This window comes from Salvelinus fontinalis, chromosome 3 (assembly GCF_029448725.1).
Source record: "Salvelinus fontinalis isolate EN_2023a chromosome 3, ASM2944872v1, whole genome shotgun sequence".
NCBI lineage: Eukaryota > Metazoa > Chordata > Actinopteri > Salmoniformes > Salmonidae > Salvelinus > Salvelinus fontinalis.
Genome location: NC_074667.1, coordinates 23,145,766 through 23,284,381, shown reverse-complemented (window position 1 = coordinate 23,284,381; position 138,616 = coordinate 23,145,766). Strand labels below are relative to the sequence as shown.

At 43.3% G+C, this 138,616-nt stretch overlaps 2 protein-coding genes, 1 non-coding gene and 1 pseudogene across 12 annotated transcripts in view; 3 read left to right on the top strand and 1 right to left on the bottom strand.

The window, feature by feature from the left end:
* Positions 1-10,806, top strand: part of LOC129841300 (eukaryotic translation initiation factor 4B-like) — a 45,258-nt gene extending 34,452 nt beyond the window's left edge. For 3 of the 5 annotated variants that reach the window (XM_055909523.1, XM_055909515.1, XM_055909507.1), the window contains exons 11-15: positions 1-104; positions 299-333; positions 5,229-5,358; positions 7,223-7,295; positions 10,054-10,806. The exon at positions 1-104 is cut by the window's left edge and continues 149 nt beyond it. In XM_055909523.1, coding sequence (XP_055765498.1) covers positions 1-104; positions 299-333; positions 5,229-5,358; positions 7,223-7,295; positions 10,054-10,134 — 423 coding nt within the window. In that variant the 3' untranslated portion in view covers positions 10,135-10,806. The remainder of the gene's footprint in view (positions 105-298; positions 334-5,228; positions 5,359-7,222; positions 7,296-10,053) is intronic. The other 2 variants (XM_055909531.1, XM_055909539.1) reach the window with 2 other exon arrangements.
* A 17,840-nt stretch (positions 10,807-28,646) lies between these two features.
* LOC129841257 (tensin-2-like) lies at positions 28,647-107,382 on the top strand. 6 transcript variants are annotated; one of them, XM_055909458.1, is made up of 26 exons: positions 28,651-29,390; positions 46,846-46,954; positions 47,035-47,072; positions 71,735-71,781; positions 73,925-74,108; positions 75,257-75,307; positions 75,485-75,607; positions 75,733-75,797; positions 75,918-76,001; positions 76,165-76,280; positions 77,157-77,217; positions 77,469-77,544; positions 77,847-77,976; positions 85,593-85,658; positions 85,748-85,864; positions 85,984-87,462; positions 87,600-87,756; positions 89,192-90,288; positions 90,506-90,634; positions 91,000-91,092; positions 95,744-95,821; positions 96,055-96,132; positions 96,544-96,712; positions 105,053-105,121; positions 105,722-105,748; positions 106,160-107,382. In XM_055909458.1, exons 1-26 carry the CDS (start codon positions 29,274-29,276, stop codon positions 106,305-106,307), a joined length of 4,908 nt encoding a protein of 1,635 aa, XP_055765433.1. In that variant the 5' UTR covers positions 28,651-29,273; the 3' UTR covers positions 106,308-107,382. The 6 variants fall into 6 exon arrangements, 5 of the variants coding, with proteins under 5 accessions (XP_055765454.1, XP_055765433.1, XP_055765439.1 ...); XM_055909449.1 differs by having other exon boundaries at positions 28,652-29,390; positions 71,732-71,781; XM_055909464.1 differs by lacking the exon at positions 105,722-105,748 and having other exon boundaries at positions 71,732-71,781.
* Positions 107,383-111,139: 3,757 nt separating this feature from the next.
* On the bottom strand, positions 111,140-111,211 carry trnaq-uug (transfer RNA glutamine (anticodon UUG)). The gene has a single exon. It is a non-coding gene; the product is annotated as a tRNA-Gln (tRNA).
* Positions 111,212-111,216: 5 nt separating this feature from the next.
* LOC129841292 (zinc-binding protein A33-like) lies at positions 111,217-126,462 on the top strand (annotated as a pseudogene).
* The last annotated feature ends 12,154 nt before the right edge of the window (positions 126,463-138,616 follow it).

Sequence of the window (138,616 nt, the reverse complement as noted above, 5' to 3'; positions counted from 1 at the left end):
CCACCAAAGGAGAATGCCTGGGTCAAGCGGCCTGCGTTGAGTACCGGGTCCAGCGAGGGATGCTCCCCTATCTCCACCAGTGACACGGCACCTCCCAAACTGAGGTCAGAACATGTTCTTATACGTCTTCTATATTGTATAGTATCTCTGGATAATGAAGTGGCCAATTATGTCTCATAGTGATGTCACATCCATTACCAAAAGCCTGTCTATTTTAGTGACTGGCTAAGAATAGTTTGGAATAGTTTTGTTGCAAGCTAGTTAGTTAAACGTCTGAATGTCCCATCTCTCTTTTCAGCTCGAGTTCTGCAAATGAAAGAGGATCTAGGAAGGGTAAGACTCTCGGAGACCGCAAAGACCTTGTGCTTGTGTGTTATGTTAGTAGTTCCTTCCAAAGAAGGAGTAATGGAGACTTTGTACTAATCTAATCCCAGAGTGGACCACACTCACCCCCTCACCGTTAATCACTGCTGGATAATTATATTTTACAACATCACCAGGACTTGACATTAACTTTTATATGCACTTGTCCTTCAGACAAGTAGGAATTCTTATATGTAAAAAAAATAATAATAATGTATTGGACAAAGGCCCTAGTCACTTGTTTCAACAACAAAAAGATTTAACACAATCAGACAAAAATGTAGGCTACACTCTACCTATTGGCTTCTTTGCATATTCAAGCCTGTCTCAAAATACAACACTGCCTCTAAGGCTCTCCTGGAGAATGGTTGGCATAGCCTGACAACGTACATTCAATTATTCTGCTGCTCTGTCGTTCGACAAGGGGCGTCAGCTATTGGATCTGCTCTAACCAATCAGAGTATCAAAGCCGAATTTTCAAGCCGCCGCTTTGCCCACGTGTGCTCTGGCCCAACCCATTGGTTACTGGACCAAGCAGACGGCCACGAATGTGTTCGCATTCGGTGACGGGTCGGGGATGTTCTCAGATCTCGACTCATTGAGGAGAAGAAACAAACGTCCATGGGTGTAGCGTTTGGCTAGAGCAAAGTGTCTGGGTAGCCAGGCAATGGTTTGCCACTCATGGGTTGCGTTTACACAGGCAGCCCAATTCTGATATTTTTACCACCAGTTGATCTTTTGACCATTCACATCAGATCTTTTAACATCTGATGTTTTTCAGAGCTGATCTGATTAGTCGAAGACCAATTGGTGGGAAAAATAACAGAATTGGTCTACCTAAGTAAAACGTAGCCTTGGTGGCCTGTAAAATATTGTAACATAAGTACAACCAAATCGTTTTTGTCTTTATGAAATAATTCCCTCCACGGCTCGGAATTAAGGGCGTCTCTATAAATATGTCTACGGTTCATAACTCTGGGACAGTTCTGGGAGCACATTAAAACATTTAAAAAGCAATGAGGCTGACGTAACAGATGACTTATCTTCAAATGTTAGTTTTATTTCTTCATATTACAAGCTCAACAATACACACATGGCGTTAGGCTATGCACAAATGTTCCAAAATGCAAATAGCGGGAAAACACTTCTCAAAAGCACACCGCATGCCCTAGCGGTTTTATGTGACAGATGAAAATATCTTTTCGAAATTAGAAGGGAGATCTAAAGATACATCAACTAGCATGCATTGCGACTATGACGAGCTGTGTTCAAATACCCATACTAACATACTACATACTTAATGAGTATATGCTATTAGTTCATTTTAGTATACTGTTAAATGAACAGTTGTTTCAGTTGAGTGTACTAGTGCTTTGCCTGTCTACTGGAAATTGATGATAATGCTATGCAAGCTCTTGCTAGCATGTTAGCCTAACAAATGACTAGCTAAAAAATGTACGATTTTGGGTGTGTTCGTAAATTCAATCTGGAGTGCAAGAGTGCGCTCTGGACGTTCATAAATCCAGAGCGTTGTCAGATTGTCCGTACGTAAATTCAGTGATTCACTCTCGGGGTGTTCACACTGGACGCTTTGGCGGAGGAGTAGGGTTGAGCCGAGCATTCAACGGCAGTAAAGCACTCAAGATAACTGTCTAGCGTTGGCTAGCTACTTCCAGACACAAATGAGAGAACACCTCACTCTGACAGTTTTACTCACCCTAGCAGAGCTGATTAGGCTGTGTTGATGTTATACAGATCGTTGGTGACTAACTGTGCTGCTGGCAACAATTTAATCATACCAATTTTTTTGCCAACTTTTACTTACACCGGCCGTATTCAATGGGTGTTGAGTGTTGGTAAATTCATCAGTTATTCTGCGCGAGAGTGCCCTGAAATCGGAGTAGATAGCCAAAATTAACAATATCCATTGAAACGCAGAACGACTATACCACTTAGCTGTGTGAATAATCAAGTCAATAAATGTTGGGTTAGTTAATATACTGCCTAGCAAGTTCGATGTATTAGTAGCCAACTAACGTTAGGTAACTAGCTAACATACCGGTACATACTGCTGTAATTCTGTGCGGTTCGTAAGGATAGCGTAGCGAACAAATTGTCAGCCAACATAACGTGTAACTTATTTGAGAAGTCATTACTTTATTACATTGCTCAACATTTTCTTAACATTTGTCATAATGAGTGAAAGCAATGAATTTGTATTCGATCTCGTCAGACATCAGCTGCATATTTTCCGCCATTTTCTTCAAATCTGAAAACGTTTTGAAGCCACGCCCATTTTCTGAAGAATTGCATTATGAACCCTAAAAGCACAAATGGTGTCCACTGCATGTATACTTCGTATTTTGGGGGATTTTGTACGACATCCGGGAACTTATGGCATACTAACTATATCCACACTATGACCAATAAGCATACTATATACTCAATTCACATCACAAATAGTACGGTTAGCGCGGTTAGTATGACTATTCGAACACAGTTTAGGATTATGCCTTTGGCTGCTGGACAAATAACAAACATTGATTTTTAAAAACTGATAGAACGTGAGACAAATGCTGGTTTCAATGCCATATTAAGTGTTAATAAAATAATTCGATCTATTTCTATGGTTGTATTTTGCCAAGGCTAGGCTACTTTGATTGAACCAAGCTAAGACATGCTTCATAAAAATTAAATAAACCTCCAGGTTTTAAACAATTAAAGCTGGAATATTTAACTTTTTGGGTGATCCAACAGGATTCTCATAGAAATGTGCGCTATACAGTTCATTCGGAAAGTATTCAGATCCCTTCACTTTTTCCACATTTTGTTACATCAGTCTTATTCTAAAATGGATTGAATAAATGTTTCCTCCATCTACACAACACCCAATAATGATGAAGCGAAAACCGGTGTAAACATTTTTGCAAATGTATTAAAAATAGATAACACCTTATTTACATAAGTATTCAGAACCTTTGCTATGAGACTCCAAATTGAGCTCAGATGCTTCCTGTTTCCATTGATCATCCTTGAGATTTTTCTACAACTTGATGGGAGTCCGCCTGTGGTCATTTCAATTGATTGGACATGATTTGGAAAGGCACACACCTGTCTATATAAGGTTTTTGACATTGCCTGTCAGAGCAAAAACCAAGCTATAAGGTCAAGGGAATTGTCCATAGAGTTCAGACAAACTTCCAAAGAAGTTTGGAACCATCCAGACTTCCTAGAGCTGGCCGCCTGGCCAAACTATATTCTTCTTGTCAAGCAATAATATTTTTAACGCTTGTCCGGGACTGTTTTGTTACAGACAGAAATACTCCTCAGCAACGTTCCCTTCAGACCCCAGTAAGACTAGCTGTGACCATTGGCGTCGGCTAATGGGGAACATAATATTTCAAATCAAAATCCCTCCCCTCAGACGATCCCTCAGGTGAAGAAGCCGCTTGTGAAAGTATTGGGTTGGTGTGGCTGAGGCCAGTTGGACGTACTGACAAATTTTCAAAAATGGAAGAGGCTTATGGTAAAGAAATGAACATTCAATTCTCTGGTAACAACTCTGTTGGACATTCCTGCAGTCAGCATGACAATTGCACTCTCCCTCAACTTGAAACATCTGTGGCATTCTGTTGTGTGACTAAACAGTACATTTTTAGTGGCCTTTTATTGTCCCCAACAAAAGGTGCACCTGTGTAATGACCATGCGGTTTAATCAGTTTCTTGATATGCCACACCTGTCAGGTGGATGGATTATCTTGGCAATAGAGAAATGCTCACTAACAGGGATGTAAGTAAATGTGTTCACAAAATTTGAGCGCAATAAGCTTTTTGTGGGTATTGAACATTTCTGGGATCTTATTTCAGCTCATGAAACACTTTACATGTTGCATTAATATTTTTGTTTAGTATAAATTGGTGATTGTTTCCCCTTCTAGCTCATCTAGCGTTTGGTGATTAGCTAAAGCAGAGGATATGGGAGCGATTGGGACGAGGAGGACACGTCTTGACTTAAGTGGATTGAAGAGTAGCACTGCCCAATTCTGGTCCTGGATAATCTCTCCTGTTGGTTATTTTGTCTTGTTTCCTTGGCTAGCTGGTCTGGAGGTTTGACAAAAAGCAATGTGGATGCTCGCCCACCAGTACTTCACTCTCAAACAATAATTTCAAATTAATGTGGATGATGAGATAGGACAACGGCAGTAACTTTGAATAATTGGAATCACTCTAATTTACTGAATTGTCAGTTGAAACAATACCCAGGAAAGAAGGGACTGCAGGAACAAAACTGGGCAGCCCTGGTGTAAAGCAAAGTGGGGTACGCATGGTCCTGTAGGGCAGTGTCTGCTACTTTCCCAGGGTAGTATTTAAAAGGCACCAAACAACCTGAATCCAGTAGTAATAACACTCCTTTCCATAAAACGTGTTCTCTCTTGTTTGTTCCTTGTGAACACACCCCTGGTGTTATCAAGCTGTTGACAGATTTTGCCATGAATATGACAGTAACTCCTGGGAAATTAAGTAAGAGTAGTAAATATTTAATGGCTTTGGTTTCTTAATCAGGTGAAGGTTGTCATTCAGCAAAAACAGCAGACCCTGTGGCTATTAAGGAAAATGGGTTCCCCAGGCCCAGGTTGTATTCAAGATTACAAAAGTTTGAAGTGTGAACCTCCCATTCGACACTATGTTTTGCATAACTGCACAAATGTAATGATCTTGAATGTAACCTGGGCTGTAGGCTGTGTGGAATGCTGCTGTACGCAACCTGGGCCGTAGGTTGTGTGGAATTCTGTTGTAGCCTATAGTGAAGTTCCCGTCTCCCAAACCCCTCCCTCAATCCTCACTGTTTGGGCTCTCCCTTCCAGACGAGAATAAAGTGGACGGTGTGCGTCTGGACCGGGGCCCCCCACGGGGGAGAGGGGGGGCCGCAGTGCCTGGAGCAGGGCGGGGCCGAGGAGAGGGGGCCAACAGAGACCGACGAAGGGAGGAAGACAGGTCAGCCCAAAAAGAGTGGCATTAATTTAATAGGCATTGCAGCCAGGGCACCTCTAAAGGTTGGTTTATGGTAGGTGCGTCAACTGCTGTTGGGAAAGAATTGCTACCCTTATCCGTCAAAACAAACGTCCTCAAATGCTTGCTAGCTAAGGGGAAGCACCTTCACCAAGGCCCAATACTGTCCTCAGTGAGGAGATTGTGGATGTAACCGCCAATTCCTCGACTCATGGCTTCCCCAAAGGTGACTGCACAGCATGAGACAAGAAGCAAGGGCTAGCTTGCCTTCACTACAAAAGAACAACATGATAATTTGGAAGTTTTGAACATGAAGTTATCATGACTGTATTATGTAAATATTAATGATAAAATAACAACCACTTCCAAGGGTTGTAGTTGACTTATTATGGTAACAGTAATACCTGATCTGAATGGTTGTGGGGAGTAAAATTCACACTTTTAGACCATGTTTAGCTAGCTAATTCCAGTGTGGGACTCCACGAACTGCGAGCGCATTTTATGCACTCTATACATCTTACACTCCAGAACAGTAGTTAGCGGTGTATATACCAGTTGTCAGTGTAAATGTAAGAAAATGTAAAAATGCTGACCGTGAGGATAACAAAACTAGCAAACTAGTTTTGTTCAGGACCTTGTGTGCGTGCGTTTGACTAATTAGTCAGATTATTATTTTTTCCTTTTCTCTCCCTAATTTTGTGGTATCCAATTGGTAGTTACATTCTTGTCTCATTGCTGCAATGAGAGGCGAAGGTGGTGAGCCGTGCATCCTCCGAAACACAACCCAACCAAGCCGCACTGCTTCTTGACACAATGCCCACTTAACCCGGAAACCAGCCACACCGATGTGTCGGAGGAAACACCATACACCTGGTGCCCGTGTCAGCGTGTACTGCGCCCGGGCCGCCACAGGAGTTGCTAGTGCGTGATGGGACAAGGACATTCCTGCCGGCCTAACCCGGACGACACTGGGCCTATTGTGCGTCGCCCCATGGGTCTCCCGGTCGCGGCCGGCTGCGACAGAGCCTGGACTCGAACTCAGAATCTCTAGTGGCTGGCACAGCTTGCACTGCAATGCAGTGGCTTAGACCATTGCGCCATTCGGGAGGCAGCAGCTAGCTCACTTGTTACCTTGCCAGTAACACTCAACATTCTTGCTAGCTTGTTGGCTAGCCAAGCAAAGAATAAATATGATTAGAAATATTTCACTAGTATTTGCTTGCAAGTAGCCTAACTTGGCGAACCAAAATATTTTTGGTAATAGTACTGGCTGATTTCGCCTTGGTTTTCCTCATGAAAAAAAAAATCCCACTGAAATAGAGGTTTGTGTCTTGGAGTCGTGCGTTCATGTGGGTGTTTTCTTGCATGTGTCGTCAAAAGTGGAAACTTTTTTTGTTTGTTTTTTGTCACAGTTCTTTAAACTGGATGGAACTGGTTAAGATTGCATACGTTCCCATGGTGTTTTCACACAGATGTTGGTCAGTATCCCCAACTTATAACATGTGTGTTCTATCCCTGCACAAGCACACCTGAGCTTGACTATTAGTTGAATAGTTAGATCAGGAAGGCTTGTTTGGGGCTTAAAAATAAATGTGTCATGTTGAGGACCTGAGTCGAAGTCACCAACGGGATTGTTAATTGTTAACCAGCCTTTAGAGGTTATTCAAGGTGAATACTATTAGTCTTCTCCTGCATATACAGTTGTGAGTGGATTCTATTGGATCAATTGGAATTATTTGGTGTCCTACTGTTGAGCAGTGTGCTAGTGCCAGTTTGTGCACTCAGAGGTTCTGACCCACAAGTCTTAGCTGGACAGTAAAGTTTAACTTGATCTTTATTGTGTTTGTAGAAAGGCTAAAAGAAGAGGCCGAGACTCAAGACCTGCACCAGAGCCAAAGAAATACGAAGAGTCCCCCACCCTCGTGAGTCCTGGTGCCACAGAGTGGTCTTGACACACCCATAGTGTGTTTTCCCCAAACCCCTGCACACGATTCCCACCTCCCATGTAAAGTTTTGATTATTCAGAAACTGAAACTACTCCTGTATCAGTCTTCCACTGAAAGTCTTCAGTCCTTTACCCCATTATCCCTTCACATTGGCTTCAGTCCTCTACTGAAACTGCCCGTGGAACCGCCCTTTCAGTATACCTCATCGCCATCCTTTTTCCTCAATGTTTCCTTTTTTGTTCTTCTGTCTTTTTGGCTTTTATTGCAAAGTCATATAACAGGAAAAACATGGGTCACATTGACAAGTTTTCTAATATCTATATACAAAATAGTTATGCATACATACACTGCTCAAAAAAATAAAGGGAACACTTAAACAACACAATGTAACTCCAAGTCAATCACACTTCTGTGAAATCAAACTGTCCACTTAGGAAGCAACACTGATTGACAATAAATTTCACGTGCTGTTGTGCAAATGGAATAGACAAAAGGTGGAAATTATAGGCAATTAGTAAGACACCCCCAAAAAGGGAATGGTTCGGCAGGTGGTGACCACACACCACTTCTCAGTTCCTATGCTTCCTGGCTGATGTTTTGGTCACTTTTGAATGCTGGCGGTGCTTTCACTCTAGTGGTAGCATGAGACGGAGTCTACAACCCACACAAGTGGCTCAGGTAGTGCAGTTCATCCAGGATGGCACATCAATGCGAGCTGTGGCAAAAAGGTTTGCTGTGTCTGTCAGCGTAGTGTCCAGAGCATGGAGGCGCTACCAGGAGACAGGCCAGTACATCAGGAGACGTGGAGGAGGCCGTAGGAGGTCAACAACCCAGCAGCAGGACCGCTACCTCCGCCTTTGTGCAAGGAGGTGCACTGCCAGAGCCCTGCAAAATGACCTCCAGCAGGCCACAAATGTGCATGTGTCTGCTCAAACGGTCAGAAACAGACTCCATGAGGGTGGTATGAGGGCCCGACGTCCACAGGTGGGGGTTGTGCTTACAGCCCAACACCGTGCAGGACGTTTGGCATTTCCCAGAGAACACCAAGATTGGCAAATTCGCCACTGGCGCCCTGTGCTCTTCACAGATGAAAGCAGGTTCACACTGAGCACATGAGCACATGTGACAGACGTGACAGAGTCTGGAGACGCCGTGGAGAACGTTCTGCTGCCTGCAACATCCTGCAGCATGACCGGTTTGGCGGTGGGTCAGTCATGGTGTGGGGTGGCATTTCTTTGTGGGGCCGCACAGCCCTCCATGTGCTCGCCAGAGGTAGCCTGACTGCCATTAGGTACCGAGATGAGATCCTCAGACCCCTTGTGAGACCATATGCTGACACATGCACATTTGTGGCCTGCTGGAGGTCATTTTGCAGGGCTCTGGCAGTGCACCTCCTTGCACAAAGGCGGAGGTAGCGGTCCTGCTGCTGGGTTGTTGCCCTCCTACGGCCTCCTCCACGTCTCCTGATGTACTGGCCTGTCTCCTGGTAGCGCCTCCATGCTCTGGACACTACGCTGACAGACACAACAAACCTCTTTGCCACAGTTCGCATTGATGTGCCATCCTGGATGAACTGCACTACCTGAGCCGCTTGTGTGGGTTGTAGACTCCGTCTCATGCTACCACTAGAGTGAAAGCACCGCCAGCATTCAAAAGTGACCAAAACATCAGCCAGGAAGCATAGGAACTGAGAAGTGGTCACCACCTGCAGAACCATTCCTTTTTTGGGGGTGTCTTACTAATTGCCTATAATTTCCACCTTTTGTCTATTCCATTTGCACAACAGCATGTGAAATTTATTGTCAATAAGTGTTGCTTCCTAAGTGGACAGTTTGATTTCACTAAAGTGTGATTGACTTGGAGTTACATTGTGTTGTTTAAGTGTTCCCTTTATTTTTTTGAGCAGTGTATAATGCATAGGCAGGTACAGTGTAATTACAGTTTAGGTGCACAGTGTGATCTAGTTCTAACACCGTACTCAAACCGTCCGCGCGCCATCGTGTGCAAATTGATTTTGTCCCCCACACCAAACGCAATCACGACGCGTAGGTTGAAATATCAAAGCAAACTCTGAACCAATTACATCAATTTGGCGACAGGTCGAAAAGCATTAAACATTTATGGCAATTTAGCTAGCTAGCTTGCAGTTGCTAGCTAATTTGTCCTATTTAGCTAGCTTACTGTTTCTAGCTAATTTGTCCTGGCATATAAACATTGAGTTGTTATTTTACCTGAAATGCACAAGGTCCTCTACTCTGACAATTAATCCACACATAAAACGGACAACAGAATAGTTTCTAGTTATCTTTCCTCCCACGCTTTTTCTATATAGCGATTTGGCATCTAACTTTCATAGTTACCTCGACGACTGACTGAATTCAGTTCATCTTTCAATCACCCATGTGGGTATAACCAATGAGGAGATGGCATGTGGGTATCTGCTTCTATTAAACAATGAGGAGATGGGAGAGGCAGGACTTCTATTTTAGCGCTTGGCAACACAGACTCTTGTTGGAGCGCGCGAGCAGTGGGTGCAATAATTGAATAGCATGTATGTTTAAATTTATTTTGCGACGCGAGCGGTGTGGTCAGCATGTTACGACAACTGTTACATCTGTTACCTGTAGTTGCACTGTACCATGTAAATACATAAGTATTTAGAACTTATATTGTAAAGTGGGACCAAGTGAGCAATGTTAGGATCTGTCCTGCTCTATTTTGTTTTCTGTTTCAGATATTCAGCTCAGCCAGTAAATACGCTGCTCTGCTAATGGACAGAGAGCAAGGAGATGACGCAGAGAATGGTTTGGAATAAAACCAGATGGGGAGAAAGAAGAGGAAATCCAGCGAATTAAAGAAAATCACATTAAATATGAAAATCTCCTCACCGAGAGTAGAGGCACCTGGGAAAGTCATCACTCCTTCCTTCTTTACTCAAAACCCATCCCAGACCGCTTCTCTACCCCCTCTCTTCAGGACTTTTCAGTTTCTTAAAAGAGTAGTCACATACTGGACTTGTTTTAAATGGAAAAGGTAAGGAGTAGTTGACATTCAAGAAAAGAGAATTTAATTAATTGTAATAAATAAATAAAGTGGTGTAAAAATGATTGCTTATGTTTATGGTATGCGTTGGGTTCCATCCCTCTCCCCAGCGGAAAAGGAAGAAGTTTGTTACTGGATGCTGACTTGCCAGGCTGACCTACTTGACCTTATGTGCAGTAAAAAAAAGCCAGTAAAAAAGCATGTGTTTATTTAACTGACAGAATAGGATAAAGGTACAGTACAGTGCCTTCGGAAAGTAGTTCAGAACCCTTCACTTTTTTCACATTTTGTTACGTTGCAGCCTTGTTCTAAAATGGATTAAATAAATTAAGAATCCTCAGCTATTTACACACTAGCCCATGATGACAATTCAAAAACAGGTTTTTAGAAATCTTTGCGTATTTGTATTTATTAAAAATAAAAACATACCTTATTTACATAAGTATGCAGACCCAGAAGACTACTTTTGTTGATGCACCTTTTGGCAGCGATTACAGCCTCGAGTCTTCTTGGGTATGGCACTAGAAGCTTACCACACGTATAAGGTGAATGCACCAATTTGTAAGTCGCTCTGGATAAGAGCGTCTGCTAAATGACTTAAATGTAAATGTAAATGTGTATTTGGGGAGTTTCTCCCATTCTTCTCTAAAGATCCTCTCAAGCTCTGTCAGGTTTGATGGGGAGCGTCGCTGCACAGCTATTTTCAGGTCTCCAGAGATGTTTGATCGGGTTCAAGTCAGGGCTCTGGCTGGGGCACTCAAGGACATGCAGAGACTTGTCCTCAAGCCACTCCTGCGTTGTCTTGGCTCTGTGCTTAGGGTCGTTCCTGTTGGAAGGTGAACCTTTGCCCCAGTCTGAGGTCTTGAGCGCTCTAGAGCAGGGTTTCATCAAGGATCTCTCTGTACTTTGCTCAGTTTATCTTTCCGTTAATCCTGACTAGTCTGTCTCTGCCGCTGAAAAACATCCCCACAGCATGATGCTGCCACAACCACGCTTCACCATAGGGATTGTGCCAGGTTTCCTCCAGATGTGACGCTTGGCATTCAAGCCAAAGAGTTCAATTTTTGTTTCAACAGACCAGAGAATCTTGTTTCTCATGGTCTGTGAGTCTTTAGGTGCTTTTTTGGCAAACTCCAAGTGGGCTGTAATGGGCCTTTTACTGAGGAATGGCTTGTGTCTGGCTACTCTACCATAAAGGCCTGATTTGGTGTAGTGTTGCAGAGATGGTTGAGGACTCTGGAGCTCTGTCAGAGTGACCATTGGGTTCTTGGCCACCTCCCTGACCAAGGCCCTTCTCTCCTGATTGCTCAGTTTGGCCAGGCGGCCAGCTCTAGGAAGAGTCTTGGTGGTTCCAAACTTCTTCCATTTAAGAATGATGGAGGTCACTGTGTTCTTGGAGACCTTCAACGCTGCAGAAATGTTTTGGTACCCTTCCCCAGATCTGTGCCTCGACACAATCCTGTCTCTGAGCTCTATGGACAATTCCTTTGACCTTATGGCTTGGTTTTTTTTCTCTGACATGCCCTGTCTGTGGGACCTTTTATATAGACAGGTGTGTGCCTTTCCAAATCATGTCCAATCAATTGAATTTACCCCAGGTGGACTCCCAAGTTGTAGAAACATCAAGGATGATCAATGGAAACAGGATGCATCTGAACTCAATTTCAGTCTCATAGCAAAGGGTCTGACTACTTATGTAAATAAGGTACTACTGTTTTATTTTCAATAAATGTGCAAACATTTCTAAAAACCTGTTTTTGATTTGTCATTATGGGGTATTGTGTGTAGATTAAGAAAAATAATATTTTAATCCATTCTAGAATAAGTCTAACAAAATGTGGAAAAAGTGAAGGGGTCTGAATACTTTACAAAAGCACTGAATGCCTGGAATTGCCCTTGTACTGAGCAAAGGATCACAATTGCAAGCTCTCCAATAACTGTTAAATTCTAAAAACGGGTAATCATGGATATTAATTGGCCTACACACAACCCCATAATATCTGTAATTGTATTACAAATAAATCAAATTAAGTATTCAACCCTTTTATGGCAAGACTAAATAAATTCAGGAGTAAAAATGTACTGAAGTCTCATAGGTTGTATGCACTCACTATGTAGTAATAGTGACTCACTCATCTCTGTACCACCACGAACGGAGCAAGGCTAGGCCAATGGTGACTTTAAAGCAGTTACAGAGATGAATTGCTATTATAGGGGAAAACTGAGGATGGATCAAGAACTTTGTAGTTACTCCACAATACTAACCTAAATGACAGAGTGAAAAGAAGGAAGCCTGTACAGAATAAAAATATTCCAAAACATGTTATCAACAAGTCACAAAAGTAATACTGCAAAACGTGGCAAAGCAATTAACTTTTTGTCCTGAATACAAAGTGTTATGTTTGGGGCAAATCCAATACAACACATTATTAATTATCCACTCTTCATATTTTAAAGCATAGTGGTGGCTGCATCATGTTATGTGTATGCTTGTAATCGTTAAGGACTTTGCGAGGCATTGGAAAACCTCCCTGGTCTTTGTGGCTGAATCTGTGTTTTGAAATTCACTGCTAGACTGAGGGACCTTACAGTTATATTTATGTGTGGCGTACAGAGATGAGAGTCATTCAAAAATTGTTACACTATTATTGCACACACTGAGTCCATGCAACTTGTTAAGCAAATTTTTACTCCTGAACTTATATAGGCTTACCATAACAAAGGAGTTAAATACTTATTGATTTAAGACATTTCAGCTTTAAATTTTGTATTAATTTGTAAAGATTTTCGAAAAACATAATTACACTTTGACATTATGGGGTATAGGCCAGTGACCAAAAACTCTTGATTTTAAATTTGGGTTTTAACACAACGATGTAGAAAAGTCAAGAGATGTGAATACTTTCTGAAGGCACTGTATACCATAAGGACCCCTTATTCCTGTCCTCATTAGATGTAGTGCAACAAGACCACTCATGGTCTGTAAAGTTCTCTACTTGATAGATTTAAACAATACTGGAATCACCTTGGTCACAACCATAAACATTCAACTCCATCTGCCTGATGGATTAAGATAGAATATGAATTTTGGTTAAAATGTTACATTTAATTAGGTTTTAGAGTCATACAAAAACTGAGGAAAAACAACTTTGCTTCTGTGTATACAACTTGAATGAAGAAAAATGTAAATGGTCAACTCTGTAAAACATGAACTCTGTCAGAGTGCTGAAAGACCTGGGAATGTTTTTTTTATTGGGGATTTTCAAAATAATATTTTACAAATGTTTGTATTTAACTTGTTTTTTTTAGGCAAAAATGACTATCTGTCAACTCCACCAGTGATTTGTCAACTCCATCACTGAACGCTAACCCCCTTAAGATCTTTTTATTCTGAAAAAATATTTTCATCCCTGTTCTGCAACATACTCTTAAACAATTGAAGTATTTGCTGTGCTAATGGATTGTTTGCTTTATAAATGTTTAATGTTATAAATCTAGAAAAACATGCCAAAATGCTAAATAAATTAGACCTGGAGCGTGTTATCAAACAAAATATGTTTGGAGATTTGTATTACATATTTGAATAACCAAATGTTAGAATTAAACAAAGGCCTTTTTACAATTTTTCAACAACAGTTTAAAATGAAATCATTTTTATGGAAAACAAATGAATTAGGTTTTTCCTTTTACACAGTGTGATTGGTCTATCAAAATACACTGCTCAAAAAAATAAAAGGGAACAGTTAAACAACACAATGTAACTCCAAGTCAATCACACTTCTGTGAAATCAAACTGTCCACTTAGGAAGCAACACTGATTGACAATAAATTTCACATGCTGTTGTGCAAATGGAATAGACAAAAGGTGGAAATTATAGGCAATTAGCAAGACACCCCCAATAAAGGAATGATTCTGCAGGTGGTGACCACAGACCACTTCTCAGTTCCTATGCTTCCTGGCTGATGTTTTGGTCACTTTTGAATGCTGGCGGTGCTTTCACTCTAGTGGTAGCATGAGACGGAGTCTACAACCCACACAAGTGGCTCAGGTAGTGCAGCTCATCCAGGATGGCACATCAATGCGAGCTGTGGCAAGAAGGTTTGCTGTGTCTGTCAGCGTAGTGTCCAGAGCATGGAGGCGCTACCAGGAGACAGGCCAGTACATCAGGAGACGTGGAGGAGGCCGTAGGAGGGCAACTACCCAGCAGCAGGACCGCTACCTCCGCCTTTGTGCAAGGAGGTGCACTGCCAGAGCCCTGCAAAATGACCTCCAGCAGGCCACAAATGTGCATTTGTGGCCTGCCACTTCACAGAAGTGTGATTGACTTGGAGTTACATTGTGTTGTTTAAGTGTTCCCTTTTATTTTTTTGAGCAGTGTATATAGTTCAAATGTAAATTAAGACAAAAAGTTGAGGTTGTCTATCAATGAATCCATGGACTCTAAAACGGCAAATTTTCTCTCGAGTTCATGGCAAAATGTGTAACATGGCATGAGATTAGCTTTAAAACTGCCCCATGCCACAACATTTGTTGATAGATAGATATATTTATAATTTTGTGCGGTTGGGTGGCGCTTTGCTCGGACCTTGTGGTGGGCCGCGAAACTGCGATACAACATTGTCATTAATCAACAATAATCAGATGTCATAGTTTGCATTGTGCCACAGTTAGAACGATATAAATTATGTAGAACAGATGATTGTCATGCAAAATATAGGGAATTGTTAGAAATATTTCTCAAACCATTGTTTCACTTTTTTTTGAATACTACAAAGCAAGACGAAGGAGTTGGACAGCTAATTTGCCTAAATATTTTGATAACTTATTTTTTTGAAAGAAGTTTGAAATTGTCATCTAATTGATTCAACGAACGAAAAACACATTTTTAGCTTTTAAAATATATTCATAACATTTAACATTTCTGTGGGGCATCCTATATTATAAAGACAGCTATATCTACTCAGGGGTTACTAAAGCTTACCAGTTTCACGTTCCAGCTCAGTCTTCATCCGTAGTAAGACCGTGGATATTAATCGTCCGCCTGATGCCACCTTTAGCAGGCTTGTAACTGCGCATGCATATGTCGCACGTGGCGACAGAACACTGAACTCTTCATTTATACAATGCTGAAACATCAATCCAGGGGCAAGTCAGTGCCACATTTTTCATTTGTGCCGAAATCAAAATGAAGGAAAAGTTATATTGCTAATAAAGCAGGCTAAGGCGTGAAATAGGCTTTTAGAAGTACCGTCTTTATTTTTTTACTTATCGTTAATGCCATCTTTGGTGTGCTTATCAATGCACGGACACCTTTTTTCCCAACTACTACCAATAAACTAATTTGAACATAGTAGTAATAACAATTGTATTTGTCCATACAAAAGTTTTACTGTGTTGTAACCCACAATTTACACCGGTGTAGAATTTGGGTTTTTCCTTAGTCAAAATATTGTGATTCCTCTAGAGGGCGCTATAGTATTGTAGATGATCATAGAATGTTCAATCAGGCTGTGAGTGAGAAACCGCGCCAGTCAGATACCATCACGAGCTAGCAAGAGTAATGTGCCATAGAGTTAACCAGTGCGAAAACGGAATTATATAGTGTTTTGAGTGATATTGCTTTTCAAGTTAGTATTGTTTCAAGACAGTGTGCTTATCAAGAACAGTGTTTCAAGATGTATTCATTTTGTCAAAGTCATGTACTCCGGTGAGTTACCTAGCTTGTTCTCTACTAGCATGCTCTCTACTAGCATGCTAACTGAGAAAAGCCATTGCACTAGCATGTCATTAGCAGGGTTTTGTTGAATAATAATATTACTGTCATGTTAATTTTGAGTATTTTGTAACTAAAAACCAATTGTAGTTAGATGTGTAAATGAGAAAGTGTATTTCAGTTTTTAGCTTATATGAAGTGTTAATTTATGTCTAGCTAATGTTACTTGTGTTGCTGATGGGGCTAGCTCTTGAGTGATCATTCTAGAATGTGTTGGGATTTTTCCTCGCTCATGGAACTGTAAGCAAATTTTATTGAAAGGGTGTTTAAATTAGAGATACTATTATTCCTGTTGTGAATTGAAAAAAAAGATAGATTTTTACAATTGAGATGCTATTGTATGTAAATATGTTGTGCTAAGCTTTTTACTTTAGCATTTACTTGTTCACTTTTGTACAATACTGTTGCTACCAGTTTTTATTGGCAGTCATTGTAATGTTTCTATTGGATTGAGAAGTTTTACCACTAACTATGAGATTCTAACTGAGATCCTGTGCTGCTGCTCTGCAGATTTTTGTATGTTTTTATTGGTTGATTCTAAGACTAGAACGAAGGTAATTCAGTGATCTCAAAGAAGAATGGCGAACTAACCACCAACGACCCATTTGACTCGACTGGCGCATGCAGGCTGCACCACTGTATTTGCTTCTTCAATCCATCGCTTTGAGGGTGCGTTTCTTCATTGGATCAATCTTGGATACAGATAAGCGCTCCAACCTGCACTCAGTAGTAGACTTACAAACTGAACACACACTGATACTTTTCTATTTGGGACAGAGACCATTTTTACTGTGTTTATATTTGTGCATTGTTGAATTTGTGATTCATTTGTCTGTAATAAATGTCACGTTTATTATCATTTTTAATAGGACCCTTGTGCCTGTCAAATTTTCATGAAAGTCACCTACAATAGATTCTAGCCCAGACACTGCTGCTCCTTCAGCATAGTGTGATAAGTGTTACATCATTTTGTGGCGAGCTAGCCAGGATAATTGAAAGCAGAGCACATATTTTGCTGGTGTTTTGGGGTTTAGTACAGACATATTTCAGACATTTAAATGATATTTATTTACAAGCAGTAATGAGTAGAGTTACAGCCCACTGACCAGCCACTAGTTACCTCTTATGACTAAGTAGGTCTGACAATGACCATGTCCACTCTGACGATAGCTACACACCCTTACTGAAATGATCTGCTGAGAAGAGGTATGATCGAACACAGACCATCCTATTTCAGCTACTCTCTCATTCAGACATGAGGAAGTCTACGGTAGGTGAATAACTCCAACCAGGACTGATGTGCAGCTTCATTATGTCATCAACTCACCTGAAGTCCAACGTGTTCTTGTAAAGCATGTCATGAAGAACAACACCTTAACACGGAACCAACTCAAATGGCTACGTTGCTTCTCAGGCAAAGTACCCAAGGCACCCAGGTGAACCTGACTGAAACATGGTGTGATGTTAAACTGATGTTAGAAGATTGCCACTCTAAACATCTACAGCAGAGGAGGGTCCTGGAGATTCTGCTTCCCCCAGCCTCAGACGTGGAGAGTCAGCTTGCGTCTCCGTTACCAAGGGCTAACATGCTGACCGGACACGTCACGTGCGTGAGCGTTGCAAAATAAATTGAAATCCATGTTATTCAATTATTGCACCCACACTGCTCGGGCGCGCCAACGAGCGTCTACGTTGCCAAGGGATAAAATGGAAGACATTCCTATTTCTGACGCAGATCGCGCTGCAAGTCCTGCCTCCCATCTCCTCATTGGTTTATAGAAGCAGGTACCCACGTGCCATCTCCTCATTGGTTATACCCATGTGGGTGATTGAAAGACGAACTGTTTTGCCGGTCATCGTGGTAATACTATGAAAGTTTAGATGCCAATCACCATATAAGTTCAAAGATGAAAAAGCCTGGAAGGAGAGATGACTAGAAACAATTTGGTTGACCGCTTTGTGTGGATTAATTGTCGGAGTAGAGGACCTTGTGCATTTCAGGTAAAATAACAACTCAATGTTGTTAGCAAGCTAGCTAAATAGGACAAATTAGCTTGCAAGCTAGCTAGCTACATTGCCATAAATGTTTAATTATTTTCGACCTGTCCCCAAATTAATGTAATTGGTTAAGAATTTGTTTTGATATTTTAACCTGCGTGTCGTGTTCGCGTTTCGTGTGGGGGGGACAAAATACATTTATGTACGATGGCGCACGTGCGCAGCCGGTTTGTGTTCCGTGTAAGGCACAGCATCACAGTGCTAGAGCCGTCACTACAGACCCGGTTTCAGAAGTTTTGGAAGCCTACGTCTCTGAGACTGACAAATTCATTGGCTTAGTAGGACCAAGATGAACGGCTGTCGTCATTATCGAAGGAAACCAGAGCAATTCCCTTCTCGATTCAGGCTTACAAGTGACACCATTCACTAAGTCCGTCCATGATGAATACCTTCCATCCCAGCCTATTCTCCCCCTGGACAACATCAGAGGTTGGTGCTGGAGGTCAAGCTGTGCCCTACCTAGGCTAAGGCAACATCCTATTTCCCGAGAACATCCCTGGAAAACACGAGACTGTGAACACATTAGCCCCAGTCATCCCAACATCCTGTACAAGCATGTACAGCCGACAAAGATGGCAGAGCTCGTAGCAAGCCAGAGACGAGCACATACGCTCCACTCAATAGCCTGTACAGAATATGCAAGACAACAGCAAAGTGGGGAAAGTCAAATTGCAATGCAAGAAGAGTGTCACTGTTCCAGCAGCACAGAAGATGGTGTTGAAAAGTACCCACTGCTGGTGGAGGCTCCCACTCATGCCAGGTGGTCTGCTCTTCTGTAGCTACATCCTGTCAAGTCCAAGAACGTCATTGTTTAAAGTTCCAATCCTACTCAAGAACGAGACTGCTCATGACATCAGTGCCAGCAAACCGCAAAATTGCAGAACTCTCCATCTCCTCGTTCCTCGCCTCTGTCAACACCCAGAAACAAAGCTCATGAACTGTCTCACACTCCCAATACCACTGCTGAGTGCAACACTTAATCTGACAGGTTCTGAGAGCACCATCACTTTCGACAAGCAAGCTGAGCTCTATCCTTAAAGTGTTTGCCATGGGTGAACTTGACTATACAACTGCAGTCAAGCACCTCATTGGTCTCTCCAATCCAACTTCAAGCAGAGAGCCAGATCCATCCGTCTGACTACCAAACCGTACGACTTCACCTGAAAGAGCTCTGACATCAACTACAGGTTGAACAACCAGACCATCAGACACCTTACCAAACATAGAGGAAACCTTATCAGCTCTGACAGACTCGAAGTGATTCTCTGTCATGGACTTGCAGTCCGGACACTATCAAGTTGAAATGGAGGAGCAAGACAAACACTGCTTTTCACATCCATGGGATTCTGGGGGTTCAACCAGATGCCTCATGGAGTCACAAATGCACCCAGCACTTTTCAGCATGTCATGGAGAAGTATACTGAAAAAAATATATAAACGCAACATGTAAAGTGTTGGTTTCATGAGCTGAAGTAAAAGTTCCCAGAAATGTTCCATACGCGCAAAAAGCTTATTTCTCGCAAATGTTATACACACATTTGTTTATAACCCTGTTAGTGAGCATTTCTCCTTTGCCAAAGGGCACTTTGTCCTGGGGACAATAAAAGGCCTCTCTAAAATGTGCCGTTTTGTCACACCGCAATGCCACAGATGTCTCAAGTTGAGGGAGCGTGCGTTTGGCATGCTCACTGCAGGAATGTCCACCAGAGCTGTTGCCTGAGCATTTTATATTCATTTCTTTTGCCATAAGCCGCCTCAAACGTCATTTTAGAGAATTTGGCAGTACTTCCAACCGGCCTCACAACCGCAGACCACGTGTAACCATGCCATCCCAGGACCTCCACATCCGGCTTCTTCACCTGCGGGATCATCTGAGACCAGTCACCCAGACAGCTGATGAAACTGAGTATTTCTGTCTGTAATAAAGCCTTTTTGTGGGGAAGAACTCATTCTGATTGGCTGGGCCTGGCTCACAAGTGGGTAAGCCTATGTCCATCAATGGCTGCGCCCCTGCCCTATCATGAAATCCATAGAATAGGGCCTAATTAAGTTATTTCAATTGACTGATTTCCCTATATGAACTGTAACTCAGTAAAATCGTTAATTGTTGCATGTTGCGTTTATTTTTGTTCAGTGTATATATGGGCAGCCTGAACGAAGTCCTTGTGTTCCTTGACAATCTCATTGTGTTCTCAGACACGCTCAAAGAATATCAAGAACGGCTGATGCGTGTCTTGAACAGGCTGTGAGAGTTCGGTCTCAAGCGGTCAATTGAAAAGTGCCACTTCTTCAGGAAGTCAGTCTGATACTTGGGCCATATCATTTTTGAGAATGGAATGGAAACGCACCCTGACAAAATCACTGCTCTGACCATGTGTCAAGGCTAAACAACATCAGCGAGCTGAAATCCTTCCTAGGTTTCACTGGATACTACAGGTTTGTCAAGGATTACTCCAAACTCACAAAGCATCTGAACAACCTGACTGCTGGTTATCTCCCACCATAGATGAAAACAAAAGGTTCCAAGTCCTCCTCCAGCACAGAACTTAAGAAACTGTTCAATGAGAAGTGGTCTGAAACCTGAAAGTGCATTCAGATCACTCATAAAGAATCTGACCATTGCTCCAGTACTAGGGTTTGCAAACCCCAAGCAACCCTGCGTCTTCAACACTGATGCCAGTTTGCTTGGACTCAGATCAGCTCTGTACCAAGAGCAACAGGGACGAATGAGTCGTCGCTTATACCAGCTGAGGGCTGCCGAACTGAGAGAAGATACCCCACTCACAAGCTGGAGTTTCTAGCTCTCAAGTGGGCTGTCACTGACAAGTTATTCGACTACCCCTAAGGTGTTGAATTAACTGTCATTACTGACAACAACCCGCTGACGTCTGCCAAGCTCGACGCTGCGGTACAACTGTGGCTAGCCGATCTGTCCAACTTCAACATCCAGTACAGAGCTGGCAAGAGGAATCGAGACACAGACGGTCTGTTCAGAAGTCCACACGACCAAGCCGAGACTGACCTCAGCTCCAAAGCTGAAGACTACAAAGTCCAGAAGTTCTTTGCTCGATTCATGAAGGAACACCCCGAACCCTGTTCCCAAGAGAAGCTGTGAAAGCTGTGGTTCAGAGACATATACTCTACAGATCTTCAAGCACAGAAATTTACATTTACATTTAAGTCATTTAGCAGACGCTCTTATCCAGAGCGACTTACAAATTGGTGCATTCACCTTATGACATCCAGTGGAACAGCCACTTTACAATAGTGCATCAGATCTTTTAAGGGGGGGGGGGGGGGGGGGGGGCAGAAGGATTGCTTTATCCTAGGTATTCCTTGAAGAGGTGGGGTTTCAGGTGTCTCCGGAAGGTGGTGATTGACTCCGCTGTCCTGGCGTCGTGAGGGAGTTTGTTCCACCATTGGGGGGCCAGAGCAGCGAACAGTTTTGACTGGGCTGAGCGGGAACTGTACTTCCTCAGTGGTAGGGAGGCGAGCAGGCCAGAGGTGGATGAACGCAGTGCCCTTGTTTGGGTGTAGGGCCTGATCAGAGCCTGAAGGTACTGAGGTGCCGTTCCCCTCACAGCTCCGTAGGCAAGCACCATGGTCTTGTAGCGGATGCGAGCTTCAACTGGAAGCCAGTGGAGAGAGCGGAGGAGCGGGGTGACGTGAGAGAACTTGGGAAGGTTGAACACCAGACGGGCTGCGGCGTTCTGGATGAGTTGTAGGGGTTTAATGTCACAGGCAGGGAGCCCAGCCAGCAGCGAGTTGCAGTAATCCAGACGGGAGATGACAAGTGCCTGGATTAGGACCTGCGCCGCTTCCTGTGTGAGGCAGGGTCGTACTCTGCGGATGTTGTAGAGCATGAACCTACAGGAACGGGCCACCGCCTTGATGTTGGTGGAGAACGACAGGGTGTTGTCCAGGATCACGCCAAGGTTCTTAGCGCTCTGGGAGGAGGACACAATGGAGTTGTCAACCGTGATGGCGAGATCATGGAACGGACAGTCCTTCCCCGGGAGGAAGAGCAGCTCCGTCTTGCCGAGGTTCAGCTTGAGGTGGTGATCCGTCATCCACACTGATATGTCTGCCAGACATGCAGAGATGCGATTCGCCACCTGGTCATCAGAAGGGGGAAAGGAGAAGATTAATTGTGTGTCGTCTGCATAGCAATGATAGGAGAGACCATGTGAGGTTATGACAGAGCCAAGTGACTTGGTGTATAGCGAGAATAGGAGAGGGCCTAGAACAGAGCCCTGGGGGACACCAGTGGTGAGAGCGCGTGGTGAGGAGACAGATTCTCGCCACGCCACCTGGTAGGAGCGACCTGTCAGGTAGGACGCAATCCAAGCGTGGGCCGCGCCGGAGATGCCCAACTCGGAGAGGGTGGAGAGGAGGATCTGATGGTTCACAGTATCGAAGGCAGCCGATAGGTCTAGAAGGATGAGAGCAGAGGAGAGAGAGTTAGCTTTAGCAGTGCGGAGCGCCTCCGTGATACAGAGAAGAGCAGTCTCAGTTGAGTGACTAGTCTTGAAACCTGACTGATTTGGATCAAGAAGGTCATTCTGAGAGAGATAGCAGGAGAGCTGGCCAAGGACGGCACGTTCAAGAGTTTTGGAGAGAAAAGAAAGAAGGGATACTGGTCTGTAGTTGTTGACATCGGAGGGATCGAGTGTAGGTTTTTTCAGAAGGGGTGCAACTCTCGCTCTCTTGAAGACGGAAGGGACGTAGCCAGCGGTCAAGGATGAGTTGATGAGCGAGGTGAGGTAAGGTAGAAGGTCTCCGGAAATGGTCTGGAGAAGAGAGGAGGGGATAGGGTCAAGCGGGCAGGTTGTTGGGCGGCCGGCCGTCACAAGACGCGAGATTTCATCTGGAGAGAGAGGGGAGAAAGAGGTCAAAGCACAGGGTTGGGCAGTGTGAGCAGAACCAGCGGTGTCGTTTGACTTAGCGAACGAGGATCGGATGTCGTCGACCTTCTTTTCAAAATGGTTGACGAAGTCGTCTGCAGAGAGGGAGGAGGGGGGGGGAGGGGGAGGAGGATTCAGGAGGGAGGAGAAGGTGGCAAAGAGCTTCCTAGGGTTAGAGGCAGATGCTTGGAATTTAGAGTGGTAGAAAGTGGCTTTAGCAGCAGAGACAGAAGAGGAAAATGTAGAGAGGAGGGAGTGAAAGGATGCCAGGTCCGCAGGGAGGCGAGTTTTCCTCCATTTCCGCTCGGCTGCCCGGAGCCCTGTTCTGTGAGCTCGCAATGAGTCGTCGAGCCACGGAGCGGGAGGGGAGGACCGAGCCGGCCTGGAGGATAGGGGACATAGAGAGTCAAAGGATGCAGAAAGGGAGGAGAGGAGGGTTGAGGAGGCAGAATCAGGAGATAGGTTGGAGAAGGTTTGGGCAGAGGGAAGAGATGATAGGATGGAAGAGGAGAGAGTAGCGGGGGAGAGAGAGCGGAGGTTGGGACGGCGCGATACCATCCGAGTAGGGGCAGTGTGGGAAGTGTTGGATGAGAGCGAGAGGGAGAAGGATACAAGGTAGTGGTCGGAGACTTGGAGGGGAGTTGCAATGAGGTTAGTGGAAGAACAGCATCTAGTAAAGATGAGGTCAAGCGTATTGCCTGCCTTGTGAGTAGGGGGGGAAGGTGAGAGGGTGAGGTCAAAAGAGGAGAGGAGTGGAAAGAAGGAGGCAGAGAGGAATGAGTCAAAGGTAGACATGGGGAGGTTAAAGTCACCCAGAACTGTGAGAGGTGAGCCGTCCTCAGGAAAGGAGCTTATCAAGGCATCAAGCTCATTGATGAACTCTCCAAGGGAACCTGGAGGGCGATAAATGATAAGGATGTTAAGCTTGAAAGGGCTGGTAACTGTGACAGCATGGAATTCAAAGGAGGCGATAGACAGATGGGTAAGGGGAGAAAGAGAGAATGACCACTTGGGAGAGATGAGGATCCCGGTGCCACCACCCCGCTGACCAGAAGGTCTCGGGGTGTGCGAGAACACGTGGGCAGACGAAGAGAGAGCAGTAGGAGTAGCAGTGTTATCTGTGGTGAGCCATGTTTCCGTCAGTGCCAGGAAGTCGAGGGACTGGAGGGACGCATAGGCTGAGATGAGCTCTGCCTTGTTGGCCGCAGATCGGCAGTTCCAGAGGCTACCGGAGACCTGGAACTCCACGTGGGTCGTGCGGGCTGGGACCACCAGGTTAGGGTGGGCGCGGCCACGCGGTGTGAAGCGTTTGTATGGTCTGTGCAGAGAGGAGAGAACAGGGATAGACAGACACATGGTTGACGGCTACAGAAGAGGCTACGCTAATGCAAAGGAGATTAGAATGACAAGTGGGCTACACGTCTCGAATGTTCAGAAAGTTAGGCTTACGTTGCAAAAAATAAGAATAAAATACAAGATCTTATTGACTAAAATGATATAGTACTGCTGGCTGGTGAAGTAGCCTGGCTAGCAGTGGCTACGTTGTTGAAAGTGAAGCTGGCTAGGTAACCTCGACAATTTCACTAAATTTCTCTAAACTACACAATTATCATGGATACAAGGACAGGAAAGACAACTAGCTAACACTACGCTAATCAAGTCGTTCCGTTGTAATGTACGTTTCTACAGTGCTGCTATTCGGTAGAAGTTGGCTAGCTAGCAGTGTTGGCTAGGTAGGAGGACGGCAGCGCGGCAGAAATGTCAGTACTGACTCTCCTGTTGCTGTCCAGTGTCTCTCCTGATCTACTCCCTGGTTCAAGCACTCTTCCCAAGATCGGTCGGTCAGATAAACAATTTTGGGGTGAAAATATTTTTGTCCCGCAGATTATTTGGAAACGGTAGTCTTTCTGCTTTGTATGCTTTAGCCTACGTATTGTATTAAAAGCAGCTCTTTAGGCGCATTAGTCACACTCAGAATTAGCTGCTTCAAGTTAAGTAGCCTACCTCTCCTAGTTGGGCGCGCAAGATCAAGTGTGCCTGGTATATGTGTAGTCTCAATGAAATAATGTAGGCTGCCTATGCGTGGGCGGAGAGTCACGTGGCAGTTATCTTTCCAAGCAAATGTAATTAAATATGATTAGACTAAAGTTGGCTACAGTGTCCCTAAGTAAATATTGGTAATGGAAAGAAGATGAGGGCACTCAACCAATGAGTCGAGGTGCATTTAGAAAATGTGATCATCATTGTAAGAAAAATCTGCAATGTGCACATAGGCTACCATGGTGAGTGAGCGTTGCACCTTTTCATTTTGAATAAATATTGATTACCCATTTATTTGTTTCTGCCTGCAAATTGTCGTCCTAAAAGATGTGCTACGTTTTGCATACAGGATATAGCCTAAGAGAAAGTGCAAGTGTCCGCTCTCATCATTCTTGCTGCTTCAAGTTGTCGCCATATGTGCGAGATCAGGTGTGGTCTCAATTAAATAGACTAGGCTATAGATATGATTATAACACCTTTTCCTCCTTAAGAGACTGAAAATATTTGGCATGCGTCCCCAGATCCTCAAAGTTCTACAGCTGCACCATCGAGAGCATCCTGGCCAGTTGCATCACCGCCTGGTATGGCAACTGCTCGGCATCCATTCTAAAGGCGCTACAGAGCGTAGTGCGTACAGCCCAGTGCATCACTGGGGCCAAGCGTCCTGACATCCAGGATCAATATACTAGGCGGTGTCAGAGGAAGGCCCACAAAATTGTAAAAGACGAGTTACCCAAGTCATAGACTGTTCTCTCTGCTACCGCATGGCAAGCTGTACCGGAGTGCCAAGTCTAGGTTCAAAAGGGTCCTTAACAGCTGCTACCCCCAAGCCATAAGACTGCTGAACAATTAATCAAATGGCCACCCGGACTATTTAAAAAATGTTCACATATGCCCTAAAATAACATTGCGGGACTGCAGTTGGGTTCAGGATCAGTTCATGCGGGTAGAAGTAGGACAGAAAGCCAGCAGGTCTGGTATGAAAAGCTGTTGTGGAGAGGAAGCTACACTGCAATCTGCTCTTGCCCTGTGGATTCTTTGCGCCGTCTGCTAAAGTTGAAGAGGACCAAGACCTGGAACAGAGACCCAATCTAACATTTCAGCAAAGTCCAGTATCTGAAGAGGAAGATGAGCAGAACAATGTGGAAATGACGATGAATTGGAGTACTACAACCCTGTCTGCTCAGAAAGAGATCAGGTACCCGACAATAATCGTCCATCATTGTCGAGCAAGAGTCAACCCTACTCCAGAAGATGACCATGCTGAGATGAATCCTCTCGAAGAGCTGACTTACATAATTCTCGGTAAACCCTTACTCTTAGTTATGAATTCTATTCTAAATGGTTTAGACACAGCTTTCTCCCAAGCCCTTGAGTTTATGCATTCCCCCGAAATAAGCCAGTTGAATCCAACTTAAGACATGTAGTACATGCAGGGACGCATGCAGATTCGGAAGAGGAGGATATAACCCAGACAATTTACACCAGTATAGAATTGGGTTTTTCTTTATTCAATACATTGTACTTCCCCTAGAGGGCGCTATAGTATTGTATATTATATAATTTATCTGCCCTTGAGTGAGAAACTAAGTTTTATTTGTTTTCAAGATTGGTTTTGTTTCAAGACGGCGTGTTTGTCAAGAACAGTGTTTCAAGATTTATTTTTTGGTCAAAATCCACGTGGAAACCGGTGAGTTACGTAGCTTGTTTTCTACTACAGTTGCATGGTAACTGAGAAAAGCCATTGAACTAGCATGTATTTGCTTCTTCAATCCATCTCATTGAGAACATGCTTATTAATTGGATCAATCTTGGATACATAAGAGCTCCAACATGCACATGCGCACTACCCGGGTAGTAGGCCTACAAACTGAACACACACACACTAATACTTTTCAATTTAGGACCAAGACCATTTTTTACTGTGTTATTATACTGTATGTGTGTTGATGAATTTGTGTCTATGCAATAAATGTGCAGTTAAAAAAAACATTTGTTTTAATACAACGCTTCTGCCTGTGTCAAATTCTACTTTAGCGAACCTACAATAGATTCTAGCCCAGACACTACTGCTCCTAGAGAATATTGTTAAGTGTTACGTGTGTGAAGATTCAAATGCATTCTGTTATTACTAAATAATGTAATATGTATTTTAAATATTTGAATAAAAAAAAAACCATTTGATTAATTTAATTATTTAATCAGTCTTCCTGAAATGAAGGGGATAGTGATGCAATCGTTGCGAGAGGGAGGGAATCTGATTTCATCTGTTCTCAACTTGTGGGTCAGACTCAGAATAAATGGAGTTAGTGCTGATTTATCCTGCTCGGGAGCAGGTTAGTTCTGAAGGATTTGTTGCCATAGAAATTTACCTGACTAAAAAGTGAACAAAATTTGTATGACTGGTTATCCCGAGTTGAACTCAGAGTTGACAAAAGTTACCTCGCTAGCTCCTTAAACCTGATTCGTAGAATACCCCTCTGGTTATTTATCAAAATTAGCTGGCTACCCCTCAGGTATGGTCCTGAACATAGACGTCAGTTTTTATTTTATTTTGTGGAGAACACTCTTCACCCCCTGCTGGGTACAGGACTCTTGGTGGCAGGTGTGGAGGGTCCTGCTGTGTCCCCGTCCCCTTCCCTCTGGCCTGTCTCGACAGTGACAGGAGGGTCCCAGACCCCTCTGCTAAAAACAACCTTCAGCGTGTTTATGTTTTACCTCCGGAATGCTGACAGGCAATAGGTTGTGTGCGTGTATCATCACTCCAGAGGGGGAGGTGTGTGTGGGTTTTGTGTGTTCTCTTGCAGTCGGATGCAATAATTTGTATTTCAGCCTCTTGTTGCTCCTTACCCTGCGTGGCTGTGTGTATGTACGTGTGTTTATTGGGCTAATTTGAGACTAGTCTGTTTGTGTATCTCACAGTTTGAGTAGTTCTCTACTGCAGCAGATGCCAGTCTGTGTGTGTGGGGGGCTGATAGTGTGTTAAACTGTGTTTGTTCTCCTGCTCTGCTGTGGGGTGTTATTCCTGATGGCTTGGCAGAATACCAGCTGGCTCCTAGGAGGTCCTAAATCCCCATGTTACTCTACACAGATCTAAAGGAACAGAGCCTATTATTGTTTTCAGTTGAGAGGGATATTAAGGCAAAGTGTGTATCTTCTCTCCTCATGCAGATTTGCTGGGTTGGTGCACAAGGTTTTGGCTTGTGAGGTACTATCTAGTCGCTTATCCATGACATGAGGGGAAGGAAGGAGAGGACAAATAGTAGGATAGAACCGTTGCACTGTGTATGCTCTCCCCTCATGTGCTAAGTTGCAGAGTCCGGTGGGTCGACAGGGTGTCGCACTGAGCGGCGCCATCTAATCTCAGGGGGAACGATGGAGGAAAAGAGGGAGAGAGGCTGAACACGGCAAGAAAAAGGGAAGGGCCTGAAGTCAGCCTGACCTAAACAGCTGTGTGGAAAGGGGGGGGGGGGAGTGGAGAAATGAGAGAGAGGGGAAGAGTGTAGTGTTTGTGCAGCAGGCTGGCAGGGTGAACAGCTATTGAGAGGGTTGTAAGAGGAGAGGGGGAATGAGAGAGAGAGAAGGGTGTTTCTTTGAAGGCTGAAAGGGGAGAAAGAGGGCAACCAGAGAAGAGTGTAAGTGCAGAGAGTGAAGGGTCTGCATGCTGGGAGGGAAGGGACAACAGCTAGCGAGGGAGAGAGAATGGTGTAAAAGTACAGGCTGTTTGTACAGGCTGACAAGAAAGAAGGGTGCAAGAGCGACGGCAGGAGGGTGCGAGAGGGCGGGCCCTGTTCTTTCTGAAAGAAGAGGGAGAGACGTGTGGTGAAGGAAAGACGGGGGGCTGGACTGAGTGAATGTTGTGACGGTTCCAGTTCTGGCTGAGTAGAGAGTGAGTAAGATCAACTTGGACAGGGGTGTGAGGGCTCACAGGGAGGAAAGGGGTTTTGGGGTGTCAAAGAAGCAAAGGAAGGACCCAGCTTCCCTGTACCAGTGTGAAAAGGAGGAAAAGAGTGATTCCCTATTGAAAAAACGAGGAGAGCCTAAGGAGTAAGAGAAGGAAAGCAGGTCCTTGGGATATCTGGATAAGTGACTTGTGGAAAAAATCTGAAAAAGGGGAAGACAGAACCAGAGGATCAATGGGGTGCATTCACAGTATCCAGCATTGCAGCAGAAAGAGACACGCTCCGGAACCTGAGGGATCCCCGAAAGTAGCAGTCCACAATATCCCCATTGAAATTCTACAGCTGGCTGAGGTAAGCAAGGCACTTGTTGACATCTCTGTTTGCAACACTCTAAAAGTGTAACCCTTCTGTGGCTCAGTTGGTAGAGTATGGTACATACGTCAGGGTTGTGGGTTCTATTCATGCTGGTGCCACTCATCCAAAGATGTATGCATACAATACTGTTAGTTGTTTTAGGCGCCTGCTGATATATATATCCCCTCAGGAGACAATATTTTGGGAATGAATAAAAAGTACAAAACTTCAAGTTCTCGATTGTAACGTGAGTGACTCGCTTTTTGGAGTTGTCTTGTGACCCAACATATGTAAACAAAACCAATATTTCTAGCCAGGACCCGGAGTCTCAGCCCATAAGGTGTCAACTGCAACCTACCCTATGGAAATGGGGCATGTGGATAGTGTCATGATGTGCAATATAACAGAAACACACTCAAATGGTTTGGATTGAAATTCAAATCAGTGGTCTCAAAGTTAGATCCTGGAGGCTAGGAGCATGTGCAATAGTTTGTTTGTTCCAGCCCATGGATACCACACTTGATCTAACTTATCATGGTCCTCAATCAACACCATGATTAGTTGAATCGGATAGTGTTAGTTCTGGGCTGGAACAAAAACCTAGAGTGCATTCGGAAAGTATTCAGGCCCCTTGACTTTTTTCCACATTTTGTTAAGTTTCCTTATTCTAAAATGGATTAAATAAAAACATTTCCTCAATCTACACACAGAATGCACCATAATGACAAAGCGAAAACAGGTTTTTAGAAATGTTGCTAGTGTATTACAAATATAAAACATATCTTATTTACATAAGTATTCAGACCCTTTGCTATAAGACTTAAAATTGAGCTCAGGTGCACCCTGTTTTCCATTGATCATCCTTGAGCTGTTTCTACAACTTGATGGGAGTCCACCTGTGGTAAATTCAATTAGGTCCCAGAGTTGACAGTGCATATCAGAGCAAAAACCAAGCCATGAGGTCTTAGGAATTGTCCGTAGAGCTCCGAGACAGGATTGTGTCAAGGCACAGATCTGAAAAAGGGTATCAAAATATGCTGCAGCATTGAAGGTCCACAAAAACAGTGGCCTCCATCATTCTTAAATGGAAGAAGTTTAGAATCACCAAGACTCTTCCTAGAGTTGGCCCAGCCAGAACCCGGACTTGAACCAGATCAAACATCTCTGGAGAGACCTGAAATTAGCTGTGCGGTGACACTCCCCATTCAACCTGACAGAGCTTGAGAGGATCTGCAGAGACGAATGGGAGAAACTCCCCAAATACAGGTGTGCCAAGCTTGTAGCGTCATACCCAAGAAGACTCAAGGCTGTAAACGCTGCCGAAGGTGCTTCAAGTTCTTAGTAAATGTTCTACTTATGTAAATGCTTTATCGTTATGGGGTACTGTGTGTAGATGGATTAAATATATTTTTCTATATTTAATCCGTTTTAGAATAAGGCTGTAACATAATGTGGAAGAAGTGAAGGTCTGAATACTTTCCGAATGTACGTACACCTGTTGGCCTAAAAAAAAACTGTTCTACACCGTAGACACTATGAGCCTAGTTTGGCAGAGGTCTGGTGCGAGCTGCACATTCTACCTGGTCACCTCACTCATACCCTCTGCTGACTACTGACCAACCGGATGTTCCAGTTTTCAGTGGAAATGGAAAGAGAGCCTATGACGTGACTTCTGCTTTTAGACATTAACAATGGCGACACTCCATCTTAACTCCTCCACATTTACTGGATTGGTTGAACAGTGCAGAAGAGAACCTCCCCCAAGTTTTTTGTGATGGTATAACATTTTAAAATGCAATTTCGGGGAAAGATTACAACTTTGGAAGCAACTACTTGTCCACACTAAAGAGAGGATGGTCTCAGCTTTCTGTAGGTATAATTTATAATTTCTCAACGATCAATAAGCTCAAAGCACACTTTTTTACAATCAAGATATTTGAAATGGCTTAGAAATGTGGAGTATGAAAATGTGCATCGGTCAATGAGTGCACTAGGCCTTATTGCAAAGTTTTTTTTTATGACATTAGATTTACTGTTAGATGTATACATGGCTACTAGCAGTAGGTGTTATATTTAGAGTTAGTGATCTAGCTACTATGTTTTGAGTTGGCACTTCCTCAGGTGGTAAAATGGCACCAATTTATTTAGGCTTATATCATATTAGTGCACATGAAGATGACAGCAAATTAATCTCTGTTGAACAAAAAGGAGCCCTATTGTGACAGTAAAATATAACTAATATGGCCTGATGTGTTGTTCTGCCCCTGAGAAATGTCGATTAAGGCAGCCCCCTGCACCGCTCTGATTCAGAGGGGTTGGGTTAAATGCGGAAGACACATTTCAGTTGAAAGCATTCACTGACTAGGTATCCCCCTTTCCCTTTTTAATTGTCAACCCAAAATTCATGACAACCCTGGATTAGGTTGCGTATCAAAATATATTTGAATCGTGCATATCTGCTTGGACATGTTAGATCTAAAAATGTATTTATTGAATCTCCGTAGTCTATTACACTTCTTAATAAAGCATTGAGAATTACTTTGTAGTTACTTTATAAAATGATTAGGCCTACTCAAATTGTTTGTTGTGTGACACTGTGCACATTTCGGGGGGCGGGGGGGTTGCCACCAAATCATGGCCTGGTGCCACCAACTGAAAAAGTTAGAGGCACCAGTGCCACCAGGGAAAAATTTTAGCCCTGCCGTGTTTAGTCAAAGGTATTAAAGTATCCCCAGTATTCGCCGCACGCAATGTCAGTAGTCCCATTTTAGTTCACTTTCAGAAGGGGTCATATACCGGTCAGGATTAGAGGTCAAGTGGAGAGAGAGAGGGGGGGGATGATAGTTGGAGGGGATCGAAGGGGGTTAATCATGTCTGTTCCCTGGCGATCAAAGTTGAAGAGGAAGTGGTGTCCGTTACTCTCCTATGCGTCGCGTCGTCTGCGTGTCTGCTGTAGCCGTATTTAGGAGCAGCCACATTGCAACGTGGCTCCAAGTGTCTTTTCTAGTCTGTTCCAAAAATGTGAAGTGCATGTATGTACGATTTCTTGACATGATTAAGGCCTATGTCATAAATCAGAATTCAGTCATTGAATTTGATAATCTGTGTGAGTGCTGTTCTATTGTTTTTGTTTTCATGATAGAAGTACAGTGAAAATACTATGGTATGAGGGTATGGTTGTGACAGTTGACCAGCTCAACTGCGCGTGCTCTTAATTCTTATATCAATACCTGGCCGATGCTCTACAGTCCTCAAATTCAAAACTGGACCTTGATGCCAGTTCAACTGCTTTACTTTTATTCTTCCCCTCTAATCAGGGACTGATTTAGACCTGGGACAACAGGTGGGTACATTTAATTATCAGGTAGAACAGAGAAACAGCAGTATACCCCTGCCCTAGAGAAAGAAACATTGGCATGGGTTTATTCATGCAAAGAATTTGTTTGTATAATGTGTCATGTTTGTTGGCAAAGTTGACATTGCATTACTCCAAACCACATGTATTGCATTGTGTCCAATGCACATTGCTCTCTTGAATGCCACGGACATTTTTCTGTTGGTGCCATGCGTATTTAACCCAAGCCAAAAATAAGGTGCTTGTTGACTAGGTGGATTCACACACGCCTGTGTTCCTGTACCTATTCTGGGAGTTTCATGGCTCTTTTCGAGGTGTCACTCTTCTGCTCATGGAATGTGGGGATATAAATACACATCGTAGGATCATACCTCTGGTTTCCCCACCTGCTCCCGTCCCTTCCGTGTGTGTTACCCAAAGCCAGAACCCATACTTCAGCATGTCGTCAGCAACAGGCTGTCACTGAGAACACACACACACTTTGTGGAAAGGGGTGTCTCTGGTATTTGGAGAGGTTTATGTAGGCCTATGTGTGCATGTGGTGTTTGACTACAGTGTAGCGTAGTATGTGTGCTGCAGTGTGTTTGTGTGCATGCAAGAATAAATATTCAAGTGTGTGTGGGAGAGATGTGGATGCTGGCTTGCTGTTCACACACCAAAAAAAAAACACATCTACCAGAAGGTATTAATGAAATCCACTATGTATGAATCACTGGCACTGGCCGCTCCTCTCCCATCTCCATATTAGAGGCTGTGTGCTTTGAGGCTGTAATGGTTGGAGATGCCTTGGGAATGAGCTAGCCTTTGGCTGGAGTATGACGAAAGGGGTGGGGTGCTCAAATCCAGCAATTTCACAAACAGTCATGCAAGTCTACCGGGACAACTGGGCTGTACAGTTCCTACAGAAAGTATTCACACCCCTTCACTTTTTCCACATTTTGTTGTGTTACAAGGTGGGATTAAAATGAATTGAAATGTCTTTTTGTGTCAACGATCTACAAAAAATACTCTCTCAAAGTGGAATTTTTTTTTAAATTAAATTAAAGCTACTCTTGATTGCATAAATATTCAAACACACTACGTTGACATGCCCACACACAACCCTCACATATTCACATACACTACATATGCACACAAACATACAAATACACACACATAATTACACTCATTGTTGCTAGTGCTGCGTTCCTTATTTAACTCTTATTATCAATCCTGATTCATAGACACTTTACCCTGCCTTCATGTACATGTCTACCTCAAATACCTCATACCTCTGCACATTGATCTGGTACTGGTACTCCCTGTATAGAGCTCCATGCTGGTGTATTTTATTCCTCGTGTTACTATTTCATTTTTAAACTCTACATTGTTGCTTTGGGCTCATAGACAAACATTTCACTGTAAAGTCTTCAGCAGTTGTCTTTGGGGAGTGTGACATAAGCTTTGATTGAAACCACATTCACTAAAGGCCCTAATTGTAGCGGGGGATTCAATACATTTTTCTCATGCAAACAGTCAAATCAATCAATATAATTGAAAAGTTTGAATCCTATGAGAGAGGTTTTCTCCACATTGTTTGGTATGCAATGTGGCTTCTCTGGTTCTCTTCTCCTTTCTCACCACTAGGTGCAGCTATTGTCTAATATTTTGTACTCGTAGGCTTGTGAAAAACAATGACATGACGTGCAGAGATGATAGATATAGTGTGAATAATTGATCGCATTTTTTATGTTTTAAAAATTTACACACTGAATGCGGTAATATTATTCACATTGACGATGTAGATTTATATGAACCAATCAAACACAAGTTTTTGGCCACTCCCTTAGTATGACCTGGCCAATAGATTTAGTCAAATCTGTAAAAACAATCCTCTGGGATTTGTTGTGGCCCTAAATCCACCTACATCGGGAATAGATCTGAAAGAGGATGAGTAATTACAAGATGTATATTTGACACTGAGGTAAAGTTGTTTTTTATAGTCGGACATTCAACAGACCATTCAACAGACATTCGCCAAAAGCCATTTACAAATGTAAAAATCAATAACTAATTCACCGTTTGTCACAGAATCATCAAACTAGATATGATTTATTCTATAAATGTCTAGCATACTTTTACAACCTTTATTTTGAGCACAAATTCCAGTTTTGATTTTTATAGAAATACATAACATTATAAAATGCCTTTTGTTTTGAGTTAACATTAGTTTTTATTTGATAGAAAGACACAATTTTTAAGATGCCATTTAAAGCGGTATAAATCAATAACTAATTCACTGTCACAATCATCATACTAGGTATGATTTATTCTATACATTTTAGTATACTTTTTACAACCTTTTGTTTTCAGTAAAAATTCCACTTTTGACTTGATAGAAATACGTAACATCTGTAAAATGCCATTTAAAGATAGGTAAATCTATAACGTTTTCACTGATTAGGACATTATCATCAAACTAGGTATTATTTATTCCATAAATGTCTAGTATACTTTTACAACCTTTGCTTTGAGCAGAAATTCCAGTTTTGATAGAAATACATCATCTAAAATGTTGCATTGAAGTGTGAAGAAATCAACTAATTCAAATCAAAGTTTACTTGTCACGTGCACCGAATACAACAGGTGTAGACCTTACAGTGAAATGCTTACTTACCTTTTTTGCACTATTGGTTAGAGCCTGTATTAGGTGAACAAAAGGTAGATAAAAAAAATAAAACAACAGTAAAAAGACAGGCTATATACAGCAGCGAGGCTATAAAGTAGGGAGGGTACATACAGACATCGGTTAGTCAGGCTGATTGAGGTAGTATGTACATTTAGATATGGTTAAAGTGACTATGCATATATGATGAACAGAGAGTAGCAGTAGCGTAAAAGAGGGGTTGGCGGGTAGTGGGTGGGACACAATGCAGATAGCCCGGTTAGCCAATGTGCTGGGGCACTGGTTGGTCAGCCCAATTGTGGTAGTATGTACATGAATGTATAGTTAAAGTGACTATGCATATATGATAAACAGAGTAGCAGCAGTGTAAAAAGAGGGCTTGGGAGGGGGGCACACAATGCAAATAGTCCCGGGTAGCCATTTGAGTACCTGTTCAGAAGTCTTATGGCTTGGGGGTAAAAACTGTTGAGAAGCCTTTTTGTCCTCGACTTGGCACTCCGGTACCGCTTGTCATGCGGTAGTAGAGAGAACAGTCTATGACCTGGGGTCTTTGACAGTTTTTAGGGCCTTCCTCTGACACTGCCTGGTGTAGAGGTCCTGGATGGCAGGCAGCCCCAGTGATGTACTGGGCCATACGCACTACCCTCTGTAGGGCCTTGCGGTCAATGGCTGAGCAATTGCCGTACCAGGCAGTGATGCAACCAGTCAGGATGTTCTCGGTGTTGCAGCTGTAGAACCTTTTGAGGATCTCAGGACCCATGCCAAATCCTCAGTTTCCTGAGGGGGAATAGGCTTTGTCGTGCCCTCTTCACGACTGTCTTGGTGTGTTTGGACCATTCTAGTTTGTTGTTGATGTGGACACCAAGGAACTTGAAGCTCTCAACCTGCTCCACTACAGCCCTGTCGATGAGAATGGGGGCATGCTCGGTTCTCCTTTTCCTGCAGTCCACAATCATCTCCCTAGTCTTGGTTACGTTGAGGGATAGGTTGTTATTCTGGCACCACCCGGCCCAGGTCTCTGACCTCCTCCCTATAGGCTGTCTCGTCGTTGTCGGTGATCAGGCCTACCACTGTTGTCGTCTGCAAACTTAATCATGGTGTTGGAGTCGTGCCTGGCAATGGAATCGTGGGTGAACAGAGAGTACAAGAGGGAACTGAGCACGCACCCCTGGGGAGCTCCAGTGTTGAGGATAAGCGTGGCATATGTGTTGTTACCTACCCTCACCACCAGGGGGCAGAGCACACTTCCTGGTAATCTGTCTGGCCCCGCAGTCTTGTGTATGTTGACCTGTTTAAAGGTCTTACTCACGTCGGCTACGGAGAGTGTGATCACACAGTCGTCCGGAACAGCTGATGCTCTCATGCATGCCTCAGTCTTGCTTGCCTTGAAGCAAGCATAGAAGGGAATTAGTTTGTCTGGTAGGCTCGTGTCACTGGGCAGCTCGCGGCTGTGCTTCTCTTTGTAGTCTGTAATAGTTTGCAAGCACTGCCACATAAGACGAGCGTCGGAGCCGGTGTAGTATGATTCAATCTTAGCCCTGTATTGACGCTTCTCCTGTTTGATGGTACGTCGCAGGGCATAACAGGATTTCTTGTAAGCTTCCGGGTTAGAGTCCCACACCTTGAATGCGGCAGCTCTGCCCTTTAGCTCAGTGCGAATGTTGCCTGTAATCCATGGCTTCTGGTTGGGGTATGTACGTACAGTCACTGTGGGGACGACGTCCTCGATGCACTTATTGATAAAGCCAGTGACTGATTTGGTGTACTCCTCAATGCCGTCGGAAGAATCCCGGAACATGTTCGTCTGTGATAGCAAAACAGGACTGTAGTTTAGCATCTGCTTCATCTGACCACTTTTTTATTGACCGAGTCACTGGTGCTTCCTGCTTTAATTTTTGCTTGTAAGCAGGAATCAGGAGGATGGAGTTGTGGTTGGATTTACCAAATGGAGGGTGAGGGAGAGCTTTGTACGCGTCTCTGTGTGTGGAGTACAGGTGATATAGAATTGTCTTCCCTCTGGTTGCACATTTAACATGTTGATAGAAATTTGGTAGAACTGATTTTAGTTTCCCTGCATTAAAGTCTCTGGCCACTAGAAGCGCCGCCTCTGGGTGAGTGGTTTCCTGTTTGCTTGTTTCCTTATACAGCTGACTGAGTGCAGTCTTAATGCCAGCATCTGTCTGTGATGGTAAATAAACAGCCACGAAAAGTATAGCTGAAAACTCTCTTGTCAAGTAGTGTGGCCTGCAATTTATCACAATATACTTTAGAGACTTCCTTAGATTTCGTGCACCAGCTGTTGTTTACAAATATGCACAGACACCCCCCCTCGTCTTACTGGAGTGTGCTGTTCTATCTTGCCGGTGCAGCATATGTCCCGCTAGCTGAATATCCATGTCGTCATTCAGCCACGATTCCGTGAATCTTTGGCTATTACAGTTTTTGATGTCCCGTTGGTAGGGTATTCGAGATCGTACCTCGTCTAGTTTATTGTCCAATGATTCCACGTTGGAGAGTAGTATTGACGGTAACAGAAGCTTTCCCACTCGCCTTTTCCGGGTTCTGACCAGTCATCCAGCTCTTTGTCCTCTGTACCTGCTTCGCTTCCTCTTGCAAATAACGGGGATGCTGGCCCTGCCGGGTGTTTTGGAGAATGTCCTGTGCGTCTTGCTTGTTGAAGAAAAAAATAATTGTCTAATCCGAGGTGAGTGATCGCGTGCCTGATATCCAGAAGCTCTTTTTGCCGTAAGATACGGTTGCAGAAACATTATGTACAAAATAAGTTGCAAATAAAGTGAAAAAAACCCCACATAATAGTACAATTGGTTGGGCGCTCGTAAAACTGCTGCCATTTCTTCCGGCGCCATTTTAGACAAATTCAGTGATTGTCGCAGAAAAAAAGTGAAAATATGCATTTATTTTCATTAACTTTGAAGAAATGTTAATTTCAAGTGCAATTTGTTCTATATGAAGTTAGACAACGTTTACATAAAGTTGTACAATGTTTACAATCTTAAATTGTATGCCAAATCAATGTTTGCATTTTTAGTGCAACAGTTCCACATTTTAAAGTAGTTACAAGGCACAACAGTCATTTATTTATACGTCTCTAATTTAACAGCAAAGATGCCCCTTCCAATAATTTTCTATTTTGGCTTTGTTGAAGTCCTTCTTTGTCATCCCCAGACAAGCTGAACAGTACCATCTCCCGAGGTAATAGATTCAACACTTACAGCCAAATGTTTAATACCCCGCGTATTCCCAGAACACATTCTGGAAAGTCTATAGATTTAGTGGTCCCTTTATTAGGTTCAACCCCTTTGCATCTGGAACAGCGTGAATTCAAAATTGTTGATGAAACTGGGAAAGGAGATGGACTGTTCAAGTTTTTAAGTCCAGTTGGAGTTTATTACAGTCAGTCCAAGTTTTGGAACTTTTCTGGTTTACAAAAGACCATCACAGACTGCTGTCATTTTGCACATTCTTAAGTTCAAACACTAACAGAATACCTGAATACTTCTCTGCATGCTTTCGTGTCTAGCAAGCCAAGACCACAGGACTTGATGTATATAGGATAAATGTATTTTCGTGAATAGGGTGGTGAACCTAATAAAGTGGCAACTGAGTGTAAATATCACAAACAACTCCTTTTGAGCAGTGTTTGTCTGTTATAAGTTTGATTGATAGGTATAATAGTCAATCTGGTCCCCAAGGTCCTCAGGCTCACTTGGATATATAGAGTTGGAGGTAAATAAAACAAATATGAAACTAGGACATTAAAACACTGGCAGAATTCTTTCATCTACATCCATTCACATAAAGTATGTATTTTAAAGTATCAATACCCTTCTAAGACCACTGTCTTTCTGGACGTTTTAAAAGGTTTGCGAATAGTTATTTCTGTAAAGAATGTTAATTGAAAGGGATATGGTAATACCTATGTAGATGATGTAGTTTCTCCACTGGTATAATGTGTGGTAGTTGCACACCTCCCTGCTGAATTATATAGAGCTGATTTGGGCCAGTTTATATTTTTTTTAATTATCTTTTGTGAAAAAACAGATTTTCACATAGGCTTTGTGTTAGCAGTTTAAGAGAGCAAATAGCATAGGGACAGCCTGGTTGAAGTCCTAGTTTTTAATGGTTAGTGCCAGTAGATTGCAGAGGGGTTCACATACAGTTCAGAGGCAAATCATAATGTATACATTTAGCCCAAAAACAAAACATCTACTGTCCGCTTTTTTTTATCCACCCTCTGGTATCTTTCAATACCCATGCTAATATATACAGTATATACGTACACTACCGTTCAAAAGATTGGGATCACTTAGAAATGTCATTGTTTTTGAAAGAAAAGCATTTTTATGTCCATTAAAATAACATTAAATTGATCAGAAATACAGTGTAGACAGTGTTAATGTTGTAAATGACTATTGTAGCTGGATAGGGCTTCTAGGCAGAGTTGCAAAGAAAAAGCCATATCTCAGACTGGCCAATAAAAAGAAAAGATTTAGATGGGCAAAAGACCACAGACATAGCTTTTTCGTTGCAACTCTGCCTAGAAGGCCAGCATCCCAGAGTCGCCTCTTCACTGTTGACGTTGAGACTGGTGTTTTGCGGGAACTATTTAATGAAGCTGCCAGTTGAGGACTTGTGAGGCGTCTGTTTCTCAAACTAGACACACTAATGTACTTGTCCTCTTGCTCAGTTGTGCACCGGGGCCTCCCACTCCTCTTTCTATTTTGGTTAGTGCCAGTTTGCGCTGTGAAGGGAGTAGTACACAGCGTTGTACGAGACCTTAAGTTTATTGACAATTTCTCGCATTGAATACCCTTCATTTTTCAGAACAAGGATAGACTGATGAGTTTCAGAAGAAAGGTCTTTGTTTCTGGCCATTTTGAGCCTGTAATCAAACCCACAAATGCTGATGCTCCAGAAACTCAACTAGTCTAAAGAAGACCAGTTTTATTGCTTCTTTAATCACCACAACAGTTTTCAGCTGTGCTAACATAATTACAAAATGTTTTTCTAATGATCAATTAGCCTTATAAAATGGTAAACTTGGATTAGCTAACACACCGTACCATTGGAAAACAGGAGCGGTGGTTGCTGATAATGGGCCTCTGTACGCCTATGTAGATATCCCATTAAAAATCAGCTACAATAGTCATTTACAACATTAACCATGTCTACACTGTATTTCTGATCCATTTGATGTTATTTTATTGGACAAACATGTTGCTTTTCTTAAAATTTAAAATTAAAATAAAAATGGAAAGTTTTAAGTGACCCCAAACTTTTGAACGGTAGTGCATGTTATGGTTCACTCTTAGTTTTCCTTATCTCCACTGTGGAATGTCCATGTTGATCCTCTTGATCCATCCACCTCTTGTTAGTCAGGCCTGACCCCTTCATCCCGTAGTTTTTTCCTGTAATCTAATTTAATATGACTGAAGATGCAGAATTTCATGCCATGCCCCTTCTAATAGGGTATAACAGACTCGTTAGAACTTTGACCACATGCCCTCTATCAAATCAAAACTGGAATTTTTACTCACAACAAAAGTTGTAAAAGTATGCTAGACATTTATATAATAAATCATACCTAGTTTGATGTTTCTGTGACAAACGGTGAATTAGTTATTGATTTATACTGCTTTAAAAGGCATCTTATAGATTTTATGTTTTTATATCAAATCCAATCTGTAATGTTTACTCAAAACACAGGTTGGGAAAGTATGATAGACATTTATGGAATAAATCATACATAGTTTGATGTTTCTGTGACAAACGGTGAATTATTTATTCATAACGCTTTATTAAATGGCATTTTGTGTTTTTATGAAATCAAAACTGGAATCTTAACTCAAAATAAAGGTTGTGAAAGTATGCCAGACTTTTATAGAATATATCATACCTAGCTTGATGATTCTGTCATAATCAGTGAAAACGTTATTGATTTTTACAATTTTAAATGGCTTTTGGCAAATGTCTGTTGAATGTGTGAATATAAAACCAACTTTACCTCGGTATATTTGATGTCATTAATGATATATGAATAATTGCACAGGTTTTAAAAGGTGACCAAATTGCAAGATGATTAAGTTAAGAGGACTTGTGTTGTAATCATCATCAGCCAACTATTATTTATATTGACAATTTAATTGAAAAACGTGTACTTGGGTGTAGATGTCTGCAGCACACGTCACTAGTAAACACTTCTGTGTTAGATTATTATGGATCATTTATCTGGGTTTCAGTTTCTTATTACCTGCTTGCAAAAGTGAGTGAAGACAACATGACTCTAATTTCTACCGGTTTTCCTCATTATTGTACTCTTAACGGTTAACCTAATACTCTTCAACAACCACGAACCTCGCCTACATTCAACATTTCTACTATACTCCACTAGCCTATAATATAGGTTATCATACTTCAATATGAATTGTAGAATAGTATACTACCAGTACAGTTGAAGTCGGAAGTTTATATACACTTAGGTTGGAGTCATTAACTTGTTTTTCAACCACTCCACACATTTCTTGTTAACAAACTATAGTTTTGGCAAGTCTGTTGTGTCATGCACAAAGTAGATGTCCTAAGTAATTTTTCCAACAATTGTTTACAGATTATTTCACTTATAACTCAATGTGTCACAATTCCAGTGGGTCAGAAGTTTACATACACTAAATTGACTGTGCCTTTAAACAGTTTGGGAAAATTCCAGAAAATGATGGCATGGCTTTAGAAGCTTCTGATAGGCTAATTGACATAATTTGAGTTAATTGGAGGTGTACCTGTGGATGTATTTCAAGGCCTACTTTCAAACTCAGTGCCTCTTTGCTTGACATCATGGGAAAATCAAAAGAAATCAGACAAAAAAAGTGTAGACCTCCACAAGTCTGGTTCATCCTTGGGAGCAATTTCCAAACGTCTGAAGGTACCACGTTCATCTGTACAAACAATAGTACGCAAGTATAAACACCATGGGACCACACAGCCGTCATACCCCTCAGGACGGAGACGCATTCTGTCTCCTTCTATATCGATATAACCTGAAAGGCCGCTCAGCAAGGAAGAAGCCACTGCTCCAAAACCGCCATAAAAAAGCCAGACTACAGTTTGCAACTGCACATGGGGACAAAGATCGTACCTCTTGGAGAAATGTCCTCTGGTCTGATTAAACAAAAATAGAATTGTTTGGCCATAATGACCATCGTTATTTTTGGAGGAAAAAGGGGGAGGCTTGCAAGCCAAAGAACACCATCCCAACTGTGAAGCACAGGGGTGGCAGCATCATGTTGTGGGGGTGCTCTGCTGCAGGAGGGACTGGTGCACTTCACAAAATAGATGGCATCATGGTGGAAAATTATGTGGATGTCTTGATGTTGCTTCAATATATCAGTCAGGAAGTTAAAGCTTAGTCGCAAATGGGTCTTCCAAATGGACAATGACCCCAAGCATACTTCCAAATTTGTGGCAAAATTGCTTAAGGACAACAAAGTCAAGGTAGTGGAGGGGCCATCACAAAGCCCTGACCTCAATCCTATAGAAAATGTGTGGGCAGAACTGAAATAGCGTCTGCGAGCAAGGAGGCCTACAAAACTGACTCAGTTACACCAGCTCTGTCAGGAGGAATGGGCCAATATTCACCCAACTTATTGTGGGAAGCTTGTGGAAGGCTACCAGAAACATTTGACCCAAGTTAAACAATTTAAAGGCAATGCTACCAAATACTAATTGAGTGTATGTAAACTTCTGACCCACTGGGAATGTGATGAGAAATAAAAGCTGAAATAAATCATTCTCTGTACTATTATTCTGACATTTCACATTCTTAAAATAAAGTGGTGATCCTAACTGACCTAAGACGGGGAATTTTTACTAGGATTAAATGTCAGGAATTGTGAAAGACTGAGTTTAAATGTATTTGTTTAAGGTGTATGTAAACTTCTGACTTCAACTGTATATGCTATGCTTGTGAAATATAATGTATATCAACCCACTTAACTTTATGTCCAGTTTCACCCAACAGTTGATTTCATTTGAGTTTGTGTCACTTGAGCTTCCTGGATTGCTTCCTAGATGTAAGAAGTCTAATTTTCCTTGGATGGAAAGTATTAGTTACAAATGAAACAAGTTAAGTCACTGGTCTTTGCCAAGGGTGTAGGCGAGTTCACAGTGTGTACACCACTCAAGTTGTTTCTTCAGTGTTTCTTTTTCCAGATTCATCAGATCATTTCACTTGCCATTGACCATTCTTTTTGAAAGAATGGATACTGAATTGCTTAACTCAAATTGATTCTAGGAGGCAGCCCTAATCATGAGTTATATAACAGTATACCAGCTGATGGATCTAATAAAAGATGTATGCCTAGTATCTAACGAGAGACAGAGATGGGTACCAAGTGAGTGAAAGACAGAGAGTGAAAAAAAGAGTGAAACTTACAGATTAGTCATCTCTCCCACTTCCCATGCTAGCGGTAACAAACACAGTAATAATGGCAGATCCATCCATTCTGATGAGTCCCGTGGCAGTTTAGTAAACATGCAAAGTGACCCCAAATATAACAGTCTGGACACATATATACATCATTGTATATGTTTTCACACTGTGCTCGGGCTATCTGAATATCTGTAGGATGACCACTATCCTGTTGAACATGCTATTTTAACATCCTTGCGTGTTAAAAACAAGCCAGGGGCAACTTCAGTGGACTACATGAACTCTATTGATCTTGATAGAATACACACACACACACTTTAAAGCAACCTTTTAAATCACAGCAAAGCTACATATGCTTCCTCTTAGAGGGAGGGAGGGAGGGAGGGAGGGGTGGGCAACGGAGAGGTGTGATGGATGGAGTAAATAAATAAAGGTGATGGAGTGAGTGAATAAATAAAGGTGATGGAGTGAGTGAATAAATAAAGGTGGAGTGGTGGAGTGAGTGAATAAAGGTGATGGAGTGAGTGAATAAATAAAGGTGATGGAGTGAGTGAATAAATAAAGATGAGGGAGTGAGTGAATTGATGGAGTGATGGAGTGAGTGAATAAGTAAAGGTGTTTGTTGCTGGAGTTGGTGTTAGTTGTTGACCCAGACCACACTCTCCCCCCTCCCTTCTGGGGAGGATAGATTAATGACTTAATGTAGTTCACGTGCAATCAGATGACACCACTTTCGGATGTTCTCAGACATTTGCCATGCCTTTGTCCTCTGAGAGTGCATAAAAAGCATGGATTTTGAGGCAGTAGAGGATGTAGATTTTATAGTTATACCGTCACAGGGACTGTGTGTGCATACATTTGTGTATGAATGTAGTTTGGATTTCTGTTGAAATATGTGTAAGTCTAACTGTGTTGCTTAAAATAATTGTTGTATTTTGTAGGCAGGTGAGTCTGAATCCCGTGTGCGTGCGTGTATGCATGCGTAAGCAGCTGTTTTTATGTAGTCCATTCAATCTTCCTGGAGGTTTTTATCTTCCTTATTGGACTAGCCATCCATCTCCCAACGTCAAGACTGTTTGAGCAAATGTCCACTTGTAAAATGAGCAGCAGCAATGGAATGAAACCCTAGATCCATTCCCATTTTAGTTTTCTGACAAATGATGTTCTCTCAACGAACCAAGCCATTCTTGTCTCTACTTCTCTTCTCTCTGCCTCTCCTCTCGGCTTTGCTCAGTGGCTCCCAAACTTCTTTGCGACGTGACTCACATAAAGCTTTTCAAGTTATATTGCGACCCACAAATGAACAAAGCCATATTTCTAGCCAACTGCTAAGCTTTAGCCACAAACAGTGGGTTTTGATCCGCCATTTAAAACAGATTATCATTTGAGCAACATTTTTTGGGGTGTTCTAGTTTGTCACTGGTGCCTGTTGAGTGCCGACTGTCTAGCATAGGTTTCCACTGAAAGGGTGCCTGCACTGCACTGTGCCAGTCTAGGCAGCTGTGCAAACATCCACCTCTCTCCCTGTATTAAGGAAAATGTTAGTGGTGTCTCTCTCTAGTCTGAATCCCTCCATCCCATCAACCTGTAACACCAAGAGTGAAGACAGACATATAGACACACACACACATATATTCACCTCAAGCACGGGTGAGTATAGCAGCACACACCACCCTCACACTATCACACTATCTATCAAACTATATATCATCAACGGGGCTGCCATGGAGGCAATAACTTCAAATTCCTCGGCGTACACATCTGAGAAGCCAACCACACGGACACCGTAGTGAAGAAGGCGCGACAGCGACTCTTCAACCTCAGGATGCCAAAGAAATTCGGCATGTCCCCAATGGTCCTCAATGTTGTACAGGAGCACCATCGAGAGCATACTGTCGGGCTGCATCACAGCCTGGTACGGCAACTCCACCGCCGCGGACCGCAAGGCTCTTCAGAGGGTGATATGCGCAGCCGAACGCACCATTGGGTGCACACTGCCTGCCCTACAGGACACCAGGTGTCGCAGGAAGACCAAGAAGATCATCAGGGACCCCAGCCACCTGAGCCATGACCTGTTCTCCCTGCTTCAATTTTTTATTTGATTTTATTTTACCGTTATTTTACCAGGTAAGTTGACTGAACACGTTCTCATTTGCAGCAACGACCTGGGGAATAGTTACAGGGGAGAGGAGGGGGATGAATGAGCCAATTGTAAACTGGGGATTATTAGGTGACCATGATGGTTTGAGGGCCAGATGTGGGCAGTACAGGAGCATCATGGCTAAAATTGAAAGACTGGCCAATAGTTTCTACCCTCAGACCATCGGGCTGCTGAATAGCTACCACTAGTCAGCTACCTGCTCCCCCCACCTTACTATGGACGTTCTGTCTCCTGCTGCTCCCACTATGGACCCCCCCCCCCCCCCCCCCCCCCCAACAGACTTTTACTCTGCCAACGACATTCAGCACTTTTTGATGTTAATTTTTTTACGGAAATGTTTGTTTTTGCCGCTCAATGGTCATGGTGCTGCTCCCCCTATGGTCATTCCCCCCCATCCCCCCAACAGTCCTTACTCTGCCTCCACCCCGTTGGACGTGTGTTTATTAATTACTCCCACAGTTATGTACAGTATATAGTGCTATTTCTATTTCTATTGTTTATTACCTCTCTTTTTTTCAATTTCACTTTGTCCTGCTTGTTGGAGCTCGAAGCCTTAGATTTTCACTGTACTCTGCAATCACACCTGCAACCCTGTATATGTGACTTAAGCACTTTGAATCACAATCTCTATCCGTCACATTTTCCGTGACCGGACAGACTCTTCTGGATGTCAGTTTTTGAGCAAAGATATTTCCAGATTGTCTCAGTATACCAATGACCTTTGTACTATTACATTTGACACAGTTGGTAAATTTGGGGGCAGAAATGCCAGCAGTCTCCATCTCATTGGGTAATGTCATGTTTTGCTACTCTGTTCTGTTACAGCTAGGTAAAGGAGCTGTGTCCCATGCGTTCACAGAGAAGAGCTGTAGGAAGAAACGACCATGCGAAGTGTGTAGACAGACCATCGACATCCCTGGGGCTTTCTGTAAGGGTGAGTACAGAGTGTAACACAATTCGTACACACACACACACAACCAACTCTCACACGGTTTCTTTTCTCTCTCATTGCAGAGTGCAAGACAGCCGTTCATAAAAAATGTGAAGCCAAGGTAGGTCTTGAGCCATCTTTTAAAAGAAAAATTGCTTGTCTAGAGTAAATCTGTTTTGTGTGGTCTACAAGATTCACCATAGAAACCGCTAAAATGTTCACATTTTGAAGGGATACTAGCCTGGTCCTAGAGCTGTTTGCGCTGTCTCGCCATCGACTATGGTTATTATCACCATAGAAATTGGCAAGGACCAAACAAACCTAGGACAAGGCTAGCATGGTCTAGATGTATCTATAAGAGGGAAGCTGTTAAAAACCACTGGCTATGTTTTTGAAGGATGCCAAGAAATGTTATTACCTCTTGGCATGCTTCGTGAGCAAAGGGCATGTTGTGATACAGTACTGACTACTGTATTACATGCCAAGTGGCCCAAAATGACATTGGATTATGGGCTGAGGTTGCCAACAATTCCTTCCGACACATTTATTGACAATTTAATCATCTGAGGTGTACTTTGTGTTGCTTATGTGTAAAGTTTGGTACACACACACACACACACACACACACACACACACACACACACACACACACACACACACACACACACACACACACACACACACACACACACACACACACACACACACACACACACACACACACACACAGCACTTAGAACTAAAATATCAGAGGGGGGCAGCGGTGAGTTGTTGACTGACTGGGTGGACAGACAGTCAAGACAAGCGTTCAGGTTCACTTGCAGCAGTCGGGTTAGATAGGACAAGAAAGCATAGGAAGGACAAATTACTGCCGACTTCCGCTCTTTAATGAGACAAATTGTATTGCCTGTCTCTCTTTGGGCTTAGTAGTAGCTCACTAGGGGGCTGGTTGTGATTACCAGGTAGTCCAATGCCAGAAAGGACGGTAAGATTTCTAACCACGTGTGATTTTTAAGTTGCATTCCGATGGATGAAATTATCACACATACCCGGGCGACAACAGGATTGTATTCATTCAATCATCAACCAGATTGTATTCATTTGGCAAACGGGAGAAAATGGATTTAAACAGGGAGTACTACAGGAGCTTGTCCAATAAGAAATTGAGTTTTCCGCCCTGAATAAAATTGAGAATTCAGATCGGCCAAGACTGCCACTATTGGCTTTTTCCCATTGTGGGCAAGCCTCAAGCTGCGAGGAGGAGCAGAAAGTGGGATGAGCATTAGTGTACGCAGGAAGTTTCCCTGTTTTGTATGATAATGTAATATTGTGGAGTCTACCTTTAACCACTTACTCTAACCATAACCCTAAATGAAGAACAAATATCTTTGGCACTTTTTGTTCATTCTGAAATGGCCACCTAGCAACACCACCACTTGGTATGACATTGAGGGACGAGAAGCACACTAAGCAGCAAGGTGACCATGCTAGAGAGAACAGGTGTGTGTGTGTGTGTGTCCCTCATCGTCTTGTCCCGGGTCCCCAGCTTATGCCACATCGTTGTGAAAAATGCCTCTCTACTCTAATTTGTTAAGACAGCTAGCACTCCTGCACAGGAACTACTACAGCATCAAATCCCATTCTGTTGGCTTGCAACCTTGTATTTGACATGCTACCACACACCACCACATTTCACTCTCTCTGTCACACGCGCACAGACCGACACACACGCACTCAAACATAATGGTGTGCCTCTTCAAGCACGCACACACATACACTCAAAATATAATGGCGTGTGACACACCAGCTGTTGTGTCTAACTCACCATGCATTAAAAGAGGATTATATATTTTGGTACTCCTCCTCTGTGGTATTATAGTAACGGTAGCATAACCAAAAACAACAGCGGCTCGTGACACGGAGAGGAGTGGAGCGCGCATCACGGTGAGTAATGATCAATATGAAAAGGACACTAAGTAGGTAAATATAGAAATAACGGGCGTTCTCGGGATGCCGGTGAGGGAGCGATTGAAGGCGAGCGCAAATAAGTGTGTGGCAGCTGGAGACGGAGGGTGTGAGAGAGAGAGAATGATTTGACAGCTCCAATCTGGGAGTATACATAAATACATGAAGGACACGAGACAAGGCTACAAATGTTGTTTAAAAGCTTCACAGCACACTATCTCTCTGCTCCTCTTTCACTCTCCCTTTCTCTCCCTCCTCTCTTACCATTGCTCTCTGTACCTGTCAATAAACATTTGTTTTATAGGCATGACTGAATGTAGTGGTACCCTACCAATGGGAGACGCAGTTATTATGATCATGCTAGTTAAATTCTTATTTTTTTATTTGTATTTTTACTTCCAATGGTCCTGGGGCCATTGTTAAGGTTAATGGCATCATGAATAAGACAATAACCCCAAAATCCACAAAGAAATGTCTCCGGACTTGAACCCCATTGAAAACCTGTGGTTTGAATTGAAGAGGCACAGATGAATATAAAGGATCTGGAAAGATTGAATAAGGAAATGGTGTAAGGTCCATCCCAATTTGTTGTCCAATCTCATAAAACCTTTTAGGAGTGGCCAATGGTGTGGTTTTAAAGGCCCTCCTCTTGGTCTCGGTGACAACATTTTGCTGTTTTATAGTTAATTTCCCGAAATTCTACACATTTTGCCATTGGGCCGAGAGAGAAATTGCAGTTTCTAAGCAAATTTCCTTCAATTACACACATTTTGCCATGGGGTTGAGAAAATGTACAGTTTTAAAGCAAATTTCCTTCAATTATACACCATTTCTCATGGCTTATGCCTTGTTCTTATGCTATCTGACTGACTCAAACATAACAAAATCATTGGGGGTGATTTATTCTCAAGGATGATTAAAATCAAATCCAATTTTATTTGTCACATACACATGGTTAGCAGATGTTAATGCGAGTGTAGCGAAATGCTTGTGCTTCTAGTTCCGACCATGCAGTAATATCTAACAAGTAACCTAACCTAACAATTTCACAACAACTACCTTATACACACAAGTGTAAAGGAATTAATAAGAATATGTACAGAAAAATATATGAATGAGCGATGGCCGAACGGCATAGGCAAGATGCAGTAGATGGTATAGAGTACAGTATATACATATGAGATGAGTAATGTAGCGTATGTAAACATTATATAAAGTGGCTTTGTTTAAAATATATTGCTCCACTATCTTTTATACATACTTTATATCTGGTTTAAGCTTGCACCGAGAATGTTTTACCATCCCGAAGATTATACAAATTATTTTAAAAAACAATTATAATGTTGTGGTAGCCATGATTTAGCAGCTAAATGCATATAGTCTTTTTTGCTCATCTTTATCAAGGGATCCAATAATTCCAGACCCCACTGTAGATATTAAACAGTGTTGGGCTCAGATTGCTGCCCTGAGTGACCCCCCTCACCACTGTGTGAAAAAAAATAGTTTTTTCTTAACAAATTTTAACACTACATTTATTTTCAATGTTGTGTTATGATTTAATAACGTCACAGGTTCTTCCTCCAACTCCACTTTTGATGAGTTTGAGGAAGAGTCCTTTATGCTGGATGGAATCGAATGCCTTTTTGAAGTCAATAAAACAGGCAAATATTTTACCCTTGGTGGACTGATAAACATGTTTTTTAATAAGGGTGTAGATGTGGTCAGATGTTTGTTTTGGTAAGAAGCCACTTAAAACACTTTTTGTTGAGGAAGGTCTGTATTCTCATATTTATTATTTATTCTATATTTCTGGAAAGTATCCTACATTCAACACTGGGTTGAAGAGCTTGAGCATGGCTTCCTGCAGCTTTTCTTCATCTTATTGCAGATGGTGTCTGGCCCACAGGCTTTACCGCACTTTGGTTTTCTCTTTCAGCTCTGTTATTGTGATGGGTATGTCTAATGGGTTTTGTTGGTCTTTAACTGTTCTTTCTACGTTTTTTTTTTAAATTATCAAGTAATTTGATCTGAGTCTCATTACATTTCGGACGTTCTGGATTTTCATATCGTTTTCATAGTAGTTCAGTTCAATTTGCTTTATTGGTTTTTCCAGATGTTGCCATTTCGAATGGGGTTTTTCTGATGTGAGGCATTAAGCTCTCCCCAAAGTTCTCTCTCTCTCTCTCTCTCTCTCTCTCTCTCTCTCTCTCTCTCTCTCTCTCTCTCTCTCTCTCTCTCTCTCTCTCTCTCTCTCTCTCTCTCTCTCTCTCTCTCTCTCTCTCTCTCTCTCTCTCTCTCTCTCTCTCTCCTCTCTCTCTCTCTCCTCTCTCTCTCTCTCTCTCTCTCTCTCTCTCTCTCTCTCTCTCTCCTCTCTCTCTCTCTCTCTCTCTCTCTCTCTCTCTCTCTCTCTCTCTCTCTCTCTCTCTCTCTCTCTCTCTCTCTCTCTCTCTCTCTCTCTCTCTCTCTCTCTCATCAACTCTGCCTCTTCATCTCTCCCTCCCTCTACCAGTGTCTCGTCCCAGGGCAGTGAAGAGGGCGTCAGAAACCAGAGCCCTTTGACTCTGGACTGGTGCCCAGGGTGTGTCTGTGTGTGTGGGTGTACTGTCACAGCTGGACTGTGTGTGTGTGTGTGTCTGTGAAAGAGGGAGGTAGAAGAGTACTGTATCGCGTGTGTTGCAGTCAGAGAGAGAGAGGGATAGAGAGAAAGCGGGACTGTATCACCATCTCTCTACAGAGAGGCTTGTCGGTGACAGAGGTTGAAGAGAACGAGCGAGGGGGAACTGAAGCGCCTGGCTGAAAGGTAAAACTATTTCAGTGGTTCATTCATGATATTGAGTAGTCCTGAGTTTATAGTGGGCACAGAAGGGAAAGATTATACTCTGAGTCTTCCCTTCTCTGTGTTTGTTGTTGGTAGAGCAATATATTGATATTGAACCCTTATCTATTCGATATGAAGGCTGGCAGAAGTGCCTAGAAGAGAGTATGGACTATTGAGTATATAGATTGAGCATTGCTGTACATCACACAGCAAAACTGTGAATGGGAGAAAGCGCTAGGGAAGCGTACCTCAGACGTGTGTGTAGAAGGTTCTGTTTGGGAGGACGCATAAGAAACAGAATGGCTGGGAAACAGTCAGCTGCCCTAACATCTGTGAACCAACTGCTTCTGGTCATGTGAGCTACAGATTATCATGATACACACACTTTGTCAGCCGTTCAAGTAATGCACTGCTCTGTTGACAAATGAATTGAGGTAGAGATTACAGTGGTATGTTACGCTATTATGTGATAATGGATGGATAGATTTTTGGGGGGTTTATAGAAGCGTCAAAAACATCACCTAGTTTTGGAGTTGGTTCCATTTTTCATACTTAAGTACTTTGTGCACTATGAATGTGGATTGCACCTTGCAATGACCTGCTTTCTACATGTATTATACAATAGATTTTAATGTATTATTTAAGAAAAATACCAGGGCGATATATATAAGTAGTAGCAGAGTGTCTTGATTGGGGTGAAATTCGCTCATGTGGAATACTGTACCTTGGGCAGCATGTCAAAGACACGGACATGAGTGGATGTTATAGCGACCACTACAATTAAGGTTATATCGATTACGAGACCGAAATAGTTCTGTCAATGCAGATTACAGCTCTCTAGTGCTCGAGCTCAATAGCAGAGGAGGTGAAGTGGATTTGTTTAATTAGAAAGGACACGCAGCCTTAGATCCTAGTGTCAAGGCAATGGCCTGGATAAACGTCACGGTGTTGAGCTTGTTGGTAACAGTGTGGAGTCATCACCGTCACAGAATTGTCACTGTCATCTCTGGCACCATTCCAGCTGCAGCCTCTGGGGTGTACACTGTGGTGGACGCTGCATGCACCACCATAGTGTGTTAATGGCTTAAGCTCTCTACCCGCTGAGTACGGAAGCAATAAAGGCAGAATGCGTGCATGCGCGTGTGCGTGCACACACAAGTATGTGTGTTTATATTTACCTAGTGTTTTTTAATTTCCTGTGTAGCTGAGCTGGAAGATACAGACAACAATAGCTATCTAATGTTACAGGGATTATAGGGTTTCTATTTTCTGTGCTGTGGCCATGTCAATGCCTCTGGTACCACTGAGGCTTATAGGGTTTTGTAGGGTTTAATTCATTTTCATGAATCCTACATAGCAGCTTTTGCCTATGAAGTTGACTACACTAGTTATAGGAATATCCAGAAGCATAAAAGGTTTAAAGAGCGACACGTTGGTGTGTAACGGACATGACATAGCACGGTCTGTACACTTTGTCATAGCCGTTACGAGAAAGGCAAGTAGAGATCTGAGTTGACGGATGAACAAACCAACAAATGACCTGATGAGCGCTCAGAGCAGGATCTAAAATAAGGAGGTCTATCAAAATAGCTCGCGAAATCTGTCTGCTCTCGATGGTTGGAAGGCATTATCAGCTGTTGATCCCCCCCCCCCCCCCAATTGCTCACTCACTAGCTCACTCCCTGTCTCGCTCTTACTCTCTCCCCCTCTCTTACTCTCTCCCCCTCTCATTTTCTCTCTCATTATTTCTCTCTGGCTCAACTCCGAGGTCTCCCCTCTACTTTTACCCAATCTTGCTCTCTTGCCTTCTCCCCCAAGCTTTCTCTCCCTCCCAGCTCTGTGTGCCCAGTTCCCTCTCCAATCTCTCTCCTCCCCCATGCCTCTTACTCCCCCCCGACCTCTTGCGCATTATCTTAATCTCTGTCTTTTGTCATCTCATTATGGTAGTTTTTATTCGGGGCAAGGGTTGTGGGGGTAGGGGTACATGCTTGTGTCCCATGGCGAGCAAGACTGTGGTTAGTCTAAATATTACTGTAGCCCCTCTACATAAGATCCTACGGGACAGACAGACAGGCGGAGATTAATACTTACTTAGCCACAGCAACACAGCTCCTAAATCTAGCCTGTGTTCTTGATGAAATGTTGGCGTTGTCTGAAACGAAAGTCTCTTTAACTCAGTTAGACATTGGCTAGAGAAGTGAAGATGCTTGAGAGGGTTACCAAGTGTCATTTTTCTGAACTGCTGTCATAAAGAATATTCTCAGCTCAATATTCTCAGGGTTTTGGTTGGTTACTCACTTCTTCCTCCTCTCTCTTCCCTCTCTCTTTTACCTTGGCAACTGGAAGTTATGTCAGTTCTGTCTTGGATGACAGTCAGAATTAGTTTTCTCCCACTGACTCAGAATTCCCAGCCACTTTCTTGATTTTGCCTTCGCCTTCCTGCTACTGAGAGACCTGGTCCAAAAAAAGCACCACATAAAGTTACAGCCAATGACCATTATGAATAACCCAATAGTCCATTTACCAAAAAAAAAAGGGCCACTTAAATGTGACAGTGGAAATTCCTCCCTGACAGCCAAGGCATCTGGATCTGGGGGTAACAGTTCCTCTAGAGCTCAGGAAGGCAGTAGCAATTAGCCATCCCCTACATCTAGTTAGTCTGATGTTTGGTGTCAATTCGAGCAACAAGGCATCATCCTGAAAATGTTGGCAGTCTTACAGTGCATTCGGAAAGTATTCAGACCCCTTCACGTTTTCCACATTTTGTTACGTTACAGCCTTACATACTGACCACACTGCTCGCGTTGCAAAATATATGTACACATGTTATTCAATCATTGCACCCACACTGCTGGCGCACTTCAACGAGTGTCTGCGTAACCAGGCGCTAAAATAGAACTTGCTTCTATTTGTGATGCTCGACACGCTGTAAGTCCTGCCTCTCCCATCTCCTCATTGGTTTTTAGGAGCATATACCCACGTGGGTGATTGAAATTATGACACCTCAAATGTGGGGCTCTATAGGCTAGGATATTGAGATGAGTGAGCAACACTTTGCTCTCACACAGTATCTGCACATGTGCACAGGTTTGCTTCACGCTGTTCATGGCGTGGTAGCAAGGGCACCAGTGCCTGGGGCTTCACCACTCTTAGTTGTTGCGGAAATTTACCCCCTATGTTGTTTACTTTCTCCATCTACTTCGTACTGTATCTTTGAGTCTACCTTTTGAGTCTGCCTTTAAATCACACAACCCATGGCCTTTATAGCCTATTGTCTAGTTAGGCTATAACACAGAACATATGTTTTGTGATAACTGTACGATGATTGATATTTTGTGGGGATTATAATTTTTTTCTTAATTGTTAAGGATCCCAATTTTGTTTTAAACATTTTAACGTTCACACCCCTAATCTCTACCATCACTTTTATAATGGCATCTTGGAGCATGATTAGTTAATGTCTCAGTAGAACAAATAAACATGTAAATGATGAAATATATATATTTTATATCTCATTTTATTATATTACATTTCCGTTTATCTCATATTGTTTCATCTTTCTCTTATATCCTGTTCAACCCCCACACACCCTCTCTTCCCTTTTTTTCTCTCGTCTTTGATTCTGACTTTCTCAATATCCCGACCTCTCTCTATCGCTCTCATATTATGTTCATCTCTGTTTCCCTCTTTTCATCCTGGGGCAGTGGAGTGGTTGAAGTGCTGTGATCTGTGGCTAGGGCTGTTAGTGTCTAATGATGGTGTTTGAAAGAGCTGCAGCGGTTCCCTTAGCCCAGCAGTAAACAATCAGGCACAGTCCTCTCTCCTCTCTCTCTGGCTGCCTTTTTACGATCCCATAACCTATTGTGTATGTTTCTTTGCGTTATTTTGTATATAAGGTTTCTACCACCATGTCTTATGACCGAAAAGAGCTTCTAAATGTTAGGACAGAGATTACTCACCCCGTACTGGAGGAATACTTTTTCTTCAACTAGTCAGACGGGAAGGATTTACTTCAGACGCCCGACAAGGCCCTCATCCCCGTAATTCGCAGGAGAAAGACACTGAGGTATCATGGACGAAGATCCGGGTGCCTTGTTAGGATCCGTCGTCGGGAGGGTAATCTACCTTTACCATCAGTCCTATTAGCCAACGTACAATCAATCGATAATAAAATAGACGGACTACGATCACAAACAAAAAGTAAAGCAGGAAGCACCAGTGACTCGGTCAATAAGAAAGTGGTCAGATGAAGCAGATGCTAAGCTACAGGACTGTTTTGCCAGCACAGACTGGAATATGTTCCGGGATTCTTCTGATGACATTGAGGAGTACACCACATCAGTCACTGGCTTCATCAATAAGTGCATTGATGATGTCGTCCCCACAGTGACCGTACGTACAGTTGAAGTCGGAAGTTTACATACACCTTAGCCTAATACATTTAAACTCAGTTTATCACAATTTCTGACATTTAATCCAAATAAAAATTCCCTGTCTTAGGTCAGTTAGGATCACCACTTTATTTTAAGAATGTAAGAATAATAGTAGAGAATTATTTATTTCCGCTTTCATCACATTCCCAGTGGGTCAGAAGTTTACATACACTCAATTAGTATTTGGTAGCATTGCCTTTAAATTGTTTAACTTGGGTCAAACGTTTTGGGTAGCCCTCCACAAACTTCCCACAATAAGTTGGGTGAATTTTGGCCCATTCCTCCTGACAGAACTGGTGTAACTGAGTCTGGTTTGTAAGCCTCCTTGCTCGCACTCGCTTTTTCAGTTCTGCCCATAAATTTTCTATAGGATTGAGGTCAGGGCTTTGTGATGGCCACTCCAATACCTTGACTTTGTTGTCCTTAAGCAATTTTGCCACAACTTTGTAAGTATGCTTGGGGTCATTGTCCATTTGGAAGACCCATTTGCGACCAAGCTTTTGCTTCCTGACTGATGTCTTGAGATGTTGCTTCAATATATCTACATAATTTTCCTGCCTCATAATGCCATCTATTTTGTGAAGTGCACCAGTCCCTCCTGCAGCAAAGCACCCCCACAACATGATGCTGCCACCCCCGTGCTTCACGTTTGGGATGGTGTTCTTCGGCTTGCAAGCATCCCCCTTTTTCCTCCAAACATAAAGATGGTCATTATGGCCAAACAGTTCTATTTTTCTTTCATCAGACCAGAGGACAGTTCTCCAAAAAGTACCATCTTTGTCATGTGCAGTGGCAAACTGTAGTCTGGCTTTTTTATGGCGGTTTTGGAGGAAGATGGTGAGAGAAGCAACAGAATCCCCAAGAATCACTGTGAAAGAATTGCAGGCCTTGGTGGCACCAGGTTTTTAAAAAAGCACCATCAGACGCCACCTCCACAACCACAGGCTCTTTGGAATGGTTGCCAGAAGAAAGCCCTTAATGACCCCAAGACACGGACGCAAGCGCTTGGAGTTTGCAAAACGTAATTTAAATTATGATTGGAAGAAGATTCTCTGGTCAGATGAGACCAAAATTTAACGTTTTGGTCAGATACAGCATCGGCATGTTTGGCGTCGAAACAGATGCATACAAGGAGAGGCACCTCATACCCCCACCTCATGGGTCAGGGATGTTTTAATTCCAGAGGTCCAGAGGCACTGGTTAAGATTGATGGCATAATGAATTCCACCAAGTACCATGCAATTTCGGCTGACAATCTAGTTGCCTCTGCCTGAAGGCTGGGACTTGGCCGTATGTGGACTTTCCAACTAGACAATGACCCAAAACATACCTCAAGATCCACACAGAAATGGTTCTGTGACAATAAAATCAGTGTTCTGCCATGGCCATCTCAGTCGCCGGACCTCAATCCAATCGAAAACCTGTGGGCTCAGTTGAAGAGGGCAGTTGATAAGTGGAAACCCAAGAATGTGAAGGATCTTGAAAGGATCTGCATAGAGGAATGGTCCAAAATCCCTCAAAATGTCTTCCTTAACCTTGTCAAACATTACAGGAATAGACCATGCTGTTATCCTTGCCAGGATAGATATAGATTATTTTTCTATGTTGGCCAGGTATGTTTCCCAATCTCTACAGCCCGGTACGTCCTGTTCCTGCTCCTCGCACTCTCCCTCAAGTGCGCTTTCCCAGTCAGGTGCGTCCTGTTCCTGCTCCTTGCACTCTCCTTGGTGTTCGTGTCCACAGTCCAGTACGTCCTGTGCGTCCTGTGCCTACTCCTCGCGCTCGTCCTGAGGTGCTTGTCACCAACCCGGTACCACCAGTGCAGGCCCCACGCACCAAGCTTCCGGCGACAGTTCCCAGGCCAGAGCTTCGGGCGACAGTTCCCAGGCCAGAGCTTCGGGTGACAGTTCCCAGGCCAGAGCTTCCGGCGACAGTTCCCAGGCCAGAGCTTCCGGCGACAGTTCCCAGGCCAGAGCTTCCGGCGACAGTTCCCAGTCCAGAGCTTCGGGCGACAGTTCCCAGTCCAGAGCTTCGGGCGACAGTTCCCAGTCCAGAGCTTCGGGCGACAGTTCCCAGTCCAGAGCTTCGGGCGACAGTTCCCAGTCCAGAGCTTCGGGCGACAGTTCCCAGTCCAGAGCTTCGGGCGACAGTTCCCAGTCCAGAGCTTCGGGCGACAGTTCCCAGTCCAGAGCTTCGGGTGACAGTTCCCAGTCCAGCGCTTCGGGCGACAGTTCCCAGTCCAGAGCTTCCGGCGACAGTTCCCACGCTGATCCTCAACACGGGGGCCCTTCAGGGGTGCGTGCTCAGTCCCCTCCTGTACTCCCTGTTCACTCATGACTACATGGCCAGGCACGACTCCAACACCATCATTAAGTTTGCCGATGACACAACAGTGGTAGGCCTGATCACCGACAATGACGAGACAGCCTATAGGGAGGAGGTCAGATCAAGATAAAGGAGATGATTGTGGACTACAGGAAAAGGAGGACCGAGCACATGCCCCCGTTCTCATCAACGAGGCTGTGTAGGAGCAGGTTGAGAGCTTCAAATTCCTAGGTGTCCACATCATGCGGTACCAGGGCACCAAGTCTAGGTCCAAGAGGCTTCTAAACAGCTATTACCCCCAAGCCATAGACTCCTGAACTTCTAATCAAATGGCTACCCAGACTATTTGCATTGCCCCCACCCTTAATTCTACGCTGTTGCTATGCTCTGTTTATTATCTATGCATAGTCACTTTAATAACTCTACCTACATGTACATATTACATCAGTTACCTCGACTAACCAGTGCCCCTGCACATTGACTCTGGACCGGTACTCCCTGTATATAGCTTCGCTATTGTTATTTTACAGCTGCTCTTTAATTATTTGTTACTTTTATTTCTTATTTTAAGGTATTTTTTCATAACTGCATTGTAGGTTAAGGGCAAGTAAGTAAGCATTTCACTAAGGTCTACCTACACCTGTTGTATTCGGAGCATGTGACAAATAACATTTTATTTTATGTTTTGGGTATGCTTGTAATTATTAAGGACTAAAGAGTTTTTCAGGATAAAAAAAAAGAAACAGAATGGAGCTAAACACAGGCAAAATCCTATTGGAAAACGTGGTTGACTGCTTTCCACCAGACACTGGGAAATGATTTCACCTTTCAACAGGACAATAACCTAAAACACAAGTCCAAAACTACACTGGAGTTGCTTACCAAGAAGACAGTGAATGTTCCTGAGTGGCTGAGTTAGTTTGACTAAAATCTACTTGAAAGTCTATGGCAAGACCTGAAAATGGTTGTCTAACAATGATCCAACAACCAATTTGACAACCAACCCGGGTGTGAAAAGCTCTTAGTGACTTACCCAGAAAGACTCACAGCTGTAATAGCTGCCAAAGGTGCTTATAAAAATTATTGACTCAGGGATGTGAATACTTATGTAAATTAGATATATCTGTATTTCATTTTTAATAAATGTACAAACATTTCTAAAAACATGTTTTCACTTTGTCATTATGGGGTATTGTGTGTAGAGGGGTGAGAAAAATAATCCATGTAATCATCCATTTTGAATTCAGACTAACACAATAAAATGTGAAATAAGTCAAGGAGTAAGAACACTTTCTGGCAGTGTATAATGGATAAAATATATTTTTCCCCTCATCATTCTACACACAATACCCCATAATGACAAAGGCAAAAATGGTTAATAAAAAGAAAAAGCTGAAATATCACATTTACAAAAGTATTCAGACCCTTTACTCGGTACTTTGTTGAAGCACCTTTGGTAGCGATTACAGCCTCGAGTCTTCTTGGGTATGACACTACAAGCTTGGCACACCTGTATTTGGGGAGTTTACATACAATTGGCCCAGCGTCGTCCGAGTTTGGCTGGGTTAGGCCGTCATTGTAAATAAGAATTTGTTCTTAACTGACTTGACTAGTTAAATAAAGGTTCAATTAAAAAAAATATCCTCGGACATGTTGGATGGGGAGCGTCGCTGCACAACTTTTTTCAGGTCTCTCCAGATATGTTCGATCGGGTTCAAGTCCGGACTCTGGCTGGGCCACTCAAGGACAGTCATAGACTTGTCCCAAAGGCACTGCTGCGTTGTCTTGGCTGTGTGCTTAGGGTCGTTGTCCTGTTGGAAGGTGAACCTTCTGAGCACAGGTCCTGAGCACTCCTGTCCTGATCACTGAGCAGGTTTTCATCAATGATCTCTCTGTACTTTGCTCTGTTCATCTTTCCCTCGATCCTGACTAGTCTCTCAGTCCCTACTGCTGAAAAACATCCACACAGCATGATGCTGCCACCCATGCTTCACCATAGGGATGGTGCCAGGTTTCCTCCAGACTTGGCATTCAGGCCAAACAATTCAATCTTGGTTTCATCAGACCAGAGAATGTTGTTTCTCATGGGCTGAGAGTTTTTAGGTGCCGTTTTGTCAAACTCCAAGCGGGCTGTCCTGTGCCTTTTACTGAGGAGAGCCTTCCGTCTGGTCACTCTACAATACAGGCCTGATTGGTGGAGTGCTGCAGAGATAGTTGTCCTTCTGGAAGGTTTTCCCATCTCCACATAGGAACTCTGGAGCTCTGTCAGAGTGACCATCAGGTTCTTGGTCACCTCCCTGACCAAGGCCCTTCTCCCCCAATTGCTCAGTTTGGCCGGGCGGCCAGCTCTAGAAAGATACTTGGTGTTTCCAAACTTCTTCCAATTAAGAATGGAGGAGGCCACTGTGTTCTTGGGGACCGTCAATGCTGCAGAAATGTTTTGGTACCCTTCCCCAGATATGTGCTTCGACACAATCCTGTCTTGGAGCGCTATGGACAAAACAAATCACATTTTATTGGTCACAAACACATATTTAGCAGATGTTATTGCGGGTGTAGCGAAATGCTTGTGTTCCTAGCTCCAACAGTGCATTTGTATCTAACAATTAACAACAATACATACAAATCTAAAAGTAAAATAAATATATAAATATTAGATTGAGCAATGTCGTAGTGGCATTGACTAAAATACAGTTGAATAGAATACAGTATATACAGATGAGATGAGTAAAGCAATATCTAAACAATATTTAAACCTTGTTAAAGTGACTAGTGTTCCATTATTCAAGTGGCCAGTGATTCCAAGTCTATGTATATATCACAGCAGCCTCTATTGTGCTACCATATATCGCTAGCCGGGTGGAAGGACTTCCTGTGACATCCGGTGCTGTAGGTGTCCTGGAGGGTAGGTAGTTTTCCCCCGGTGGTGCGTTGGGCAGACTGCACCACCCTCTGGAGAGCCCTGCGGTTGCAAGCGGTGCAGTTGCCGTGCCAGGCAGTGATACAGCCCGACAGGATGTTCTCAATTGTGCATCTGTAAAGGTTTGTGAGGGTTTTAGGGGCCAAGCCATATTTCTTCAGCCTCCTGAGGTTGAAGAGGCGCTGTTGCGCCTTCTTCACCACACTGTCTGTGTGGGTGGACAATTTCAGATTGTCAGTGATGTGTACGCCGAGGAACTTTAAGCTTTCCACCTTTTCCACTGCATTCCCATCGATGTGGATAGGCAAGTGCTCCCTCTGCTGTTTCCTGAAGTCTGAAATCCGCAGCTTTTTTTGTTGACGTTGAGTGAGAGGTTATTTTTCTGCCACCACTCTCCCAGGGCCCTCACCTCCTCCCTGTAAGCTGTCTCATCTCATCATTGTTGGTTATCAGGCCTACTACTGTTGTGTCGTCTGCAAACTTGATTGAATTGGAGGCGTGCGTGACCACACAGTCATGAATGAACAGGGAGTAGAGGAGGAGGCTAAGCACGGACACTTGTGGGGCCCCTGTGTTGAGGATCAGCGAAGTGGAGGTGTTTCCTACCTTCACCACCTGGGGCCGGCTCGTCAGGAAGTCCAGGACCCAGTTGCTCAGTGCGGGGTTCAGACCCAGGGCCCGGAGCTTAATGATGAGCTTGGAGGGTACTATAGGGTTGAAGGCTGAGCTATCGTCAATTAACAGCATTCTTACATAGGTATTCCCCGTGTCCAGATGGGATAGGGCAGTGTCTGTGGATCTATTGGGGCGGTAAGCAAATTGAAGTGGGTCTAGGTTGTGAGTTAAGGTAGAGGTGATATGATCTTAATAATGACAGAAGTGAGTGCTATGGGGCTATAGTCATTTAGTTCAGTTACCTTTGCTTTCTTGGGTACAGGAACAATGGTGGACATCTTGAAGCACGTGGGGACAGCAGACTGGGAGAGGGAGAGATTGAATATGTCCGTAAACACTCCAGTCAGCTTGTCTGCGCATGCTCTTGGGACGCGCCTAGGAGTGCCGTCTGGGTCGGCAGCCTTACGAGCGGTTCACATGCTTAAATGTCCTACGTCGGCCATGGAGAAGGAGAGCCCACAGTCCTTGGTAGTCGGCCGCGTCGGTGGCATTGTGTTATCCTCAAAGTGGTTAAAGGTGTTTAGCTTGTCCGGAAGCAAGATGTTAGTGTCCGTGATGTGGCTGGTTTTCCCTTTGTAGTCCGTGATTGTCTGTAGACGCTGCCACATACGTCTCGTGTCTAAGCCGTTGAATTGCAACTCCACTTTGTCTCTGTTCTGACGTTTTGCCTATTTGATTGCCTTACAAAGGGAATAACTACACTGTTTGTATTCGGGTATATTCCCTATCACCTTGCCATGATTAAATGTGGTGGTCCGCGCTTTCAGATTTGCGCGAATGCTGCCATCTATCCACAGTTTCTGGTTGGGTAGGTTTCAATAGCCACAGTGGGTACAACATCTCCTATACACTTCCTGATAAACTCAATCACCGTATCCGTGTGTTCGTCAATGTTATTCTCAGAGGCTACCCGGATCATATCCCCGTCCGTGTGATCAAAACAATCTAGATGCATGGATTCCGATTTGGTCAGACCAGTGTTGAATAGACCTTAGCAGATATACTTCCGGTTTCAGTTTCTGCCTTTTAGGAAGGGAAGATCAAAAGGGAGTTTTGTCAAATTTTCCCGAAGGGAGGGCCTTGTAGGCATTTCGAAAAGTTGAGTAGCAGTGGTCCAATGTTTTTCTAGCGCGGGTACTACAGGCAATGTGTTGGTAGAACTTCGGTAACGTTTTCCTCAAATTTGCTTTGTTAAAATCCCCAGCTACAATAAATGCGGCCTCAGGATATGTAGTTTCCAGTTTGCATGAAGTTCTTTGAGGGCCGTCGCGGTATCGGCTTGAGGGGGAATATACACGGCTGTGACTATGACCGAAGAGAATTCTCTTTGGAGGTAATACGGTCGGCATTTGATTGTGAGGTATTCTGGGTTTTTGCTCTGACGTGCTCTGTCAACTGTGGGACCTTATATAGACAAGTTTGTGCCTTTCGAAATGATGTCCAATCAATTGAATTTACCACAGGTGGACTCCAAGTTGCAGAAACATCTCAAGGATACAAAAATGTATAAACCTGTTTTGGCTTTGTCATTATGAGGTATTGTGTGTAGATTGATGAGGGGAAAAAATTATTTAATTTATTTTAAAATAAGGCTGTAACGTAAAACAAAATGGGGGGAAAGTCAAGGTGTCTGAATACTTTTCGAATGCACTGTATACATCTCTATATATCTATCTCCATATCCTCTTTTGCGTTCTCTCTCTCTCTCTTCCCCTCCATCTCTCTGTCCATCCCTCACTCCCTGTCCCCCTCCCTGTTCTTGGTTCTGGTCTTCTCTTTCTGACTCCGTTTTAGTTTCATATCAGCCCTCTTCACATTTTTCCCTGACATGTTTTCATTCCAGTCATCTGCATTGTGTCTAAAACTAAGATTAGATTTAGTCTAATTTATCACAAAATGTCAGAGATGAGTTTACATGGGTATAATATCATTCCCCTGTGCTCAGTTAGGGTCAGTATGTTACTGTGGCTGCTTTGTACTGTACATTGTGGTCCACTGATATTGGCGTGTGTGCAGTAGTCTGTAAAACAACAGCGCTTAACCATATGGTATTGATTTCTTAAAACTGGTACACAGCTTATGTGCGTGTGACTGAGGCCTCTTCATTCCACACTCACAAGGACACACACACAGAAGAAAACACACACACACAAAGATGCATAGACGAAGACTGTACACACATGAACATACACTCAGTGGCCAGTTGATTAGGTACGCATCCCGTTCACGAAAATGGTTCTCTGCTACAGACAGTGAGTCACGTGGCAGTGGCTAGCTATATAAAGCAGGCAGACAGGCATTGAGGCATTCAGATACTGTTTGATTGAATGTTAGAATGGGCAATTAGGGTGATTAGGGTTTACCAAGAATGATGCAATCTAGTCAGTGGGTATCCTGTGGGCAAAAACAGCTTGTTGATGGAGAATGGCAAGAATCGTGCAAGCTAACAGGTTGCCCACAAACAGGCAAATAACAGCGCAGTACAACAGGGGTGTGCAGAACGGCATCTGAACGCACAACTCGTCGGCCCTTGTCACGGATGGGCTATTGCAGCAGACGACCACCCTGGGTTCCACTCCTATCAGCTAAAAAATAAGAAGAAGCGGCTCCAGTGGGCACGCGATCACCAACACTGGACAACTGAGGAGTGGAAAAACATTGCCTGGTCCGACGATTCCCAGTTCCTGTTGTGACATGCTGATGGCAGAGTCAGGATTTGGCTTAAGCAGCATGAATCCATGGCCCCATTCTGCCTGGTGTCAACGGGACAGGCTGGTGGCGGTGGTGTAATGGTGTGGGGAATGTTTTCCTGGTGCACGTTAGGTCCCTTGAGATCAATTGAGCAACGTTTGAATGCCACACCTTGTAGAATTCAGGCTGTTCTGGAGGCAAAAGGGGGTCCGACTTAGGAACTAGATGAGTGTACCTAATAAACTGGTGTTGTGTGTGTGTCTGTGTGGGACAGTGTGCATTTTGTGCTTGGGTGCTTTTGTAAATGTAAATTGGCTTGCGTTTTCTATCTTCACATTTGTTCATAAGTATATGGAATGAAGAGGAGGCCTTTGTGCATTCAGTAAACGCCTGTCTAATTGCCAGCTTGGGAGGGAGATGTAATCTGGTGTTTATTTTGGCCCTGCTCTACCCCTGTACTCCCCCCTCCCTCCCTTTCTCAGATGAGGGATGGTGTGACTGTGTACACTCTAGTTGTAACAATAAACAGATCGAATGGAAAGATGTTAATAGATTGTTAGTCATAAACAGTCTAAACAAGTGTGAAATACCAAACAGAATCAACTATGACATAAGGGCTGTCATTCTCTCCAATGTGTGCAGTGCGCAATTGCTCACTTACTGCGCCTCATTCATTGAACATCGATGATTACATACATTCTGTATTATCACATGTTGTGAAGTATAGTATATGGCACATTTCAGTGTATGACTACAAAGCAGTTTAGACAGATTCATTTCTGCCTCTCTGGGACATGTTGATGCAGTTTGTATATCCGTGCAGTGCATATATGTGTGTGTGACAGTCTGGCGTCATGCCTCACTGGTCTGTCATGTGGAAGGGGAAATATGTGATGACAGCATGACTGCAGCAGTATTTCCTGTCCAGCTGTTGAGCGAGAGAGAGACCCTTTACAGCAGTGGTCGCCAACCTTTTCTGAGTCAAAATCCAAGCCGAGATTTACCACTCAGGTTTATTTTTAAACATGACTTAAAAAACGTAAGCCTTAATAGTTCTATAGCAATGAGGCTTGTGCAGAAGGCTATGGGCCCAATACATTATCACTGCATATTGGCTATGCTTGAATTGCCCTGTCTGTTGTTCTACTCAGACAATTAAAAAAAATATACGTTTGAGCTATATGGTCACACTGGTAATGGATCATTTGTTTTATTACTTGTGAGGCACAGTTGAGTGAGCATAATTAGCTGATGGCCTGCACCTGATGGTCAGTCAGAGGGAGGGAGGGAAAGAGCAGCGGCGATAGCTTTGATGCTACCAAGAGTTTTTACGTTGTGCTGTGTAAAAACTGTCTTGGTTGCATCAAAGCTAACAGTGTCTGCCTCTCACCCGACCAGTGAGCGGAGCAAGAGTGGAGCGAGGAGTAGAGCGTGCCCAATTTGACTGGAGCGTGGAGCGAGATTCCCAAAGGCTGGAGCTACGGCCTTCTCGCTCGTTCCCCAGCATGCATTTGTAGTCTACTTGTGTGCTGCTATAGCCCCTTGCTTTAGCTACTGTCATGGAGTTTGCTAAATATTTTCATAAAGAAACTGATAAAACAAGCGGATGCTAAATCAAGGTGACTTACAAAGAGCAAGAGCAAGAAAGTGAGTGTGGTGATGTAGTGTCCACAACAAAAAAATCATTGTGGAATCTGAAGAGACACTTATCCCAAAATCAAAAATCAATCGTACTTACTACATATACTTACTACACATGCTAAATGAATGGAACGAGGTGGGTAGAAAAGTATTTATAAACAAAAAATCTTCTCTTAAATGTGTTGTTCATTATCGTTCTATTATCTATACAATAGGCCATAATTGATTTTGGCCCAATAGGCCTGGCATATTCCAACGTTCAAAGAGTTTTCAGTTTTGATTAAGTTATTTTGCCTAAAAACCTTCAGGCCTACCTATAGAAAAATAAAAAAACAAATATGCATCTGCCCATTCTGTCAAGAGTGTGCAAAATGATTTTTAGAGTCCCAAGTGGCTCTGCGAGTGTGGAGAGGACATTCTCCGCTGCTGACCTGCTCTCCACGCACCATCGCATGAGCCTGAAGCCACAGACTGGCCAAACTCGCGTTTCTAAAAATGAATTCTAAAAATGAATTCAAAGGTACTAATAAGTATTTTTTCATTAAATTTGAATTGAATTCTAAGCCTATATGCACAATTATTGGACTATAATGATTTAATTTAACGAAATGTTTAAATACTGAGCGCTTTATGTCCATACAGCCTATTGTGTCGCACTCGCAAATGCTTCACAATGTATTTCTTTGAAATAATATAGCCCAAATAATTCATTTTCCGTCTGGCTCCTGACCTATTTAGTGTTTATATGCTGTTTAATATCACATGTAGCCTGTTTGAAATGTTTGCTTCTTACCTTTTCATGTTTATTCCAATACTTTTCATTCAAATCCATATGATTTGGTTTCAATATTTAAAAACCAATTGGTAGTCCAGGTAGTCACAAAAATAAACTCAGCAAAAAAATAAACGTCCCTTTTTCAGGACCCTGTCTTTCAAAGATAATTCGTAAATATCCTAATAACTTCACAGATCTTCATTGTAAAGGATTTAAACACTCATGCTTGTTCAATAAACCACAAACAATTAATGAACATGCACCTGTGGAACGGTCGTTAAGGCACTAACAGCTTACAGACAGTAGGCAATTAAGGTCACAGTTATGAAAACTTAGGACACTAACAAGGCCTTTCTACTGACACAGAAAGAAAGATGCCCAGGGTCCCTGCTCATCTGCGTGGATGTGCCTTAGGCATGCTGCAAGGAGGCATGAGGACTGCAGATGTGGCCAGGGCAATAAATTGCAATGTCCATACGGTGAGACGCCTAAGACGGCGCTATAGGGAGACAGGACGGACAGCTGATCGTCCTCGCAGTGGCAAACCATGTGTAACAACACCTGCACAGGATTGGTACATCCGAACATCACTCCTGCGGGACAGGTACAGGATGGCAACAACAACTGCCCGAGTTACACAAAGAACACACAATCCATCCATCAGTGCTCAGACTGTCCGCAATAGGCTGAGAGGCTGAACTGAGGGCTTGTAGGCCTGTTGTAAAGCAGGTCCTCACCAGACGTCACCGGCAACAACGTTGCCTATGGGCACAAACCCACCGTTGCTAGACCAGACCAGACAGGACTGGCAAAAAGTGCTCTTCACTGACGAGTCGCGGTTTTGTCTCACCAGGGGTGATGGTCGGATTCGCGTTTATCGTCAAAGGAATGAGCGTTACACCGAGGCCTGTACTCTGGAGCAGGATCGATTTGGAGGTGGAGGGTCCATCGTGGTCTGGGGCGGTGTGTCACAGCATCATCGGACTGAGCTTGTTGTCATTGTAGGCAATCTGGTACCCTTCCTGCAGGCTCATCCTGACATGACCCTCCAGCATGCCAATGCCACCACGCACAGAACGAGCAGTATGGCTAATTTCCTGCAAGACAGGAATGTCAGTGTTCTGCCGTGGCCAGTGAAGAGCACTGATGTCAATCCCATTGAGCACGTCTGGGACCTGTTTTATTGGAGGGTGAGGGCTAGGGACATTCCCCTCAGAAATGTCCGGGATCTTGCAGGTGCCTTGGTGGAAGAGTGGGCTAACATCTCACAGCAAGAACTGGCAAATCTGGTGCAGTCCATGAGGAGGAGATGCACTGCAGTACTTAATGCAGCTGGTGGCCACACCAGATACTGACTGTTACTTTTTTTAAATTGTATTTATTTAACCTTTAACTAGGCAAGTCAGTTGAGAACAAATTCTTATTTACAATAACGGCCTACACCGGCCAAACTCAGACGACGCTGGGCCAATTGTGCTCCGCCCTATGGGAGTCCCAATCACAGCCGGTTGTGATACAGTCTGGATTCGAACCAGGTTGGCTGTAGTGATGCCTCTAGCTGAGATGCAGTGCCTTAGACCTATTGGTAGACCTATTGGTGCACGTGATATGCTCGCTGGGCCTGCCGGGTAGGTGGAGTTCTAACATCAGACACATGAAATGGTTAAACATGGGAACACTTTGCCGCTAGAACTCCTGAAGGAACTGCACCTACCGCTATTAGCGTGAAACGAATGAAAAAATAGGAAAGCAAGGCTTTTTAGTTGTTGTATTTACAGAAATGTTTGCTGATCGACTAGGAATGCGATCGACCGGTTGGTGACCACTGCTTTACAGACATCGAACACCACTACAGTAATGTGTCGTAAGTGACATTTGATAACCTTCAGACAATTTTAATAAGTGCCGCATCTGTACCTTTTCAGACAGCAGATTTCTGCTACGGCATAGAATGTTCTGTACTGTTTCCCTGACGACAATACATGTTGCTTATTGATGTGCTGTGTTGTGTGTATGCAGTTTATGGTAGTGATGGATGTTAGTCCCGCTTCAGAAGCGACATTCCTTTACAGACAAGAAAAATGCTTGTTCACTGGCTCCAGAGAAGGTTTTGTGTCGGCATTTAAAAAGCCATAGTGTACCCTAACATGTTGACCAGACTGGACACGTCGCAAAATAAATTTAGAAATCCATGTTATTCAATTATTGCACCCACACTGCTTGCGCGCGCCAATGAGCATCTGCGACGCCAAGGGCTAAAATAGAAGTCGTTCCTATTTCTGACGCAGATCGCACTGAAAGTAATCTCCTCATTGTTTTATAGAAGCAGGTACCCACGTGCCATCTCCTCATTGGTTATACCCACGTGGGTGACAAAGACGAACTTTGTTGCCAGTTGTCGTGGTAATACAATGAAAGTTTAGATGCGATCAGCATATAAGTTCAAAGATGAAAAAGCCTGGAAGGAGGAGAGATGACTAGAAACGATTCGGTTGACCGTTTTATGTGTGGATTAATTGTCGGAGTAGAGGTCCTTGTGCATTTCAGGTAAAATAACAACTCAATGTTTATATGCCAGGACAAATTAGCTAGCAACAGCAAGCTAGCTAAATAGGACAAATTAACGTTAGCTAGCAAGTGGAAGCTAGCTAGCTAAATTGCAATACATGTTTTTAATGCTTTTCGACCTGTCCCCAAATTAATGTCATTGGTTCAGAGTTTGTTTTGATATTTTAACCTGCGTGTCGTGATCGCGTTTGTTGTGGGGGGCAAAAATACATTTATGCACGATAGCGCACGCGCGCAGCCGGTTTGGGTTCCGTGTTAAGGACAAACATGCCTTAACTAAGGCTCTTTCGAGGTGGCACATTCCACATGTCTGAAAAGGGTAAGAAAGAGTTAAAAAAATTAACAGCAGCTGCTGAAAACAATTGCTCCTACAAATATTTAAATGTACATGTTTTACATTGAAAAGAAAAGAAAGGAAAACTGCAAGACTGAATGGGAGACAAAACAAGCAACAAAAGAAGAAAATATGTTTGGAAGAATTCTATTTTTATCAAATTGTGAAGTTAGCTTAGCTAGATGGATTGTTTACCCATTGCTAAGCAGTTGCTAGTGCTCTCCAAAAAGAAGCTAGCTAGTTAACTCCAAAATAGCTAGCTAACAGCACAATATATAATACAAAATAAGGACATCAAAGTAAAACAGTTCTCTAAAGACACCAGAGACAAATAATACAAGAAAAGTTAGGCTTCTGTTGCAACATTGTAGCCAACATATCCAGTGTTGCTATGGGAATTGTTTACCCACCAGACATCCAGATAGAGAAAGCTAAGAAAATTTTTGATGATGGGACACAGCCATGAATGCCTGTTTGGAGATTTTACCAGCTGCAAAGCAGAGCAAATGTTATATTTAACATCAAATGAGTGCACATATGGAAAAGGGACATTTGCAACCATTTCCCTTTCACAAAAAAGAGGCATCAGCCAAGGCTGTCATCAACATTTTTATAAAAGCAAACCAGATTAACGCATATCAAATAGTCTATACAATAATGGAACTGTATTGATACAAGCCTCCAGGCTTTTGAGAATGTGTTTGCTACCCTAAAAGTAGAAGCTGAGGAAAAAGTAAAGGAGGGAGATGATAGAGAAGAGCAGGCCCCAACACCCTCAATAGCCTTTGTGACCCAGCAAGAAGCCCTCAGTGTCCCTCTACCTACCTCACCTGCAGCAGACACAGCCAAGAGCACACCAAGAACACCTGCCATGCAATGTTTCCACAACACCCTCTCTCTAGTCGAAGCAGAGGTCATAGAGCACAGAGAGAACAAGCTTTGAGGATGACATTGTCCAGAAACTAAAAGAAGCAATGAAACAGTACAAGGAGAGCAGAGCATCTATTGCTAAATAAGAAAGCAAAATGGACAAACTGGGCTGCAATTGCAATTCACCTTCCAACAGTACATCGACCCTAAGCACACAGCCAAGACAATGCAGGAGTGGCTTGGGGACAATACTCAATGTCCTTGAGTGGCCCAGCCAGAGCCCGGACTTGAACCCGATCGAACATCTCTGGAGAGACCTGAAAAAAACTGTGCAGCGACGCTCCCCATCCAACCTGACAGATCTTGAGAGGATCTGCAGAGACAAATGGCAGAAACTCCCCAAATACAGGGGTGCCAAGCTTGTAGCGTCATACCCAAGAAGACTCGAGGCTGTACTCTCTGCCAAAGGTGCTTCAACAAAGTACTGAGTGAAGGGTCTGAATAATTATGTAAATGTGATATTTCCGTTGAATTTTTTACATTTCTTATCCTGTTTTGGCTTGTCATTATGGAGTATTGTGTGTAGAATGATGGGGGGGGGGGGACTATTTAATACATTTTAGAATACGGCTATAAGGTAACAAAGTGGAAAAAGTGAAAATGTCTGAATACTTTCCAAATGCGCACTGTATCATTCTTATTTCTATGGTTTGAACTCTGTACAAAGTTAGTAATGTGTCCTCTCTCTTTATGCCTCTTTCTCAGCAGGGGTCCACTAAGTCCCTGTCCCATAAGAAGAGGATCTTCCTTCCCAGGTACCAAATGCTTTTTATACTCTGTAGTAAAGGACTTGATTCAATCAATAGCAGATAGTGATAAATGAGGCGAGTGATATAATCAGGGGTAAAAGTTGTCTGCCTCTCCGACAGATTTCCATCATATGGGCGTTTTCAGCTTCAAACAGAAGCATGTCTGTTCTACGAAATAAATTCCCAAATAATTGTGTACTGAAATAAATACATATCTGTTACATTGTGTGCACTGCACTGACATGCATGATTTATGCTGACACTCCGATGTTCAGCTGAAGGGAACTAAATATTATATAACACGCACCACTAGGGCGCTCAACTCAAACAGTGGTGTAGCCTACTGTAGCTACTAGCAAAGTAATTAGTTAGGATGTAACTTTCCAGTGCTGCTATTTTTGTAATGTTATTAAAACAAGATCAGACAACCCCATAGTTTTATTGGTCGCATACACATATTTAGCAGATGTGTTTGTGGGTGTAGCGAAATGCTTGTGTTCCTAGCTCCAACAGTGCAGTAATATCTGACGATACACAACAATACACACAGCTAAAAAACATGTAAAATGTAATTAAGAAATATTGAAATATTTGGACAAGCAATGTCAGAGTGCATTCAGAAAGTATTCAGACCCCTTCCATTTTTTCCACGTTTTGTTACGTTACAACCCTATTCTAAAAGGGATTAAAAAAAAAAAAAAATCATCAATCTAAACACAATACCAGGGCCTCCCGGGTGGCGCAGTGGTCTAAGGCACTGCAGTGTTAGCTGTGCCACCAGAGATTCTGGGTTCAATGTCCTTGAGTGGGCCAGGCAGAGCCCGAACTTGAACCCGATCGAACATCTCTGGAGAGACCTGAAAATAGCTGTGCAGCCACGCTCCACATCCAACCTGACAGGGCTTGAGAGGATCAGTAGAGAAGAATGGGAGAAACTCCCCAAATACAGGTTTGCCAGGCATACCCCTAAAGACTCGAGGCTGTAATCACTGCCAAAGGTGCTTCAACAAAGTACGGAGTAAAGGGTCTGAATACTTACGTAAATGTGATATTTCAGTTAAAAATGTAGTTTGAACTTGTTTTTGCTTTGTCATTATGGGGTATTGTGTGTAGATTGATGGGGGGAAACAATTTTATAATAAGGCTGTAAATTAACAAAATGTGAAAAAAGTGAAGGGGTCTGAATACTTCCCGGATGCATTGTATTTGTATTTATTAGGGATCCCCATTAGCTTCTGCAAGGCAGCACTCCAAGCAGTTTAGTCACCACAACTTGCTCAATTTCCACATCATTCATTATGAGACGTAGTTGAGGTTTAGGGTTTAGTGAATGATTTATCCCAAATACAATACTTTTAGTTTTGTAAATATTTAGGACTAGCTTATTCTTTGCTACCCATTCCGATACTAACTGCAGCTCTTTGTTAAGTGTTGCTGTCATTTCTGTCGCTGTAGCAGCTGACGTGTATAGTGTTGAGTCATCCGCATACATAGACACACTGACCTTACTCAAAGCCAGTGGCATGTCGTTAGTAAAGTTTGAAAAAGCAAGGGGCCTAAACAGCTACCCTGGGGAATTCCTGATTCGACCTGGATTATGTTTGAGAGGCTTCCATTAAAGAACACCCTCTGTGTTCTGTAAGACAAGTAACTCTTTATCCACATTTTAGCAGGTGGTGTAAAGCCATAACACATACGTCTTTCCAGCAGCAGACTATGATGTCAAAAGCTGCACTGAAGTCTAACAAGACAGCCCCCACAATATTTATTTTATCAATCAGTCATTTGTGTAAGTGCTGTGCTTGTTGAGTATCCTTCCCTATAAGCGTGCTGAAAGGCAGTTGTCAATTTGTTTACTGTGAAATAGTATCTGAGCTACCAGTAGCTCAGTAGCCTATCGTAGCAGTAGCCTATCGTATTGGCACTATAGCGGAGAGCATCGTCCATATCCCCGGTGAGTGCGCATATTCACTGTCTGTCATTGGGTGAGTCCGTGCTCCTGGAAAGTTTTTTGGGGACAATAATTTCCTCCTCCAGGGTAGATGGACATCATAGTCTACAATATGTTTCCTATTTTCATAGGCCTTGATTAGATGGTTGCATTCAAATCTCTCTCTCTCTCTCTCATCTCTCCCTCTCTCTCCTCCAGGAGTAAGAGTGGGGAGTGTGCGATGGAGAGAGTGATGGCGAGGCACTATGACTTTGACCTCACCTACATCACCGAGAGGATCATCTCTGTTTTCTTCCTGCCCGATCTGGAAGAACAATGTTACCGCGGCAACTTACAGGAAGTGGCTGCCATGCTCAAGTCCAAACACCAAGACAAGTTCCTGGTGAGTTGGGGGGGAATGAGTACCGTACTTGGAAAAAGGCAATTCACACGTCCAAAATGTGAACGTTCAGGCACCAAACATAACAAAGTAGACCGAAACAGGTAAAAACTACCTGGGGATTTGTCCAATGAGAAACACAATTTTTTATTTTCCGTTACAAAACGTTTTAAAACGTTTTCCATTGCGTGTGCTAATGTACTTTTTCCATTGCATGTACTAATGTACATGACTTTGGTGCTGGGTACATCAATCGATACATACGACTAACAAGAAGCCTGCATATTATTGTGGCTACCAAAGGTTAGTTAATTGTCGGTCAGCCAGGGGTGGGACGACATAACCTTCGAGGTTCGATGTACAGTAGCTGCAGGCTGTTGCTCCAGCCAAGCAGTAACACACCTAATTCAACTTACAACTAATCATAGTCCTCAATCAAGGCTTTGAGTTTTAAAATTAGGTTACTGCTGGGCTGGAACAAAAGCCTGCACCCACACTGGCCCTCGCAAGTTAAGGTTGTCCACATCTGGGCACATATTCATGGAGTGTCTCAGAGTAGGATTGCTGATCTAGGATCCGGGCCCCCTTGTCCATGTAATCTTATTCATTATGATCCAAAAAGCAAAACTGATCCTAGATCAGCACTCACTGCTCAGCACTCACTGAGTGCTGAGTGCTCAGCACTCACTGAGTATGGACCCTGGTTTGAATGGAGATGAAAGGAGACAATTTGTTGAATGATGCCATCAAAAAAAAAAAAATCTGTTGCCAAGGCTTGTTTCTCCCCTAAATGTTTATAAAACCGAAACAAAGATGTTTGTTCGCGGTCCGTGAACAACGGTGTTTTCTATCATAACGATTACTAACCATTGAGCTTGCGCCATCTTCCATTACTCTTTCATATAGTTAGCAAGTGACGATTGCTCATTCTTAAGGCGGAGTTGGGTATATTAACTATGTTACTTTATGGTGTTATAAAGAAGCAATACAAACAGTATATTGTTTTTTTGTAACAAAAGGTCATTGTTTTGTTCCACCCAGCACTATGTCAGACAACTTGCGGTCAATGTTGAGACAACGGTGTGTGGTGGTTACTGGGTGTGACATTGTTGATTTCCCCTTCTCTTTGCCTCAACGTCTGCTTCTCCCAGCTCTTAAACCTGTCTGAGAAGCGTCATGACATAACCAGACTCAACCCCAAGGTAGGATGACCACCATAGAGATGCAATATAATTGTGCAATATTCCTGTAATTGAGTGTGTGAGGACCGCTCTCCAGAGTGCCACTAGTATAGCGCTCTCAAATCCTGGTTCCAATCACTGCTTCCCATAGAAGGTTTATCCAGAGATGGATAACTTCACTGTGTGTGCCAAACTCAGGTTGAAGACTTTGGTTGGCCAGACCTGCACGCCCCACCCCTGGATAAGATCTGTGCCATGTGTAAGGCCATGGAGACCTGGCTCACCTCTGACCCCGGCAACGTGGTCGTCCTGCACTGCAAGGTCAGGGGAGAGGCGCTACTGTTGCGTTGCTGCTGTTTGCATTGTTTGTATTGTATGTTCTGTTCAAATATGTCCAGTTGGCCTACACAGCTCTCTTTTTTCTTTCCTCCTCTTCTCTCTCACAGGGAAACAAGGGGAGAACGGGGGTCATCGTGGCGGCCTACATGCACTACAGCAAGATCTCCGCAGGGTATGTGATGACTGTGTGCGCGGGCGTTTGTGTGCACATGCATTACTGTCAGTCGTGTTGATGCCGTACGTGGGTACACTTGTACAGAGAGTTCTTGATGCTATGTTTGTGTCTATGCAGGGTGGACCAGGCCCTGACGACTCTGGCCATGAGGAAGTTCTGTGAAGATAAAGTGTCCTCCTCGCTTCAGCCCTCTCAAAACAGGCAGGAGAATCGCTATTTTTTTTATGTCATGCCACTTTTATGTCATGCCATTTTCCCAACTTTTCTCCTCCTTGTATGTTGCAGCTAGGTTGTCACCTGTTTGAGTATGCACATCCCTCTTAATTCTAAACGCCCCAATCTCTCTCTCTCTTCTCCTCCCCAGGTATATCTACTACTTTGGGGGTCTGCTGTCGGGGGCGATCAGGATGAACAGCAGACCTCTGTTCCTCCACCAGGTCCTCATCCCCAGCCTGCCCAACTTCCAGGCAGCAGGAGGAGGTCAGTGTCCTCCTGTACAATGTGATGTAGCAGTGTACACTACACTGTTAAATCTGTGTTGTTTCAACTCAAAGATAACTTACCACGATGCCTTCCTGTTCAAGGTGAAACAGAAAATGTTAAGATGGAAAGGAGGAAGTCCGTGTGTGGCTATGAAATGAGTTGGAACTTGTTAGTTTACTACTGTTAAAGGCGTCAGCATGCTTCAGTTCGGCCGAGCCGAACGAGTGTTCTTACATACTCCCGTAAAAGACCTTTGCTTGAAAAATAGCACTGTTAGTCCATTTTGAGACGCTGTAGCCAGTATACACTTCCTCAAAATAGTCTGAATTAATCTAAGAGTAAGAAACTCAAGAGATCTGTCATTCATTTTGACAGTTTTGCCGAGGTGATGTTAGTCGTGCAATTTTACATCCAACTAAGATGTTGGGTGCATTATTTCTCAACAAAAAAAATGTGCATGAACTTGTCGTCTCTCACTGGATGACAACAAAGACTTTATTGAAGAATCCCTACTGTTAAACAAATAACCGACGATGGGGTGTTGAATTCGGCTACCGACTTCGGCAAGAATTTTTTTTGTGCTGGAAAAACCCTTACCGAAGTCCAAAACTAACAAAAACTTTAATAAATGTTGTCATAATATATGCACTATCTCTTCCGAACTGTTCCGGCTGGGAACCATGCGTACGCCTTAAGGAGTACTAACATTAGTATTTTTAGAATTTGCAAAATACAATTCCTTTCACTTCAAACCACTTTGGGGGGATAGATTACCTCCACTTCTTTTTTTTTTTGACCTCACATCAGCATAATCTTTCTCTCCCTGCTCTCTCTCCTTTCCTTCATTCCTACACCTACTCGCTTTCTGTGCAGGTTACTATCCTTTCCTGAAGATCTACCAGTCTCTACAGCTGGTCTACACATCAGGCATCTAGTGAGTTAATTATGTTGTTAATACCATATGGTCAGTATATTTTTCACTGTGCTCCCTTTCCACCTTCAGACACAGTAGGTACTTGGGTACCTTTGTTGGGACTTTATTTATATGTGTTACCGCCTGTGTTTACATGTGTGCTGGTCTGTGTTTATTCCAACTGAACATTGTTTGCCTGTGTTTTACTACCTTGAGGTGTGTTTTACAGATGATCGAATGTGTTTTGACTATGTTCACGTCTCTCTGTGTAGCGACCCCCAGGGCTCCAGTGCGAGAAAGCTGTGTGTGACACTTGAGCCGGCGCTACTGCTGAAGGGGGACATCGTGGTGAGTGTTAAACAAAATGGACAACACTGCAACTAGTCATCACTCCTCTCCGTCTTCATCTACCAGTCCCTTCTCCTTTTCTCTTTGACCCTTTCAACAGTTCGTATCTGTAAAGCTTCAGCCATGGATCCACTTTCAGGCAAATTATCCTCCATGTTGCCACCAAATATTCCATGACAATAACGTCATTTGAACTAGAATGTGATTGCCTAAGTCCTACGTCTCAAACACAGTGTCTGTGTAAATAATAGTGTGGCCACTTAATTGCTCTCTGTGTTTCTCTTCCTTGTCTCTTTCTCCAGGTGAAGTGCTATCACCGGCGGCCGCGTGGCTCAGAGAGGGAGGCGGTGTTCAGGCTGCAGTTCCACACCTGTACGGTGCACGGAGCTCAGCTGTGGTTCGGCAAGGGAGAGCTGGACCTGGCCTGTGCAGGTAGGTAACAGGGGTTGGATTAGTCAGCAGTATACCACCCAGAATCCCACTGCTGGCTTTCCTCTGAAGGTAAGCAGGCTTGGTCCTGGTCTGTCCCTGGATGGAAGACCAGATGCTTCAGGAAGTGGTGTTGGGGGGCCAGTAAGAGGCCATCTTTCCTCTGGTCTAAAAACAAAAGATACCAATACCCCAGGGCAGTGATTGGGGACATTGCCCTGTGTAGGGTGCCGTCTTTCGGATGGGACATTAAACAGGTGTCTTGACTCTCTGTGGTCACTAAAGATCCAATGGCACTTATTGTAAGTGTAGGGTGTCCTGGCTAAATTCCCAATCTGGCCCTCATACCAACATGGCCACTTAATCATCACCAGCTTCCAATTGGCTCATTCATCTCCCTTCCTCTCCCCTGTAACTATTCCCCAGGTTGTTGCTGCAAATAAGAATGTGGTCTCAGTCATCTTACCTGGTAAAATAAGATTTAAATAAAAGTAAATAAAATAAGAGGGGAACGTCTGGTAGTTTAGAGAGAAGGGAATGGTTGTGTTTCAGGACGAAGTGTAATCGCTCATTATCCGAAGCAGTCAGACAGACAAGCGCACATTCTCACTAGCTCGCACGCTCACACAGACACACCCACACAGAAATCTGACTCAGAAAATGCCAAATTTGTATGATTACATTATTTAACAAATATTTTCTAATAGCATATTGCCATAAAAATTAACAATGTATCAGCAAACGTATACCTACCAAAATTCTAACTTATACCTCAGAAGCAGAGAGGAAGCCCATCTCCACTGCCAACTCCAACACTCCCGGTATGGCCTCCAGTTTCTCCATCTCCTCATCAGAAAAGAGCCACTGCTCGTCAAAGCTCCCATGTTGCCTCTTCCACTACTACTTCGTCCTCAGTCAGACAAGGCCTGTCTCTTCTGTGTCACTAGGTGCATGTCGGCCTCTCTCCAAGTCAGGCCTCTACATCAGCTCCCTGTAGTAGAAGGATTGAAGCTGTCAAAAGTGCTCGTAAAAGCACTGGATGTTGAACTGGAGTATGTGGATACCGCTGAAGTCGGAAGTTTACGTACGCCATAGCCAAATACATTTAAACAAATTTTTTCACAAATCATGACATTTCATCCTTGTAAGAATTCCCTGTCTTAGGTCAGTTAGGATCACCACTTTATTTTAAGAATGTGAAATGTCAGAATAATAGTAGAGTGATTTATTTCAGCTTTTATATCTTTCATCACATTCCCAGTGGGTCAGAAGTTTACATAGACTCAATTAGTATTTGGTAGCATTGCCTTTAAATTGTTTAACATGGGTCAAACATTTCAGGTAGCCTTCCACATGCTTCCCACAATAAGTTGGGTGAATTTTGGCCCATTCCTCCTGACAGAGCTGGTGTAACTGAATCAGGTTTGTAGGCCTCCTTGTTCACACATGCTTTTTCAGTTCTGCCCACAAATGTTCTATAGGATTGAGGTCAGGGCTTTGTGATGGCCACTCCAATACCTTGACTTTGTGGTCCTTAAGCCATTTTGCCACAACTTTGTAAGTATGCTTGGGGTCATTGTCCATTTGGAAGACCCATTTGCGACCAAGCTTTAACTTCCTGACTGATGTCTTGAGATGTTGCTTCAATATATCCACATCATTTTCCTGCCTCATGATGCCATCTATTTTGTGAAGTGCACCAGTCCCTCCTGCAGCAAAGCACCCCCACAACATGATGCAGCCACCCATGTGCTTCACGGTTGGGATGGTGTTCTATGGCTTGCAAGCCTTCCCCTTTTATCCTTCAAACATAACGATGGTCATTATGGCCAAACAGTTCTATATTTGTTTCATCAGACAAGAGGACATTTCTCTATAAAGTACGATCTTTGTCCCCATGTGCAGTTGCAAACTGTAGTCTGGCTTTTTTATGGTGGTTTTGGAGCAGTGTCTTCTTCCTTGCTAGGCAGCCTTTCAGGTTATGTCAATATAGGACTCATTTTACTGTGGATATAGATACTTTTGTACCTGTTTCTTCCAGCATCTTCACAAGGTCCTTTGCTGTTCTGGGATTCATTTGCACTTTTCGCACCAAAGTGTGTTCATCTCTAGGAGACAGAACGCGTCTCCTTCCTGAGCAGTATGACGGCTGCATGGTCCCATGGTGTTTATATTTGCGTACTATTGTTTGTACAGATGTACATGGTACCTTCAGGCATTTGGAAATTGCTCCCAAGGATGAACCAGACTTGTGGAGGTCTACAGTTCTTGGTCTTGGCTGATTTATTTTGGTTTTCCTATGATGTCAAGCAAAGAGGCACTGAGTTTGAAGGTAGGCCTTGAAATACATCCACAGGTACACCTCCAATTGACTCAAATTATGTCAATTAGCCTATCAGAAGCTTCTAAAGCTATGACATCATTTTCTGGAATTTCCCCAAACTGTTTAAAGGCACAGTCAACTTAGTGTATGTAAACTTCTGACCCACTGGAATTGTGATACAGTGAAATAATCTGTCTGTAAACAATTTTGGAAATATTACTTGTCATGCACAAAGTAGATGTCCTAACCGACTTGCCAAAACTATAGTTTGTTAAAAATAAATTTGTGGAGTGGTTTAAAAATGAGTTTTAATGACTCCAACCTAAGTGTATGTAAACTTCCTACTTCAACTGTACGTGTACCAGAAGTCCTGGTACTGCTCCATGTAAAACTCTGGGAGACTGGGGGCAGCTGCCTGCACTGGTACATAATAGAGCAAGGGAGACGTAGATGGACGCACTTACTGAGCTGTTGAACACGTGCTGAGTTGCACACCAGTCTCCCTCCCATGCAGCAGAGACTATCTGGACCGGACTCGGCGGGGGCCTGGGGCTAGAAGGGAGACTGAAGGTCTGTACTGTAGGTATGAGACCTCCTCAACATCTGAGGCAGCAGGCGGGTGAATCATCCCAATGTACAGTACCAGTCAACAATTTGGACACGCCTACTCATTCAAGGGATTTTCTTTATTTTTACTGTTTTCTACAATGAAGAATAATAGTGAAGGCATAAATGGAATCATGTAGCAACCAAAACACTGTTATATTTTAGGTTCTTCAAAGTAGCCACCCTTTGCCTTGATGACAGCTTTGCACACTCTTGGCATTCTCTAAACCATCTTCATGAGGTAGTCACCTGGAATTCATTTCAATTAAATAACAGGTGTGCCTTGTTAAAAGTGAATTTGTGAAATTAATGCATTTGAGCCAATCAGTTGTGTTGTGACAAGGTGTAGGGGTGGTATACAGAAGATAGCCCTTTGTGGTAAAAGACCATATTATGGCAAGAACAGCACAAATAAGCAAAGAGAAATGACAGTCCATCATTACTTTAAGACATGAAGGTCAGTCAATCCAGAAAATGTAATTAACTTTGAACATTTCTTCAAGTGCAGTCGCAAAAACCATCAAGCGCTATGATGAAACTGGCTCTCATGAGGACCGCCACAGGAAAGGAAGACCCAGAGTTACCTCTGCTGCAGAGGATAAGTTCATTAGAGTAAACTGCAACTCAGATTGCAGCCAAAATAAATGCTTCACAGAGTTCAAGTACAGACACATCTCAACATCAACTGTTCAGAGGAGACTGTGTGAATCAGGCCTTCATGGTCGAATTGCTGCAAAGAAACCACTACTAAAAGACACCAATAAGAAAAAGAGTCTTGCTTGGGCCAAGATGAGCAATGGACGTTAGACCGGTGGAAATCTGTCCTTTTTCGTCTGATCAGTCCAAATTTGAGATTTTTGGTTCCAACCGCTGTGTCTTAATGAGACGCAGAGTAGGTGAACGGATTATCTCTGCATGTGTAGTTCCCACCGTGAAGCATAGAGGAGTTGGTTTGGGGGTGCTTTGCTGGTGACACTGTCAATGATATATTTAGAACTCAAGGCAATTTACCAGCATGGCTACCACAGCATTCTGCAGCGATGCGCCATCCCATCTGGTTTGCGCTTAGTGGGACTGTCATTTGTTTTTCAACAGGGCAATGACCCAACACACCTCCAGGCTATTTAAGGGCTATTTGACCAAGAAAGAGAGTGATGGAGTGCTGCATCAGATGACCTGGCCTCCACAATCACCCAATCTCAACCCAATTGAAATGGTTTAGGATGAGTTGGACCGCAGAGTGAAGGAAAAGCAGCCAACAAGTGCTCAGCATATGTGAGAACTCCTTCAAGACTGTTGGAAAATAATTCCTCTTGAAGCTGGTTGAGAAAATGCCAAGAGTGTGCAAAGATGTCATCAAGGCAAAGGGTGGCTAATTTGAAAAATGTGAAATATAAAATATATTTTGATTTGATTAACAGTATTTTTTGTTTACTACATGATTCTATTTGTGTTATTTCATGATTTTAATATCTTCACTATTATTCTACAATAAAGAAAATAGTAAAAATAAAGAAAACCCCTTGAATGAGTAGGTGTGTCCAAACCTGACTGGTTATTCAAGACTGGTAATTAAAATTTTCTGTTAAAAATGTGTGATTTTAAGAGTGACAACTGGGAAAAACGGGAGCCAGGAAAAACTAAATGGAGAAAATTGAATTTGGGGGGGGAATTATTGATTCAATGAAATAGAATGGGCATGGACTTTCAAATCAAATTAATATGGCTTGAGCTGCCATCTTCGATTATGATGTCTTAACATTCTAACATTACAATTAAATTTGTCATTAGAGTTATTACAGAATTTTCAAAGCAAGCCCTGTTTTCATTTCAAGTTAACGTATTTTATATATAATTCAAGAGTACATATTCCAGAACATTTTTTATCTTGTAACATGTTTATTTCAACAGATAAAATGACTTGTTCTAAAAAAAAAAATAATAATAATGATAAACATCTGCGTTCCGCCAGAATTTGTTTCCTTGAAATGGTTCAATTCACATCGTCTACCTCCAAATAATTCAAGAGCTCCGCCAAGCCATGCTATTGCACTACGTTATGCTACAGAAATAGATACACACATGCAATATAGACACAGATTAATGAAATCATCATACATGTGTATAAGATTAAAAGAAAAGGATACATGACATAGGCTATAGCCTGCTGAAGCCCAGGCCGTGAGCAGGCAAACAGGCCCAACCCCCACTCTTACACTGGCCCAAGCCAATGGAATGTACCAGATGCTCAGCAGGCTCTGCTCACACTTAGTGGTCGGAGGCCAAACCACACGACTAACAACATTGGACACTTTATGGAACAGTTATCAGTCAGAGTTATCTATCCAAAACGGACACGTATGGATAAACCACTTCTCCAATCTTTTTGGCCCTATAACAAAGAACAAACAGCAAAAAAATATACATGATCAAATACAAATTTTAGAATCAACTATTAAAGACTACCAGAACTACTAGATTATCCAATTATATTGAATGGACAGGACAAAATACAAACCCTCCAACCCAAAAAGGCCTGTGGGGTTGATGGTATCCTAAATGAAATGATAAAATATACAGACCACAAATGCCAATTGGCTATACTTAAACTCTTTAACATCAACCTTTTAGCTCTGGCATCTTCCCCAATATTTGGAACCAAGGACTGATCACCCCAATCCACAAAAGTGGAGACAAATTTGACAAACAGCAACCTTGGGGAAACCCTCTGCATTATCATTAACAGCAGACTCATACATTTCCTCAGTGAAAACAATGTACTGGGCAAATGTCAAATGGCTTTTTACCAAATTACCATACGACAGACCACGTATTCACCCTGCAAACTCAAATTAAAAAACATACACACCAAAAGAAAGGCAAAGTCTTCTCATGATTTGTTGATTTCAAAAAAGCTTTTGACTCAATTTGGCATGAGGGTCTGCTATACATATTGATGGAAAGTGGTGTTGGGGGAAAAACATACAACATTATAAAATCCATCTACACGAACAACAAGTGTGCGGTTAAAATTGGCAAAAAACAACAACATTTATTTCAACAAGACCGTGGGGTAAGACCGGGATGCAGCTTAAGCCACACCCTCTTCAACATATATATCAACGAATTGGCGAGTGCACTAGAACAGTCTGCAGCACCCGAGCCTCACCCTACTAGAATCTGAAGTCAAATGTCTGCTGATGATCTGGTGCTTCTGTCCCCAACCAAGGAGGACATACAGCAGCATCTAGATTTTTAATTTTATTTAACCTTTATTTAACTAGGCAAGTTAGTGAAGAACAAAACTCTCCCCTAACCCAAACGACGCTGGGCCAATTGTGCGCTGCCGAACTCCTGATCACAGCCGGTTGTGATACAGCCCGGGATCGAACCAGGGTCTGTAATGACGCCTCTAGCACTGAGATGCAGTGCCTTAGATGCTGCGCCACTCGGGAGCAAGATATTCTGCACAGACCTGGGCCCTGTCAGTAAATCACAGTAAGACAAAGATAATAGTGTTCTAAACAAGGTCCAGTTGACAGGACTATAAATACAAATTCTATCTAGACACCGTTGCCCTAGAGCACACAAACTATAAATACCTCGGCCTAAACCTCAGCACCACAGGTAACTTCCACAAAGCTGTGAACGAGCTGAAAAACAAGGCAAGAAGAGCCTTCTATGCCATCAAAAGGAACATCAAATTCGACATACCAATTAGGATCTGGCTAAACGAAGAATTCACAAAATGGGACAAACACCAAATTGAGACTGTGTACAACATAAAACACCAAATAATGCAAGCCGATACCCACTAATTATCAAAATCCAGAAAAGAGACCGTTAAATTCTACAACCACCTAAAAGGAAGTGATTCTCAAACCTTCCATAACAAAGCCATCACCTACATAGAGATGAACCTTGAGAAGAGTTCCCTAAGCAAGCTGGTACTGGGGCTCTGTTCACAAACAGACCCCACAGAGTCCCAGGACAGCAACATAATTAGACCCAAACAAATCATGACAAAACAAAAAGATAATTACTTGACACATTGGAAAGAATTAACAAAAAAACAGAGGACACAGTGACAGAATACCTGACCACTGTGACTGACCCAAATTTAAAGAAAGCTTTGACTGTATAGACTCAGTGAGCATAGCCTTGCTATTGAGAAAGGCCGCCATAGGCAGACCTGGCTCTCAAGAGAAGACACGCTTTGTGCACACTGCCCACAAAGTGAGGTGGAAACTGAGATGCACTTCCTAACCTCCTGCCAAATATATGACCATATCAGAGACACATTTCCCTCAGATCCACAACGAATTTGAAAACAAACCCAATTTAGATAAACTCCCATATCTATTGGGTGAAATACCAGTGTGCCATCACAGCAGCAAGATTTGTGACCTGTTGTCACAAGAAAAGGGCAACCAGTGAACAAACAACATCGTAAATACAACGCATATTTACGTTTATTTATTTTCCCTTTTCTACTTTATCTATTTGCACATACCATAACATTTGTAATGTCTGGATTCTTTTGTAACTTTTGTGAGTGTAATGTTTACTGTAAATTTTTATTGTTTATTTCACTTTTGTTCATTTTCTAGTTCACTTGCTTTGACAATGTTTCCCATGCCACTAAAACCCTGAAATGAGAGAGATTTCTGTGATGTTTATCTCTCTGTAGATGACCGGTTCCCTCCAGATGCTACAGTGGAGTTTATCTTCTCCTACGGCCCAGAGAAAATGAAAGGTACTGCTCGTTTGTGTGCACACAACATACTTATTGTTTTTATACGTGCGTGCGTGTGTGTTATATCTTACGTCTCTCTCTCTTCACAGGGCGAGAGTACCGTAAGAATGACCCCTCTGTTACAGTGGACTACAGCACTTCAGACCCTGTGGTGCGCTGGGACTCATATGAGAACTTCAACCTTCACCACCAGGATAGCATTGAGGGTAAGGGTGAAGCACGCGCGCGCACACTATATCACACACACATAAACCTATACCACCAGGACATCTCAGAGAGAACTCACACACTCACAGCTAACCCTGCATCCCTCTCTAATTGTCAGACATCTCCCACACGCGGGGCCCCCTGGATGGCAGTCTGTACGCCCAGGTGAAGAAGCGTCGGGGCCCGGGCTCTGTCGGTGCCTCTGGGGTCTCTCCCAACGGATGCCCCCCAAGCAGCCCCACAAACAAGCCCCCTTCCCAGGCCCAGCCTCAAACCCAGCCCCTTTCCCTCAGCTCCGACTCGGGGCACTCCTCCACCCCCTCGGAACACCTGGAGGAACATCCTCCTCGCCCCCTGTCCCGTCTGGAGAAAGAGAAGAAAGAGATGGACTGTCTTCTGAGTAGGACAGAGGGGGAGGGCGAAGAGAGGGATAGGGCGAGACAGAGGGACAGGGAGACGGCCATTTTGGATGACAGAGAGCCTGTGCCGGACGGAGGGTCAAGGCGGGAACAGCGGTCATGTTGCGTTCCAGCTGGCCATGGTTCGAGATGCCAGAGGTGTGGGGAGGCACCGGGTTGGGAGAGGGTGAGAGAGAGGGAGCCATGCCTTGCAAATGGACATTATATGGACCGCTGTAACAGAACCAAGGGAAATCCAAAGAGCCGAACGCTTCCCGCCTTACCCTCCCAGCAGCCTGCATCTCCTCGCCCTCTCTCGCCCCACCTGGACTTGTGCCATCGCCATAGCGCCCATCCCCTGCCCGAGTTGCCGTGGGAACACCCACCGCCCCCCTTACCCTGTCTCCATCGTCCCTGCTACCCCTACCCCGCCCCTGAACACGTCCACCCACACGCCCACACCCTCCCAGCCTCCAATAGGGTCTTCTGCGGCGGGGAGGAATGTCAGCTCTTTCATTACGCCGCCCACGTCCCCCTTTCCCCTCGTGTCTCCCACCAATCGCTGCCCTCCAGTCCATATAGGGAGATGTTTTTCAGACCGGCAGCTCCTCCCCCTGGTGGCTGCCCATGTCGGGACTGCACCTGCAGGCGAGGGCACCAATCGGCTTCAGCCAGAGCCTTCCACCCGCTGCGCCCGGACCAACCACAGAGCCCACACTGGGCTCGAGGGCGGGACTCTGAGCTGTGGGACAGGGATGCCGGGTTGAGGCGGGGGAGGGAGGGGCCTTCTCAGCTTTGGGAGGCAGAGAATCTATGGGAGGCGGAGCGAGAGGCAGAGATTTGGCAGCGTTCAGTGGGAGGGATGTCGTCCTATAGAGGCCATCACTCCCCTCTGGGTCAAGGTCACGACCCTTCTGTTTTCCTGCTAGGCCCTAACCTGCCTGGGTATCCCAGCCCCCACCCCCTCCTGGACAGCCCCCGTGGCAGCAGTGGGTACCACACCCCTCAACCCCCCCTACACTCCTGCCCCTGCGAGCCCTACCAGCAGGTCTCCCCCTCGGAGAGCCACGGGAGCCGGGGGTACGCCTCGGGGTACCAGTCTGGGTCTGCCTCGCCCCTGCCCCCTGGTGGCACAAACTCTGGTGCCTCCCCCTCGGAACCACCCACCGACCGGCAGCAACAGACTGATGGACACACTGGTAAGTGCATAATACAGGTACTGTATTATGTACATGTTTACACTAGATGGATCAGATCTAACTGGACCTTCTTTCTCTTACTCTCCCCTCTCTCATTTACTCTCCCTCCCTCATTTTCTCTCTCTCACTCATTCTAGGTGTGTCAGAGGTGGTGCAGAACATTGTGGGTATGGAGGACTGTTCTTCCCAGGGGTCATTGGGGCAAGCAGAGATTGACAGACAGCCCGCTTGCCCCACCCCCTTATCAGACTCTGATCCAGACTACACAACTATCACCGGCAGTTATGTATCCAGGTATAGGCTGAAGTTGCCTCTAGTTGCTGATCTTTGGTCAGTTTAGCATTTTCCCTACAAAGGCCATACACATTTTATTTACTGTATAACGGATGCCCCCCTTCACATTTCTCAAAAACTCAATAACCAAAACCTTTTATTTTACAGTTATTCTTTAAAAAAAACAAAAAAATACGTTTTGTAGATACTTTAAGTTGATTTGGGCATTTAATTTGTTCGACATTTGTATAGATGCTAGTCAGCCTGCAGTGAACACCTACATCTAAGCTAAGATAAATGACTAAACCACAACAGGTAAATTTCCTGAAGGAAATGTGTGTGCTTTCTTCAGCTGTCTAAAAAAAAATGTTATGATAGCGGGAGGTTTTTTGCAAAAATGTCTGATACTGGGTTAACATAACATCAAAGATCCACCACCATATTTTACAGTAGAGATCGGGTTCTTTTCTGCATATGCATCTTTCTTTCGATGCAAAACCCACCACTGGTGTGCGTGGCTAAAGAGCTCTATTTTAATTTACTTCACTGGTCCTGGGGCCCTTGTTAAGGTCAATGGAATCATGTCCAGTACCAGGACATTTTAGGCCAAAAATCTGGTTGCCTCTGCCAAGATGCTGAAACTTGGCCGCAAGTGGATCTTCCAGCAAGACAATAGCCCCAAGCACACATCAAAAGCCACAAAGAAATTGACTACAAAATAAACATTTTGCAATGTCTCTGGACTTGAACCCCATTGAAACCCTGTGGTTTGAATTGAAGAGGGCAGTCCATAAGCATAGATGGAAGATATCAAGGATCTGGGAAGATTCTGTATGGAGGAATGGTCTAAGATCACTACCAAAGTGTTCTCCAATCTCATACAACATTTGAGAAAAATTCTCTGTTTTCCTCTCAAGGTGAGGTGTTGAAAACAGGGGTGCCAATAATTTTTACCTATATGTTTTTGAGAGAAAATAAATATTACTTGTTTAACACAATCTCTGTCTCTGTGCAATTGTATTAGTATAGAACAACATCATTTCCAAATGTTTTTGACCGTACAATAAAGCTCAGTATTTTATACAGCATTTTTTGCTCATCTTTATCAAGGGTGCCGATATATTTTGAACTGACTGTTATGTGATAACGTGATGTACTGTTTGCTGGACGGGCATTTAATGATTACTGTGACTTTGAAGTCAATACATTACAACTGGCAATGCCACTTGTCCTTGAAATACATTTCACCTAATATAATAATTAAAGAATACAAACTTTTTGCATATCAGTCTTTCTCTTTAAATTCGGTTTTATCACAAAACACATTTTTTTATATTTACAAATACTATGGTCCCTGTACTGTTGGCATTTCCTTGTACTGTGTCATCACGTTGGCTTTAGTACTTTTTAAATGTGTCAATGAGTAGAAACTGACATTCTAATATCTCTGCTCTAGCGAGAAGAAGCAAGATGAAGAGAAGATGTGTGACCCCACCGAGGGTTCCACCTGGAGTCCTCCAGCAGGCCCCCAGGAGCCAAGTCAAGGGCCCCAGCTGATTGAGTCCCTCAGTGTGGCTCCAATGTCTAAAGCCTCCCACTCCACCACGCGGGAGCCTAACAGTAACAGTAGCACACCAGAAACAGAATGGACACTGCCGAATGGACACTCCACGACACCACCAACATTGGTGGAGACACAAAACCAAGAGACCATACAGATGCCGAATGAACGCGTGAACCCTACTGGCTCAACGCAAGTGCACACTGTGAGTGTGCATCCACCTCCAACTACAGCTGAAGATGGAGAATCGAAGGTTGTAGAGAGTGAAACAAAGGGGTCTAGCGGAACTGAGATGTCCACTCAGGCCGCCTCCGTCCCGAGCCCAAGGAATTCATTCGGCCCAGTCCAAGTGCAACTCAATGGCACCGCTCTCCCTAGTGACTACCCCCTGTCAGAAAAGGGCAGTGGCACATCCCTGACCCCTTGTTCCAGCCTCAGCTCTGTCCCTCCCTCTCCGCACCTTTACATTGGCTCCCCAGAGCGACGCCCCTCCCCTCAGCCCTCTCCATTGGCCACGGACCCAGCTGGGCGAAGACTGACCCATGTGAGTGACAGCGACCCCAAACCCCCGTCGCCTGTCCCAGATGGGTACAACACCCCAACCTTTCCCCTCGCGTCCTATTACTACCCTCTACTCAACGTGCCACACGTCCCCTACACGGGCTACACCGCCGTCACCATCCCCGCCGCCCAGCCCCCGCTCCCTGAAAAGAGGCGCCTGTCCTCCATGCCAGGGTCCCCCAATGGTTACAGCTCACAGTCTCTTCTCAGGGCCTCTCTGGGTGCCGTAGGACCCATGGGTCTCTCACCCCAGTCCAGCCTCCTCCAGGTCACTTTCTCACCCTCGGTGGGGGAGCTCCTCCCATCTGTCAGACGAGGACTGGCACACCCTGGTGTCAGAGAGGAGGTGGTGGAGAGCAGCAAGGTCAATGCCAAGTTTGTCCAGGATAGCTCCAAGTTCTGGTACAAGCCTAGCATCTCAAGAGACCAAGGTAAGGGTACAGGCCTCTTCTGAGGTTTTGAAGGGTCTCACTTTATTTGGATAGTCCCCAACACATGATCTAATGTCAATTGCAACTGTGTTTATATGGAAACATCTGGTACTATATTATCTTGAGTTGAGAAACACTGTTGTAGTGTATATTTTCTAAATTAAAGTCTTAGTAACTAATTTCTTCCATAATATGTGTTTCTTCTCCCTCCATGTAGCCATCGCTGTGTTGAAGGACAAGGAGCCAGGGTCCTTCCTGATCCGGGACAGTAACTCCTTCCAAGGGGCCTACGGCCTGGCCCTCAAGGTGGCCAGCCATCCTTCAAACAACGTCAACAACGCTTGCCGTAAATTCAATTAATATTTATTGTTCCCAAAAGGCAAAGGTCATGATTTTGGTTCATGTAACAGTTTACTAACATTGTACTGTTTTGCTTTATCATAATTTAATTTTGTTGGAAGATTAAGCGAAAGAAAGGGTGATCGTTCTTATTGGGCAATGCCAATTGTGCACTACTTATGACCACTGTAGTTCACTACTATGACCAGCATAGTTTTTCTTGATACTATGGCAAGGTGTTGTCTTCTACAACTACCTAGCATTCATTGAGGTCTCCCTCTCCCTCCTCTCATTCTGTCTCTCTCTTCCTCCCTATCCCCCCTCTTTCTCTTCCTTCCTTCCTTCCTCCCTCCTTTTCTCTGTCTGTCTCAGTCGATTCTCAGGCGCAGCTAGTCAGACATTTCCTCATAGAGACGGGCTCGCGGGGGGTCAAGATAAAGGGCTGTCAGAACGAGTCCTATTTCGGTGAGTCCTATTTCCATCCTGCAGATGTTGCTGTTGGCCTCACATTTACGTCAATCATTGCTCTAATTCCCTATTCACACTATCGTACACTGCAGACCCAAACCATAGACCTACTGTGCTGGCTCAGATATTTTCAGTTGACATTGTCTTCACAGCACGGTTCCAGCAACTATGGTGGATGCATAACCAGGCCAGCGCAGTACGGCTCTACTCGACTCTAGTGTATAATGGCGCCGGATGGGATGGCTGACGTTTTACGGGCTCCTAACCAACTGCTATTTTGCTTGTTTTTTTTCGCATTGTTTGAAACTTATTTTTTAAACTTATTTTGTACATAATGTTGCTGCTACCGTCTCCTATGACCAAAAAGAGCTTCTGGACATCAGAACAGCGATTACTCACCTCGAACTGGACAAAGATTTTTACTTTAACGAGTCCGACGCGATGGATATACTGCTTTCTCGAGACCAGGTCCAAACCCTTGTCATTTGCGTGAAGAATGGAGAAAAGGGGGGTGGAGGTCGGGCTGCTTTCTGAGAATTCGTAGGCGAGTGAGTAAACTTCCACTGCCATCAGTACTATTGTCCAACGTGCAATCACTTGAAAATAAAATGGATAATCTATGATTAAGAATATCCTACATTTCACCGAGTCGTGGCTGAACAATGACACAGATACTATAGAGCTGACTGGGTATTCTGTGCATCGGCAGGACAGAGAAGTCTGGTAAGATAGGCGAGGAGCGGGGTGTGTGTCTATTTGTAAATAACAGCTGGTGCGCTATTTCTAATATAAAGGAAGTCTTGAGGTATTGCCCGCCTGAGGTAGAGTACTTCATGATAAGCTGTAGACCACACTATCTACCAAGAGAGTTATCATCTATATTATTCGTAGCCGTCTATTTACCACCACAAACAGATGCACTAAGACCGCACTCAACGAGCTGTATAAGGCCATAAGCAAACAAGAAAATGCTCATCCAGAAGCTGCGCTCCTAGTGACCGGGGACTTTAATGCAGGCAAACTTAAATCCGTTTTACCAAATTTCTACCAGCATGTCACATGTGCAACCAGAGGGGGAAAAAAACTCTAGACTACCTTTACTCCACACAGAGACACATACAAAGCTCTCCCTCACCCTCCATTTGGCAAATGTGACCATAATTCTATCCACCTGATTCCTGCTTACAAGCAAAAACTAAAGCCGGAAGTACCCGTGACTCGCTCAATACGGAAGTGGTCAGATGACGCAGATGCAACGCTACAGGACTGTTTTGCTAACCAAGACTGGAATATGTTCCGGGATTCATCCAATGGCGTTGAGGAGTATACCACCTCAGCCACCGGCTTCATTAATAAGTGCACCGACGACATTGTCCCCACAGTGACCGTACGTTCATATCCCAATCAGAAGCCATGGATTACAGGGAACATCCGCTCCGAGCTAAAGGCTAGAGCTGCCGCTTTCAAGGAGCGCAACACTAATCTGTACGCTTATAGAAGAAATAACACTACACCATCAAACAGGCAAAGCATCAATACAGGACTAAGATTGAATCATACTACACCGGCTCCGACGCTCGTCGGATGTGGCAGGGCTTGCAAACTATTAGACTACAAAGGGAACCCCAGCCGCGAGCTGCTCAGTGACGGGAGCCTACCAGACGAGCTAAATGCCTTTTATGCTCGCTTCGAGGCAAGCAACGCTGAAGCATGCATGAGAGCACCAGCCGTTCTGGACGACTGTGTGATCACGCTTTCGGTAGCCGATGTGAGCAAGACCTTTAAACAGGTAGACAGATTACCAGGTACATGTACTCAAAGCATGCGTGGACCAACTGGCAAGTGTCTTCACCGACATTTTTAACCTCTCCCTGACCGAGTCTGTAATACCTACATGTTTCAAGCAGACCACCATAGTCTCTGTGCCCAAGGTAACCTGCCTACCACTCACGTCGGTAGCCATGAAGTGCTTTGAAAAGCTAGTCATGGCTCACATCAACACCATCATCCAGGAAACCCACTCCAATTCACATACCGCCCACACAGATCCACAGATGATGCAATCTCAATCGCACTCCACACTGCCCTTTCCCACCTGGACAAAAGGAACACCTATGTAAGAATGCTATTCATTGACTAAAGCTCAGCGTTCAACACCATAGTGCCCAAAAAGCTCATGACTAAGCTAAGGACCATGGGACCAAACACCTCCCTCTGCAACTGGATCCAGGACTTCCTGACGGGTAGGCAACAACCCATCTGCCATGCTGATCCTCAACACCGGGACCCCTCAGGGGTGCGTGCTTAGTCCCCTCCTGTACTCCCTTTTCACCCACAACTGCGTGGCCAACACCATCAATAAGTTTGCTGACGACACAACAGTGGTAGGCCTGATCATCGACAACGATGAGACAGCCTATAGGGAGGTCAGAAACCTGGCAGTTGTGCCAGGACAACAACCTCTCCCTCAATGTGAGCAAGACAAAGGAGCTGATTGTGGACTAAGGAAAATGCGGGCCGAAAAGGCCCCCATTAACATTGGCAGGCTGTAGTGGAGGGGGTTTCAAGTTCCTTGGTGTCCACCAACAAACTATCATGGTCCAACCACACCAAGACAGTCGTGAAGAGGGCACGACAACACCTTTTCCTCCTCAGGAGATTTAAAAGATTTGGCATGGCTCCCCAGATCCTCAAAAAGTTCTACAGCGTGCACCATCGAGAGCATCCTGACCAGTTGCATCACCGCCTGGTATGGCAACTGCTCGGCATCTGAGGCGCTACAAAAGGTAGTGCATACAGCCCAGTACATCACTGGGGCCAAGCTTCCTACTATCCAGGACCTATATACTAGGCAGTGTCAGAGGAAGGCCAAAAAATTCTGTCAACCAAATCATAAGCTGTGTTCGAATACTCATATTACCCATACTAACCATACTATTTGTGAGGTGAATTTAGCATATATTATGCTTATTGGTCATAGTATGGATATAGTTAGTATGCCAGTTAGCCAGTTAGTATCCCAGATGTGTATTCGCCAAAATATGAAGTATACACGCAGATTTCCGTACCCATAATACAATTCTTCAGGAAATGGGCGTGGCTTCACATCGTTTCAGATTTTAAGAAAATGGCGGTAAATATGCAAAGTCCAACGAAAGTGTTTACAAATTCATTGCTTTAACTCAGTATGACAAATGTTAAAAAATGTTGAGCAATGTAATCAAGTAATTACTTTTCAAATAAGTTACCTTGCACGTTATGTTGGCTGACAATTTGTTAGCTACGCTGTCCTTACGAACCACATAGCATATCATTACAGCATTATGTACCGGTTTGTTAGCTAGTTACCTAACGTAAATTGGCTACTTTAACATCACACTTGCCAGTATATAAACTATATGCTATCTAATTACCCAACTTTTAGCTAAATTGTGTAGTCGTTGTGGGTGCTCAATGGACATTCGGGTGCTTTTATAAATTCGCTTTGGCTATCTTCTCCAATTTCAGAGCACTCTTGTCTGAGTGTACCAGAGCTAGATTAATGAATTTACGAGCGCTCAACACCGGTTTGATATGGTTGGTGTCAGTTATCGTCGGCAAAAATGCGTAATTAAATTGTTTCCAGCAACAGTCACCAACGCTCTGTATAACATGAAAACAGCCTAACCAACTCTGCTAAGGCGAGTAAAATGGTCAGAGTGGTCACTCATTTGTGTCTGGAAGTAGCTAGCCAACGTTAGCTTGGGTGCTTGACTGCCGTTGTAAGGTCAGAACGCTCAAATCAACCCTACTCCTCGGCCCGAGCGTCCAGTGTGCGCTCTGAGAACCAAACGCTCTGAATTTACAAACGGACAATCTGACAACGAGCGCACTCTGGCACTCCAGATTGAATTTAAGAACACACCCGAAATCGTAAATATTTGTTATGCTAGTTAGCTAGCAAGAGGTTGCATAGCAACAGCATCAACTTCTGGGAGACTGGCGAAAAGCTAGTACGCTCAACTGAAAGGATACTGTTCCGTTTACAGTATACTAAAATTAACTAATGGTATGTAGTATACAGTGTGTTAGTATGGGTATTTGAACACAGCTATAGACTGTAATCTCTGCTACCGCACGGCAAGCTGTACCGGAGCGCCAAGTCTAGGACCAAAAGGCTCCTTAACAGCTTCCTCCCCCAAGCCATAAGACTGCAGAACAATTAATCAAATGGCCATCCGCCCATTTACATTGACACCCCCCCCCCCCCCTTTGTTTTTACACTGCTGCTACTCGCTGTTTATTATCTATGCGTAGTCACTTTACCTAGTCACTTTACCCCTACCTAAATGTACAAAATAACTCGACTAACCTGTACCCCCGCAGAATGACTCGGTATCGGTACCCCCTGTAAACTCGTTATATTTATTGTGTCACTTTTTATTTAAATTATTTTTAACTTGAGTTTATTTAGTAAATATTTTCTTAACTCTTTCTTGAACTGCCTTGTTGGATAAGGGCTTGTAAGTATGCATTTCACGGTAAGGTCTACACCTGCTGTATTCGGAGCATGTGACAAATTTGATTTGATTTATTGTGAAAATGGGAACTTCCCTTCCTCATCTCCTCTCCTTTACCTGTGCTGATCTGATATGCGTATGTGTTTTAGGAAGTTTATCTGCCTTAGTGTACCAGCACTCCATCACTCCTATCTCCCTGCCATGTGCCCTGTGCATCCCAGAGAAAGGTAAATCCCTATATGTTTCAAAGGAGTCACTTTTTATCTAACAATATGGGGCAGATACTACATGTGTATATCAATAGTGCATAAGCTATATGTGTGCAATACACGATATACAATTTACAGAAAGTATATGGGGTGCATGTGAAGTGTGTTATTTGTTTGTGTTGTGTATGTATGTACACAGTGTTTGCATGGTTTTAAGGTGAGTCATGGGAAAATGTTGTCCTGTTTTCCAGATCTGGTTGGAGAGCTGCAGGAGATGCATAGTTCCAGCAACACCAGTACTGCAGCGGACCTCCTCAAACAGGGTGCAGGTGAGAGAGTTCAAGGGTCAAATACAGCTGCAATGCAGGCTTTCGCCAGTAGTGGTTGCTCAAGGTACCTGAATCACCACCGAGAGATAGGAAAACAGTGTGGAATGCTAGCATGATTTAGCAAATATACCCACCCCATTTACGTCAATCCACACTCACTGTCTATCATTGCATTAAGCTCGGAAAGCTCCTCTCAAGTTAGGTTTGCCTTGTGTAGGTGTGACCTGACCTAATTCCATCTCTAAATACTGCTTATGTTAATCCATGGAAATCCATCATTCCTAATCTCCCTCTCTCTTTCTCTCTCCCTAACCTCTCCCTCCCTCCATCTCTCTCACTCCCCCCCTCCATCTCTCTTACTCCCACTCTCTTTCTCTCTCCTCCTTTCTCTCCCTCTCTATTTCCCTCCAGCCTGTAACGTACTCTACCTGAACTCTGTGGAGACAGAGTCACTGACCGGGCCTCAAGCTGTCTCCAAGGCGACCAGGTGCACTCTGACCCAGAGTCCTCGGCCCACAGCCACAGTGGTCCACTTCAAAGTGTCCACTCAGGGTATCACGCTGACCGACAGCCAGAGAAGGTGTGTACTACCTGGATTAGGCCTACTCCTGCCTAACCTAGTCTGTTTACATCCAAAATCAAGTAAAGTTTTTTTGTCACATGCTTTGGAAACAAAAGATGTAGACTAACAGTGAAATGCTTACTAAGGCGTCCTTCCCAGCAATGCAGAGAAAAAAATATATAAGTAATAGAAAATTAGAAAAAGAATAACACAAGGAATAAATACAAAATGAGTAACGATAACTTTGCTACATACACGGGGTATCAGTACCGACGTGCAGGGGTACGAAGTAATTTAGGTAGATATGTACATATACTACATGACCAAAAGTATGTGGGCACCTGCTCCTCAAACATCTCATTCCAAAATCATGGGCATTAATATGGAGTTGATCCCCTCTCTGCTGCTACAACAGCCTCCACTCTTCTGGGAAGGCTTTCCACTAGATGGAGAATTGCTGCGGGGGCTTGCTTCCATTCAGCCACTAGAGCATTAGTGAGGTCAGGCACCGATTTTGGGTAATTCGGCCTGGCTCACAGTCGGCGTTCCAATTCATCCCAAAGGTGTTCATTGGGGTTGAGGTCAGGGCTCTGCAGGCCAGTCAAGGTCTTCCACACTGATCTCGGCAAACAATTTCTGTATGGACCTCGCTTTGTGCATGGGGGCATTGTCGTGCTGAAACAGGAAAGGGCCTTCCCCAAACTGTTGCTACAAAGTTGGAAGCACAGAATTGTCTAGAATTTCATTGTATGCTGTAGCGTTTTCCCTTCACTAGAATTAAGGGAACTAGACCGAACCATGAAAACCAGCCCCAGATTATTCCTCCTCGACCAAACTTTACAGTTGGCACTTTGCTTTTGGGCAGGTAGCATTCTCCTGGCAACTGCCAAACCCAGATTTCTCCTGTCCGACTGCCAGATGGTGAAGCTTCATTCATCACTCCAGAGAACACTTGTCCACTGCTCCAGAGTCCAATGGCGGAGTGCTTTACACCACTCCAGCCGACGCTTGAAATTGCACATGGTGATCTTAGGCTTGTGTGCGTGCGGCTGCTCGTCCATGGAAATCCATAACATGATGCTCCCAACGAACAGTTTAATGTGCTGACGTTGCTTCCAGAGGTAGTTTGGAACTCGGTAGTGAGTGTTGCAACCGAGGACGGACGATTCTTACGTCCTGCGACCTTCAGCACTCTGCGATCCAGTTCTGTGAGCTTGTTGTTGCTCCTAGATGTTTCCTCTTCACAACAACAGCACTTACAGTTGACCAGGGCAGCAATTAGACAAACTAACTTGTTGGAAAGGTGGCATCCTATGACGGTACCACATTGAAAGTCACTGAGCTCTTCAGTAAGTCCATTCTACTGCCAATGTTTGTCAATGGAGATTACATGGCTGTGTGCTCGATTTTATACACCTGTCAGCAATGGGTGTGGCTGAAATAGCCGAATCCACTCATTTGAAGGGGTGTCCACAGTAACAGCAGATTATGTGATGAGTCAAGAGTTAGTGCAAAAGGGTCAATGCAGATATTCCAGGTAGCTATTGGTTAACTATTTAATTAACTATTTAGCAGTCTTATGACTTGGGTTAGAAGCTGTTCAGGGTCCCATTGGTTCCAGACTTGGTACATCGGTACCACTTTCCGTGAAAGAGCTCCAAGGTGGCTTAGCAGTTCAGACGTCTTTTCCGTATTGTCTTGTCGTGTCCTGTATATATATATATATATTTACACCTTTTCTTCACATATCTTTTATTTATTTTATTATCCAAGAACTCAACTACAAAAGCTTTCCTGCAAAAGCTTTCCTGCAACCCGCTTCACCAATTACATTAAGTATTATTTACCTCAATCTGAAAATCCATCGTGGAAGATAGCCAGGGGCTAATTCAGAAGCTAGCCTGATAGCTAACCAGAAGCTACTCCGATAGCTAGCCAGAAGCTAATCTGTAGCTGCCCCGAAATTAGCCGGTTTGCTAGCTAGTGTTGGTGTTTCAGCTGCCCACGTTTTGCGGTCATCAGCTATTCCTTTAGCTCGATAATCTACCGGCACTTTTGTGCAACGCGACTCGGACCGGAGCATTCCGGGACTTTTTTTCTCTGTTTCCCCGGATTCCAACCGCAGGCTCTGGACACTTGCACCTTGATTTCGCAGCTAGCTAGCTGCATACCGTGTGACTATTGGCTTACGTCGACCCCGGAGCAAACTCAAATCATGCTGGAGCTAGCCAGCTGAGGAGTTCCATCACCATCCGGACCCGTTTCTTTTGTTGCTGCTGCAGATACGGAACCCCACCGGGCCTTCACGACTGACTGCCGACGTTATCTGCCCGAGGGATTTATCCAACCGGCAAATCCGTCCCGATGTTACCTGAACGCTCACCTGAGGCCCGCTAATCGTTAGCTGTCCTATCGGCTGCTATCTGAACAAAACCCCACTACACGGAACCTACCGACGGAAACGCACGAGGTATCTACAAACAGACCTCCATCCTATGCTGCTACCGATAGCCATATACCCGGCCAGCTGTCTGGATCGCCACGACCCCAACCAACCTCTACTCACTGGACCCTTACTGATCACTCGATTAAGCATGCCTCTCCTTAATGTAAATATGCCTTGTCCATTGCTGTTCTGGTTAGTGTTTATTGGCTTATTTCACTGTAGAGATTCTAGCCCTGCTCTCTATACCATATCCAACCTATCAGTTCCACCACCCACATATGCGATGACATCACCTGGTTTCAATGATGTTTCTAGAGACAAGATCTCTCTCATCATCACTCAATACCTAGGTTTACCTCCACTGTATTCACATCCTACCATACCTTTGTCTGTACATTATTCCTTTAAACTATTTTATCGCCCCCAGAAACTTCCTTTTACTCTCTGCTCTAGTAGCTCTAGGCGACCAATTCTCATAGCTTTTAGCCGTACCATTATCCTACTTCTCCTCTGTTCCTCTGGTGATGTAGAGGTGAATCCAGGCCCTGCAGTACCTGGCTCCACTCCTATTCCCCAGGCGCTCTCTTTTGATGACTTCTGTAACCGTAATAGCCTTGGCTTCATGCATGTTAACATTAGAAGCCTCCTCCCTAAGTTTGTTTTGTTCACTGCTTTAGCACACTCTACCAACCCGGATGTTTTAGCCGTGTCTGAATCCTGGCTTAGAAAGACCACCAAAAATTCAGACATTTTTATCCCCAATTACAATATTTTCAGACAAGATAGAACGGCCAAAGGGGGCGGTGTTGCAATCTACTGCAAAGACTGCCTGCAGAGTTCTGTTATACTATCCAGGTCTGTTCCCAAACAATTTGAACTTCTACTTTTAAAAATCCACCTCTCTAAAAACAAGTCTCTCACCGTTGCCGCCTGCTATAGACCACCCTCTGCCCCCAGCTGTGCTCTGGACACTATATGTGAACTGATTGCCCCCCATCTATCTTCAGAGCTCGTGCTGCTAGGCGACCTAAATTTGAACATGCTCAACACCCCAGCCACCCTACAATCTAAGCTTGATGCCCTCAATCTCACACAAATTATCAATGAACCTACCAGGTACCACCCCAATTCCGTAAACACGGGTACCCTCATAGATATCATCCTAACAAACTTGCCCTCCAAATACACCTCTGCTGTTTTCAACCAAGATCTCAGCGATCACTGCCTCATTGCCTGCATCCGTAATGGGTCAGCGGTCAAACGACCTCCACTCATCACTGTCAAACGCTCCCTGAAGCACTTCAGCGGGCAGGCCTTCCTAATCGACCTGGCCGGGATATCCTGGAAGGATATTGATCTCATCCCGTCAGTAGAGGATGCCTGGTCATTTTTTAAAAATGCCTTCCTCACCATCTTGAATAAGCATGCCCCATTCAAGAAATTTAGAACCAGGAACAGATATAGCCCTTGGTTCTCTCCTGACCTGACTGCCCTTAACCATCAGAAAAACATCCTATGGCGTTCTGCATTAGCATCGAACAGCCCCCGTGATATGCAACTTTTCAGGGAAGCCAGAAACCAATATACACAGGCAGTTAGAACAGCCAAGGCTAGCTTTTTCAAGCAGAAATTTGCTTCCTGCAACACAAATTCAAAAAAGTTCTGGGACACCGTAAAGTCCATGGAGAATAAGAACACCTCCTCCCAGCTTCCAACCGCTCTGAAGATAGGAAACACTGTCACCACCGACAAATCCACTATAATTGAGAATTTCAATAAGCATTTTTCTACGGCTGGCCATGCTTTCCACCTGGCTACCCCTACCCCGGACAACAGCACTGCCCTCCCCTCTGCTACTCGCCCAAGCCTTCCCCATTTCTCTTTCTCCCAAATACAGTCAGCTGATGTTCTTAATGAGCTGCAAAATCTGGACCCTTACAAATCAGCCGGGCTAGATAATCTGGACCCTTTCTTTCTAAAACTATCTGCTGAAATTGTTGCCACCCCTATTACTAGCCTCTTCAACCTCTCTTTCGTGTCGTCTGAGATCCCCAAAGATTGGAAAGCAGCTGCGGTTATCCCCCTCTTCAAAGGGGGGGACACCCTTGACCCTAACTGCTACAGACCTATATCTATCCTACCCTGCCTTTCTAAGGTCTTCGAAAGCCAAGTCAACAAACAGATTACCGACCATTTCGAATCACACCACACCTTCTCCGCTATGCAATCTGGTTTCAGAGCTGGTCATGGGTGCACCTCAGCCACGCTCAAGGTCATAAACGATATCGTAACCGCCATCGATAGGAAACAATACTGTGCAGCCGTATTCATTGACCTGGCCAAGGCTTTTGACTCTGTCAATCACCACATCCTCATTGGCAGACTCGACAGCCTTGGTTTCTCTAATGATTGCCTCGCCTGGTTCACCAACTACTTCTCTGATAGAGTTCAGTGTGTCAAATCGGAGGGTCTGTTGTCCGGGCCTCTGGCAGTCTCTATGGGGGTGCCACAGGGTTCAATTCTTGGACCGACTCTCTTCTCTGTTTACATCAATGATGTCGCTCTTGCTGCTGGTGATTCTCTGATCCACCTCTACGCAGACGACACTATTCTGTATACTTCTGGCCCTTCTTTTGACACTGTGTTAACAACCCTCCAGGCGAGCTTCAATGCCATACAACTCTCCTTCCGTGGCCTCCAACTGCTCTTAAATACAAGTAAAACCAAATGCATGCTCTTCAACCGATCGCTGCCTGCTCCTGCCCGCCTGTCCAACATCACTACTTTGGACGGCTCTGACTTAGAATATGTGGACAACTACAAATACCTAGGTGTCTGGTTAGACTGTAAACTCTCCTTCCAGACCCACATCAAACATCTCCAATCCAAAGTCAAATCTAGAATTGGCTTCCTATTCCGCAACAAAGCATCCTTTACTCATGCTGCCAAACATACCCTTGTAAAACTGACCATCCTACCAATCCTCGACTTCGGTGATGTCATTTACAAAATAGCCTCCAAAACCCTACTCAATAAATTGGATGCAGTCTATCACAGTGCCATCCGTTTTGTCACCAAAGCCCCATATACTACCCACCACTGCGACCTGTACACTCTCGTTGGCTGGCCCTCGCTTCATACTCGTCGCCAAACCCACTGGTTCCAGGTCATCTACAAGACCCTGCTAGGTAAAGTCCCCCCTTATCTCAGCTCACTGGTCACCATAGCAGCACCTACCTGTAGCACGCGCTCCAGCAGGTATATCTCTCTAGTCACCCCCAAAACCAATTCTTCCTTTGGACGCCTCTCCTCCCAGTTCTCTGCTGCCAATGACTGGAACGAACTACAAAAATCTCTGAAACTGGAAACACCTATCTCCCTCACTAGCTTTAAGCACCAGCTGTCAGAGCAGCTCATAGATTACTGCACCTGTACATAACCCATCTACAATTTAGCCCAAACAACTACCTCTTTACCTACTGTATTTATTTATTAATTTATTTTGCTCCTTTGCACCCCATTATTTCTGTCTCTACTTTGCACTTTCTTCCAATGCAAACCAACCATTCCAGTGTTTTTTAGTTTTTATTTTACTTGCTGTGTTGTACTCACTTCGCCTCCATGGCCTTTTTATATTTTATTTATTTATACATATATCTGTTTGCCTTCACCTCCCTTATCTCACCTCACTTGCTCACATTGTATATAGACTTATTTTTTTTTTCACTGTATTATTGACTATATGTTTGTTTTTACTCCATGTGTAACTATGTGTTGTTGTATGTGTCGAACTGCTTTGCTTTATCTTGGCCAGGTCGCAATTGTAAATGAGAACGTGTTCTCAATTTGCCTACCTGGTTAAATAAAGGTTAAATAAATAAATAAATAAAAAAGAGAGAACAGTCTACGACTTGGGTGGCTGGAGTCTTTGACAATTTTTAGGGCCTTCCTCTGACACCGCCTGATAAAGAGGTCCTGGATGACCAGGAGCTTGGGCCCCAGTGATGTACTGGGTCGTACTCACTACCCTCTGTAGCACCTTGCGGTCAGATGCCAAGCATTTTCCATACCAAGCAGTGATGCAGCCAGTCAAGCTGCTCTCAAAGGTGCAACTATAACTTTTTGAGGATCTGAGGACCTATGCCAATTGTTTTCAGTCTCCTGAGGAGGAAGTGGTGGTGCTGTGCCCTCTTCATGACTGTTGGTGTGTGTGTGGACCATGATAATTCCTTAGTGATGTGGACACCGAGGAACTTGAATCTCTCGACCTGTTCCACTACAGCTCCGTGGATGGGGGTGTGCTCGGCCCTCTGTTTCCTGTAGTCCACAATCAGCTCCTTTGCCTTGCTGACGTTGAGGGAGAGGTGGTTGTCCTGGCACCACACTGCCAGGTCTCTGACCTCCTCCCTGTAGGCTGTCTCATCGTCGTCTGTGATCAGGCCTACCACCGTCAAGTCGTCTGCAAGTTTAATGACGATTTTGGGGTTGTGTGTGGCCACAAATGTTAACCTGTTTAAAGGACTTACTCACATTGGCTGATCCGCAGTCGTCCGTAACAGCTGGTGCTCTCATGCATGGTTCAGTGTTGCTAGCCTGGAAATGAGCATAGAAGGGCATTTAGCTCGTATGGTAGGATCCCATCACTGGAAAGCTCGCGGCTGGTTTTCCCTTTGTAATCTGTGGTAGTTTGCTAGCCCTGCCGCATCCGACGAGCGTCAAAGCCGATGTAGTAGGATTCAATCTTGGCCCTGTATTGACGCTTTGCCTGTTTGATGGTTCGTCGCAAGGCAAAACGGGATTTCTTAGAAGCATCCGTGTTAGTGTCCCGTTCCTTGAAAGCGGCAGCTCTAGCCTTTAGCTCATTGCGGATGTTGCCTTTAATCCATGGCTTCTAGTTGGGATATGTACGTACGGTCACTGTGGGGACAACGTCATCAATGCACTTATTAATGAAGCCGGTGACTGATGTGGTAAACTCCTCAATGCCATCGGATGAATCCTGGAACATATTCCATTCTGTGCTAGAAAAACAGTCATGTAGCTTAGCATCCGCTTCATCGGACCACTTCCGTATTGAGCGCGTCACTGTTACTTCCTGTTTGAATTTTTGCTTGTAAGCAGGAATCAGGAGGATAGATTTATTGTCAGATTTGCCAAATGGAGGGCTTTTTCATTTTTCCTGCATTAAAATCAACGGCCACTATGAGCGCCGCCTCTGGGTGAGCATTTTCTTCTTTGCTTATGGCCCTATACAGCTCGTTGAGTGAGGTCTTAGTGCCAGAATCAGTTTGTGGTGGTAAATAGACGGCTCCGAAAAGTATAGATGAAAACTATCTTGGTAAATAGCATGGTCTACAGCTTATCATGTGGTATTCTAACTCAGGAGAGCAGAACCTCAAGACATCCTTAAGATTAGAGATCGCACACCAGCTGTTATTAACACACACACACACACCCTCCCTTGAGTTTCCCTGACATTACAGTCATTCAGATCATGTTGATAGGATAGTCTCGAGCCTGTAAAACGACCACTATTCCATCCAACGCCATTCCAGGTCCTATGGCTATCGTATGTAGATAGATGTCTTGATTCCTGTGTTTCAAATCTTATCCAACTTTTTAAAAGTTTAAAACAATTTAAAGTGATTTTAAACATAGTGTCAAAATACTTTTACATTATATATTTCTGTCACATGGAATTTCTTTGAGTGTACAGAATAACTTATGTTTATCATTGCTGGCGCCCATTCTCATAACTAACCAAATTCTTTATATTTATTTTTAATGGAACTTTACCTCCGTAAAGCTATCTTCTTGTTTAGGTATGCACACTGTCATCCTCTGACGGTCCCCCCCCCCCCCCCCCCCCCCATCTCTTTTTACCCACCTTTCCTATCCTTTCCTCTATGCAGACTATTTTTCAGGAGACACTACCCCATCAACAGTGTGACCTTCAGCAGCGTGGAGCCTCAGGATCAGAGGTGGGGCCCAACGTCAGGCAAACGTTAGAGTAGACAACACATGGAACGATAGGTTCTGACACTCTGGCTTTATGCCTATATGCAACCACTGTCACATAGATCGTGTTTCTATGTGAATACTACCGAGTGAACAGTGAAAAATTATGTGTTGAGCAAATACAGACCATAAGGGTCTTTAGCTATGTAGCGAAGTTGACCTTGTGTTTTGTCATTTCTAAACACTGCTTCATTTGGTAAACAGATATTGCATTGTAGTTTAGGGTTTGGGGTCAATTCATCTCGTTCAATGTTATTTCAAATCTAATTGATCCCAACCCTGTTGTGGCTAAATGTTATAGGGTTAATAACTGTATTAACCCTGTATTGAGCTATTATGAGTGCGACAGCTTAAAGGGACTTCTATTAATGTTTCTAAATACTGGTACAGTATAAACCTGTTTGTGCAATGTGCAACTATAGTATGATTTTTTTCTGGTTAACTGTAACTGTATGACTGCTCTTTTTGGTGTATTTGAGAAGCTCTATCTGTCTCGTGCATCCATGTGATTATCTAAGCCTTGTCTTTATGTCCCTGTCTCTCTGCCTGTCTGTCTGCTTCAGGTGGACTAATTCTGATAAGTCAAGCAAGTAAGTGCTTGTGTGTGTCTCTCTGCTTGTCTGTGTGTGTGGATAGCATTGTGTGTGTGCATGGCAATTTATCAAACAGTATCCTCTTTTAGAAAAGATGACTTTTATCAAATTGATTCTTACAGTGAATGATCTTTAAAAGATCATTAAAGTGAATATAAGTCAAGTGATGCCCCACAGTTTCTTCTCATATCTGTGATTGTCATTAGAAGAACACAATGAGCGCACTGAAAAGGGAACTCTGCTACCATCATAGATCTAAAAACAACCACAAAACCTGCTCTCTTTGATTCACCTGTCTGTTGAACTAATCTCCTACTCCATCCTTTTTCTGGTCCCCTTTCATCACCTCCTTTCACTCCCCCCCTCTTTCTCTCTTATTCTCTCTCTCATCATCCCTCTCTCCTGTAGGGTGTTTGGTTTTGTGGCCAGGCGGACGGGCAGCGCATCGGAGAACGTGTGTCACCTGTTTGCTGAGATGGACCCGGAGCAGCCAGCTGTGGCTATCGTCAACTTTATCAACAAGGTCATGCTGGGACCCCAACAGCAACGCAGATGAGCTAGGGCCCCCAGAGCAAGAGCCACAACAGGGGATAACAGTGTGTGGGTCACAGTGTGTAAATTGGTGGGCGATAATAGTTGGGTATGTGTTTCTGCAAATTGGTCAGTGTGTTTGTGTGTACAAAGTGGTGGGTGTGAGTGTGTGTACAAGGTGGTGGGTATGGGTTTGCAAATTGGTGTGTGTGTGTGTGTTTGTGTGTGTTCATGTTTGAAGATAGCTGTCCACTGTTCCAGGAGAGGAACAGGATTCAAGACGGTACGTTAGAAATGTTAAAGAATATATTTGGAGGTGATAGAGTTAAGCTTTTCCTCTACAGTTAAGTGAGTCGATTAACACCACCTCTACCGGGTGAGATTTATATATATTTTGGGGGGGGGGGTCCATTCAGTTACTGTTTGCCATCACCTTTTATTTAATCATATTTGTATGACTATGAAGTATGTGTAATTTTAAATAGGCAAGCCTTACAAAAAAGCCTGTTCAATGTCAATGACTACCCAATTTGCACACAAGCAGATTTGGAAGATGACTTTTTATTGGTCAGTATTATGTTACCCAATTTCTGTATAGTCAACCTCTTTGACGAGTTGGACAAAACAGCGCAGAAGCTGGTTATAGTAAATGTGTGTGAGTGTAATGGAATGTCAGAAATGGAATCGGATTGGCAGTCATTTTATTGCGTTTATAGTTGAACTGGAATGGCAACATATCCTGGGTCGTGTTCATTATGTACTGAAACAAAGGATAACCTGGACCTGCTAATTTTCATTTTCTGTTCCGAAACATTTTTAAAATGTTTTCCCTTGCGTGCCCTAATGAACATGACCATAGTCTTTATTATGTTTTTTTTCTATCGTGCCAGTACTGAGGTGGATACATTGGGCTGGCATGCCAAAGAGGGGAAAAGCAAGTGATCCTGTGGAGAGGAATATGAAGAGAGCTATTTGAAGAGTTTATTAAATGCTATGTTGATACGATGAACTGTGACGTTTTTAAATTAAAGTTTAAATTTACACACAATATCCCAAAGAATATTTTCCAAACCATAGAAGAACTTTCCTACACTTATGTTTATGTATTTATTTAACAATGGTGCGTTATGCACTTCAATGTAGCGATTAATAAATGTGAGCGTAGCTCACCATGTCCCAAGTTATATGGGCCTTGCATTAAGAATCAGAAAATACTCTTATTTTCCCCCCTAAAACTTATTTTTCAAACATCTAGATATATTTCATACTGTATGTCAACTAAATCAACCTGCTAGTGAACCTTGCAGTCAACTGTAACTTAAAATTAGTCGTAGCTGAACATCCTTCAAAGGATGGGCTACAGCAAAATAAAAGAAAACCATGACAGAATAGATTGAACTAGTATTATCTTGGGCCAAATTTTGGGGGGAGTTTTATGATCCAATTTCCAGGTCCTGCAATTTGCTTTGTATTAAACCATACATACTGTATAGCCATAAATAACGCTGAAGCCATAGACAACCAAGCACTCATATTATGTTTTGTAAAGGAATACTTTATTATTGAGGCTTGATTCCTGTATACTTTTTTTGTGCTGTTTTGTTATCGAGTGTTTTACATGACAATCGTTGCAGTATTTAGATGAATGATTTATTGTTTGTATTTTTCATATGGAGTTTATGATATATTTTCAGTCTCTGGTAAAGTTTATAACAAAGCAGTATAAGAAAAACATTGATATTTTTAACTGAAAATTTAGTAAATAAAGGTTTGGGGGGAAATGTGTTCTGTCTGCCTTAATTGCAATTACCTTACAAAGATGTTGTGATATTTCCAAGGGTTTCTATTAGATCCATCAAAATACTAATAGGCCTTTAGAACCAATAAAAACATACTAGAGCTATGTTTAGTGGTGGTAAACCATTTACAGTGCCTACAGAAAGTATTCACACCCCTTGACTTTCTCCACATTTTATTACAGCCTAAATTTCAAATTGATTAAATAGAGATTTTGTGTCACACACAATACCCCATAATGTCAAAGTGGAATTATGTTTTTTAGAAATGTTGACGAATGAATAAAAACCGTCTTGTAAATAACTATTCACCCCTTTGTTAAGGAAAGCCTAAAGTTCAAGAGTAGAGATTTGCTCAACAAGTCACATCATTTTTTATTTCACCTTTATTCAACCAGGTAGGCCAGTTGAGAACAAGTTCTCATTTACAGCTGCGACCTGGCCAAGATAAAGCAAAGCAGTGTGACAAACACAACAGAGTTACACATGGAATAAACAAACATACAGGCAATAATACAATAGGAAAATCTATATACAGTGTATGCAAATGGAGTAAGGAGGTAAGGTAATAAATAGGCCAATAGTAGCGAAGTAATTACAATTTAGCAAATTAACACTGGAGTGATAGAAGTGCAGATGATAATGTGCAAGTAGAAATACTGATGTGCAAATGAGCAAAAAAGTAAAAAACAATATGAGGTATGAGGTCAAGCGACGAATATGTAACGAGGGCGAGCTGTTGGCCGGAGTTGGGGTAGCCAGGAGGAAAGCATGGCCAGCCGTAGAGAGATGCTTATTGAAATTCTAGATTATCGTGGATTTATCGGTTGTGACAGTGTTTCCTAGCATCAGTGCAGTGGGCAGCTGGGAGGAGGTGCTCTCATTCTCCATGGACTTTACAGTGTTCCAGAACTTTTTGGAGTTAGAGCTACAGGATGCAAATTTCTGTTTTGAAAAAGCTAGCCTTTGCTTTCCTAACTGACTGTGTGTGTTGGTTCCTGACTTCCCTGAAAAGTTGCATATCGCGAGGACTATTCGATGCTAGTGCAGTACGCCACAGGATGTTTTTGTGCTGGTCGAGGGCAGTCAGGTCTGAAGTGAACCAAGGGCTATATCTGTTCTTAGTTCTACATTTCTTTGAAAGGGGCATGCTTATTTAAGATGGTGAGGAAATTACTTTTAAAGAACAACCAGGCATCCTCTACTGACGGGATGAGGTCAATATCCTTCCAGGATACTCGGGCCAGGTCGATTAGAAAGGCCTGCTCGCAGAAGTGTTTTAGGGAGCGTTTGATAGTGATGAGGGGTGGTCGTTTGACCGCGGACCCATAACGGATGCAGGCAATGATGCAGTGATTGCTGAGATCCTGACTGAAAACAGCAGAGGTTGCATGGACTCACTCTGTGTGCAATAATATTGTTTAACATGATTTTTGAATGACTACCTCATCTCTGTACCCCACACATACAATTATATGTAAGGCCCCGCAGTCGAGCAGTGAATTTCAAACACAGATTCAACCACAAAGACCAGAGAGGTTTTCCAATGCCTTGCAAAGGAGGACACCTATTGGATGGTGTATCAATACACCCAGTCCCTACAAAGATACAGGCGTCTTAACTCAATTGCCAGAGAGGAAGGAAACCGCTCGGGGATTTCACCATGAGGCCAATGGTGATTTTAAAACATTTACACAGTTTAATGGCTGTGATAGGAAAAAACTGAGGATGGATCAACATTGTATTTACTCCACAATACTAACCTAAATGACAGTGAAAAGAAGGAAGCCTGTACAGAATAAAAATATTCCAACACATGCATCCTGTTTGCAATAAGGAACTGAAGTAAAACTGAAAAAAAATATGCCAAAGCAATGAACTTTGTCCTGAATAGAAAGAGTTATGTTGGGGGTGAATCCAACACAACACATAACGGAGTACCACTATTCATATTTTCAAGCAAGGTGGTGGCCACATGTTATGGGTATGATGGTCATCGGGAAGGAGTAGGGAGTTTTTTAGGATTACAAAAATTATGGAATAGAGCTAAGCACATACAAGATCATTGAGGAAAACCTGGTTGTCTGCTTTCCAACAGACACGGTTACAAATTCACATTTCAGCAGGACAATAACTTAAAACAAGGCCAGATATACACTGGAATTGCTTACCCAAGTGACATTGAATGTTCTAGAGTGGCCTAGTTACAGTTTTAACTTAAATCAGCTTGAAAATGGCTGTCAAGCTATGATCAACCAACTTCACAGCTTGAAGAATTAAACAAATTATAATGTGTAAATATTGTACAATCCAGGTGTGCAAATTTCTTAGATTTACCCAGAAACTCAACAGCTGTAATCGCTGCCAAAGATGATTCTAACATGTATTGACTTGGGGTGTGAATACCTACGTAAAATAGATATTTCTGTATTTAAGATTTCTTAAAACGTGTTTTACTTTAATCATTATGGGGTATTGTGTATTGATGGGTGAGGAAAAAATATCAATTTCATCCAGGCTGTAAAACAAAATGTCGAATAAATCAAGGGGTATGAATACTTTCAGAAGGCACTGAATCTATGGCAGGGATCATCAACCAGATTCAGCTGCGGGCCTATTTTTTTCTTGAAGGGGGTGGACGGGGGATGGAACATAATTACAAATAATTTGGAGACTGCAAATTGACCGCGAGAAGCCCAAAATATGTTTGACTACAACATAATCATTTCAAACCTTGCTTACGTTTGTAAACGATCACGTCTCATTATTATGCGTGGGAATACTTTAGAAGATTTCTTAAATTAAAATCATTTGGAGCAGATTGCCTGTTTTACAGTCTATTATGTCCAACAATGAAAATACAAATTATTTAAAAAACGTATTTTTTTTAATTATATTTCTTTGCTCAGAAAACTTGGGGGGCCCTAGTACAGAAGACCCACTAACTGTTGTATTTTACCTTTTGACAGGAGACAACAAATCCACATCTGAGATAACTACCAATAATTTCAGTGTCCATAATATTTGTGTAACTGTTAGAATATTTTAAATCAAAATGACGAGGTCCTACCGAGATTTGAACTCGGATCGCTGGATTCAAAGTCCAGAGTGCTAACCATTACACCATAGGACCACTCACAGCACAAATAGCTAAATCCTGGGTTCTTATCCGGTAAATGCACGTGCCGTCTAACACTTTACAAGATGCTGTTAAGCTACTCGTGCGTCGGTAATGCAATTCAGTAGCAACTTTGACAACAGACATTTACAACGTGGAATTGCAAAAACATGCATGCGGAATGCTAGGCAAAAGAAAGAGACATTGCTAGCTACCAAACAAGCAAATTAATTAGCTAGCTTAGTTGAACAGCTAGCGTACTGCATATATTAGAGCAGCATGGCAGCTAGCTTTTCCCGAAGTGTTTTCCTACGTAGCTTGCTAACAAATAATAAGACCGATAATAGGCATGTATTTGTCGTCTTCGCTTCTGCTTTCAACAGCTAGCTGAGGGTGTTGATATTTGTCCTAACTAGCAAAAGTCACTAGCTAGCTATTAGCTAGCTAGCCAGCTAACGCTAGCATATTTATGCTGGCTGTTGGCTAGTTAGCTAAATTTAACCAAAAAGGCAATCCCACAAGCAGGTCCCTAAATGTAGAAGACGAATCTCGGGTTCTGCATTACATACTATAGCAGGCAAAACGTTCTTATCGCCGTCCTTTTCGTTCTATTAGCTTAGCTAGCTAGCTCTGCTGTAAGTGTGGTTTTGCTGCAGGTACATGATGGCATTGCTTTCTTAGCCCTGGCTATAATATTGCGGCTTAAATTGTAAATAGTCTGTAGAGGGGGCTAGAGAGTTACGGCCCATGGTTAGGCCTGGGTCACCAGTAATTTAATGCTCAACCAGAGGAAAATTCTGTAAATAACACATATTTGGGCCTAATTAGGCCCACAAACTATACTTATGCTTTATATGGCCAGTATTTGTGGATTTGTTAAAGCTAGGAATTGTGAATAAAAATAATTGTTGGCCCTTGTGAACATTCCAAACAAAGACTTGTTAATTGCATCCTTTCCCATTGACAGAAAAGTATGTTCTGACTGGAAAATCCCATAATATGTGTGTGTGCATGAATGCTTTATGTGTGTGAGAGAATGAGAGAGAGTTGGGGGAGGGTTCTGGCCAGTGATAAGTCATCATCAAGACATATAATACTTAACAATTCAGGTGACTAACTCGTGAACTCATGACAACTTTCCAGGGTAAAGTCCCTCGGCTCACACTAACAATCATCTTGTATCAGCTACAGGTGTAATTTACCTTTATCTATGTTCGACATAGAATACGATACAGGACTCAAACATACTCCAATGACTACAAGAAATCAACCCCCGAAGAGTAGGAGGAAATGGCATCTACACTGAGATTTGAAAGCACGTCTGACTAAATAAAACTGAAGTAGCCTAGCGTTAGGCATTTCTCCTCCCTTCAGAGGCCATTACAGAGGATTGTGACTAGGATTTTTTTTTATGTCTTCCAAACATTCTCTCCAAGAAAATGATTTATCCTGTCCTGTGTGCTGTGACATCTTCAGGGATCCTGTCCTCCTGTCGTGTAGCCATAGCTTCATTCCATGGAGGAACTCAAGACTACATTGAAGCCCTTAAACTGACGTCACACGAAATAATCTGGATGCAGTTTCAGCTACTTGCAACAAAGTTCTATCTGGGTTGCTCTGTATGTCACCCCCCCCCCCCCCCCAAAAAAAATTGCCTGCATCTCAGTTGCATTGCATTGTAAGAGATAAATTATTGATTTCTTTCTCGCAAATGATTATGCAATGTCCAATCAGTGAGCAGAAGAAAGTTGTCTGCTAAACACCTTTGTATACAGTCATGTGTGAGAAAAATTAAGTATTTCTTCCTTATGATGTTGCCTTCTTTTGATACTTTAACAGATTGTTTTTCTAACTGACAATAAATAACAGTTGCATAGACGTGTTTGTGCAGACAAATATCAGATGTATCTCATTGTGTCAAATACATTGTACAACCTGAGTGTGAAAAGAGTTTAAAAGCTCAATGTACTCTAATTTTGCATACTGGGCCGTACGCCAGATGATGGCCTGTATTTGTTTACAAAATGATGTACAGAATCCTGAAACCTTTTAGTTGACCGCTTGTTCAACATCTTCTACCCCCAAGCCAGACTCCTGAACATCTAATCAAATGACTACTCAGACTATTTGCATTGTCGGACAGGCACTGTATAGCTTTGATTTCAAATAAAATAAATGTGTCATATGCGCTGAATACAACAGGTAAATGCTTTCAAGCCCTTAGACAATGAGGTGTGAAGAATAAATACATAAAATAAATAACAATATATTTAAAAAATAAATTAAAAAGTAAATAATAATTAAAGAGCAACAGTAAAATAACAATAGCGAGGCTAAATACAGGGGTACCGGTACAGAGTCAATGTGCGGGGGCACCGGTTAGTCGAGGTAATTGAGGTAATATATATATATGTAGGTAGAGTTATGGAAGTGACTATGCATAGATAATAAACAGAGAGTAGCAGCAGCGTAAAAAAAGGGGAGGGGGACAATGCAAATAGTCTGGGTAGCCAATTTATTAGATGTTCAGGAGTCTTATGGCTTGGGGTTAGAAGCTGTATAGAAGCCTCTTGGACCTAGACTTGGCAGTAGCAGAGAGAACAGTCTATGACTAGGGTGGCTGGAGTCTTTGACAATTTTTAGGGCCTCCTCTGACACCGCCTGGTATAGAGATCCTGGACGACAGAAAGGTTGGCCCCAGTGATGTACTGGGCTGTACACACTACCCTCTGTAGTGCCTTGCGGTCGGAGGCCGAGCAGTTGCCATACCAGGAAGTGATGCCAGCAGTCAGGATGCTCTCGATGGTGGAGCTGTAGAAACTTTTGTGGATCTGAGGACCCATGCCAAATATTTCAAATCAAGTTTTATTGGTCACATACACATGGTTAGCAGATGTTATTGCGAGTGTAGCAATGCTTGGGCTTCTAGTTCCGACAGTGCAGTAATACTGTATCTAACAAGTAATCTAACAAATTCACAACGACTACCTTATACACACAAATGTAAAGGGAGGAATAAGAATATGTACATATAAATATATGGATGAGCGACGACCGTGCGGCATAGGCAAGATGCCGAACATGGTATAGAATACAGTAAATACAAATGAGATGAGTAATGTAGGATATATAGACATTATTAAAGTGTCGTTATTTAAATTGACTAGTGATACCTTTATTAAATCCATTTATTAAATGTATTAAAGTGGCCAGAGATTTGAATCTGTATGTTGGCAGCAGCCACTCAATGTTAGTGATGGCTGTTTAACAGTCTGATGGCTTTGAGATAGAAGCTGTTTTTCAGTCTCTCGTTCCCAGCTTTGATGTACCTGTACTGACCTCGCCTTCTGGATGATAGCGGGGTGAACATGCAGTGGCTCGGGTGGTTGTTGTCCTTGATGATCTTTTTGGCCTTCCTGTAACATCGGGTGCTGTAGGTGTCCTAGAGGGAAGGTAATTTGCCCCCGGTGATGCATTGTGCAGACCGGATAGAGCAGTGTGATGGTGATTGTGTCATCTGTGGACCTATTGGGGCAGTAAGCAAATTGGAGTGAGTCTAGAGTATCAGGTAGGGTGGAGGTGATATGATCCTTGTCTAGTCTCTCAAAGCACTTCATGATGACAGAAGTGAGTGCTACGGGGCGATAGTCATTTAGTTCAGTTACCTTAGCTTTCTTGGGAACAGGAACAATGGTGGCCATCTTGAAGCATTTGGGGACAGCAGACTGGATAGAGATTGATTGAATATGTCCGTAAACACACCAGCCAGCTGGTCTGCGCATGCTCTGAGGACGCGGCTAGAGATGCCGTCTAGGCCGGCAACCTTGCGAGGGTAAACACGTTTAAATGTTCCACTCACGTTGGCCACGGTGAAGAAGAGCCCACAGGCTTTGGTAGCGGGTCGTGTCTGTGGCACTGTATTGTCCTCAAAGCGAGCAAAGAAGTTGTTTCATTTGTCAAGGAGCAAGACGTCGATGACCGCGACGGGGCTAGTTTTCTATTTGCAATCCGCGATTGACCGTAGACCCTGCCACATATGTCTCGTGTTTGAGTCGTTGAATTGCGACTACTTTGTCTCTATACTGACGCGTTGCTTGTTTGATTGCCTTGTGGAGGGAATAGCTACACTGTTGTATTCCCGTCATGTTTCCAGTCGCCTTGCCATGATTAAAAGCGGTGGTTCGCGCTTTCAATTTTGCACGAATGCTGCCATCAATCCACGGTTTCTGGTTAGGGAAGGTTTTAATAGTCACAGTGGGTACAATATCACAGATGCACTTGCTAATAAACTCACTCACTGAGTCAGCATATACGTCAATGTTGTTGTCTGAGGCTACCCGGAACATATCCCAGTCCACGTGATTGAAGAAATCTTGAAGCAAGGAATGCGATTGGCCAGACCAGCGTTGGATAGACCTGAGCATGGGCGTTTCCTGTTTGAGTTTCTGTCTATAGGCTGGGAGCAACAAGATGGAGTCATGGTCAGATTTGCTGAAGGGGGGAGGACTTTGTATGCATCGCGGAAATTAGAGTAGCAATGGTCCAGAATGCTACCAGCTCGTGTCACGCATTCGATAAGCTGATAGAATTTACGAAGAATTGTTCTCAGATTAGCTTTGTTAAAATCCCCAGCTACAATAAATGCAGCCTCAGGATATATGGTTTCCAGTTTACATAGAATTGAGTGAAGTTCTTTCAGGGCCATCAACGTATCTGCTAGGGGGAATATACACGGCTGTGACTATAATCAAAGAGAATTCTCTTGGGAGATAATGCAGAGTAATTTGATTGTAAGGAATTCTAGGTCAGGTGAATTAATGGACTTGAGTTCTTGTATGTTGCTATGATTACACCATGAGTCGTAAATCATGTGGCATACACCCCCGCCCTTCTTCTTACCAGAGAGATGTTAGTTTCTGTTGGCGCGATGCGTGAAGAAACCAGTTGGCTGTACCGACTCTGACAACATATCCCGAGTGTGCCATGTTTCCGGGAAACAGAGAATGTTACAATCTCTGGTGTCTCTCTGGATTGGTACTCGTGCTCTAATTTCGTCCACCTTGTTGTCTAGAGATTGGACATTGGCAAGTAATATGCTCGGAAGCGGTGGATGGTGTGCTCGCCTTCTAAGTCTGACCAGTAGGCCGCTCAGTCTGTCTGCGGCGACCACGTTGTTTTGGGCCAGCCTCTGGAATAAGATCCCATGTCCAGAATGGAGGTCCGATCAAAGGATTCACTTCAGGAAAGTCATATTCCTGTTCGTAATGTTGGTAAATTGACATCACTTTTATATCCAGTAGTTCCTTCCGGCTGTATTTAATAACACTTGAGATTTTCTGGGCTAACAATGTAAGAAATAATACATTAAAAAAACATATTACTGCATAGTTTCCTAAGGACCTGACGCAAGGTGAACATCTCTGTTGGCGCCATGACTACTATTTTCTGTCTCCTGAGGGGGAATCGGTTTTGTCGTGGCCTCCTCACAACTGTCTTGGTGTGCTTGGTCCATGTTAGTTTGTTGGTGATGTGGACACCAAGGAACTTGAAGCGCTAAACCTACTCCACTACAGCCCCGTCAATAAAAATGGGGGCGTGTTCGATCCTCCTTTTCCTGAGGTCCACAATCATCTCCTTTGTCTTGATCACGTTAAGGAAGAGGTTGTTGTCCTGACACCACACGGCCAGGTCTCTGACCTCTTCCCCATAGGCTGTCTCGTCGTTGTCGGTGATCAGGCCTACCACTGTTGTGTCATCAGCAAACTTAATGATAGTCTGGAGTCGTGCCTAGCCATGCAGTCATGAATGAACAGGGAGTACATGAGGGGACTGAGCACACACTCCTGAGGGGCCCCCGTGTTGAGGATCAGCGAGGCGGATGTGTTGTTACCTACCCTCACCACCTGGGGGCGGCCCATCAGGAAGTCCAGGATCCAGTTGCAGAGGGAGGTGTTTAGTCCCAGGGTCCTTAGCTTAGTGGTGAGCTTTGAGAGCACTATGGTGTTGAACGCTGAGCTGTAGTCAATGAATAGCATTCTCACATAGGTGTTCCTTTTGTCCAGGTGTGAAAGGGCAGTGTGGAGTGCAATAGAGATTGCATCATCTGTGGCTCTGTTGGGGCGGTATGCAAATTGGAGTGGGTCTCGGGTTTCTGGGATAATGGTGTTGATGGGAGCCATGACCAGCTTTTGGAAGCACTTCATGGCTACAGACGTGAGTGCTACAGGTCTGTAGTTATTTAGGCTGGTTACCTTAGTGTTCTTGGGCACAGGGACTCTGGTGGTCTGCTTGAAACATGTTGGTATTACAGACTCAGACAGGGAGAGGAAAAGATGTCAGTGAAGACACTTGCCAGTTGGTCAGCGCATGCTTGAAGTGCACGTCCTGGTAATCCGACTGGACCTGCAGCCTTGTGCATGTTGACCTGTTCAAAGGTCTTACTCACATCGGCTACGGAGAGCATGATCACACAGTTGTCCGGAACAGCTGGTGCTCTCATGCATGCTTCAGTGTTGCTTGCCTCGAAGCGAGCATAGAAGTCTGGTAGGCTAGTAGGCTCATGTCACTGGGCTGTGCTTCCCTTTGTAGTCTGTAATAGTTTGCAAACTTTGCCACATCCGACGAGCGTCGGAGCCAGTGTAGTACGATTCAATCTTTGTCCTGTATTGACGTTTTGCCTGTTTGATGGTTTGTCGGAGGGCAAAGTGGAATTTCTTATAAGCTTCCGGGTTAGAGTCCCGCTCCTTGAAAGTGGCAGCTCTACCCTTTAGCTCATTGTAGATTTTGCCTGTAATCCATGGCTTTGGTTGGGGTATGAGCATTTTCCTGTTAACTTATGGCCGATTATAGCTCATTGAGTGTGGTCTTAGTACCAGCATCGGTTTGTGGTGGTATGTAGACAGCTACATACGACCACCAGCTAATACAGAGGAAAACTCTCTTGGTAAATAGTGTGGTCTACAGCTTATCATGAGATACTCTACCTCAGGCGAGCAAAACCTTGAGACTTCCATTGATTTCGTGAACCAGCTGTTGTTTACAAATATACATAGACCGTCACTCTTTGTCTTACCAGAGGCCGCTGTTCTATCCTTGTATTAAAAATATTTTCAATGTCATTTAGCTTATATACTTTTGTTTACTGACAAAATATCTTGGCAATCAATTTAATAAGAACATGATGAGCTAGACCAGGGTTCTCCATCCCAATTCCTGGAAGATTACCCTCCTATAGGTTTTTGCTCCAACCCCAGTTGTAAATAGCCTGATTCAGCTCATCAACGAGCGAATTATTAGAATCAGGTGCGCTAGATTAGGGTTGGAGTGAAAATCAACAGGACAGTAGCTCTCCAGGAACAGGGTTGGAGAATCCTTAGCTAGACAATGTACAACCTGAGTGTGAACAGAATGGAAAATGTAATAATGGACTGATGAGAGTGGTCATGAATGTTTTGTATGAGAATAGACAGCAGAATGTTATTATGCACACAATGCCTTTGTTTAAAGGTGCATGTACTTGTTCAGTGCGCGATCACATAATGCTTCCTCCTTATTGGTTAATAACATCTCAATTGACGGTCCTCGTTGGTGGATGGCCTGTGTAATAATACTACCCTTTGAGCAGGCAGTTGGAGAGATCTCTGGAAACAGCCATGTCTTCTCCTCTTTCAATATTAAAATAAACCGTCTTATTTATGATGCACTCCTATACACTGTCGCGTTTCTTCCAAGAGCAAAAATAACCCGCTCCCTTTAAAACCAGGGATGGAACAATGAGTGCTGATTTACCTCTCCATTTGCATACCGTGCTCCAGATGATGGGCTATATTTGTTTGCAAAATGTGTTTATGGAAGAGAAGTTTAGATTCATCAAGAACTGATTCTTCAGACTTACACACAACATCCACCCCATGAATGCAAACAGAACTCCTTCAGTCAAGGTATGGCTTTTTATAAGTTAGGCAATTGTAGCAATTGTTATCAACCATCAGATGTAGTGAAGTGTTCTTTTAGACTGAATACTTTGTATTTTAGAAATGTCCAATTTTGGTATTTCAAACATGATGGTGTATTTTGTATGCTTTGAAGGGTTGATGTAAATTCCAGCCTGATTCAGTCACTTTGGGAAATTAATTGAAAATTTTCTATTTTTCGTTTTTGGTCATCCGGTACCGAAACTGCTCCCTCTACAACGGAAAATCCGGACTATTATTTTTATTTAGTCTCTTTTTGCAGTGTCCACTGAAACCACAGACATATCAAGGAAATGAATAGTTCCAAAGCAAATAACTTCACTACTGCTTCCACCTGTCCCTTTGGATCCTGCTTTTGCATGAATCACATTGCTCTACCTTGTGCCTGCAGTAACCAACATCATTCTAGGTGTCCCAAAAATGTCTATTTCCTGTGGCTGGTAGTGACCGGAGGGGAAGGTCTTGGGGCCTCAGGACTTCTCCGCTCTCAACCTGTCCGTGTCTGAAATCCTCTCCTGCCTCTGTGCGGCCTTGTACTATCTGGACCAATATGTCCTGGGACATGTTCTTCGATACATGACTACGTTTTCTTCACGTCTCATCTACACTGGCCGGCCCGTGTTCAAGTCCTGTACCTGTGTGGAGCGCTACCTTGCGGTGGTCCATCCTGTGATCTTCCTGAAGTATAAACTTACACCGGATCCTACCCTATTGTTTTGGATACCTAAGCGCCGTAGGCATAGATGCAAAAGGCATGCTGGCGTCCTGATGAGACAGATGGAGAGAAAATCTAACGGCACTCCCCTATGTTTTATTGGCAAATGTCCAGTCACTCGAGAATAAGATGGATGAGCTTCGTTCGGGAGTCTCCTATCAAATAGGCTTGAAAGCTGCAATATTCTGTGCTTTACAGAGTCTTAGCTGACTGAATCTATGGATATACAACTCAGTGGTTTCTCCATGCAGCATCATGATCAGACGGTGGCTTCAGGCAAGTCCAAAGGGGGAGAGGTGTGCCTCTTTGTATACAATAACTGGTGCGCGGCTTCCAGTGAGACGGAAATCTCAAGCTTTTTCTCACTTGACATAGAATACCTCATGGTAAACTGCAGACCTTTTTATCTACCAAGATCGTTCTAATCCGTAAGTATCACTGCTGTCTACATCCCACAAAAAACAAACACCACCTGTCATTCAATGAACTGTATGGGGCCATAAACAAACAAGAAACCGCAGACCCAGAGGTGGCGTTTCTTGTTGGCAGAAATTTTTACGAGGAAAGACTAAGATCCGTTCTGCCTAACTTCTACCAACATGTCTCCATGTGCCACAAGGGGCGTTAAAACTATGGACCACTTTTATTCTACCCACAGAAACACATACAAGGTCCTCCCTCGACCTCCCTTCGGAAAATCAGACCAAGACTCTATCCTCCTGCTTCCAAACAAAAGCTCAAACAGTAAGTACCAGTGAATCGCTCAATATGTAAGAGGTCTGATGAAGCAGACACGAAGCTACAAGACTTTTGCTAGTACAGAATGGGATATGTTCCGGGCAGCACTGGAATTTCGTGATTTTAAGGGCACGGACATTTAGCCTTCAAGAGGTGCCCAATCTGCCAGGGCACCAAGATCATCTGCCAGGGCACCTGTCACGTTCCTGACCTATTGTTCCTTTTCCTTTTATTTATTTAGTTGGTCAGGGCGTGAGTTGGGGTGGGTTGTCTTTGTGTGTTTTGTTTAGTCTATGGGTGTTGTATGTGTATGGGGTAGAGAAGAGTGAGGTTGTCTAGTTATGTCTATGGCTGCCTAGATTGGGTCTCAATCAGAGACAGCTGTCATTCATTGTCTCTGATTGGGAGCCATATTTAAGGCAGCCATAGGCAGTAGGTTTTGTGAGTAGTTGTCTATGTCTAGTCTATGTTGCATGTTTGCACTTAGTCATTTATAGCTTCACGTTCGTCGTTTTGTTTTTTCGTTTGTTCTTCTTCAAAATAAAGAGAAGATGTATTTTGCACACGCTGCGCCTTGGTCCAATCTCTCACAGCAAGACGGTCGTGACAGCACCAAGGCAATCAAAATAGCCAATTAGATTGATTAGAAAACCAAAAAACACAAGCTATTCTGTTTAGAAAAACACAAGCGATGTAAATATACATAAATAATTAGCATACATGTCAAAGTGTAAGTGCTAGACTATGTATATTAGCTACAGACTTTCATGTCCATACCACACCGACGCTGACATGAGAGAGGCGATAGAAAATTTAGCCAAACTTTAATGAGACGTTTAATTGTATATATATATATAGGCCAAACGCCAGTCATGTTTCACAAATATAATGTAGGATAATTAACATTAACATCACACACCTTGCAATCTGAGCAGAGGCGGTCAGCATGTAAAAAAAACTTCTTTATTTATTTTTTTACCTGGATGTTTTTTTTGTCATTTTATGAGCCAAGTCTTACCTTGTTTCAAAGTTGCCCAAGAAAAATCTGATCATATTTATTTTATAAACACTTCCTCATATGCCATTGAAACCAGCATTTCTCTCATGTTCTATTGCGATTCCACTTTCTTTCATTGTCCAGTTGCCATACATTTCTCCTCTAAATTTCAAGTCCAGTGTGCAGTAACATCTTCCGGGATCCTGTAATCCTGTCATGTAGCCACAGCTTTTGTTAAGTCTGTCTCAATGAATTCTAGAAACAAACGGATTCTCTGGAATGTCCAATTTGCAGTAGAATATCCTCAAAGGAAGAACCTCCTCGTAACCTAATTTGAAAGAAACTGTGTGAGGCCTTCTTAGAGGAGAAGAATCAGAGAGATTCAGCAGGGCCTGAGGGGCTGTCTGCACCACGAGAAACTCAAACTCTTCTGTCTGAATGATAAACAGCCAGTGTGTTTTGTGTCATACTTCTAAAAAACATGCAAACCACAATTTCTGTCCCATGAATGAAGCTGCACAGGATTTTAAGGTAGGGGGCTTATAATAACATTACCACAAGATAATTTTGCTGACATTTTACACCAGAAGAAAAATTAATGTTAGTGTTTACTTTCTCATCATACCTACAAACTCTGGTGTCCTTATGGACAGCATGTTTGCGTTGTAGAATTTGTGAATGTTTCATTCCCCACTCATGTAGGTGTATATCGCATGTCTGTTCTAGGCTCTTATGTCATTTTTAATGCTGTTGAAAGTAACTACAAACTAATAATCAGTAATCCCCATTCACACAAAGTAATAATAGCAGGTTGACCGTCTTCAATACAGTATCAATTTTCAATTCTAGGAGGAACTCAAGACTTTATTGAAGCACTTACAGAAGACGTTTGAGATCTTCCATAAAGTGAAACTAGCCTGCCATCAAGCAGTAACCCATATTAAGGTGAGAATGTTGACTTATGTTGTCTAATACCACAGTGCAATGTAACTGTAGCTGAATGCCTTTGTGCATTTGTGGATTCATTGTGAGAATAGCTGTGGTAATAATAGTATTTCACATATTCCTCCCGCTGTCTGCAGCTACAAGCAGAGGACACAGAAAGACAGATTAAGGGGAGTTTGAGAAGATACACCAGTTGCTTCGAGAGGACGAGGCGGCCAGATTAGCTACTCTGAAGGAAGAAGAGGAGCAGAAGAGTCACTTGATGAAGAAGAAGATTGATGAGATGATCGGAGGGTTATCATCACTTTCAGACACAATCAAAGCAATAGAGGAGGAGCTGAAAGCAGAAGATATCTCATTCCTTCAGGTAAAAACCAATAACTCAATAATAAGCAGAAATTATTTGCGATATAAACTCAGCAAAAAAAGAAAAGCCCCTTTTTCAGGACCCTGTCTTTCAAAGATAATTCGTAAAAATCCAAATAACTTCACAGATCTTCATTGTAAAGGGTTTAAACACGGTTTCCCCTTGTTCAATGAACATGCACCTGTGGAACGGTCGTTAAGACACTAACAGTTTACAGACGGTAGGCAATTAAGGTTACAGTTATGAAAACTTAGGACACTAAAGAGGCCTTTCTACTGATTCTGAAAAACACAGAAAGAAAGATGCCCAGGGTCCCTGCTCATCTGCGTGAATGTGACTAAGGCATGCTGCAAGGAGGCATGAGGACTGCAGATGTGGCCAGCGCACTAAATTGCAATGTTCGTACTGCGAGACGCCTAAGACAGCGCTACAGGGAGACAGGACAGACAGCTGATTGTCCTCGCAGTGGCAGACCACGTGTACAGGATTGGTACATCCGAACATCACACCTGCGGGACAGGTACAGGATGGCAACAACAACTGCCTGGGTTACACCAGGAACGAACAATCTCTCCATCAGTGCTCAGACTGTCCGCAATAGGCTGAGAGGCTGGACTGAGGGCTTGTAGGCCTGTTGTAAGGCAGGTCCTCATCAGACATCACTGGCAACAACGTCGCCTATGGGCACAAACCCACCGTCGCTGGACCAGACAAGACTGGCAAAAAGTGCTCTTCACCAGGGGTGATGGTCGGATTTGCGTTTATCGTCGAAGGAATGAGCGTTACACCGAGGCCTGTACTCTGGAGCGTGATCGATTTGGAGGTGGAGGGTCCGTCATGGTCTGGGGCGGTGTGTCACAGCATCATCGGACTGAGCTTGTTGTCATTGCAGGCAATCTCAATCTCAACGCTGTGCGTTACAGGGAAGACATCCTCCTCCCTTATGTATCCTTCCTGCAGGCTCATCCTAACATGACCCTCCAGCATGACAATGCCACCAGCCATACTGCTTGTTCTATGCATGATTACCTGAAAGACAGGAATGTCAGTGTTCTGCCATGGCCAGCAAAGAGCCCGGATCTCAATCCCATTGAGCATGTCTAGGACCTGTTGGATCGGAGGGTGAGGGCCAGGGCCATTCCCCACAGAAATGTCCGGGAACTTGCAGGTGCCTTGGTGGAAGAGTGGGTTAACATCTCACAGCAAGAACTGGCAAATCTGGTGCAGTCTATGAGGAGGAGATGCACTGCAGTACTTAATGCAGCTGGTGGCCACACCAGATAATGACTGTTACTTTTGATTTTGACCCCCGCCCCCCTTTATTCAGGGACACATTATTCAATTTCTGTTAGTCACATGTCTGTGGAACCTGTTCAGTTTGTCTCAGTTGTTGAATCTTATGTTTATACAAGTATTTACACATGTTAAGTTTGCTGAAAATAAACACAGTTGACAGTGAGGTGACGTTTATTTTTTTGCTGAGTGTATTTATTGATGAACTGATTTCACAATGTCATCTGACACCCACATGTAGGATTTGGCACGTTATTTTGGGGTCCCTCCAATATGTATTATTTGTTACATCCTTCCAATTCGTATGATACGTCTTAAACAACAGTCACCGATGCTTTAGCATTTGTCACTAAGGTTAGCTAGGTTAGGTGTAAGGGATAGGGGTGAGGGTTCGATAACATGCTCAGCAGTTGCAAAACGCTATGGTGGTGGTTAGCTAAAGTTGCTAATCAGATAAGATGCCACTTTCGTGTCTGTTTTAAGTAATCCGACCATTTGTAACATATCATACGTATTGTCTCTGAGGCCAGGCTGGATTACATGTCATGTATTATCATTATTTATTATTAATTTGGTATTTTATTCTTCTGCAGAACTACAAGGTCACACTGAAAAGGTAAGTGATATGCCTCTTCGCTCTCTCTTTACTGAGGATCTTAACCTAGGGTGCCAAGGCTGTTCTTCACCCAACCCCACAGTTGAACTAACTCCTGAATATTCTTCCAGAGCCCAGTGCACACTGCCGGATCCAGAGAGGGTTTCAGGAGCACTGATCCATGTGGCTAAGCACCTTGACAACCTGCGCAGATTTTGTGGGAAGATGCAGGACATTGTTGAAGTGTTTGCTCACTATTGTAAGTATAATTTTATTGCTGCAATTGACAAGATGTTCAGTTACTAGCCATAGTTAATACATGACACTACTTGATGCAAGTGTGAAACGTTGCTTGGCCCTGGTCTAAGCCCCAAATGTGCAGTTTGAAAAACCCCATACAGAATCTCTGTTCTCTTTGTTTAGCTGCTGCGACTCTGGATCCCAAGACTACCCACCCATCTCTCATCTTGTCTGGTGATCTGACCACTGTGAGACTTGGTGATGGGACGCAGAAGCATCCTGACAACCCAGAGAGGTTTGACAACAATAGAATGGTCCTGGGCTCTGACGGCTTCAACTCAGGGACACACATCTGGGATGTTGAGGTTGGGGACAGTGTAGGCTGGACCCTGGGTGTGGTTACAGAGACTGTCCGGAGGAAGGGAGGAATACGCAGTGGACTCTGGGGTCTAAATTATAAATCAGGTGAATACAGTGCATATTCCCTACCAAATTCAACCATTCCCTTCACGTTGGGCCAGAGACCCCAGAGGATCCGAGTGCAGCTGGACTGGGACAGAGGGAAGCTGTCATTCTATGACCCTTTTAATAACTCACACCTACACACATTCACACACACTTTCGCTGAGAGAGTCTTTCCCTGCCTTGGTAATCGATGTAAACACCAGCCTCTAAAGATCTTATCATGGCCTCTGTAACAGTGGAACAACATAGAGCTGATAGGCCTCTTGTCTAGGAACAGCACAGTTAGAGCTGATAAGGAAGTTATAATGTCTCATATCACAACTTTAAAGGTGAAATATGTAACCTATTGGGCGACCTGACCAACTTCACATAGAAAGGTGAGTGTTAGATCTGCAATTCTCATTGAAAGAAAGTCTAAGAAGCGTAAGATCTGTTCTTTGTGCGCTACTTCTATGCTTCCCGTTCCTAAGTTTCGTTTTTGTATCTTTTACTTTCGGTCTTGTACACCAGCTTCAAACAGCTGAAAACACAATCTTTTTGGTTATGAAAAGATATTTCACAGCGGTTGAGATGGTACAATTATTCTCTACACTGTACATTGCTTGTTTTGTCACATAAACTGAAATTAGGCGAACTATTCGAATTTTGGCAACTAGGAAATGGCAGAGCAATTTCTGCACTTTGCACCTTTAAATCGAGCACCTACTGATATTATAAAGACTTGACTGATTTGAACTTAATGCTTAAACTGTTGATAAAGCACGAGAGTAGAACTGACACCCAGTCCAAATTTAGTAGAGTATAATCCTGTTTCTTATTTGTATTATATATGATTGATTTGTTAATCATTTGCTCTTATTGCCTTAAGTATATGATCAATTGCATGGAAATACAAAGCCATACTGAAACTGTCATTCCCTATTACATGATTCAACCAAATACATTCTATTGTTTTTTGTCTATGAGAGTGGAATAGCACAGTTAAAGTTGATGCTGTTTTACCATAACGTTTCATTCACCCACTAGCCTAACCCACTTCCATGATTTAATCTTCTCAAACTAATATGGCATAATTTTCAACAGTTGGAGCAAGCACATAAAGTTTCTTCAGAAATATATGCTTTTCCAGTTTAGACCGGTGTGGTAGGTTTGCAGAGGGAGACCCTTGCAGAGGGAGATAGAGAGTCACTGGCCAGGGTCAGGCAAGGGTCACCAATAACTCTCAATTAGAGAGGAATATTCAGTAAATAAAGAATATTTGGCTACACCTAACTGCGCTGAATTCAAGGATTTTATATTGGAATGTCCCAAAGTTTATTTCCACCTCTGATGTGTTTGTATATGGCAAGTGATAAGTCATCAAGACGTAAAATACTAAACAATGCATGTGACTGGCTTTGTAGAACTGTGAATTCTGTCCTGGGTAAAGGCTCTCACACTGTAGAACTCAGCTCGTATCAGCGACAGGTGTAATTTACCTGCTGTGTTCGACATTGGATACGATATAGGAATCAAAGTTATTCAAACTTTTTTTTTTATGACTACAAGATAGCAACTCCGAAGAGAAAGATACAACTGCATCAATACTGAGATTTGAAAGCACACCTGACTAAACAAAACGGAAGTATACTGCTCCCTTCAGCCACAATCAGAGCCGCAGAGGAGCTGAAAGCAGAAGGTAAGAACCAACAGTTCTGTGACAAGAAGACATTATTTGAGATACATTTATCGATGAACTGATTTCATCTCCTGTATTATGAGGATATATTACTCAGTTGGCCTTTGCGCTCCTACAGAACTATATGGCCTACAGTGAAAGCAAGGTAAGTGATCTACCACGTGTCTCTGTCTCTTATCCCTGTTTTTTTGACCTAGGTTATTCTTCACCCAACCCCACATTTGAACTGACTCCTGAATATTCTTCCAGAGCCCAGTGCACACTGCCGGATCCAGAGACGGTTTCAGGAGCACGGATCCATGTGGCTAAGCACCTTGACAACCTGTGGGGGGAAAAAATTGTGTTTGCTCAATACAGTGAGTATGATTCTTATGTTACAATGAACACGTTAATTTACTAACTTAAGATAATACATTCATTTACAACAACAACAAAAAATCGAAAAACAAGGGCATAAACAGACCTCAATGTTTGATTGAGTATAGTTAAATAACAAAACATGAAAGGGTAAGTTCAGAATTTGACAACATTATGTTAGATGGTTGCTCACCCTGAACGTAGTATATTGACTGGGAGGAACTGTAATCCATGGCTCGGTTTTCTTTAAACAGCTGTGATGACGTTGAATCAACGTGGGAAACTGATTGGATTTGCAAAAAGTCATACATTTAATGGCATTTCTTCTTTTTTTCACCCAACTTTTAACCTACAGTAAATCCAAAGACCAAATGGAAATCAAAACTAGGCGTTGAACTGACGTCTGTGCCCATGGGGTTAGTATAACTTACACTAAGTGACCAAAAGTGTGGACACCTGCTCGTCGAACATCTCATTCCAAAATCATGGGCATGACTCAAGTAAAAGTGAAAGTCACCCAGTAAAATCCTACTTGAGTAAAAGTCTAAAAGTATTTGGTTTAAAATATACTTAAGTATCAAAAGTAAATGTAATAGCTAAAATATACTTAAGTATCAAAAGTAAATGTAATAGCTAAAATATACTTAAGTGTCAAAAGTAAAAATATCAATAATTTCAAATTCCTTATATTAAGCAAACCAGACGGCACCATTTTCTTGTTTTTTTTAAATTTACGGATTGCCAGGGTCACACTCCAACACTCAGACATCCTTTACAAACAAAGCATGTGTTTAGTGAGTCCGCCAGATCAGAGGCAGTAGGGATGACCAGGGATGTTCTCTTGATAAGAGTGTGAATCAGACAATTTTCCTGTCCTGCTTAGCATTCAAAATGTAACGAGTACTTTTGGGTGTCAGGGAAAATGTATGGAGTAAAAAGTATATAATTTTCAGTTTCCACTGCTCCAGAGTCCAATGGCGGTGAGCTTTAAACCACTCCAGCCGACACTTGGCATTGCGCATGGTGATCTTAGGCTTGTGTGCAGCTGATCAGCCATGGAAACACATTTCATGAAGCCCCCTAACAAACAGTTATTGTGCTGATGTTGCTTCCAGAGGAAATTTGGAACTCTGTAGTAAGTGTTGAAACCGAAGACAGAAGATTGTTACGCGCTACGTGCTTCAGCACTCTGCGGTCCCGTTCTGTGTTCATTGTTGCTCCTAGACGTTTCCACTTCACAATAACAGCACCTACAGTTGACCGTGGCAGCTCTAGCAGGGCAGAAATGAGATGAACTGACTTGTTGGAAAGGAGGCATCCTATAACGGTGCCATGTTGAAAGTCGCAGCTCTTCAGTAAGGCCATTCTACTGCCAATGTTTGTCTACGGCGATTGCATGGCTGTGTGTTAGCTTTTATACACCTGTCAGCAACGGGTGTGGCTGAAATAGCCGAATCCATTCATTTGAAGGGGTGTCCACATACTTTGTATATAAAATGTACCAAAATGTACTAACTTTAGCCACCGCTAGCTACAAATCTATGTGAGTGATCGCCAAATCAACTCAACATATAAAGTGTTGAACCAATGTTTCATGAGATGAAATAAAAGATCCCATACATTTTCCATACGCACAAAAAGTTTTTCTCTAAAACATCCCTCTTAGTGAGCATTTCACTTTTGCCAAGACAATCCATCCACCTGACAGGTGTGGCATATCAAGAAGCTGATTAAACAGCATGATCACGAAACAGGTGCACCTTGTGCTGGGGACAATAAAAGGCCACTAAAATGTGCAGTTTTGTCACACAACACAATTCCACAGATGTCTCAAGTTTTGAGGGAGCATGCAATTGGAATGCTGACTGCAGGAATGTCCGCCAGAGAATTGAATGTTCATTTCTCTACCATAAGACGCCTCCTTCATTGTTTTAGAAAATTTGGCAATGCGTCCAACCGGCCTCACAACCACACTAGCCCAGGACCTCCACATCCAGCTTCTTCACCTGCGGGATCGTCTGAGACCAGCCACCCGGAGAGCTGATGAAACTGTGGGTGTGCACAACCAGAAACCGTCTCAGGGAAGCTAATCTGCGTTCTCGTTGTCCTCATCAGGGTCTTGACCTGACTGCAGTTCGATGTCGTAACCAACTTTAGTGGGCAAATGCTCCCCTTCGATGGCCACTGGCACGCTGGAGAAGTGTGCTCCTCACAGATGAATCCCGGGTTTCAACTGTACCGGGCAGATGGCAAACAGCGTGTACGGCGTCATGTGGGCGAGCGGTTTGCTGATTGATGTCAGCGTTGTGAACATGCTGGCGGCGGGGTTATGGTATGATCAGGCATAAGCTACGGGCAACGAACACAATTGCATTTTTATCGATGGCATTTTGATATTGTGACGAGATCCTGAGGCCCATTGTCATGCCATCCATCCGCTGCCATCGCCTCATGTTTCAGCATGTATGACTCTTTTAACATTTGGAAAGAAGTAGAAGGTGCTCAACCAACTAGAATAGAGGGGCGGCCTAAAAATGTGTCGACATCATTGGACAGGAAAAGGTGCAGCGCTCGCTCAACATTAAAAAAGACATTGTTTTATTAGACACGTTTAAAAGATTGACGTGTCGGCCTTCAATGGCCTTCTTCAGGATAATCACGAAGGGAATGGACAAGTTCATGTAGGGCATGGGGAAGACAATTAGGGAGAAAACTCTCTTCAGCTGGTGGTGCTATTGAGAGACCATACAGGTTAGTACTGGTGTGCTGCGGTCAATGTCTCCACCTAGTGATACAATACAGGAGTGAAACCACTAAACAACAATTGGAAAATGGGACAAGCTTTTTTCAACTACAGTAGGTGTAATTGATATATATATATATACAACCACTACTGTATAATACATGTTGAATTTGTTGGGTATTGGGTAACAACTGGTTTGGACAACAGCTAGTGAGCTAGTAAGTTCCCTCCATGTCTAAACAAGAAAAACAAATGGGGGAATGGGGTGGACACTGGACCAACAAAGGGATGGGGCCCTTCTCAAAGGCATACTATAGTCCTTCTCTAGATTAAGACCTTTGGGGACTAAAGTATCTAAGGAATGGATCCAGGACGTCTCTCGGGACCTTTGGTGTTTGTCAACATCCCCACCGCGTCAGTTGGCCCATCGCCACCGCATCAATACCGCCACAAGTCAATTGGTCCTTTCCTAAATAAGCCATGGATGGCGATAGGAATTTGGACTTGTGTTTTTACTTAATTCTCCGTACTGGCCAATGATTAATAATGACGATACTGATCCAACCATAAATTCATACATTGTGCCCCTGGACTGAGAGGATGATCAATTCTAGATGTAGAAGGCTAATGTTAACCAGCTAACGTTACCCACGAAAGGAAGTAAGGCATTTTAGCCAAGTAGTCTAGGACATCTAAAAATAAAAGCGTGTACTGTATGAGTCATAGACTGTTTCCTCAACATAAAAGAGAGGAGGATGGTATTGGCGTTTCTCTACAAGTAGGGTGAGTCAACATGTTTCTTCTACTTGAACACACACACACACACACACACACACACACACACACAAATCAGAACCATTGACAGCCACATCACATTTAGCTGACGTTGATTGGGCTAAATATGTTTTGGTATCTTTTAGTTGTCACTGTATTAGACTAAGCAGAGGTGATTTGATTATGTTGAAATGGTGCTGGAATAGTGGAGGCAGCTCCTGTCTGTGGTTCTAAATCAATAGTTGTTTAGTAGTCCGCACATGTTTGGGAACATTAACTTGCTTGACCATGCTGTAGGTAATATAACTCTTTGTTACATGCAATATGCTTTGGACAGAGGTTGCTATCCAGTTTTGTGCTAAAACAAAAGTGTGGTTGAATGTATTCTGCCAATGTGTCTTCTTATTGTCTCAGCTTGAGGCCTATATATTAATCCCGGTCGCAAGGCATATGAACTAACAGGTTATAGAGCAAACAACGCAACTATCACAACACATAGGTTGTAATATGGCTTTTTTTTCCTGGCTTGTCTTCCCCAATGATTTTACCCACACACCGCTACTGCTCTGGACCCCAAGACTGGCCACCCATCTCTGATCTTGTCGAGGATTTGACAAGTGTGAGACTTGGGCATGGGACATATCAGCTTCCTGACAACGCAGAATGGTTCTGTGCTCTGAGGGCTTTAAACTCAGGGACAAACAACTTAGATGTTGAGGTTGAGGACAGTATATGCTGGTTCCTGGGTGTGGTCACAGAGTCTGCCCCGAGGAAAGGAGTCATACCCAGTGGATTGGTGTTTATATTGTAATGGAGCTTTATTCTGACTACTCAGAAGAATCCCCACCAAAGCCAGACAGAGACCACAGAGGATCGGAGTGCAGCTGGACAGGGACAGAAGAAAGACCCTATAAATAACACACACCGACACACATTCACAGGAACTTTAACTGAGACAGTCTTTCCCTGCTTTTCTCATTTCTGTGAATGCCAGCCTCTAAAGATCTTGCCATGGCCTCTATAAAAGAACAGCACAAAGAGCGGATAATATCTCTTACTAGTTTTATTTATTTGAACTTCATGCTAAAATTGTTGATCGTACAAGAGTTGCCACCTTGTCCAGTTTTAGTGGAATATTCCGTTTTTTCTCCTTTCTTGCTGACCAATTACATGGAAATACAAAACCATACTGTAACTGCTATTCTTTATTCCACGACTAGAGCAAATAACGTTTTTTTTATTTTCTTCCGCCTATCAATGGAACAGCAGTATATGGTAATGTATCTTACCAAAGCATTACACCAACCTACAATCCTAACCCACTATGACAACCCACTATGACAACCCACTATGACAACACACAGAAGTGCTGTGTTGTAGGTACATAATGTAGATACAGCCTGTAGAGGGAGATGGAGTCCCAGGCCAGGGGTCAGAGCCAATAGCACAGAAGTAATCAATGCTTAACAAACTTATGGTTTTCTATCATGTGGTCAATATACACAAATATACATTCTCCAAGTTGAAGAATCTCAACAATGTGAAGGATTTGAGGCAAACAATTGCATAAGACAAGAAATAAGGGTCCGTCTTTCTAATATGAAAATGGATAGTACATTTACTAATTGTATCATATTACCAATGGTTGAAAAAGTACTTAATTGTCATACTTGAGTAAAAGTAAAGATACCTTGATAGAAAATTACTCAAGTAAAAGTGACAGTCACCCAGTAAAATCCTAATTGAGTCAAAGTATGTTGTTTTAAATATACTTAAGCATCAAAAGTAAATTTAATAGCTAAAATGTACTTAAGTATCAAAAGTAAAAATATAAATAATTTCACATTTCTTATATTAAACAAACCAGAAGGAACCATTTTCTTGTATTTTGATTTATTTACGGATAGCCATGGACACACTCCAACACTCAGACATAATTTAAAAACTAGGCATGTGTGTTTAGTAAGTCCGCCAGATCAGAGGCAGTAGGAATGACCGGGGATGTTCTCTTGATAAGTATGTGAATTGGACAATTTTCCATTCCTGCAAAGCATTCAAAATGTAACAAGTACTTTTGGGTGTCAGGGAATATGTATAGAGTAAAAAGTACATTATTTTCTTGAGGAATGTAAGTGAAGTAAAAGTAGAAGTTGTCCAAAATATAGATAGTAAAGTACAGATACCCGAAAAAAATACTTAAGTAGTATTTTGAAGTATTTTTACTTAAGTACTTTACACCACTGCATATTACGAATCATGATTAATTCAACAGCTAAATGTAAAAAAAAATCTGTAATGATATTGCCAGGGTGAGGTAAAAAAAAAGTGCCAGGTTATGACAGAATAAATGTCTCTCTGGTTTCACTCTAAATTCAAGTTCAATGTAAGGAGTTAACGAAAAACTTAATAGGCTACAGATACATCCTTCCTATCTCCATCTGCGGTTGAAGTGTCTTCACTCCCAAGTTCACTTAACACATGCAACACAATAAAGGAGGTATACTGTGGCTGTGTTAATTCATTTTTATGTTGAAAGGGAAGACTATGCCTTTAGGTGAAGTCTATATGTCAGGGTTCCACAACTGGCAGTTATTTTTTGGGGTGGGGGGGGGGGGGGGGGGGGCTCAAGTTTTCCTAGTATATATATACTGAACAAAAATAAAAATGCAACATTTAAAGTGTTGGTCCCATATTCCATGAGCTGAAACAAAATATCTCTGATATTGTGCATATGCACAAAAAGCTTATTTCTCTCAAATTTTGTGCACAAATGTGTTTATATCCCTGTTAGTGAGCATTAAACCTTTGCCAAGATAACCCATCCACCTGACAGGTGTGGCATATCAAGAAGCTAATTAAACAGGTGCACCTTTTGCTGGGGACAATAAAAGGCCACTATAAATTGTGCAGTTTTGTCACACAACACAATGCCACAGATGTCTCAAGTTGAGGGAGCGTGCAATTGGCATGCTGACTGCAGGAATGTCCACCAGATCTGTTGCCAGAGAACTGAATGTTCATTTCTCTACCATAAGCCACCTCCAATGTTGTTTTAGAGAATTTGGCAGTACGTCCAACCGGCCTCACAACCGCAGACCATCAAATCAAATTGTATATGTCACATGCGCCAAATACAACAAGCCCATAACCAACAATGAAGTTCAAGAAATAGGGTTAAGAAAATATTTACTAAATAAACTAAAGTTTAAAAAAATCTAATCAAATACAGAGTCGGTACAGAGTCAATGTGCGAGGGTACAGGTTACTCGAGGTAATTTGTAAAGTGACTATGCATTGATAATAAACAGCGAGTAGCAGCAGTGTAAAAACAAAGGGGGGGATGTCAATGTAAATAGTCCGGGTGGCCATTTTATTAATTGTTCAGCAATCATATGGCTTGGGGGTAGAAGCTGTTAAGGGGCCTTTTTGTCCTAGACTTCGCGCTCCAGTACCACTTGCCGTGCGGTAGCAGAGAGAACAGTCTATGTCTTGTGTGACTGGAGTCTTCGAAAATTTTTGGGGCTTTCCTCTGACACCGCCTAGTTTATTGGTCCTGGGTTGCAGGAAGCTTGGCTCCAGTGATGTACTGGGCCGTTCGCACTACCCACTGTAGTGCCTTGCGGTCGGAGGCCGAGCAGTTGCCATACCAGGCAGTGATGCAACCAGTCAGGATGCTCTCGATGGTGCAGCTGTAAAACCTTTTGAGGATCTGAGGACCCATGCCAAATCTTTTCAGTCTCCTGAGGGGGAATCGGTTTTGTTGTGCCCTCTTTACTGTCCTGGTGTGCTTGGACCATGTTAGTTTGTTGGTGATGTGGACTCCAAGAAACTTGAAGCTCTCAACCTGCTCCACAACAGCCCCGTCGATGAGAATGGGGGCGTGCTCGGTCCTCTTTTTGCTGTAGTCCACAATCATCTCCTTTGTCTTGATCATGTTGAGGGAGAGGTTGTTGTCCTGGCACCACACGGCCAGGTCTCTGACTTCCTCCCCATAGGCTGTCTCATTGTTGTCGGTGATCAGGCCTGCCACTGTTGTGTCGTCAGCTAACTTAATGATAGTGTTGGAGTTGTGTTTGGCCATGCAATCGTGGGTGAACAGGGAGTACAGGAGGGGACTAAGCACGCACCCCTGAGAGGCCCCAGTGTTGAGGATCAGCGTGGCAGACATGTTGTTGCCTACCCTTACCACCTGGGGTTTGCCCGTCAGGAAGTCCAGGATCCAGAGAGAGGTGTTTAGTCCCAGGGTCCTTAGCTTAGTTATGAGCTTTGTGGGCACTATGGTGTTGCACGCTGAGCTGTAGTCAATGAACAGCAGTCTCACATAGGTGTTCCTTTTGTCGAGGTGGGAAAGGGCAGTGTGGAGTGCGTTTGAGATTACGTCATCTGTGGATCTGTTGAGGCAGTATGTGAATGGGAGTGGGTCTAGGGTATGATGCTGTTCATGTGAGCCATGACCAGCCTTTCAAAGCACTTCATGGCTACCGATGTGAGTGCTACGGGGTGGTAATCATTTAGGCAGGTTACCTTCGCTTCCATGGGCACAGGGACTATGGTGGTCTGCTTGAAACATGTAGGTATTACAGACTCAGTCAGGGAGAAGTTGAAAATGTCAGTAAAGACACTTGCCAGTTGGTCCGCGCATACTTTGAGTACACGTCCTGGTAATCCGTCTGGCCCCGCGACTTTGTGAATGTTGACCTGTTTAAAGGGCTTGCTCACATCGGCTTGAGAGCGTGATCACACAGTTGTTGCTTGCCTCGAAGCGACAATAAAAGGTATTTAGCTCGTCTGGTAGGCTTGCGTCACTGGGTAGCTCGCGGCTGGGTTTCCCTGTGTAGTCTGTAATAGAGCGTCAGAGCCGGTGTAGTAGGATTCAATCTTAGTCCTGTATTGACGCTTTTCCTGTTTGATGGTTCGTCTGTATGGCGTATGTATGGCATCGTGTGGGCGAGCGATTTGCTGATGTCAACGTTGTGAACAGAGTTCCTCATGGTGGTGGTGGGAATATGATATGGGCAGGCATGAGCTATGGACAACGAACATAATTGCATTTTATCGATGACAATTTGAATAAACAAAAATACTGTGATGAGATCCAGAGGCCCATTGTGAAACCCATTTCTTTTTAGGTATCTATGACCAACAGATGCATTTCTGTACTCCCAGTCATGTGAAATCCATAGATTAGGACCTGATGAATTTATTTCAATTGACTGATTTCCTCATATAAACTGTAAAATCAATGAAATTGTTGCATGTTGCATTTATATTTTTGTTCAGTATAGTTGATGATATAGTTGGAATACCTTCCTAATATTGAGTTGCACCCCCTTTTGCCATCAGAACAGCCTCAATTCATCGGGGCTCGGACTAAAAAGTGTTGAAAGTGTTCAACAGGGATGCTGGCCTATGTTGACTCCAGTGCATCCCACAGTTGTGTCAAGTTTGCTGGATGTCCTTTGGGTGGTAGACCATTCTTTATACACATGGGAAACTCTTGAACGTGAAAAACCCATTAGCATTGCAGTACACTCAAAGCCGGTGCGCCTGGCACCTACTACCGTACCCCTTTCAAAAGCACTTAAATATTTTGTCTTGCCCATTCACCCTCTGAATGGCACACATACACAATCCATGTCTCAATTGTCTCAAGGCTTAAAAATCCTTCTTTAACCTGTCTCCTCCCCTTCATCTACACTGATTGAAGTGGATTTAACAAGTTAAATCAATAAGAGATCACAGCTTTCACCTGGATTCACCTGTCCAGTCTACGTCAAGGAAAGAGCAGGTGTTCCTAATGTTTTGTACACAGTGAGGTTAGCTACAAACATTCAAATTCAACATTGGGTGACATTGATATTTTACATAGGTGGTTTCAGTTCGGTTCACATGTTTTTACATGATTTATTTAAGGATTAGTGCATATTGTATGTTGTGTTACTTAAACCACACAGATGAGGGGCTGAAACTGTGGAATCTACTGGAATTTGTCATGTGGCAGAAAATGGCGTTTAACATTCTGCTATGTCACGTTTGAAATATATTTCCCCCGAAAGATATCCATATATCATAATGATATTTAGCCTCGAGAGATACCTAGTAAGGTGCTCATGTTTTTTCGCAAGTGTTGACAGATCAATGAATACATATACATGGTCTTGCCGAGGAGGACAGAGATCTTCAAAATCATACAGTTCATCAATGTAATAATTATTCCCCCCTCCCCGAGGGTTTGACAACGTTTCAATTCAAGACCGAGGTTGTACTGTAGCTTTACAATTCTGTATGATTGGTAAACCTACAGAAACGAGACTCAACACATCACAGAGCTCTATATTCTCATACTTGCCATGTCCTATGTTAACGAATAACTCTATATTACTATGTTATAGTATGACTTCTATAGGCCTAATACTGTATTTATTTACAACGTGTATTTGAATTGGGACAGATACAATTAAAACATTGACACATTGAATAATAAGATAGCATATCACCAAGCTTTTATACACATTTTTCAGTCCCTAGATTAAAATGACGTTCGAAAAAGAGCATATGTTACTTTCCAGCATCAGCCCCTAGACGGGCTTTAAAATAAGAAGAAAACAAAACATGATATGAAATGGTTAATATGGTCACATGCTTACCGCTCTTTGAAACCAGTTTTTCTACTTTCTGTGTGTCACGACCTGACCTTAGTTCCTTTTTTATGTCTGTATTTTGGTTTGGTCAGGGTGTGAGTTGGGGTGGGCATTCTATGTTTTTGTTCTATGTTGTCTATTTCTATGTGTTTGGCCGGGTGTGGTTCTCAATCAGAGGCAGCTGTCTATCGTTGTCTCTGATTGAGAACCATACTTAGGTAGCCTTTTCCCACCTGTATTTTGTGGGTAGTTGTTTTCTGTTTCGTGTCTGCACCAGACAGGACTGTTTCATTTTGTTTTCTCTCTTTGGTGTTTTTGTTATTTCAGTGTTCAGTTTATTTATTAAGTTAACATGAACATTTCCCACGCTCCGTTTTGGTCCACTCCTTCTTCCCAGCACGATCGTTACTGTGAATCATTTATACAAATATTTGTAGATGTTTGAAGTGATCATGAAGTGAGTTATAGAAATGGACTTCTTGACGTTGCCTATATTTCCCCCCACACGTGCCCCAGCCCTATCCCCACCCACTCACTCACTCAACTCTGGCCAGCTAGTGCTTATTTCATCACTCCCTGCCAACCTGGTTACCGTCCAACCTGGCTACTGGGTGAGCATTTGAGGACACAAAATGGCCGCGCCGGAAAACGGATCTGACAGAGGTGTCATGGAGCCAAATAAATCCTCATTAACAGAACAGCTTGATCCTGAGCTGGTGCCAGTTTGAAGGCGACCCAAGCCTCAGGACAAGGATCAACTCTCCACTACACACGGCCATGGCTTCTAAAGTGAACTCTCACACTTAATTATGGGATAAAATCCAATATATTATGGGATAAAATCCAATATATCAACACACTCAGATGCAGTAGTTCTAGGGTTTTGGATGAGGTAAAAA

Coding starts and splice junctions, on each gene's coding strand:
- LOC129841257 (XM_055909449.1), top strand. CDS start 29,274: ATGGGGTGCATTCACAGTATCCAGCATTGCAGCAGAAAGAGACACGCT. Junction 87,757..89,191: donor ACCGGCAGTTATGTATCCAG/GTATAGGCTGAA, acceptor TCTCTGCTCTAG/CGAGAAGAAGCAAGATGAAG. Junction 96,133..96,543: donor CCTCCTCAAACAGGGTGCAG/GTGAGAGAGTTC, acceptor ATTTCCCTCCAG/CCTGTAACGTACTCTACCTG.